The sequence below is a fragment of the Corylus avellana genome, chromosome 2 (assembly GCF_965113065.1).
Source record: "Corylus avellana chromosome 2, dhCorAvel1.hap1.2, whole genome shotgun sequence".
Classification (NCBI taxonomy): domain Eukaryota; kingdom Viridiplantae; phylum Streptophyta; class Magnoliopsida; order Fagales; family Betulaceae; genus Corylus; species Corylus avellana.
The window spans coordinates 5,764,042-5,881,316 of NC_142491.1; the positions used below are offsets into that span (position 1 = coordinate 5,764,042).

Below are 117,275 nucleotides of genomic sequence, written 5' to 3' on the forward strand. Positions count from 1 at the left end.
CAATTAGGCTGTCATATATTTTGCCAGAGATTCCAGAGTTCATTGACTAACTGCATGTGCTAACAACAGGTCCGTCTATTGTTTATTTTCCCCACAATACTTTGCATCTTCCTGCATGTGCCGTTGGATTAGAACGATAGAATTGTCGAGGCTTAATGGGAAGACCAAGTTATTTTACCAGATTTCCTCGTAAAAGGAAATGTAACACGAGACAGCATTGAGATTCGAGGTTATTTTATTGAATGTCTAACTCGGCAGCTTTTTTCTCTCTTAAACTAACCTGCAATTAATAAACTGTAATAAGGATAACAAGAATTTCCAATTTTGTATTGCAAAGAAAATGCAAAAGAATTCAGCTAAAACTTCCATTACAGGGAAAGAAAAAAAAAAAACGCTTAATTATTCCATGCTGGCACCTAGTAGCTCAATAAAACATTTAGCTTCAATCATCTTATTAGTTCAAGTTGGTTCAGATAGGAAGAAGTACAGGGAATCCAGTACATTTTAATAGGACAAAAAGGAACCTTAAAGTCACCTCTTACCTTAATCAGAAGTTAGAGCACTACAAATTCTCCTACTTTCATTTATAATCACACGAACAGATAAATAATCAACAAGAGTTTAATCATGATTAGAATGGTTGATGAGATAGCAACTTTTATCACTTTCAACAGAAAGACGATTCAAAATATCACTCGTAAGGAACAAAACATTCCTCATGGTTAAGAGATGTATGTCTTTAACTTCCCGCTAAAATGAGAATTCAAGACGTCACGAAACAGGGGGGACAAGATGCCATTTGGTCCAAAGAGCATTGGCAACAGCATTGAGATGCATGTTGCTGCATGTGCTAACAACAGATCAATCTATTGTTTAAGGGTTTGTTTATTTTCCCCACATTAATACTTTGCATCTTCCTGCATGTGCCGCTGGATTAGAACGATAGAATTGTCGAGGCTTAATGGGAATACCAATTATTTTACCAGAGATTCCCTTGTAAAAGGAAATGTAGCACGAGACAGCATTGAGATACGAGGTTATTTTATTGAATGCCTGTCTACCTCGGCAGCTGTAATATGTATTGAGGTAATCTTGTGTACTACAATGAGTTGCTTAACAAATGTGCTTTTACGTTTCTTAATTTGCTTATAGAAAATGCAAATTATTTTCTATTTTAAATTGAGGGTGCGTTTGAACTTGCCATTTTGTAAGAATAATTTGCATTTTTAAAATATATCACAAAAAGAAAAAATACTTGTAAAAAGCGCAAAACATAGAAATTGAGAAATATATTATCCCAGCAAGCACGCCACAAACTTCCTCGAAGCATGCAGTTTTGAATTCACTTTTGAGATTCCAATCACTCGTGCATTTGCATCGTTTCCTGATTTATTCATTAATTTCTACCCAGAAAACCATGAAAGCTGAAGAGTTGTTGTTTCTTTTCTTTCTTTTTTTTTTCCAGGTAATGGACTTTATTGGATTGTGGAAACCTTTTTCTTTCCTTTGTTTCTTTGTCTTTCTTCCTTTTTCCTGGTAAAGAGACACAGCTTTGGTTCGTTGGTTACTTGAAAGTGGCCAACAATGGTGGACTCCACTCCGTGATTTACTAAGGAGTCAAAGAAAAAGCAAAAGAGAAAGCTCAATCAACCAAACTCCAACGACTCCAACATATCCAATAGCCTAAAAAATATATATTGATAACAGAGAACACAGTCCTACAAAGTGGAACGGATTGACTTTATTGGATTGTGGAAATCTTTTTCTTTCTTTCTTTTGTCTTTTTAATTTTCTTGGTGTAGAGAGAGCTTCGGATTCCGTTGGTTATGGACCTATGGTGGACTCACTCCACTCCAGGCATGTGATTTGTTGAAGAATTCAAGAAAAAGCAAAATAGATTATTAAAATTTTCTTTGTTTCTTTGTTTTTTCCCAAAAAAGAAACGACGGTGCCATCAATCATTTCATACAATGAAATGGTTAATGGTTTACATATAACAAAATATCAACATTGCCAGATCCTCTAGAGTTAAATTTTTTTGTTCTTGTCTATTAATTTCATACAAAGTAGAAAATGGGAAAATGAAATGGCTTTGAATTTGTTTGATAAGTATAATTAGTTATACTCCTTAATTATATATATATATATATATATATATATATATATATATTATTATATTATATATTTTTTTTTTTTTGACATGTCTGCATAAGAAGGAGAGAGGGGATTTGAATTAATGATTTCCGCTTCACGAAGCGTGGTTCCTACCCGATTGATTTATCCCTTAGGGACCCCTAATTATATAACTAATATTTCCATCGATTCTTTTATCATATGAATTAATTGGATGAATTGGGTAGTAAACGATGAATTAATTAGGTAGCCAAAAAGAAAAGTAGGAAGGCGACAATCCTAGTACCAGAATTGGGAAGGTTTCAACCGCCCCATCCTCAAAGTAGTGCAAAAGTCTAAATATAAAAGCCATATCGGCAGTACCAATAAATGATGTGTAAAAATTATAAAAACTAGTTAGAAATTAAAGATGAGATTGCATTACTTAAAATAAAATAAAATAAAGTATGATCAAGATTTCTTTTAATATATATATTAGATGTCATTTGTTAAGAAAATGCTATGATAATGAAATGGACAATCTATTTTCCCATATTTAGAGGAGTGCAACACTGCTTTGCAGTTTCGGCTGCCTTATGTTTTTTCTTTGCTCCTTTTTAGTTCTTATCAAAGTGAGATTTGATTAAAGATATTATCACGTTTCAAAGTGAGAAGTTGGATCCAAAGAAACGCACTCTCACTGATTTGTTTGATCCATCTCTCACAAATTTCAAGTCTCTGCCAATACTATACTGAATACTTTCTCTATCATATCACAACCTATTTGACAATTACAATTACTAGTCTAAACACCCAATAAAAAAGAAATGACAAAATTTTCCTTCAAATTGGGTTGAAAGAATTTTCTTCAACTTAATCTATAAAAGTGACATGTGTCCCATAAACATGTGAGAACAGTAAAATGCACATGTTTTTTAATAGTAAGGACAAAATTGAAATAAATTTTATTAAAAATTCATGTGTATCTCACATGTTATTAATAAAAGGGACACATGTCACTTTTATAGACTAAATTGAAGAAAATTCCTTCAACTCAATTTGGAGGAAAACTTTGCCCAAAGAGACAAGACCCTCTGGCCATATTAGAGCCGTAGATTGATGGCGTGATTAACTTTGTTTAACCATCTGAATTAAGGACAACATATTTCAAACCAATTAAGGTTTCATAGTTGTCGGTAGATAAAATTGGATGCAACAAGTGTCTGAGATGCATGTAAACATAAAAAAAAAAAAAAAAAACACCCCTTTTGTTTATGTCATATGAAAAAGGAGAGATCCTGGCCTGTTGCTCCTATTTCTTGCTGCTATTCTTGTCGGGTTTGCATAAAAATGAGTTTGTTAAAATGAAGAGGTGACCAATTAACTAGCAGATAGATAGAGATTATTGAGATAGAATTTAATGGGGTTGGCAGTAAACGACAATTGGTCTTAGAGAGGACCATTTGACAGCTTTTCATTTATTTTTTGTAATGAATATTGGTGGTGACTGCTGACCAACTTGATTTGTCCGTGGAGTTGTTTGTCTCTCCTTGCCAGTAAATTAAAGTGACCTGTATTTATTTCTTCACATGGTTTGGATTTATCTCATCATTTAATAAAAGAATTTGAGCTAATATTATATTTCTCTGTCACTTTTATCTTTTCAATTTCTACAAAACATATTGAGATTTGTTATTTGTTGCCAGTAATTTCCTGATTTATCATTAATTTCTACCCAGAAAAACCGTGAAAGCTGCAGAGTTGTTTGTTTGTTTCTTTTTTCCTGCTAATTAATGGTGTTTGGCTACTTTGAATGAGGCCAACAAGGGTGGACTCTTGCTACTCCATGATTTAGTATGAAATGAATCAAAGAAAAAGCAAAATAGAAAGCTTACCTACACTTGCATTATTTGACAAATATGAAGAGACGATTTCTAAACGACTAAAATTAAGTCTTTATATCCTCACCGTTGTACCTCTTCAACTGCTGTATTGTAATCCCTTTACACCAAAAATTACATAATTTGTTTTTTTTTTAAAAAAAAAAAAAATTCAAAGTACTACATTGTAATTTTGAAAGATATTACTTCAATTGAAAGTTTGAAAAACATTACAAATTATTTGGTAATTCCCTAAAATTTTAGTTTTGGTCTGACTACCTATTGTGTTGAACAAAGTACGAAATGGGAAAATGAAAGGGGTTTTTGTTTTGTTTTTTTTCATCCGTTTGCCAAGCATTTAGCAAAGACTTTTGAGTAACTAAAAAGGCTCCATCATCGCCATTCACAGAGTTTTTTTGGTGTAAAAGCAAAAGAAAGCCTGCAGTCTGATCTTTTGCCCACCTGTTTGCAATTACCACCCATCTTCCTTCAATCAATTCTTCTGTTTTTTTTTTTCCAAGCAACGTCCGAAATTACTTGTTTGACTCACTTTTTGTTATGCTGCTTTTTCTTCATTTTCATCTAAACACTTCAAAATATTAAAAATTACAAAAAATGTATATTGTAATTTTAATTTTTATGACACCTAAACCAAATCAAATCCGAAAGGATATACTTTGGGTCAATTAAGCTTTTAATATTGGTTACCTGTAATACTTTTGGGTCAATTTAGTGTTTTTTTTTTTTTTTTTTTTTTTTTTATTAAAAAATACTTTGGCTCTTTTAACCGTAATACTTGTCTCTTTTTTATACCAAAGCCTTCGTACAATTCTTCGAGTTTTCCTTTTTAAATCACATGGTCCCCTGCAGGCTACAGCGCATTCAACAAAGAAAAGCTGACGCTTTGCATTATTTAAAGGGGTTGAATTTTGATACATCGACTCCCAACTAACCTACTATTTGATTTTTTAAACAAAAATTAATCTAAACTAGACACATATTAAAGTAATAATTAAATAACATATGAACTTTTGATACTCCTTCAACCCTTCACTTCACAGAAGATACCACTTACTTGTGCTTCGAGAATTCTGAGTTTCCTCATCGTACCTTTCTAGAAAGAAAACCATGGCAGAGCTTTTCCTTTCTCCGTTAATCCAACTGCTCTTTGACCAATTGGCGTCTGGCGAGTTGCTCAACTTTGCACGCCGACATGTGGGACTCGGAGAAAAGCTGAACAAGTGGAAGCATACGTTGGAAGGAATCCAGGCAGTCCTTGATGATGCGGATGGAAAGCAGCATGATGAGAAGCAATCCAGGGCAGTAAAACTGTGGTTGGATGATCTTAGAGACTTGGCTTACGATGTGGAGGACATACTTGATGAGTTCGCCACGGAAGCTTTGCAACGCAAATTGAAGGGAGGAGATGATGATCAGGCCAGCACAAGTAAGTTACGGAAACTCATCCCTACCTGTTGCACTGGTTTGACTCCAAGTGCTCTTAAGCTCAATGTTAGTCTGGTTTCAAAGATAGAGGAGATCTCTGCTCGATTCGATGAAATTGTCGAACGAAAAGGTCGACTGAAATTGGAAGAAGCTGCTGATCGTGGGAGATCAAACAGAAGAAGAGGGACACTGGAGCCAACCTCTTTAATGACAGATGCTTATGTTTTTGGCAGGGAAAAAGATAAAGAGGCTATCCTTCAAGTGTTGCTGAGTGAAAAACGCAGTGATGCTAGAGATAAAGTTTCTGTGATTCCCATTCTTGGTATGGGGGGCATAGGAAAGACAACTCTTGCCAAACTTTTATTCCATGATGAAAAAGTGCAAAGCTTTTTTGAGTTAAAAGCATGGGCTTGTGTTTCCGAAGATTTCAATGTTGTTAGAGTCACAAAAGCAGTTTTGAAAATGGTCACCACTGAAAGCTGTGACGTCGACGATTTGAATTTGTTGCAAGTCAAACTAGAGAAGAATCTGAAAGGAAAAAAGTTTCTAGTCGTTTTGGATGATCTTTGGAATGAGAACTACGATGACTGGACTATCTTGCGTGCTCCTTTCCTAGCAGGGGCTCCCGGAAGTACAATTGTTATCACAACTCGTAATGAGAGAGTTTCATTAACAACACGTTCCATTCCAGAATACCATTACCGTTTGGAAGTGCTGTCAAAAGATGCATGTTTGTCTGTATTTACCCAACATGCACTGGGGGCAAGCAACTTCAATGCACATCCGGACCTTCAAGAGAGTGGTGAAAAAATCGTTGAAAGATGTAAAGGCTTGCCTTTGGCGGCAAAGACCCTCGGAGGCCTCTTGCGCACTAAAAAGGACCGTAATGAGTGGGAAAATGTACTTAAGAGCAAGATATGGGATATACCAGAGGAGAGAAGTGGAATTGTTCCCGCCCTTATGTTGAGCTACCACCATCTCCCCCCACATTTAAAAAGGTGCTTTATGTATTGTTCAATACTCCCAGAGGACTATGAATTTAAAGAGCAGCAGTTGATTTTGTTGTGGATGGCCGAAGGTCTAATTCAACCACCGAAAGAGGATACGCAAATGGAAGATCTAGGTAGCGAGTATTTTCAAGATTTGTTGTCAAGGTCCTTTTTCCAACCATCAAGCACGAAGAAACTACGATTTGTGATGCATGACCTCATCAAAGATTTGGCTCAAAGGATTGCAGGAGATATATGCTTTAGGATGGAGGATGAAATTCGGGGTGGTAATAGAAGGAGATTTCCTAAAAAGGTTCGACACTCTTCTTACTTGGGTGACGAATATGATATTGCTAAAAGGTTTGAGCATTTTTTTGAACTCAAATGTCTACGTACCTTCCTCCCTCTTCCACCTCCTTATGATTGTTATTTGACTCATAATGTTCCTCATCAATTGTTGCCGAAATTACTATGTTTAAGAGCCCTCTCTTTGAGGGGGTACTGCATAGTTGAGGTACCAGATTCAATTGGCGATTTGAAACATCTACGGTACCTTGACCTTTCTTACACTAATATTAGAGGTTTGCCTGAATCAACAACCACTCTATGCAACTTACAGACAATGATTCTGAAGAAATGTTCTTATCTAAAGAAATTGCCGTCAAATTTGGGCAACCTGATCAACTTGCGCCACCTCAACATTCTCGGTGCAATTAAGCTGGAAGGAATGCCTCCTCAAATAGGTAAATTAACTCATCTCCGAACATTGTCTAATCTAATTGTGGGAAAAGGCAGCTGCTTCACTTTAAGAGAGCTAGGTTCTTTGTTGCATCTTCGCGGAACACTCATCATCTCACAATTGGAGAATGTCACTGAACCCAGGGATGCAAGCGATGCTAAGTTAATTGAAAAGACTGATCTTATTGCGTTGTGCTTGGAATGGAGTAACAGATTGGATGAGTCACTCGACAGAACAAGTGAATTTGAGGTACTTAACATGCTACAACCTCACAAGACTTTGAAAGAGCTCACTATCAAGTGTTATGGTGGTATGAAATTTCCAACTTGGTTAGCAGGTCATTCATTTTCTCATATGGTGGCTTTAACAATTGAAAATTGTAAAATGTGCACGTCATTGCCACCAGTGGGCCAACTACAATCACTCAAACACCTTTTCATTGAAGGCACGGCGAGGGTGAAGAATGTCGGTCATGAGTTTTATGGGGTTAGTTGCTCACAACCTTTTGAATCCTTGGAAACTTTGGATTTCGACAATATGGAAGAATGGGAGAACTGGATCCCTAATCAAGAGTTTAGAAACCTGCGTAGGCTTTCCATTACAAATTGTCCCAAGTTGTTGGGGAAGTTACCTAACCATTTTCCTTTACTAGAAAATGTTTTGGTACGATACTGTCCGAGGTTGGTGGTTTCAATTTCAAGCTTTCCTGAGCTTTGCAGACTACAAATTGAAGGATCCGAAGGAGTGATGCGTGAAAATAAGGTTGTCTTCAACTCACTAAATTCCAAGTCTTTTTCAACAATTTCAAAATTCAAATCTCCAATAGAAGGGTTTATTCTCGAAGGACTAACACATGTAGAAAAACTAAATATTGAAAATTGTGAGGAGTTGACACATTTGTGGTCAAATGATGTGGGATTATTACAATCCCTCCCACGTCTTCGTGACTTGAAGATTGGCAATTATCAGGAACTATTTTCTTGGGTAGATGAAGCAGAAGAGCAAGCAAAACAGGGTATGCCATCCACCCACAATGGCATGGAATTTTTACCCAAGGAAATCATGTACAACAACACGTGTATTGAGCGCATTGAGATTAGTGGATGTGATTCACTGAAGCACTTTGCAATAGGCCAGCTACCTCCAACACTTAAGCGGCTATGCATACAGAATTGCAAGAGTATGATAATTTTACTTGATGAGGATGATGCCAATAGTTGCAGTACTAGCACATCTCTTCTTGAGTTCTTGGAGATTTGGAAGTGTCCATCCCTCAAATTCTTAACATCTAGCGTAGAATTATTGGCAACACTTAAACACCTCGATGTTAAAGATTGTGGAAAGTTGGTGTCAATAGCGAAAAGTGAAGAATTGCCTGCAACACTTCAACACCTTACAATTGGGGGATGTGGACAGCTGGAGTCAATAGCGAAGAGTTTCCATCACAACTCGTCTCTTGAAATGATTAATATTTGGGGTTGTGAAAACCTTAAATCCTTACCCACGGGCATACACACCCTCAGCCATCTAGAGACGATTGATATTTATAAGTGTCCAACTCTTGTTTCCTTCCCAGACGGAGGGTTGCTCCCTAGCAACCTTAGAGAGTTAAGGACTGATATGGCCCTACCTAACTGCATTCACAACATCACCTCACTTCAAATTTTAAGGATTTCGAGGAGTCCAAGTGTGGTATCATCCTTTCCGGAAGAGGGTTTATCCTTTCCGGAAGAGGGTTTTCCCGCCAACCTAACATCACTTGAAATCTGGTATTGCAACTTCACTGAGGCCTTGCTTGAATGGGGGCTGCACAGGCTTACCTCTCTTCAAAGTCTTTCTATTACAGGTGGATGTCCGAATGTGGAGTCCTTTCCAGAGAAGATGCTGCCCGCGTCTCTTACTACCCTCTTCCTCCAAAGCTTCCCCAATCTGAAATACCTGTCTTCCCTTCGAGAGCTCGCCTCTCTTCAAAAACTTACGGTCAGTTGTTGTGAAAATCTCACATCCTTTCCAGAGGATGGCTTTCCTCCCTCACTCCAGGAACTCACCATCAGAAGCTTCCCCAATCTGAAAAATCTGCCTTCCCTTCGAAACCTCACCTCTCTTGAAGAACTGGATATCGATGAGTGTGAAAATCTCACATCCTTTCCAAAGGATGGCTTGCCTCCCTCCCTCCAGAAACTCGAAATTGAAGACTGTCCTCTGTTGAAAGAACGCTGCAAGAAGGATAAAGGACAAGAGTGGCCCACGATAGCCCACATCCCTTGGGTTAAGATTGATAATAGGTTCATCTATGACTCAGAAGAGGAGGAATCAAAGTGAAGGGCCCCCCTACACTCAGTTGCTCTGTTTTATTTAGATGCTAGAGAAGTGCCAAGGAACAAATCCAAGGTCAGTTTATTTTCACATTAGTTCTTTTGCTTCTGGCTTTTCTTCGACTTCCAGCAGGGACGGCTTAGTGCTTCCTCCTCGAAGTAATTAGGGTTTTTGATATTATTTCCCATTTTTCATCTTCTTTGGAAGATTTTTAAATAATTTGCATTTATTCTTATTTCTCTCATTTCTTTTGGGGTTCAACAGAGCCGTGGGCGGGTCCACTATGCAAGTCATCGCCATGAGCCACACATCACGCTGTTCAAGAGGCCTCTAAACTGTTAGTAGCAGGAGGAGAACATGCGTCATCCCCCACAAATATACTTGTAATCTCTCGAACTAGAGTTCATATTTTCCTAAGAAACAATCTGGATGTTTTGGAACTTAGGTTTGTATATTTGTTAATTTTCCTGTTTGTGAATTTTATGCTTGTCATTGGCGTTGTGTTGATATAAAAGGCTCTTTTGTTTTTGTCTGAATGTTTGTGTTAAAGAGATCCTATGTTGCTCCTATTTCTCAATGTTCTTGTTGGGTTCGGATAAATGCAGAACAAGTGTTTGTTGAATTGCCTCAGCGACCAAGCAGAGAGTGAAAGCCTTCGAACATTGAATTTTTTCATTACTATGAGTGCCTTTGTTGGCTTGACAAAAGAGAAGAAACCTGTAAGTTCAACACTCCCAGCCTAAACACCAAACCTAGAGCATTTATTGCATTTTCTCCAATGATTTGGCATCACACCCTTGTAGTTGGAACCCGAAGTATTCAATGAAGATAATGTTGGTCATGAACAGGATATTCATGGTAATGTTTTGCTCCTTTGTTTTTTTATGGTTATTCATTGATTAAAAAAAAAGGGAATTAACTTTATTGCATTGAAGGAACCATGCTGATCTAGTTACATTTCTCTCAGCGTCTTTCAAGCAAAATAGGTATGGAGAAGAGGAGGGATTACCTTTATGCAGTATTCCCAGGAACAAACTGATCCTGATTATGAATATAAAGAGGTATGACTTACTACTCTTGCAATTTTATAATTTGTTGGGATGTTGTGTTTCCAAATAGACAAATTCCTTTTTATAAGTGATCAAACATGCTAACCAACTAATTCAGTTTCAACCAGAAGAAGACTTCCCCAATCACCCTCACTTTCACGGCACTTCTTCTACACTCAGCAGCCCACACAAGGCCAGCCTCTCAACTCTCAATGCAAGCTGATTGCTGCATCCCAATACAAGATGAAGGCCGCCATTTGTCCAGGATTCCTGCATGTCAGATGTCCATTTTTTCTGCTGGCTTTCAAGCCTTTCATCTCAGCTCGGCACACAATTGTCCAGCTTCCATGCTCCTTGTTTTCCTCTTAGTTTGGTGTTATGTAATTTAATATGTTCAATGTTTTCTGTTATGTGTTTCAGTCCTCTCTTCTCTTGTAAAAACACACGAGCCCTTTGGCTATATATATACATGGTACTGCACTGTTATTGGTTATGTAACCAAAACAGTTTTCCTCCAATCATTCAATTATATGTCTATTCTCATATGTTAAAAAAATGCTATGATAATGAAATGGACAATCAATTTTCCAATATTTAGAATTAGAGGTGTGCAACTCTGCATTGCAGTTTCAGTTGCTTTTTGTTTTTTCTTTGCTTCTTTTTGATTCTTTTGAACTTTTAAATTTTTCCTTGCAACGAAAGGATGCACTTATGAATTCAAAAATGCTTTAAATTTTCCTGGTGAATTATTTTTTGTTAGTAGGTTTGCAATGTTTCTCTGCATAAGTATACCATATAGTATATAATCAAATAAACAATGGGCTTACAGGTAGAATTCCCCACTCCAATCAAAATCATAGTTTTGGATAGAAAGTAAGTATTGGGTTCCTAATAAAATGAATGATAAAATGATTGATTCCTTTCATACAACAATATATGAAAAATATGGTACATTTTTCAGAATTACTATTATTTGGACAAAAGCAACATTGGTGTGTATACTCGTATCAAGATTTGAAATATGAATTACCAAAGTGAGATTTGATTAAAGATTTTATCATCTTCCAAAGTGAGAAGCTGGATCCGAAAAAGCACACCCTCACTTATTTGCTTGATCCATCTCTCACAAATTGCAAGTCCCTGCCAATTCTGTGCTGGATGGAGACTTAAATTTACATGAATTCTGAGAGCTTTTTCATACAGGAAGGCAGAAGAAATGTTGCAACCCATGGAAGTACTTTTGCTAGTGTAGGAAATCTTATGGGGTTAGGTAGAAATCCCCATAAAGTGTTGTGTGTATATTAATAGAGTATTTCCGTGGGAGAAATACTTGGCCAGTTGGCTTAGATATAAGTTTTTAAGAAGTTTTAACAAGTAGTTAAGAAAAGGTTAAAAAAATCCATTCTCCTAATTATCTTAAGATCGATAGCATCAAATTTCACAAAAATAGATGTCAGTCTTCCAAAAAAACAAAAGAAGACATTTTCATCCCTTTAGACCAAAATTGTGTGCTGAAAGAAAATAGACTGATTATGCAATGTCGCAATGTGAGAGATTCGTTGAGTTTAGGATTTCTTGGGGAAAACTCTATTTGGTATGCAAGTACTTAGGAAATTTAACTAGTTTTGTTCAAGAAACTAGGACTTCTCTCAGGTTTCTGTACTGTCTAATTCTTGTTAGTATTGCATTACAACAATTAGCTGCTGAATTAAAATCAAGCCCCTTATTTATTCCCAATATTAGATATTACACGGTGATAATTTAGTTTGTCTACCTTCAAAAGACTTGAGACTATTAATGCCAATGAGATCTACCTCAAATGGCATCTATTCCCTCTATAAGAATAGGGTCTAGGATGAGATCATGAGTTTAAGGTGCACTGGATGTGTCATGTGTATGTGACTTGCAGATACAGTTAAGAAATTAAAAAAAAAAGGAAAAAATTCATTTATTACCTCGTAACTTTTGTAATCATATTTTTAAACTTTAAAATTGATCAATTTAGGGTTACTATTTTTCAGAAGGTTGCAAAGTCAACCATTCCGTCCAAATTTAGTGTTAAATCATAACGGAGGAAATGAAATCCCCAAAATACCATAATCCAAATTCAATATATTTTTGTAATTTTATAAACATTTTAAGGATATTTTTGGGGATTTCACTCATTAACCGTTTAATTTGACACTGAATTTTGAAGGGAGGATTGACATTACAAATTTTTGAAAGACGGTAACTTTAAATTGACACTTTTTAAAATTTAAAGGTATGATTGCAAAAATAATGAAAAATCATGGGCGTTCAGCGATAACCGATAAGTGAAGGTTTCCCGAAAAAAAGAAAGGACTTATTATTGATATAATGATTATAATATTGTTATTTTGCAATGATTATATAGTGAAATGATGTGATCGATCATATTGAATGCCTTGCTTTAGATAGAGTGTATTCATCCATTAACATATAAGATTATCAATTTCTTTTTAACATTAACTGGAAAGGATTTTTAGAACATTTTATTTCTAAGGCAGTAAAATTGACGTTCTTTAATTAGCTTCTTGAGAGAAGTTGAAAGATTGATTTCCTGTTGTTTACACATCACAGATAACGTTTAATTAATTTTGGTCTTGAATGCTCAACTCAGAAGGTGCTAATTAAGGATGTTGCTTTATCTGCACTTGCAGGAATGAATGGTAACTATACAGTTACTGCAAATGTAGCCAGCAACTTGAAGAAGTTTTAATCATGTATGTTTCCCTTGTGAATACTGGTCCTTTTGGATGATTCTAAGTAGTTCACAATTTCTTTTTGCTTTTGCATATGGGCAGACTAGCAGTGGTGCGTAAGACATTTACCATAAATTAAGTTGAATGTTATACCATCTTAATTCTTAATTCTTAATTCTTATGATATTGGATTTAGAAACGACTAATTTCGTGTATGTTAAACCTTATCGCTTATATTATTACCAAAAACTTTAGTTGTTTCTTGCTTTTGAATGAAAATATATTCTTGGTATAATTGAAAGTTTTTCAAAATTAAGTTGATTCTATATCTGCTCTGCACGTGTGATTTTTTTCAACCTCACAGCACCCTGAGAGTGAGAGTGCATGAGAGGGATTTTTGTTTTGAGAGTTTCTGCAATTAATGGAGATTTACAATGAAACTGTCATAGACCTTCTGAATCGTGAATCTGGTCCTCTTCGGCTTCTAGATGATCCTGAGGTACTTGAAAGAATATTTTATAATGAAGAGCTTTTAGATGTACTACTCACTATATATGTTTTTGCCGTAACCCTTAGTTTCAAGTTTTTGTTTTCTTAACACATACAACAAAGGAACCTTTTTGAAAAAACTTGTTGAAGAAGCGGTTTAGGATGGTCAACATCGACAGCATTTAATTAGCACTGTGAAGGTAATATTAATGCAATGTCATTCATCCGTTAGAATTTTCATTTAAATCTTAACGGATAAAGCCAAAATACCTTAAATAACCAAGTTTAAAAATAAAAAATAAAATAAAAGATAAATAAATAAAAGAACAGTTTGTAAGGTATGGGTTCTATGTTTTTTCTTAAATAATTTTTAAATACATGGGTGGGTATATGGGACATTTCACCTATAATTTTTCTGATTTAATCCCATTATCAATGTATCATGTGTTTTATTTGAATTAGAATTAGCATTTTCTTACGGTACGAGTCTTCTCTCTTTTTGATCAAGACAAATTAGGTTGTTATGCACTCTTCCTGTCATGTTCTAGGATGATATGTCTTTAACTACCAAGTGTAGATATATCCTTCTCACTTTCTTAGGTTTCAGATATAATCCATCATCTTCTTGTACTTGTTTATAATGATGTATACGCTTCTTGGTTACATATTCATGCATAAGGCTGGAATTTTTACCTTTTGTGGTTTCAGACCATAAAAAGAGTGATGAGGAAATTAAGGTAAGCAAGTGCAAATGCTGAAGCACCACGGTTCAATACATTTGGAACTTCAGGTTCATGAGTTTGTTTTAGCGCTATATTATGACATTCACCAAACAAACTGAACGATTGAGACCTCAATTCTTGTTAACGGTTTTATCAAGTAGCTTGCTTTCAAGTGAAACCTATTAAAATACCAGTACCATAAACCTATAAAAATTTTTTGTAATTGAACCGGATAGTTGAACATATGAGTTTTTGAAAACTGAGTTCCGCTGAAGACTAACTAGAAGAAGTTTCTGATGAATGGATCTCATAGGATTTGAAAAGTTTGGGTTTTTTTTTTTTTAAAAAAATAAAAGTATTGGAACTGAAATGTATCTTGATTTGTGAAAATTCAACTGCAAAGTGATTATTTGTCTCAGCGATTTTTCTGTTTGTAGTGGTGGCAAAAGGAGTAGATCGACATGTACCATACAAGGACTCAAAACTCACACGAATCTTGCAGTCGTCACTAGGGGAAATGCTCGGAGCGCAATTATAATTATGGTCCGAACATTTCCTTTTGCCAATTATAAATATCAAAAAATTATAATTTTGATAATACAAGAAATGAAAATTATCAAAAAATTATAATGTAGTATTTTGTATTTTTTTTTTTTTAAATTATAAAATAGTTTTTGTCATTTTTTGTGGAGAGGGGTTACAATACAATTTATTTCAAACCAACTAAGGTTTCATAGCTGTCGGTAGATAAAATTGGATGCAACAAGTGACTGATGAGATGCATGTAAACATAAAAGCATCCCTTTTGTTTATGTCATATAAAGAAGGAAAGATCCTGTTTCTCCTATTTCTTGCTGCTATTCTTGTTGGGTTTGCATAAAAATGAGTTTGTTAAAATGAAGAGGTGACCAATTAATTAGCAAATAGATAGAGATTATTCAGATAGAATTTAATGGGGTTGGCAGTGAAGGACAATTAGAATTTAATGGGCTTGGCAGTTGGGGGATAAATACCGGAGGAAGATGGATTTTTAAAATTCTTTCGGATTGCGTTAAAAAATGAAAAATAATATTTCTATAGATATTTCTTTCAGGGTAATAGTTACTCTCAAGGGGGGAGAATTTGGTGAAAAAGTTGGATCGGGATTCCTCTAGTAGTTTCTTGCATTTAGAAATTGTTATCTATTAAGAAGGTGGCATATTATCAAGGCAAAAAATAAAAATAAAAATCCTCCTAAAATGTTATCAAGTCTTTAAAGATTAGTTTTGTTAGTTACGTACTTACGTATGTTCCTGTCTATTGTCTTCATACACAGTAGGAAATGGGAAAATGAAAAGGCTTTGAAATTGGAAATGATTAGGAGAATGATCAAGTCCATTGATGATGAGCTTAGAAGCTATATATTGAAATTGCATGAGTTTGGATTTATCTCATCATTTAATCAAAGAATTTGAACTATTATATTTCTCTCTCACTTTTATCTTTTCAATTTCTACAAAACATATTGAGATTTATTATTTGTTGAGCAGTAACTTCCTGATTTATTCATTAATTTCTACCCAGAAAAATCATGAAAGCTGCTGAGTTGGTTGTTTCTTCTTTTTTCCTGGTAATTAATGGTGTTTGGCTACTTTGAATGAGGCCAACAATGGTGGACTCTTGCTACTCCATGATTTAGTATTAAAGGAATCAAAGAAAAAGCAAAATAGAAAGCTCACCTACACTTGCAGTATTTGACAAATAAGGAAAGACAACTTGTAAACGACTAAAACTAAATCTTTGTAACCTCACCGATGTATCTCTCCAACAGCTGTATTGTAACCCCTCTGCACCAAAAATTACATTTTTTTTTAAAAAAAAAAAAAAAAAATACTAGATTGTAATTTTCAGGTACTTTTAAGAGATATTGCTTCAATTGAAAGTTTGAGAAAACATTAAAAATTATTTGGTAATTCCCTAAAATTTTAGTTCTCTTCTGACTACCTATTGTGCTGAACAAAGTACGAAATGGGAAAATGAAAGGGGTTCAAGTTTTTTTTTTTTTTTTGTTCATCCGTTTGCCAAGCATTTAGCAAAGACTTTTGAGTAAAAGGGCTCCATCATCGCCATTCACAGAGTTTTTTTGGTGTAAAAGCAAAAGATCAAAAAATGCTTTAAAAAAAATTACAAAAAATGTATTTTGTAATTTTAATTTTTATGGCACGATATACTTTGGGTCAATTAATTAAGCTTATTTACCTAGCAACGTCACTAAATTTTACTCACCAAAATAACCAAAAATACAGTTTTAATTATTTTAACAACTCACCTTTTTAGAGCACCAACGGCAGCCTCACTACTTTAACAATTCACTTTCACTATTTCATTTAAATATTATTTTTCAAAGATTTGTTTATTCTTTCTCTAACTTTTATATTTTTGAATGTTTGTTAAATATGGTCTATTTTAAGAATATTTGTTTTATTCTAACGGTAATATTTTTAAAAATTTGTAATATTTCCTTCATTTTCTTAGTTTTAATTTCTATTGGAAGAAGATGATGTTTTTTATGATTGATTTTGGATTGTTAGTCACGTCAGCTTAGTTCCACTCCCAAATCAATTCTGCAAAGTTTTTTTTTTTTTTTTTTGTTAAAAAAAAAAACACAGGAATTTTTCGTCTTTACTATCATTCAATAGTAATAATATTTAATTAATAGGTACGTTAATAGTAATTTTTAAATATGGTGAATACTATTCATCTCACTTTTTTTTTTTTTTATTTAAAGTAATGAAACTAAGAAGTGAACATTTAAGTCATTTTAATTAAATTATCTCACTAAAATAACCAAAAAGTGATTTTGACGAGATGCAAGGAGTGCTCCAATATTGGTTACCGGTAATACTTTGGGTCAACTTAGTGATACCAAAGCCTTCGTACAATTCTTCGAGTTTTCCTTTTCAAATCACATGGTCACCCTGCAGGCTGCAGCCCACCGTAATTGACCGCATTCAACCAAAAGAAAGGTTACACTATGCAGTATTTGACGGGATTAGAATTTTGATATATCGACTCTCAACTAATATAACCTACTATTTGATTTTTTTGAACACAAATTAATCCAAACTACACACATATGTCGGTTTTAATTAATATAGTATCCACTGAACTGTCAATACCCATATGTGATATATATGATATGTCACGTAGCAATATGAACTTCCGATACTCCTTCAAGGCTTCAACCCTTCAATTTACAGAACATACCAATTATTACTTGTGCTTCTGAGCTTCCCCATCATACCTTTCTACAAAGAAAACCATGGCAGAGCTTTTCCTTTCTCCGTTAATCCAACTGCTGTTTGACCAAGTGGCGTCTGGCGAGCTGCTGAACTTTGCACGCCGATATGTGGGACTCGAAGAAAAGCTGAACAAGTGGAAGCATACGTTGGAAGGAATCCAGGCAGTCCTTGATGATGCGGATGGAAAGCAGCATGATGAGAAGCAATCCGGGACTGTAAAACTGTGGTTGGATGATCTTAGAGACTTGGCTTACGATGTCGAGGACAACTTGATGAGTTCGCCACGGAAGCTTTGCAACGCAAATTGAAGGAAGGAGATGATGATCAGGCCATACCAAGTAAGGTACGGAAACTCATCCCTACCTGGTTGACTGGTTTGACTCCAAGTGCTACCTCCAACACTTAAGTGACTATGCATATGGAATTCCAAGAATATGATAATTTTACTTGATGAGGATGATACCAACAGTACTTGTAGTAGCAGCTCATCTCTTCTTGAGTACTTGAATATTTCTGATTGTCCATCCCTCGAATTCTTAACATCTAGCGTAGAATTACTAGCAACACTTCAACACCTCAATGTTAATTGTTGTGGAAAGCTGGTGTCAATAGCAAAAAGTGAAGAATTGCCTGCAACACTTCAACACCTTGGTATTTGGGAATGTGGACAGCTGGAGTCAATAGCAAAGAGCTTCCATCACAACTCGTCTCTTGAAAAGATTCAAATTTGGAGGTGTGAAAACTTTAAATCCTTACCCACGGACATACACACCCTCAGCCATCTAGACACGATTGAAATTCGTTGGTGTCCAGCTCTTGTTTCCTTCCCAGACGGAGGGTTGCTCCCTAGCAACCTTAGAGAGTTACCGATTGATGATGATATGGCCCTACCTAACTGCATTCACAACATCACCTCACTTCAAAATTTATACATTTGGAGCAGTAGTGGTCCAAATGTATCATCCTTTCCGGAAGAGGGTTTTCCCGCCAACCTAACATCACTTAAAATCTGGGATTGCAACTTCACTGAGGCCTTGCTTGAATGGGGGCTGTGCAGGCTTACCTCTCTTCAACGTCTTGTTATTTGTGATGGATGTCCGAATGTGGAGTCCTTTCCAGAGAAGAAGCTGCCTGCATCTCTTACTACCCTCACCATCATAAGGTTCCCCAATCTGAAATACCTGTCTTCCTTTCGAGACCTCGCCTCTCTTTAAGTACTGAATGTCAATCAGTGTGAAAATCTCACATCCTTTCCAGAGGATGGCTTGCCTCCCTCACTCCAGAAACTCATTATCACATTGTGTCCTCTGCTGAAAAAACACTGCAAGAAAGATCAAGGACGAGAGTGGTCCAAGATAGCCCACATCCCTTACGTTGAGATTGATAGTAGGTTCGTGTTTGACTCAGAAAAGGAGGAATCCATGCCTGACTCGGAAGAGGAGGATTAAGGAGGTCTATCGTCAATTGACCCGCAGATTTTGCTTATTGTAAGACAACTGTTGAGAAATAAATCCAAAGGTGAGTTTATTTGCACATTACTTCTTCTGCTTCCATTGTGGATTTCTGATTTTCTTTCACATTCTTCATCTTCTTTGGAAGATTTTTAAATAATTTGCATTTGTTCTTGTTTCTCTCATTTCTTTTGGGGTTCAACAGAGCCGTGGGCGGGTCCACTATGCAAGTCATCGCCATGAGCCCCACATCACGCTGTTCAAGAGGCCTCTAAACTGTTAGTAGCAGGAGGAGAACATGCATCATCCCCCATAAATATACTTGTAATCTCTCCAACTAGACTTCATATTTTCCTAAGAAACAATCTGGATGTTTTGGAACTTAGGTTTGTATATTTGTTAATTTTCCTGTTCGGAAATTTTATGCTTGTCATTGGCATTGCGTTGATATAAAAGGCTCTTTGTTTTTGTCTGAATGTTTGCGTTGGAGAGATCTTGTTGCTCCTATTTCTTAATGTTCTTGTTGGGTTCACATAAACGCACAACAGGTGTTTGTTGAATTGCCTCACCAACCAAACAGAGAGTGAAAGCCTCCGAACATTGAATTTTTTCATTACTATGAGTGCCTTTGTGGGCTTGACAAAACAGAAGAAGCCTGTAAGTTCAACACTCCCAGCCTAAACACCAAACCTAGAGCATATATTGCATTTTCTCCAATGATTTGGCATCGGACCCTTGTAGTTGGAACCCGAAGTGTTCAATGAAGAAAATGTTGGTCCTGAACAGGATATTGATGGTAATATGTTGCTCCTTTGTTTTTTATGGTTTATTCATTGATTAAAAAAAACGGAATTAACTTTATTGCATTGAAGGAACCGTGCTGATCTAGTTACATTTCTCTCAGCGTCTTTCAAGCAAAATTGGTATGGAGAAGAGGAGGGATTATCTTTATATAGTATTCCCAGGAACAAACTGATCCAGATTATGAATATAAAGAGGTATATATGTCTTACTGCTCCTGCAATTTTATAATTTATTGGGATGTTGTGTATCCAAATAGACAAATTCCTTTTTGTAAGTGATCGAGAGTATAATCATTATTATTGTTAAAGATAACATTCCAATCAAACATGCTAACCAACTAATTCAGTTTCAACCAGAAGAAGACTTCCCCAATCACCCTCACTTTCACGGCACTTCTTCTACACTCAGCAGCCCACACAAGGCCAGCCTCTCAGCTCTCAATGCAATCTGATTGCTGCTTCCCAATACAAGATGAAGGCCGCCATTTGTCAAGTATTCCTGCATGTCAGATGTCCATGATTTCTGCTGGCTTTCATCTCAGCTCAGCACACAATTGTCCTGCTTCCATGCTTTTTGTTTTCCTCTTGGTTTTCTGTTATGTAATTTAATGTGTTCATTGTTTTCTGTTATGTTTTTCAGTCCTCTCTTCTCTTGTAAAAACACACGAGCCATTTGGCTATATAAATACATGGTACCATATAGTATATAATCAGTTATTAGTAACTTGAATGTTACTAGAAATTGTAACATTCAAGTTATTGAATGTTACTAGAAATCTGTTTCCTACTATACTTAGATCTTTCAGCAAGTATCATTATTGAAATTGCTATTCAGTAAATAATTCAAGGAAATTCTAAGCGCTTATAACATCCATTATAATTAATTTTCAACACAATTTTCTCACCTAATTTTACAACTTCAAAGAAATGTCCATGGGCTTCCCTCCAAAAAAAGCTCCATTCTTTCTCTTCGTTGCCTACTAATGCCAATAGATAGGTTACCCTTGTCTACACGGAAACTGAATTTCAATTGGTTCTCTTCTTTTCCTTTTTTTTTTTTTTTTTTGGCCGTCTAAACCTCATGGGGTTGGACCATGACAACACCGATTGAGGTCCTTTGCAAACCACACTTTATAGTTGTGTTGATCAGAGAGAAAATAAGAGAGAGAGATATAGACTTCAATCGGATACAAGCTGGCAGCTGCAAATATATGTCGTCAACTGCTGCAGAAATATTTCTCTCTTTGGCTGCATTGTATTTGGTTACAAAAATATCTATCTCCAGGCTTTGTGGAAGGAAGTTTTGGACATAAAGTAAGTATTGGATTCAAATAATATGAATGATAAATTGATTGATTCCTTTAATACAATAATATATGAAAAATATGGTACATTTTCAGAATTACTATGCTTTGGACGAAGGCAACATTGGTATACCCGTATCAAGATTTGAAATATAAATTACCAAAGTGAGACTTGATTAAAGATCTTATTATGTTCCGAAGTGAGAAGTTGGATCCAAAGAAACGCTCCCTCACTAATTTGCTTGATCCATCTCTCACAAATTCCAAGTCCTTGGCAATACTGTACTGGATACTTTATTCATCATCAAGCAGAGGTAATGCAACCGAGCCCTGAGTCTCTAGATTTTCGATCCACCCGCGTAATAAATAATTCTCAACCTGTAAGACAAGTACAGTCACTAATCTAAATACCCAATAAAAAAGAAAAGGATATAAAGTTAACCAAAATAAAGACAAATTATGGCATTCACAAGAAATTAAACCCAATTGAAACCTTCTCGATACATGTTGACTGTTAATTTAACCAACCTTTGTCCTATAAGATTCTTCTTTCTATATGAAGTGCAAAATTCGGACTCTTGCTTTTACTCACACTTAGAGACGTCGGTCATGCTGAAAGTATTTTCCTTTTTATGGTAGAAACAGTCAAACAAGTTGAAAATGTCCTATTCCCTTATCAGCTAAAAGGAAAGACACTCCTTAATTAATCAATAACTAGCTACATACCTCAGGAACTTCATCATGAGGGCAGTGACCTGCCAGGCTGATCTCATAATACGGAGCTTCCGGTACCTGGCGTTTCACCTGAACGCCCCAAATGGGTTTCACCCAGGGGTCCTCTTTTCCATACATGAGGCAGATTAGTACATTGTTCATTTGACATCTACAAATAAAAATGAACTGCAAATCCATAATTTGGACCAAAAAAAAAGGAAATAAGGCACAATAAATATTTGTAGCAATTAGGACTTCTGCACTATCCACCTAGATAAAGCGTCCCTAAAAGATAATTGTCTCTAAGGAGCAAATATAATTGGGACAAATGATGAAGCGGTAGCTGGATGCTGTGTTGTCACAAGTATACGAGAAAACACTTTGTCAACATTCAATGAATGATCTGCGTAAACTTGCTTCAATACATATGCAATACTTGTAGGATCACTTATTTTCTGCCAACTGAAATCACATGATAAAATTTGAAGTTACTTTTAGTCAATAGACATTGGATATGTAGAAGAGTATTTGAAGCACTTTTTCTTCTCAGAACTGAAGGTCCTAAACAATGTCTAGAATGTCCTAACAGTTCAATCTCAAAATCATTTCAACATATAAATTCTAAATTTCCAAGTTCCAAGCCTTAAACTTCAACTTTTATGAAGATTGTATATAATAGGATCCATTCACTTGGATGAATGTTTACATGATCTTAGATGTGATGCCATAGTAGTTTACACCCTGACTAGGCTATGGAGAAACATATAAACAAAAATGGACACCAACTGATCTATATGAGCACTTAGACTTACATGAATTCTGTGAGCTTTCTCATACTGGAAGGCAGAGGAAATGTTCCAGCCCATGGAAATACTTTTGCTAGTATAGGAGATCTTATGGGGTTAGGTAGAAATCCCCAAAAAGGGGTTGCATTAAGCAATGTAACACCTTTCACCAAATGAGGGTTGCGTGCTGCAAAATATAGAGCCACGAATCCCCCTAGTGAGTTCCCAACAATATACACTGGTTCGCCAATGACCTGAAACAAAATTGATTGATTTAATCTCTTTGTTTATAAACTAACTTATGCTATCAATAGTTTTTGCAAAGATTTCAGTACACAATGAGGAAGAATGAATAACATTGTTTTAATCCATGCTCTGATTGTGCCCAAGAGGGATATCAATGTGTGAGGTGCATGATTTTGAATGCAATGCAAACTTCATTGATTAAAGTGGAAAAGCTAAATATAGCCAGACCAATGTGCAAAAAAAGGACTTGGCACCTCAGCAACTTGAAGTAAGAAGTTGAGATCCACAAATTTAAAATGCAGACCAAACTAACCACAGCTATAAGATGGATTTACAGCCACTCCCAAGTTTGAAATCACACATTATATACCTGACAATAAACAACGGTATGAACCATGGTGACCTAAACCAACAAAAATTAGTATTATATAAACTCTATCATGAATTGAAGGTGCTATTTAGGCCACATAAATTGGAAACATGCATCAAATTCAAACCAACTTAATTGCATCTCCAAATAAACTTTGTTTAGTGCTTACTGAAGCAGAGTGACAGAGAGCAAACTTCACCATTCAATTCACCAGGCAGTTTAGAAATTACAACCTTAGTTGCTGACACCCCCTTTCTGATCTATCACTTGCATCCCCTTCCCCACCAATCACATAACCATTATAGCCTCCACTCAAGATCTTTGAATCAACATTTTTGAAGCCTTTAAGGATATTTAATGATCTAAACCTGCCCTGGTGGCTGGGTTTCTTTATTATAGACTGATATAGATTGTGAAATCTCAAATACCCATCTCTGGAGTCAATTTTAGTGCACCAAAATATATGTTTTGTAAAGGTGAGCCTTGATTGATGCAAATTAGAGCTTTTCAGAACCAATTCCAATCTTAATTTTACAACATGGGAGCAGGGTGCACAATTGTATGACAGAATTTCCATAGCCAGAAATTTTTTTGATGTAATCCATATTAAATGGTGACTTGAGCCAAATATATGCTATAACCACAAAAATATGTGAAATTATCCTTGTACAGCATAAGACAGTAAATAAAAAAAGTCTGCTCAACAATTTGCTCAATAATTGCTTTTATAAATTTTGATTCAATTAATAAATGAATGGCAGCAAACACAAAATTAAATGCAATTATTAAATGAGTGATTCTTGTATAAATTAGCGGAGACATTGATATTTTTTTAATAGTTTAGAGAGCACATTGATATAATTAATATGTTTTAGGGTTATGGACAATAATATGATAGTTTAAGCGAGTTTACGTACGTATTTTTTCCTAATTTATTGGTACTACATATATTTCTATGCATCTATCAACCTTAATCACATAAAACCAACTAAAACTAAACAACGATTTATAGGTCCTCAAGGTTGTGTTTTCATGAAAGCAAAAACAAAAGCAATATGCTTTATTGGTTGCACTAGACCTTTGTAAATGAGATGAACAGTTCGTGTATGTATGTATGTATGGTAAAAAAGCTATTGATGTTTAGCAGTATTCGATCTGTATATTAGCTAGGACTTGGATTGTATTTCACATTCTTTATCAGAAAACACATGTTCTCAAGATAATCGATCTTAATTCACTTGGATTATTGTGCAATTATTATAATCCATGTAACAGCTGTCCATGGATGGCATGATAAACTTTCTTTTACAGTCTGGATTAATTAAGGACAACATATTCAAACCAATTAGGCTGTCATATTTGCCAGAGATTCCAGAGTTCATTGACTAACTGCATGTGCTAACAACAGATCCATCTATTGTTTATTTTCCCCACAATACTTTGCATCTTCCTGCATGTGCCGTTGGATTAGAACGATAGAATTGTCGAGGCTTAATGGGAATACCAATTTATTTTACCAGATTTCCTCGTAAAAGGAAATGTAACACGAGACAGCATTGAGATACGTGGTTATTTTATTGAATGTCTACCTCGGCAGCTGTAATATGTATTGAGGTAATCTTTTGTACTACAATGAGTAGCTTAACTAATGTGTTTTTACGTTTCTTAATTTGCTTATAGAAAATGCAAATTGTTTTCTATTTTAAATTGAGGGTGCGTTTAAGCCTGCGATTTTGTAAGAATAATTTGTATTTTTAAAAGATATCACAAAACATAAAATACTTGTAAAAAGCACAAAACATGGAAATTGAGAAATATATATCCCAGCAAGAACGCCACAAACTTCCTCGAAGCATGCAGTTTTGAATTCACTTTTGAGATTCCAATCACTTGTGCATTTGCATCGTTTCCTGATTTATTCATTAATTTCTACCTAGAAAAACCATGAAAGCTGCAGAGTTGTTTGTTTCTTCTTTTTTCCTGGTAATTAATGGTGTTTGGCTACTTTGAAGGAGGCCAACAATGGTGGACTCTTGCTACTCCATGATTTAGTATGAAAGGAATCAAAGAAAAAGCAAAATAGAAAGCTCACCTACACTTGCATTATTTGACAAATAAGGAGAGAAGACTTGTAAATGACTAAAACAAAGTATTTATATCCCCCACCAATGTACCTCTCCAACAGCTGTATTGTAAGTTGTAACCCCTCTGCACCAAAAATTACATAAAGAAATGACGGTGCCATCAATCATTTCATACAATGAAATGGTTAATGGTTTACATATAACAAAAATATCAACATTGCCAGGCCCTCTAGAGTTAAATGTTTTTGTTCTGTCAATTAATTTCATACAAAGTAGAAAATGGGAAAATGAAATGGCTTTGAAATTGAAAATTATTGGAAGAACAAGCCAAACAGAGGGTTTAGCCGTTTGAGAATGATAATAAAATCCAATGATTATGAGCTTAATTTGAAGCTAATTAATTGTATCAAATTGCGAAGATTGTTGCAAACACAGTTCATAATAAGGACTATTTCTTAATTAATATTTACTCACCAAATCAATAAAAAATAATATAAATTTTCTCTTCTTCCATATTATTTGCTACACTATTTCTTAATTAATTTGGCTCAAGTCTTGGTAAAAGCCCACATTTGGGTGGGTGGGTTGTTGTGAAATCATAATCTATAACAAATATAATATGATAGTAATAAGTAATAAGCAAGTTGGTCTTAAAACTATTGAATACTAATCAGCAATTTGCTCTTTATTTATTTATTGTATCTGCCGAATAAACAACCCAATTAAAATGGTGGTAGGCACGTCGGCTGTCGGCTGTCGGCCATCGCCCTTAAACTATTGCCCGGAAAAAGTAATAATAATAGTGAATGATAAGAACGATTCATTATTTTAAGATTGTTGAAGAAGAAGCCAAACACATCCTCAAAAACCTGGTTATTTTAAGATTGTGAACCATTCATTATTGGCAAATGGAGACCGAGATTTATTATTTATTATACAAATCACATCCTCCAAAGAACACTAATCCTTAATTTGGGTGAAGTCTTCTTCGCAACGTCGACATTTTGGTTTGGTGAAAGTGGGAGATAATATAATATAATAAAATAAAATATGAAAATTGAGAAGATCCCAAACAGCCCCTACTTCCTCAAAGCAATAACAAGTTTTGAGAGTACTGCCCGAGCTTTCATGCACACAAGATTGATTCCAATCTCTTAATTTGCATCGTTTGCTCTTTCATTGCTTCCTTCCTTCCTAGCAAGAAAACCATGACAGAGTTCTTTCTTTCCAAAGTGGGAGAGTTCGCTCTCACTAAATTATTTGAGTCGCTGTATGATCGATTGGCGGTTCCCAAGTTTTGGGACTTCATAGGCGGAGAGGAAAAGGGAATTCAAGCAAACCTGGACAAGTGGAGACAAAAGCTGCAAGATATTCAGAACATGCTTGATGATGCGGAGGAGAAGCAATATTCTGACAAGGCTGTGAAGCAGTGGCTGGATGATCTCAAACACTTGGTTTACGATGTGGATGACATAGTAGATGAGCTTGCCACTAAAGCATCCACGGCTGCTGAAAATCAGGCTCGCCCAAGTAAGTTACGCAAACTCAACATCGTAGGTGCTTCGTCTAGTACTCATAAGATTGATAGTACGCTGCTGTCAAAGATAACGAAGCTTACGGATCGATTCAATGGAATTGTGACACAGAAAGATAAACTGAATTTGAAGGAAACTGCTGATGGGAGGTCACATGGGAAAACAGAAGTACGGGCAACAACTTCTTTACTGACTGAACCTGAACATCATGTTTATGGCAGGGACAAAGATAAAAAGGCTATACTTGAATTGTTGGTGGGTGAAAAATATTGTAGTGATGCTCAAGTCTCTGTGATTCCTATACTTGGTATGGGGGGTATAGGAAAGACAACTCTTGCCCAGCTGGTGTATAATGATGAAGCAGTACAAAACTCTTTTGATTTGAAAGCATGGGCTTGTGTTTCTCAAGACTTTAATCATGTTAGGGTGACAAAAGCAATTCTAAAGTCCGTCATCTGTGCAGGCCGTGGCGACACTGATCTAAATTTGTTGCAACCACTAAACGGGATGAACGACGACAATGATCTCGGGTTGCTGCAAGAAACACTTCAGAAAAAACTGCAAGGCAAGAAGTTTCTAGTCGTTCTGGATGATCTTTGGAATGATGATGATAATGATTGGAGTACTCTACGTGCTCCTTTTCTAGTTGGGGCTCCGGGAAGTAAGATTGTCATCACAACTCGCATTGAAAGAGTTTCATCAATGGCGACTATCATTCAACCCTACCGTTTGGAAGTGTTGTCAAATGATGATTGTTTCTCTGTGTTTGCTCAAAATGCATTGGGGGCAAGCAACTTCAATGAACATCCCGACCTTCAAGATATTGGCGAAAAAATCGTTGAAAGGTGTAAAGGCTTGCCTTTGGCAGCGAGGACTCTCGGAGGCCTCTTGCGCACTAAAAAGAAGGAACGTAATGAGTGGAAAGCTGTACTTAAGAGCAAGATATGGGATATACCAAAGGCAAGAAGTGGAATTGTTCCAGCTCTTATGTTGAGCTACCACCATCTCCCTTCACATTTGAAAAGGTGTTTTATGTATTGTTCAATACTCCCAGAGGACTATGAATTTGAAGAGCAGCAGTTGGTTCTGTTGTGGATGGCAGAATGTCTAATTCAACAACCAGAAGGGGATAAGCAAATGGAAGATCTAGGTAGCGAGTATTTTAAAGATTTGTTGTCAAGGTCCTTTTTCCAACAATCAAGCACAAATAGATTCCAATATGAGAAACCACGATTTGTGATGCATGACCTCATCAACAATTTGGCCCAAAGGGTTGCAGGAGATATATGCTTCAGGATGGAGGATAAAATTAGGGGTGGTAACCCTGAAAAGGTTCGACACTCTTCTTACTTGATTGGCCATGTCGATATTGCTAAAATGTTTGAGCCTTTTTTTGAATTCAAATTTCTACGTACCTTCCTCCCTCTTTCACATCTTTGGAATGGTGATTGGACTCACAATTTTTTGGCTCGTTATTTGACTCGTAATGTTTCTCATGAATTGCTGGTGAAATTACCATGTTTAAGAGCGCTCTCTTTAAGTGGGTACTGCATAGTTGAGTTACCAGATTCGATTGGCGATTTGAAGTATCTACGGTACCTTGACCTTTCTTACACTAAGATTAGAGGTTTGCCTAAATCAACAACCACTCTAACCAACTTGCAGACAATGATTCTGGAGAAATGTTCTTATCTAAAGAAATTGCCTTTAAATTTGTGCAACCTTGTCAACTTGCGTCACCTCAACATTCTCAAATCAAATAAGCTGGAAGCAATGCCTCCTCAAATAGGTAAATTAACTCATCTCCAAACATTGTCTAATCTAATTGTGGGAAAAGGCAGTTGCTTCTCGTTGAGAGAGCTAGGTTCATTGTTGCATCTTCGAGGGACACTCATCATCTCACAATTGGAGAATGCCATTGAACCCACATATGCAAGGGACGCTAAGTTAATTGAAAAGCCCAATCTTACTGTGTTGTGCTTGGAATGGAGTAACAAATTGGATGAGTCACTCGACAGAACAAGTGAATTTGAGATACTTAACATGCTACAACCTCACAAGGCTTTGAAAGAGCTCACTATCAGGTGTTATGGTGGTGTGGAATTTCCGACTTGGTTAAGAGGTCATTCATTTTCTCATATGGTGCTTTTAAGGATTGAAAATTGTAAAAAGTGCAAGTCATTGCCACCAATGGGCCAACTACCATCACTCAAACAACTTTTCATTGAAGGCATGGGGAGGGTGAAGAATGTTGGTGATGAGTTTTTTGGAAAAGGTTCCTTACAACCTTTTAGATTGTTGGAGACTTTGAGTTTCAAGGATATGGAGGAATGGAAGAACTGGAGTCCTAATGGAGAGTTCCCACACCTGCATGAGCTTTCTATTAGAAACTGCCCCAAGTTGTCAGGGAAGTTACCTAACCACCTTCCTTTACTCAAAAAGCTTTTTGTAGATAAATGTGAGCGATTGGTGGTTTCTATTTCAAACTTTCCTGAGCTTTGCAGACTAGAAATTGGAGGATCCGAAGGGGTGATGCATGAAAATAAGGTTGTCTTCAACTCACTAAATTCCAAGTCTTTTTCAACAATTTCAGAATTCAAATCTCCAATAGAAGGGCTTATTATTGAAGGACTAACACATGTAGAATATCTAAATATTAAAAATTGCGAGAAGCTGACACCTTTTTGGTCAAATCATGCGGGATTATTACAATCCCTCCCATGTCTTCGTGTTCTGAAGATTTGCAATGATTATGGTATGAATATTCAAATCTCCCATGTTTTGTTTTCAATGTACTCCCTAATGTTTCAAAAATTTGTAATTAATAAAGTTCATATTTTCAAAAATTTTCATGTTCTGAAGATTCAAATCTCCCATGTCTTTGGCAGAAGAAGAAATAAAGCAACCAAAACAGGGTATGCCATCCACCCACAATGGCATGGAATCTTTACCCAAAGAAATCATGTACAACAACACGTGTCTTGAGCATATTGAGATTGGTGGATGTGATTCGTTGACGCGCATTGCAAGAGGCCAGCTACCTCCAACACTTAAGCGGCTAGAGATACGTAATTGTGAGAATATGCTAATTTTGCTTGATGAGGATGATACCAACAGTACTTGTAGTAACAGCTCATCTGTTCTTGAGTACTTGGAAATTTTTGAATGTCCATCCCTCGAATTCTTAACATCTAGCGTAGAATTACCGGCAACACTTAAACACCTCTATATTGAAAATTGTGGAAAGCTGGTGTCAATAGTGGAAAGTAAAGAATTGCCTGCAACACTTCAACACCTTAGAATTTGGAATTGTGGGCAGCTGGAGTCAATAGCGAAAAGTGAAAAATTGCCTACAACACTTCAACACCTTTCAATTCAGGGATGTGGACAGCTGGAGTCAATAGCGAAAAGTGAAGAATTGCCTGCAACACTTCAACACCTTGAGGTTAGTGGTTGTTCAAAGCTAGAGTCAATAGCGAAGAGCTTCCATCACAACTCGTCTCTTGAAAAGATTAAAATTTGGAGTTGTAAAAACCTTAAATCCTTACCCACGGGCATACACACCCTCAGCCATCTAGACACGATTGATATTTATAATTGTCCAACTCTTGTTTCCTTCCCAGACGGAGGGTTGCTCCCTAGCAACCTTAGAGAGTTAAGGATTTTTGGTATGGCCCTACCTAAGTGCATTCACAACATCACCTCACTTCAAAATTTATACATTTGGAGGAGTCCAAGTGTGGTATCATCCTTTCCGGATGAGGGTTTTCCCGCCAACCTAACATCACTTACAATCTGGTATTGCAACTTCACTGAGGCCTTGCTTGAATGGGGGCTGCACAGGCTTACCTCTCTTCAACATCTTTCTATTACAGGTGAATGTCCGAATGTGGAGTCCTTTCCAGAGAAGATGCTGCCCGCGTCTCTTACTACCCTCACCATCTCAAGCTTCCCCAATCTGAGATACCTGTCTTCCCTTCGAGACCACGCCTCTCTTCAACAACTGAATATCCAAGAGTGTGAAAATCTCACATCCTTTCCAGAGGATGGCTTGCCTCCCTCACTCCAGAAACTCACCATCGGAAGCTTCCCCAATCTGAAAAATCTGCATTCCCTTCGAAACCTCACCTCTCTTGAAAACCTGGATATCACCAAGTGTAAAAATCTCACATCCTTTCCAGTGGATGGCCTGCCTCCCTCACTCCAGCAACTCAGTATTACACATTGTCCTCTACTGGGAGAACACTGCAAGAAAGATCAAGGACGAGAGTGGTCCAAGATAGCCCACATCCCTTGCGTTCATATTGATTATAGGTTCGTGTTTGACTTGGAAGAGAAGGATTAGGGAGGTCTATCGTCAATTGACCCGCAGATTTTACTTAATGTAAGACAACTATTGAGAAACAAATCCAAAGGTGAGTTTATTTGCACATTACTTTTCTGCTTCCATTGGGGAACGCTCAGTGCTTCCTCCTGCAAGTAATTTTGGTTTCTGATTTTCTTTCACATTCTTCATCTTCTTTGGAAGATTTTTAAATAATTTGCATTTATTCTTATTTCTCTCATTTCTTTTGGGGTTCAACAGAGCCGTGGGCGGGTCCACTATGCAAGTCTTCACCATGAGCCACACATCAGGCTGTTCAAGAGGCCTCTAAACTGTTAGTAGCAGGAGGAGAACATGCATCATCCCCCACAAATATACTTGTAATCTCTCCAACTAGAGTTCATATTTTCCTAAGAAACAATCTGGATGTTTTGGAACTTGGGTTTGTATATTGGTTAATTTTCCTGTTCGGAAATTTTATGCTTGTCATTGGCATTGCGTTGATATAAAAGGCTCTTTTGTTTTTGTCTGAATGTTTGCGTTGGAGAGATCTTGTGGCTCCAATTTCTTAATGTTCTTGTTGGGTTCACATAAACGCACAACAGGTGTTTGTTGAATTGCCTCACCGACCAAGCAGAGAGTGAAAGCCTCCGAACATTGAATTTTTTCATTACTATGAGTGCCTTTGTTGGCTTGACAAAAGGGAAGAAACCTGTAAGTTCAACACTGCCAGCCTAAACACCAATTTCTCCAATGATTTGGCATCACACCCTTGTAGTTGGAACCCAAAGTGTTCAATGAAGAAAATGTTGGTCCTGAAAAGGATATTGATGGTAATATTTTGCTCCTTCGTTTTCTATGGTTTATTCATTGATTTAAAAAAAGGGGGAATTAACTTTATTGCATTGAAGGAACCATGCTGATCTAGTTACATTTCTCTCAGCGTCTTTCAAGCAAAATAGGTATGGAGAAGAGGAGGGATTATCTTTATGCAGTATTCCCAGGAACAAACTGATCCAGATTATGAATATAAAGAGGTATGTCTTACTGCTCCTGCAATTTTATAATTTATTGGGATGTTGTGTATCCAGATAGACAAATTCCTTTTTATAAGTGATCGAAAGTATAATTATTATTATTGTTAAAGATAACATTCCAACCAAACATGCTAACCAACCAATTCAGTTTCAACCAGAAGGAGACTTCCCCAATCACCCTCACTTTCACGGCACTTCTTCTACACTCAGCAGCCCACACAAGGCCAGCCTCTCAACTCTCAATGCAAGCTGATTGCTGGTTCCCAAGACAAGATGAAGGCCGCCATTTGTCAAGGATTCCTGCATGTCAGATGTCCATGTTTTCTGCTGGCTTTCATCTCAGCTCAGCACACAATTGTCCAGCTTCCATGCTCCTTGTTTTCCTCTTAGTTTTCTGTTATGTAATTTAATATGTTCATTGTTTTCTGTTATGTATTTCAGTCTTCTTTTCTCTTGTAAAAACACACGAGCCCTTTGGCTATATATATATACATGGTACTGCACTGTTATTGGTTATGTAACCAAAACAGTTTTCCTCTAATCTTTCAATTATATGTTATATTCTCATTTGACCAGAGAGTAGTTTGAGTATATGTTTATTCTCATATACCATGGTTGTGCCCCTTTGCGCCTTTAATGAGATTGCATATGCTAGATGATCAAGATTTCTTTTAATATATTAGATGTCATTTGTTAAGAAAATGCTATGATAATGAAATGGACAATCTATATTCCAATATTTAGAGGTGTGCAACTCTGCTTTGCAGTTTCGGTTGCTTTTTGTTTTTTCTTTGCTCATTTTTGGTTCTTTTTCTCTTTAAAGTTTTCCTTGCAACCAAAGGAGGCACTTATGAACACAAAAATGCTTTACATTTTCCTGGTGAATTATTTTTTGTTAGTGGGTTTGCAATGTTTTTCTGCATAAGTATAGCATATAATATATAATCAGATAAACAATGGGCTTACAAGTAGAATTCCCCACTCAAATAAGCACCCTGCATGCTGAGTTCATAGAACAGATTAGGATCAACCCTAATTGTATAACTTGAATGTGACTCAATTTACATTGTTGAATCTATTTGCTACTATTCTTAGATCTTCGGCAATTATCCATTACTGAAATTGCCATTCAGTAAGTAATTCAAGAAAATTCTTGGCGCATATAACATTCATTATAATTAATTTTCAACACAATTCTCTCACCAAATGTACAACTTCAAAGAAATGCCCATGGGCTTCCCTCCAAACAAAAAGCTCCCTTCTTTTTCTCTGTTGCCTACTAATGCCAATAGATAGGTTACCCTTGTCTACAAGAAACCTGAATTTCATTTGGTTCTCCTCTTTTCCCCCCTTTTTTTTTTCCGGTGTCTAAACCTCATGGGGTTGGACCATAACAACATGGATTTAGGTCCTTTGCAAACCACACTTTATAGTTGTATTGATCAGAGACAAAATAGGAGAGAGAGATATAGACTTCAATTGGATACAAGCTGGCAGCTGCAGATATGTGTCATCAACTACTGCAGAAATATCTCTTTGGCTGCATTGTATTTGGTTACAAAAATAGCTATCTCCAGACTTTGAGGAAGGAAGTTTTGGACAGAAAGTAAGTATTGGATTCAAATAATATGAATGATAAATTGATTGATTCCTTTAATACAACAATATATGAAAAATATGGTACATTTTTCAGAATTACTATGCTTTGGACAAAGGCAACATTGGTGGACCCATATCAAGATTTGAAATATGAATTACCAAAGTGAGATTTGATTAAAGATCTTATCATGTTCCAAAGTGAGAAGCTGGATCCAAAGAAATGCACCCTCACTGATTTGCTTGATCCATCTCTCACAAATTCCAAGTCCTTGGCAAAATTGTACTTGATACTTTCTTCATCATCAAGTAGAGGTAATGCAACCGAGCCCTGCGTCTCTCGGTTTTTGATCCACCTGCGTAATAAATAATTCACAACCTGCATGACAAGTACAGTTACTAATCAAAACACCCAATAAAAAGGAAAATGATATAAAGTTAAGCAAAATAAAAACAAATTATGGCATTCGCAAGAAATTAAACCCAATTGAAACTTTCTCAATACAAGTTGATTGTTAATTTAATCAACCTTTGTCCTGTAAGATTCTTCTTTCCATATGAAGTGCAAAATTCACTCTTGCTTTTACTCACACATAGAGACACCGGTCATGCTAAAAGTATTTTCCTTTTTATGGCAGAAAAAGTCATGCAAACAAGTTGAAAATGTCCTATTCCCTTATCTATTGGAATGAAAAACACTCCTTAATTAATCAGTAACAAGCTACATACCTCAGGAACTTCATCATGAGGGCAGTGACCTGCCGGGCTGATCTCATAATACGGAGCTTCCGGTACCTGGAGTTTCACCTGAACGCCCCAAACGGGTTTGACCCAGGGGTCTTCTTTTCCATACATGAGGCAGATTGGTACATTGTTCATTTGACATCTACAAATAAAAATGAGCTGCAAATCCATAATTTGGGCCAAAAAAAAGAAGGAAAAAAGGCACAATAAATATTTGTAGCAATTAGGACTTATGCACTATCCACCTAGATAAAGCATCCCTAAAAGATAATTGTCCCTGAGGAGCAAACATAATCGAGGCAAATGATGCAGTGGCAGCTGGATGCCGTGTTGTCTCAAGTATACAAGAAAACACTTTGTCAACATTCGTTGAATGATCTGCGTAAGCTTGCTTCAGTACCTCTGCGATACTTGTAGGATCACTTATTTTCTCCCACTAAAATCACATGATAAAATTTGAAGTTACTTTTAGTCAATAGACATTGGATATGTAGAAGAGTATTTGAAGCACTTTTTTTTCTCAGAACTGAAGGACCTAAACAATGTCTAGAATGTCCTGACAGTTCAATCTCGAAATGATTTAAACATATAAATTCTAAGTTTCCAAGTTCCAAGCCTTAAACTTCAACTTTTATGAAGATTGTCTATAATAGGATCCATTCACTTGGATGAATGTTTACATAATCTTAAAGGTGATGCCATAGTAGTTTACACCCTGACTAGGCAACGGAGAAACATATAAACAAAAATGGACACCAACTGATCTATATGACCACTTAAACTTACATCAATTCTGTGAGCTTTCTCACACTAGAAGGCAGAGGAAATGTTCCAGCCTATGGAAATACTTTTGCTAGTCTAGGAGATCTTATGGGGTTAGGTAGAAATCCCCAGAAAGGGGTTGCATTAAGCAATGTAACACCTTTCACCAAATGAGGGTTGCGTGCTGCAAAATATAGAGCCACGAATCCCCCTATTGAGTTCCCAACAATATACACTGGTTTGCCAATGACCTGAAACAAAAATGATTGATTTAATCTCTTTGTATATAAACTAACTTATGCTATCATTAATCTGAAACTAAACTAACTTATGCTATCAATATTTTTTGCAAAAATATCAGTACACAATGAGGAAGAATGAATAACATTGTTTTAATCCATGCTCTGATTGTGCCCAAGAGGGATATCAATGTGTGAGATGCATGATTTTAAATGCAATGCAAACTTCCTTGATTAAAGTGGAAAAGCTAAATCTAGCTAGACCAATGTCCAAAAAAAGGAATTGGCACCTCAGCAACTTGAAATAAGAAGTTGAGATCCACAAATTTAAAATGCAGACCAAACTAACCACAGCTATAAGATGGATTTACAGCCACTCCCAAGTTTGAAATCACACATTATATACCTGACAATATACAATGGAATGAACCATGATGAACTAAACCAACAAAATTTAGTATTATATAAAGTCTCTCATGAATTGAAGATGTTATTTAGGCCACTTACATTGGAAACATGCATCAAAGTGAAACCAACTTAATTGCATCTCCAAATAAACTTTGTTTAGTGCTTACTGAAGCAAAGTGACAGAAAGGAAACTTGGAGCAAGGAAACACATAAGGAGGAATCCGTTCAAGAGGTCGCATCACATTATACATGCCAACTTAATTGGATAAGCAGTCACAATAGATATAAGTATTTAATTAAAAGGAGTATGTCAAAAATAATTGCTATGCATTACCGCTGCAGAATAGAAATACAGGAATATTGCAGCACTAGTGGGTACCTGCTCTATGAAATATTGAACTTATGTCGCCATAAATCAATAGAGTAAACAAGATCACTTGCCCATGGTTCAGTTTCATCTCCAAAGCCCCAGGCATAATCCTTCCTCACTGATGTATCTCCTTCACTCAAACGGGGAGTAGGATCTTCTAATGGCAATGACATGCCTTGCCCAAGAAAATCAATTGCCCAAACCCTAAAATCACGTCCTAAATCCTTCAGTTGTTTCCAATAATGAAACGAACCAACACCAAATCCAGGAAGAAAGAGCACTGGCGCGGAATTCACATTTTCACACCCTGCTTTCTCATAATGTACATTGAATTTGGGCTTCCATTCCCAAAAACAGCTACTAACTGGGGCACCAACTTCACCATTTGATTCATCTGGCAGTTCAGGAATTACAACCTTAGTTGCTGACTCCCCCCTTTCTGATATATCACTTGCATCCCCTTCCCCACCAATCACATAACCATTCTAGCCTCCACTCAAGATCTTGGAATCAACATTTTTGAAGCCTTTAAGGATATTTAATGATCTTAACCTGCCCTGGTGGCTGGGTTTCTTTATTATAGACTGATCTAAATTGTTTTCATTGTTTTCTTTACCTACCCTGGTGGCTGTTATGTAATTAAATATGCTCATTGTTTTCTGTTATATATTTCAGTCCTCTCTTCTCTTGTAAAAACACACGAGCATACATGTTATTGGTTATGTAACCAAAACAGTTTTCCTCTAATCTTTCCATTATATGTTTATTCTCATTTGTAAAGAAAATGCTATGATATTGAAATGGACAATCTATTTTTCAATATTTAGAGGTGTGCAACTCTGCTTTGCAGTTTCGGTTCCTTTTGTTTTTTCTTTGCTCCTTTATGGTTCTTTTGATCTTTAAATTTTTTCCTTGCAACCAAAGGATGCACTGATGAACACAAAAATGCTTTACAATTTACTGGTGAATTATTTTTTGTTAGTGGGTTTGCAATGTTTCTCTGCATAAGTATACCATGTAGTATATAATCAAATAAACAATGGGCTTACATGTAGAATTCCCCACTCCAATCACCAGAAATTTACCATATAAACTTTATTTTTAAGGCACCCTGCCTGTTGAGTTCATAGAACAGATTAGAATGGACCAATCCTAACTGTCTAACTCGAATGTACATGACTTCACGTTACATGGAAATCCAAACCTCATGGGGTTGGACCATGACAACCCGGATTGAGGTCCTCTACAAACCACACTTTATAGCTGTATTGATCTGATACAAAATAGGAGAGAGATATAGACTTCAACCGGATACAAGCTGACAGCTACAGATATATGTCGTCAACTGCTGCAAGGCTACATTGTATTTAGTTACAAAAATAGCCATCTCCAGACTTTGAGGAAGGAAGTTTTGGATAGAAAGTAAGTATTAGGTTCCTAATAATATGAATGATAAAATGATTGATTCCTTTCATAAAACAATAAATGAAAAATATGGTACATTTTTTCAGAATTACTATGCTTTGGACAAAGGCAGCATTGGTATGTATACTCATATCAAGATTTGAAATATGAATTATCAAAGTTAGATTTGATTAAAGATGTTATCATCTTCCAAAGTGAGAAGATGGATCCGAAAAAGCGCACCCTCATTGATTTGCTAGATCCATCTCTCACAAATTCCAAGTCCCTTCCAATTCTTTGTTGGATGAAGACTTAAAACTTACATGAATTCTGTGAGCTTTCTCATACTGGAAGGCAGAGGAAATGTTGCAGCCCATGGAAATAATTTTGCTAGTGTAGATCTTATGGGGTTAGGTAGAAATCCCCAGAAAGTGTTGTGTGTAGATTAATAGAGTACTTCCATGGAAGAAACACTTGGCCAATTGGCTCTTAGATGTAAGTTTTTAAAAAGTTTTAACAAGTAGCTAAGAAAAGATTAAAAAAAAAATCTGTTCTCCTAAATATTTATGGTATTATATATCAAGATTTCTTTTCTCCTAATTAAGTGGTTTATTTTGTATACTTTCTGTGTATTGAGGTTGGGCCTCGTTGCACTTTTAATGAAATTGCATTTAAGATTTTTTTTAGATTATTTGATGTCATTTGTTAAGAAAACGCTATGCATTCAAGAATTAATTCAAGGAAATTCTTGGTGCTTATAACATTCTTTATAATTAACTTTTGATTTATTCATGGTAAGGAGAAGAAAAAGGACTATCCAGTCCAACCCTAGCATCTGTCAATTATCTCCAATAACAAACTGGCGGTGGAAATTATGAATATAAAGAGGTACGGCTTAGTACTCATGCAATTGATATTTATGAATATAGAGAGGTACGGTTGATAAGTTGTTTACTGTCTTTCCTAAAGTTTCATGGCCATTTTGGCTAGCAAGTAGGAAACATATGCATATATAAAATCATCGAGATTTCTCTTCAAAACAGGAAACATATATATACTTATGCTTATATAATGAAACATTTCATGGACTTAAACATTCAGGTGGGATCTGCCAACGCTTTGTCAACAGTTTTTCTTTTGCAAACCACACTTTATAGCTGTATTGATCTGAGTAGACAGACTCCTGTGCAGAAAATAGGAGAGATAAGATAGACTTCAACGGATACAAGCTGCAGAAAATATTTCTCTTTGGCTGCATTGTATTTTGTTGCACTACTTTTTTCTTTTTTATCCGTGACAAAAATAGTCATCTCCAGGCTTTGAGGAAGTTTTAGACAGAAAGTAAGTATTGGATTCCAAATAATATGAATGATAAATTGATTGATTCCTTTAATAGAACCTCAATAGAAAATTGTAAAAACATTGCAAGATTTAAAATATTTGAGGAAACAATAGACTAATTAGTTCGAGGGAGATAAATTTTTGGATTTGGCTTAGGTTCTAATGACCTAAAGAAAACACTAGCCACATCTGTGTTATTACTCTAAAAAGATTAGTCAATTTAAAACTTCCCTAAAATCACTTATAAAATCCTAGTTTTATTGGACTGTTTGAGATTGCGGTTTTAATAAGTGCGACTTTAATAATTATGTTTTTAAAAATTGGAAAAAAATATAAAATAGTCCCCCAAACTACCGGCCATTTGCAATATAGCCCTCCAATGTTCAAAATGCACTAAAGTAGCCCCAAAACTACCAAATTATATAAAAAAGGGCCACTTATTTGACTTCAGTGACTAAATTTTTTTTTTTTTGGAATATCTCAAGAACTAGGGGTGTAAACGAGCTGAGCTTAAGCGAGCTTCCCTTGTTCAGGCTTGGCTCATTTAAATTTTACTCGAGCTCGAGCTCGAGTTAATAATAAGTTGAGCCGAGCCAGCTCGAGCTGGCTCTTATATTTAATGTTTTTGTTTTAAAATTTTTTTTTAACTTCAAGTACTCTTAAACGGCTTAAGAAATTAGTTTGCATATGAGTATTTACTTAGCCTGGCTAGTCAAGTATGGAACCTGAGTCAATACAGTAAGGCATTTGGTTTCAAAGAGAGAGGATATGCATCATTTTATAGATAAGCAAACTTGGGGATTGATGTTTTCTTAACAATGTGGGACAAGTTAACAGGTTGCATTCAGACTACATTGGGACAACGTCCCCTACAAAAAAATATTTTTTTAACGTCTCTCTCTCAATCCCCCTCACCAGTCACAACAGATCTTTCACCTGAACTCTCATTTCCCACTCACTCACTCTCGCTCACCAGACAGGTAGTAATAGTGTTTGGGTCTGTTTGATTCTTCAATAGTTTATGCCTTTCGCAATCTCCTTCAATAGTTTCTGTTTGATTCTTCTTCCTTTCGTTTGGATCTGCTCTAATTGAATCGAGGTCTTTTTAATGATTGCTCTCTCGCTCTTTGATCACGAAGGGTCTAGAATTTTTCATTCTCTAACGCTTAAATATAAATGTAATTTTAAGGTTTTAATAATTATGAGATTTATAATTAATTATGTATTACTTAGTTTATATATATATATATATATATATATATATATATATATACACGAGCTTATACAAGCTATTCACGAGCTAAGCCACTCAAGCCGAGCTTGCCTCATTTAATATTCGAACCAGGATTTGTGTTCATGAAGCGCTTCATTTAATATTCGAGTCAAGCACAAGCCGAGCTTATGCGAGCCGAGCTCGAGCTTGCTCGCGAGACGCTTCGCTCACTTAACAGCCCTATCAAAAACCATAAATTTGATTTTACTTTAATATGACATGGTTTCACTCTGAACGGGTCTTGCATTTTACTTTAATACGACATGAAGCAATTTGATTAATTAGGCTAACTACAGTGACTAATTATTTATTATTTATTCCAAAAAACTTCTTTTTTTTTTAATTTTATTTTTTATTCACCCATTGGTTTTCTTGTTTTTTTAAAAAAATTGTTTGGTTTTTTTTTTTACAATTATTTTATTATTTTATTTGTTAAAAGAATAGGGGTATTATAGGAATATAAAAAAATTAGAGGCCTTTTTGATATAATTTGGTACAAGAGATAGCTCAATCGGTTGAAAACCATATCTAATAAAACAGAGGTCATTAATTCGAATCTCTCATTTCCCCTCTTTGGTACACAAAACTTGATTAATATATATATATGTCAAGCAGAAATCTAGGGTGCACACAAGTCCATAAAATTATTCAGGTTGCACATACTAGTTTAAAGTTAATGTGAGGTATACATCACAGATAACCATTAAACATTGTGTTGTTTCTGCATACAAAAGTTCATTTTTCTTTCATTCTCTCATTATTGAGTATAAAGGAGTTGGTACATTTCAATGGTCATGGCCATTTCTCTGTTTTGATACCAATGACATCAAATAAATATACAACAATTTTGGGCTACTGACTGTCAATCATATGTCCAAGTATGACCGTTCCAATGTATACAACATATTTGTTTTGCTCAATTTATCCAAATTACAAGTTATTAAGAATGGCATTTACTAATCAGTAAGGGTTCAATGGCCAATCAATTTCTAGGTGGCAGCAATCAAATAAACCATTAACTCTCTTTAGAGCTGCTTGCCTATGTTGCAATAACAGATGTGAGGTCTCATCTAAATGCTTTGGCACGTCTTCATTTTCCTTTTTTCGGGGCAATTTTCTTGAAAAACTTTTCCATTTTGATTCAAACTTACAAGCTACACATACAATAAAAAAATAAAATTAAAATTAAAAAAAAAAAAAAAAAAAAATCAATCTCAACAACCTCCAACCAAGATGTATTGTCGATCAAACATTTAGCAAAATCTCAAGTAGAAACATGATAAGATAGCAAAAATACAAAAGTTTATTCGCAAGATCTTATATACAAATATGATACTTATGTTTACATACAATAGTGACACAGAGTATCTCATCATCTCCAATTGATGTACAAGTGAGACGATCCAAGTTTGGCCTCCAACTTAATTGTTCTAAATAAAGCCGATTGTAAAATTGGACAATATGCTCCCTTATTTTTCTAGACTTTAAGGACAACAATCCATTAACTAAAGAATCCACCGTATTGTTTCTTCTATTGGAATTTGCCACCATATGGAAAATTTTATTGTTCTTATCTCCCTCTCTCAACCATAGAGCCCTTAAATCCCTAGAAATTTTTTTCTCCACCTTTTAGCATCAAATAAGGGTCTTCCCTCCGCAATAATATTAAGGTCACAGATTCCAAACAAAAGATCCTTTTTCTGCTTTCCAACATTACCAAAAACCTCTTCGTTCCATTTTTTCAGATCCATTTTCAAGGCTCTCAACTTGAGAGCCAGAATAAAACTAGGGGAACCCTGAAAACTATATAAACATTCACCACTTTTTCACATGTTCCACAAATCTCTCTGACTTCAACCAAATGTTCTCAAACTTAAAATATCATCTGCTCCTAACTGCAACGCCACAATCAAGCACCACAAGGAAGTGGTCCAAAAAGATTCTAGGAATCTCCTTAGAGAAACATTAGGAGACTGAGCTTCCCAATTAGGCAATAGGAGAAACCTATCAATTATGGTCTTATGGTCTAAGATGGCAAATCTCGATTATTGAACCATGTGAAATTCCCACCAACAACAGGGATATCTGTTACACCATGATAAAAAAGGAATTCAAAAAAATCCAGCATAGATGGGGACTATCAGTTGTCGCCTGATCTCTCAAACATTAAAATCACCACCAATACACCATGGCATCTCCCACCAACTAATTAGTTCAACTAATTCATCCCATAGCCATTTCCTATCATTATTGTCATTTTGACCATAAACACCTACAAAAGCCCACTTAAAATTATCACTGACACTTTTATAAAAACTTGCAACTGTATTAGTCCCCACAAACTCCTCAATCCTTTCCACAAGCCGCCTATCCTACATTAAGAAAATCCCTTTGAAAGCCCCTATCAATCCCAAATAACACCAATCCACATGATGATATCCTCATAAACTAGCACCACAGCCCTAGAAATAATCGTTATTTTAGTTTCTTGTAAACAAACCATGTCCACCTTCCAATCCCTAAAGAGACCTTTAATCCTCAACCTTTTATCCCTATCCCTATCATCTTTTTCACAATACAGGAAAGAATCTTAGGCTTCATAAATAACAAATATGGGAAACCAGTAAATTCTTCAAAGACCATAATTCAAATATTTCACTTGAATCAACCGAAGAGATATTCAAGTTGTCATCTCCTTCTTGATTACCGGGATTTCCGTGTAATTAATGTTGCTCCTTCCTTCCATATCCGTCCTCCTTCAATGTTTGCTCCTCCATTTTACCCATTCTACCCCTACATGAATACTCAAATTTCTAAAGCTGCCCCTTTTCTACCAAAGATTCAACATACAACCTTCTTCCATGTTCCACCAAGAGGTCCTTATTCGCTGGCAGCGACATCGTACCATTCAACTCATTCGACTTTGGACCATCATACACCTTTGGGGAAACCATACCCCTACTCCCACAAAAATGGCTACCACCTTTCTTAACTCAGCAACAAAATTGCTCCACCCTCTACCTTCTCACCCCTCAAGAACAACAATGAAGCCTCACCGCCCTCCTACTCCATATTCCACCAGCACCATGTATCGCCCATGACTATTTGTGCACCTCTGCGCAATATATTCCCTGCTATCAACCCTTAAAGTCCTATAAAACACCCAAATTATCCCCCTTTAACACCACCTCCACCATAGCCAGCAACCACGCCACACTCGACTTGCTCAAAACCACCGCTTGTGAAACCCCTCTGCCCCTCTCAATAATACGTAAACCCAAATACCCTACTTCTATCTATAGCTCAAAAGTGTTTGTTTCAGCAAAGAAATAACTCACATCACCCATTGCACTCGAACAAAACTAAAACTGAGAAAATGTAGATAACAGTCCTCTACATAGATGCTGGGACGCTCCTCCACACACCGACGTGAGAACAGGCGAGAGAGAGAACTAACATATCGTCCCCCAAAAACATTGAATGCTTTACAACATTCTTGTCAAATTCTATAAATATGAGACAGCATACATAAGCTCACAGGATGTTAGCTACTTGGTGTCTGCAAAGTAAGAAAAGAAAAGTATATAGTCTTTAAACCCAACAGATTAGAAAAATACCTTCACTTTGGTCCTTAAAACCTCGGATAATACATGCACATACCCACGGCCTTCCTGCATGAGAGGCTTTTGCACCACCTTTAAGTTCACCATTATGTTGTCTCAGACTACACAAAAAGTTCCACTTTGTTAAAGTGAATATTAATGGGACTTGTCCAATTATGAAGAATACCAGTTCTTTCTACTCTGGGAACGAAAAGCTGAGTCCAACAGGGAAAAAGTAGTAAATTTAACAAGGAAGAATAAAAACAGTAAGATAAGCCTTAGATACTTAATACTTTTAGGGTAGAAATACTCAAACAATATTAACACTTTCAAAGAAGAAATAAGAAATAAAAGAAAAAAATATATATATATATAGACAAAATTCCAGCTTAGGAGCCAGCATTTTTTTTTAATCCAAACTCAGATTTGACTATTTCTTAGGCCTAATCAACATGCCAACACAAAATATAAATTACCTCAGGTTTTTGAACTATTGAGGATCAATTACAGATAGCATTAATTAGATGGATGAGATTACAATGGAATAACACAAGGAGACATTTCAAGAATCCTTCTTTAATTCAATTTAACACATAGAAACAAGCCCTCATCAGTGAAGTAAATATTAGCTTAGACATAGGATCTTAATCAAATTACAAAACTTGAAAAAAAAAAAAAAAAAAAAAAAAAAAAAAAAAAAAAAAATTCATACAAGGAAACGTTTTGAAATAAACTCTTGGAATAATGAAACCGCCTAAACCTAAACGGTAAACTATTAAACCATATTAAAATATAGGAGAAACACTAAACGGTTAATAGAGAGTCAAGAAGACACTTAAAAATTTTTTAAAAAAAATTAAAACCGGTTATGCTTTTAAAAAGTATGAGTTCAGAACACGTGTCGTAATTCTAGGCTCTCTCTAAGCCAAAACATTAACGGTAAAGCGGATAATCTATAAAGAAAAACAGGAGACAAAATTGAATGCAAGAGAGACACAGAGAGAGATTTACAAGTAACAGCCAAAACATTAATCATACCATTTCCTTAGTTCCCCAGGAAAATGTAGTGCTTTTTTTTCTTTTTTTCTTTTTTTTTTCTTGGTGAGGGGTGGGGGTGGAGAGCACATTTCAATTGGCCCTTTGTCATTAGAAGTTGATCTCACAACGTCTCTTAGTGACAATGTTAAGTCATGCTTGCAGCTTAAACCCTGCGTTTAATGTTTGACTAAAGTGAAACAAATAAGATACAGTCAGTATAACATAGCCATTAAAACATGTCATGCCAAGAGATAGCTCAATCGGTTGAGAACCATATCTAATAAAGCAGAGGTCATTAATTCGAATCTCTTATTTCCCCTCTTTGGGACACAACTTGATTAATATATATATGTCAAGCAGAAATCTGGGGTGCACAGAAGTCCATAAAATTATTCAGGTTGCACATACTAGCTTAAAGTTAATGTGAGGTATACATCACAGATAACCATTAAACATTGTGTTGTTTCTGCATACAAAAGTTCATTTTTCTTTCATTCTCTCATTATTGAGTATAAAGGAGTTGGTACATTTCAATGGTCATGGCCATTTCTCTGTTTTGATACCAATGACATCAAATAAATATACAACAATTTTGGCCTACTGACTGTCAATCATATGTCCAAGTATGACCTTTCCAATGTATACAACATATTTGATTTGCTCAATTTATCCAAATTACAAGTTATTAAGAATGTCATTTACTAATCAGTAAGGGTTCAACGGCCAATCAATTTCTAGGTGGCAGCAATCAAATAAACCATTAACTCTCTTTAGAGCTGCTTGCCTATGTTGCAATAACAGATGTGAGGTCTCATCTAAATGCTTTGGCACGTCTTCATTTTCCTTTTTTTGGGGCAATTTTCTTGAAAAACTTTTCCATTTTGATTCAAACTTACAAGCTACAAATACAATAAAAATAAAAAATAAAAAAGAAAAGAAAATCAATCTCAACAACCTCCAACCAAGATGTATTGTCGATCAAACATTTAGCAAAATCTCAAGTAGAAACATGATAAGATAGCAAAAATACAAAAGTTTATTCGCAAGATCTTATATACAAATATGATACTTATGTTTACATACAATAGTGACACAGAGTATCTCATCATCTCCAATTGATGTACAAGTGAGACGATCCAAGTTTGGCCTCCAACTTAATTGTTCTAAATAAAGCCGATTGTAAAATTGGACAATATGCTCCCTTATTTTTATAGACTTTAAGGACAACGATCCATTAACTAAAGAATCCACCATATTGTTTCTTCTATTGGAATTTGCCACCATATGGAAAATTTTATTGTTCTTATCTCCCTCTCTCAACCATAGAGCCCTTAACTTATGCCACCAGCACATTTCTTTGGGCAGAATAAACCTCTAAATCCCTATAAATTTTTTTCTCCACCTTTTAGCATCAAATAAGGGTCTTCCCTCAGCAATAATATTAAGGTCACAGATTCCAAACAAAAGATCCTTTTTCTGCTTTCCAACATTACCAAAAACCTCTTCATTCCATCTTTTCAGATCCATTTTCAAGGCTCTCAACTTGAGAGCCAGAATAAAACTAGAGCAACCCTGAAAACTATATAAACATTCACCACTTTTTCACATGTTCCACAAATCTCTCTGGCTTCAACCAAATGTTACTTAAAATATCAACTGCTCCTAACTGCAACGCCACAATCAAGCACCACTAGGAAGTGGTCCAAAAAGATTCTAGGAATCTTCTCAGAGAAACATTAGGAGACTGAGCTTCCCAATTAGCCAATAAACCTATCAATTATGGTCTAAGATGGAAAATCTCGATTATTGGACCATGTGAAATTCCCACCAACAACAGGGATATCTGTTACACCATGATAAAAAAGGAATTCAAAAAAATCCAGCATAGATAGGGACTATCAGTTGTCGCCTGATCTCTCAAACATTAAAATCACCACCAATACACCATGGCATCTCCCACCAACTAATTAGTTCAACTAATTCATCCCATAGCCATTTCCTATCATTATTGTCATTTGGACCATAAACACCTACAAAAGCCCACTTAAAATTATCACTGACACTTTTATAAAAACTTGCAACTGTATTAGTCCCCACAAACTCCTCAATCCTTTCCACCACCCGCCTATCCTATATTAAGAAAATCCCTTTGAAAGCCCCTATCGATCCCAAATAACACCAATCCACATGATGATATCCTCATAAACTAGCACCACAGCCCTAGAAATAATCGTTATTTTAGTTTCTTGTAAACAAACCATGTCCACCTTCCAATCCCTAAAGAGACCTTTAATCCTCGACCTTTCATCCCTATCCCTATCATCGTTTTCACAATACAGGAAAGAATCTTAGGCGTCATAAATAACAAATATGGGAAACCAGTAAATTCTTCAAAGACCATAATTCAAATATTTCACTTGAATCAACCAAAGAGATATTCCAATTGTCATCTCCTTCTTGATTACCAGGATTTTCCGTGTAATGCATGTTGCTCCTTCCTTCCATATCCGTCCTCCTTCAATGTTTGCTCCTCCATATTACCCACTCTACCCCTACATGAATACTCAAATTCCTAAAGCTGCCCCTTTTCTACCAAAGATTCAACATACAACCTTCTTCCATGTTCCACCAAGAGGTCCTTATTCGCTGGCAGCGACATCGTACCATTCAACTCATTCGACTTTGGACCATCATACACCTTTGGGGAAACCATACCCCTACTCCCACAAAAATGGCTACCACCTTTCTTAACTCGGCAACAAAATTGCTCCACCCTCTACCTTCTCACCCCTCAAGAACAACAATGAAGCCTCACCGCCCTCCTACTCCATATTCCGCCAGCAACATGTATCGCCCATGACTATTTGTGCACCTCTGCGCAATATATTCCCTGCTATCAACCCTTAAAGTCCTATAAAACTCCCAAATTATCCCTCTTTAACACCACCTCCACCGTAGCCAACAACCACGCCACACTCGACTTGCCCAGAACCACCTCTTGTGAAAACCCCTCTGCCCCTCTTAATAATACGTAAACCCAAATACCCTGCTTCTATCTATAGCTCAAAAGTGTTTGTTTCAGCAAAGAAATAACTCACATAACCCATTGCACTCGAACAAAACTAAAACTGAGAAAATGTAGATAACAGTCCTCTACATAGATGCTGGGACACTCCTCCACACACCGACGTGAGAACAGGCGAGAGAGAGAACTAACATATCGTCCCCCAAAAACATTGAATGTTTTACAAGATTCTTGTCAAATTCTATAAATATGAGACAGCATACATAAGTTCACAGGATGTTAGCTACTTGGTGTCTGCAAAGTAAGAAAAGAAAAGTATATAGTCTTTAAACCCAACAGATTAGAAAAATACCTTCACTTTGGTCCTTAAAACCTCGGATAATACATGCACATACCCATGGCCTTCCTGCATGAGAGGCTTTTGCACCACCTTTAAGTTCACCATTATGTTGTCTCAGACTACACAAAAAGTTCCACTTTGTTAAAGTGAATATTAGTGGGACTTGTCCAATTATGAAGAATACCAGTTCTTTGTACTCCGGGAACGAAAAGCAGAGTCCAACAGGGAAAATAGTAAATTTAACAAGGAAGAATAAAAACAGTAAGATAAGCCTTAGATACTTAAATCTTTTTGGGTAGAACATCTCAAACAATATTAACACTTTCATAGAAGAAATAAGAAATAAAAGAAAAATATATATATAGACAAAATTCCAGCTTAGGAACCAGCATTTTTTTTTAATCCAAACTCAGATTTGACTATTTCTTAGGCCTAATCAACATGCCAATACAAAATATAAATTACCTCAGGTTTTTGAACTATTGAGGATCAATTACAGATAGCATTAATTAGATGGATGAGATTACAATCGAAGAACACAAGGAGACATTTAAAGAATCCTTCTTTAATTCAATTTAACGCATACAAACAAGCCCTCATCAGTGAAGTAAATATTAGCTTAGACATAGGATCTTAATCAAATTACAAAACTTGAAGAAAAAAAAAAAATGCAAACTCTTCGTACCAATCATAATGTGATATCACATAAAAAAAAATGATATAAAAAAAATATCAACCTATTTGTGCAATAAACTAAACCAAATTAAGATACCCAGATGACAATTTTCAACAAATTAATCAAACCATCCCTTGACAAAGAACAAATCGTGCCAAAAACATATAAAACGTACCGACGAGGGAAATCGGTGGTGACCCCAACGTAGGTTTTGATGGGGACATTGGTAGAGAGAATGAGGTAGACGCACCATGATCTGGAGCTCAATTTAGGTAGTGAAATTCTTGGTTTTGAGTCTTTTGACGGTGATGATGATGATGGCTTTAATGGGTTAAGGTTAGAGTTTGGACTCTTAAGAGATCGGAATGTCCTGGACAGCAGCCTCACCATCATCGGTACTCTGTTTTATTTTTGTAAAGTTCGTAGATTATAATCTTACCTTTATTATTTATTTTATTTTTATTTTATCTTATGAAACCAAAGAGAAGGAGAGGGAAGAAGGGCATTCCCAAATCCCACCATTAGTTTGAGTTAGGATTTTATTTTTCAATTTCAAGTTATTCTAATTTCTAGTAGACTATAAAAAACTTTTGTAGATTAAAATGGTTGGATCTATGCTACACGTTTCACTTTTTTACGCTAATTTCTACACATTTTTAAGTGGCTTTAAAAATCATTATTAAATTAAAATTCTAACAATGATTCGTTCCAAATCTAAAGAAGGTTTTGACCCATTGTCTTGGTCTATTGTCAGCTCATTTTTCAGCCAATTTTTTTATTAAATTATTACTTATTTTAAAAGCTTAAATTATGAGAGCCAATACTTGACGAGAGAGAATGTTTTTGATATTATGTTAAATTACTACTTATTCTAAAAGTTTAAACCGATAAAAATATATGAAATTAATCATTTAATTTATATTTTAATATGTTGGGCCTGTCTTCAATAGGTAGTTCAATCAACTAGGATCACGTCTAATAAAGCAAAGATCACTAGTTCGAATATCTCTCTTCCTTCTTGTGCCAACATGTTTAACATGTTGGGCCTTTGTCTCTGGCTGTGTCGTCTCCTGTTGGCTTCACCATATCTAGTTCACAGTTCACACCCACCTTTAGATGTGCATTGCACATGATTAGTGTCGTTGTCGAGCCCACATTCATTCTTTTGCTGGTTAAGCACATGGTTATAATGTCCTTCATCAATGAATCAACATTTCATCGATGGATTTGAAAGCCAAATTCACGTTTAGAATTTGGTAATTATGGCACCATATCCATTTCAGCAAAAACAACAACAACAAAAAGAAGTCTTCTTTTTTTTTTTCTTTTTTTTTTTTTCCCAACTTCAAGCTTTCACCTTGACAATTCACTTCTTGGGGTCGCCGGCATCATAGTTGTTTGTCAAAATGCCCAAGTGGCCAAGCAGGCCTCCACCCAATAAGTTTTTCATTAATAAATTGGGATGTTGTTGATCATTATGGATTTGGTGAATCATTGGGATTTGGGGTCTCCACAAAAAAAAAAGTAAATTTGGATTCTTGGTGATGTTGGCATCAATAATGTCACCATAGCGATGCTATGGACGATTATAATGGTCTATAAAGTGTAGATAAAATTGGATGCAAGAATCGTTTGAGATTGAAACATTAAACCATCCCTATGTTGATATCAAATAAAGTGAGAAATTGGAAAATCAAAGGGCCTGGAAGTTAGAATATTAGTGCAGTGTTTGATAAACGGTAAGATCAATTCATTTTTTTTTTTTTTGACATGTTCACACAAGAGGAGAAAGGGGGATTCAAATTAGTGACCTTCACTTAATTTAAGCGTAATCACAACCGATTAAGCTACCTCTTGAGGACGGTAAGATCAATTCATTATTAGAATTATTGAAGAGCAAGCCAGGCAACATCAATTGGCTTAATAAGTGTCCACAAATAAATTCCAAGGTCTGTTTAATGAGTTTGCTATTCTTGTTGGGTTTGCATAAGATCAACTCATAAGGGACTGAGCATAATGACACTCTTGAGAATAATACTAATTGGTGTATTGTATAATAAACTCTCTTGGGATTAGGCTTTCCCTAATAATTAAAACGGCCAACCTTTGATATGACCTTAAGCTATGCCCGTTGGCAAGGATGCCTACAAGTCGGCTGGATGTCACCTATGTTAGGTCGGTTTAGCTTGAACTAATCTAGGCCGGCCAAACTTAAATCGATTTGGTTGGTCAGACCAAATTTATCATGGGTGAGTAGGTGTAGGGGAGCATAAAGAGAACCTATACCATAGTAGTTTTTTTTTTTTTTCTTCAGGAAACATATTAGTCTCATTTATTGATAATCAAGAGCAAAAACTCTTACAATACAGGGCAATCTCTAAAGTATCCGTAGCATAAGCTACAAAGATATAAGCGTCAAAGCTGACGTATTACATTTCAGACTCTCAACAAGATTCGCTACTATTCTTTCAGACCGACAACATATTCTTGCTATTTACTCTAGCATAATGTTGAAATAAAAAATTATTTCTCACTATTCTTCTCTCCTTCGAATGAAAATGTGAGAAATAAAATATAATTAAAATAATATTTAAAAACAAATAAAAACTAAAATAGATAGTGTGATAAAAAAATAAAATAAAAAAACAGTAAATAAAAAAATCAGAGTTGCAAAAAATATTGTATTTAACCATACGAAAAACTCATTGCTCTTTGGATAATGCTAGATATTTCAAGAAATTCTTCTCAAAATGCTTCTTAAATGATGTGGCAAGTATTTTTTTCTTAAAATTTTTTTATTTTTTCTCTTTTGTCTCCCACTTCCAAATAAAATAGCGTTTACTACATCATTTGAAAAGAATTCTTGGAACACCTAACAGCCCTCTTGCTCTTTTTCTTATGCATATCCAGTGGCCTTCAAAAGTAGTGGAGAGGCATTGATGAGAATGACATGAGACAGAAAACAGCCCTGCAAAGTGATTGTGGAAATATTATCTTTCCTTTGTTTCTTTGTCTTCTTATTAATTTTTTCCTGGCAAAGAGACATTGGATTCCGTTGGTTACTTGAATGTGGCCAAGTATGGTGGACTCCACTCAGTGATTTATTATGAAAGGAATCAAAGATAAACGCAAAAGAGAAAAGCTCACACTTTATTCGATTGTCGACGACTCCTCCACTCAATCTCAATGATTTAGTAAGAAATGAATCAAGAAAAAAGCAAAAAAGAAAGCTCACCAGTACGTACTTTGCATTATTTGACAAGGAGAGACGACTTGTAAACAAATCTTTGTACTACCGCCAAGCAAAATAGAAAGCTCAATTTAGGTAGTGAAATTCTGGATTTTGACGGTGATGATGATGACTTTAATGGGTTAGGGTTAGGGTTATGGTTTGGGCTTTTAAGAGATTGAAATGTCCAGGACAGCAGCCTCACCATCTTCTCGCTAAATCACTATTTAATTTAAAAGCTTAAGTTTTGAGACCCAACATGTAAAATATGTAGTTGAAATTAAGTTGAATTGACAGAACAATGTTTAAATTAATACAAATATATGAACTTAATAATTTAATTTATATTTTAACAAATCCGGCCACCATCTCCGACTGCTATTATGCATCCGTCACCCTTCGGCACCATCATAGACAACAATCCGTCACCGTGTACAAAGACGACCGTTGTCTCCTGTTGTCTTCACCATATTGAGTTGACACCCACCTTTAGATGTGCAAGACCCGTTCAAGATTAAGGGGGTGTTTGGCAAATGGGATGGCCTAAACACTGTAGTTGATGTAGATTGATGTGAAAAAAAGTAAGAATGTTTGGTATAAAAAAAATGAAAAAGTGGTATGGAAAAGTGAAAAAAATTTTGTTTTGTAGTGATTTTTTTATTTGAATAATAATAAAAAGTGAATAATTTGATATTAAAAGTAAAAAAATTAGAATGTTTTGATGTTGATTTTTTTGGGAAATGTTGATGAACAGTGTTTAGCCCATCCCCATCCCCATTACCAAACAAACCCTAAAACATAAAAACATTTCCTACGTTGATATCAAATAAAGTGAGAAATTGGAAAATTAAAGGGCCCGGAATTTAGGAAATATTTGTGGAGTGTTTGATAAACGGCAAGATCAATTCAATATTACAGCGCCGTAATATTTTTTGTTGTTGGAGACCGTAAAACTGTACCCTTTTTTTTTTTTTTTGTTTTTCATACTCTATGAAGAAAGATCATCTTCATCGCAAAAGAAATGAGTTTCAAATGGAGAGTAAGGGAGGAATTGACAATTTTACCCTTGTACCGGCTCTTTTCCTTTCCGTTTCATTTCCTATTCCATACTAAATAGTCAATAGCCTTGAAAAGTAGTGGAGAGAGGTATTGATTAGACAGAGAAAGTGGTGGTGAATGGTGATAGACTTTATTGGATTGTGGAAATCTTCCTCTTTGTTTCTTTGTAAAGAGACAGAGAGCTTTGGATTCCGTTGGCTTACTTTGAATGAGGTCAACAATGGTGGACTCTAGCTATTGTGTTAGTTTTATTCTGACTACCTATTGTATTGAACAGAGTACGAAATGGGAAAATGAAAGGGGTTTAAATTTTTGGTGTAAAAGCAAAAGAAAGCCTGCAGTCTGATGTTTTGTCCACCTGTTTGCAATTACCATCCATCTTCCTTCAATCAATTCTTCTCTGTTTTTTCCCAACCAACGTCCGAAATTACTTGTTTGACCGACTTTTTGTTTAAATATTTCAAATCAAGGGAGCAAATCGATATACAAAGTATGACCTACAACGACAACTGGTGCTGATGATCAACTTTATTGGATTGTAGAAATCTTTTTCTCTGTCTTTCTTCTTTTTTTCCTGGTAAAGATAGAGAGTTTTGGATTCTGTTGGTTACTTGAATGTGGCCAATTATGCAGAGTCTCCGTAAATCACATGGCCATGGAGCCCATTCAAGGAAAAGATTTTCACAATTCATATCAAGTCTTTTCACAAGTCCATAACAACCGGGGTGGTAATATGCGTTTGCATGTCGGGTTTTGATAGTATCAAAATATATCTATAAAATTATATAGGTTTTATTGAAAAACAAGTGGAGTAAGATCAATTAGCTTAATAAGTGTCAACAAATAAATTCAAAGGTCAGTATAATGAGTGAGTTTCCTATTGTTGTTGGGTTTGCATATAAGCATAAAAATGCGTTTGTTAAAATGAAGAGGTGACCAAACAGACCATTACAAATTGAAGTAGCATCATTGCGACCTGATCCTCCACAAAAAAAGTTAGGTAATTGGGATTGGTGAATTGCTCTTTGTGAGCTTGTGATGTTTCTTTGCATAACTTATTGTTTTTTTTTTTAACATATTCGCACAAGAGAAGATGATAGATTTAAACTAGTAAATTTTGTTTCATAAAGCATGATCCTCAGCCGATTAAACTATTTATGAAAGACGCATAAATTATTGCATTATTAGGTAAAATGGACAGGACAGGATAAGACTTGTCCCTTTGTTAAACTTTTTTTTTTTTTTAAGAGTTGTGATTATTACGTGTATTTTTTTAATTTCACATGAATTTTAATAAAATATTTGATTATCTCACACACACACACACACATATATATATATATATATATATATATATATATATATATATATATATATACTAGTTTGTTCAACCTTAGAGTGGCATGTTTAAATATGTTAAGTTACACGTACACATAGCATTCCCAACATATTAGGTAAAATATTAGTTAAAATTTTTGATGTGTAGCACTAGCATTTCTCTTTTTCATTTTTTTATTTGAAATTATTTGAATATCGTGCTTATTTACTTCTAACCAATCTAATGGAAGTAAAAAAAGGAGCAATTTTAACAACTTCTTAGGATGATTAGCATTTCTCTATGAAAAACAAAAACTACAGTAAATAACAATTCCTTCCTATTTATTGTAGCACAATGTCCAAATAAAAAATTGTTCCCACCATTCGTCTCTCATTCAAATGAAAATATGAAAAATAGAATATAATTAAAAAGAATGAAGATTAATATTTAAAAGCAAGTAGCTAGAGAATATATTAAAGGGCATATAAAAAAATATATATAAGAAAACTTCACAAAAGACTCTTGAACAATTATGCGTTTTGAAAAGAACCCCTCAAATTTAAAAACTCTTAATTTCACCCCTCCAACTTTCAAGTTGATGCAATTTATTCCCCTTCGTCAATTTTTGTCATTAAACCCTAACGAAAACCATAAAAAGATAAAATTACCCTTCAATTTTTTTTTTTTTTTTTTGTTTAAAATGAAAAAATGAAGAAAAAAAAAATGGTCACAAGGTGACCCACGGTTGGGTCACCTTGTGATTAATTTTTTTATAATAACTTTATTATTATTTTTAAATTTTTAATTTCAAATTCATACGGTTATCTTATCACTTTTAACGTGTAAAAACTGATGTGATATATTGCATTAAATTGAAAATTTAGGAGTATTATAATAGTCATTTTAGTACTTTTAACGTTTAAATACTAATAGAGGGGTACATTGCATTAAATTAAAAGTTCACAAGGTATCTCAAAGTTCAATCGGCTGGGACCACGCCTAATGAAGCAGAAGTCACTAGTTCGAATCTCTCTCCTCCTTCTTGTGCGGACATGTCAAAAAAAAAAGTTCACAAAGTGAAATTGAGAATTTTTAAAATTTGGAAAAGTTTTCTCAAAACGCATAGTAGTTCAGAAGTCTAAAGTGAAGTTTCAAAAAATAACTAAAATAAAGAATTGCACTTTTTTCCCGCAATATTTTAGCTATTGCATGTTGTTGGAGAAGTGTAAAACTCTTTTTTTTTTTTTTGGTGCATACTCAACGAAGAATGATCATCTCCATCTCAAAAGAAATAGAATTGTCCTCAAGAGGTAGCTCAATCGGTTGGAACCACGCCTTATGAAGTGGTAGTCACTAGTTCAAATTTTCTTCTCCTTTCTTACGTGGACATGTAAAAAAAAAAAAAAAAAAAAAATTAAAATTGAGAGGGACGATTAGTTATTTTAAGAAGGGAAGAATTGACAATTTTACCCTTTTACCGGCTCGTCTCCTTTCCATTTCATTTCCTATTCCATACTGAATTGTCAATAGCCTTAAAAAGTAGTGGAGAGAGGTATTGATGAGACAGAGAAAGTGGTGGTGACAGACTTTTATTGGATTGTGGAAATCTTTTTCTTAATTTCCTTTGTTTCTTTGTCTTTCTTCTGTTTTTTTTCCTGGTAAAGAGACACAGAGAGAGCATTGGATTCCGTTGGCTTACTTGAATGAGGCCAACAATGGTGGACTCTAGCTACTCCATGATTTAGTACGAAAGGAATCAAAGAAAAAGCAAACTAGAAAGTTCACCTTCACTTGCATTATTGGACAAAGAGAGAGACTTCTAAACGACTAAAACTAAGTCTTTGTATTATTATCGATGTACCTCTCCGATAGTTGTATTATATTGTAATCTCTCTGCACCAAAAATTACATAATTTTTTTTTTAATAAAAAAAATACAAAATACTACATTATAATTTTGAACGATATTGCTTCAATTGAATGTTTGAAAAACATTACAAATAATTTGGTAATTCCCTAAAATTTTAGTTTTGGTCTGACTACCTATTGTGTTGAACAAAGTACGAAATGGGAAAATGAAAGGGGCTTTTGGTTTTTTTTTGGTGTAAAAGCAAAAGACCTGCAGTCTGATCTTTTGTTCACCTGTTTGCAAATTTAATTGGGTATGGTGTATTTGGAAATTGTTGCGAGAATTAATAAAGAGCGAATGAATGATTTTGTCTTAAATGAGTTAAATTTGATTGATGCAATTTAATTAAGAGCTTTATTTAAAAATAGAATTTCAAAATTTACACGTAGAGATCGACTTTAATAACCATGGGCGGCTATAATTTGTTTGAACTAGGGTTTTTATTAAAAGAAAATATCATCCTAATTTGGAAAATAGGTAATATTTGTGCAAAATAAAATTTTTCTTTAACGGGGGAGATTCAATCTTATGCCCTATTAATATTTGATTTGCTAATTAACCATTAAAATTTGGGTAGCTAGCTAGTTTTATACTTGGCAAATAATTAGTTATACTCCTTATTATATAACTTTTTTTTTTTTTTTTTTTCGACATGTCCGCACAAGAAGAGGAGAGAAAATTTGAACTAGTGACTTCCGCTTCATGAGGTGTGGTCCCTACCCGATTGAACTATCCCTTGGAAATCCCTAATTATATAACTAATATTTTCATCGATTCTTTTATCATATGAATTAAATGGATGAATTAGGTTTTCTTCTTGGTAAACGATGAATTAATTAGGTAGCCAAAAAGAAAGAAGGAAGGCGACAATCCTAGTACCAGAATTGGAAAGGTTTCAACCGCCCCATCCTCAAAGTAGTGCAAAAGTCTAAATATAAAAGCCATATCGGCAGTACCAATAAATGATGTGTAAAAATTATAAAAACTAGTTAGAAATTAAAGATGAGATTGCATTACTTAAAATAAAATAAAATAAAGTATGATCAAGATTTCTTTTAATATATATATATTAGATGTCATTTGTTAAGAAAATGCTATGATAATGAAATGGACAATCTATTTTCCCATATTTAGAGGAGTGCAACACTGCTTTGCAGTTTCGGCTGCCTTTTGTTTTTTCTTTGCTCATTTTTAGTTTTTATCAAAGTGAGATTTGATTAAAGATATTATCACGTTTCAAAGTGAGAAGTTGGATCCAAAGAAACGCACTCTCACTTATTTGTTTGATCCATCTCTCACAAATTTCAAGTCTCTGCCAATACTATACTGAATACTTTCTCTATCATATCACAACCTATTTGACAATTACAATTACTAGTCTAAACACCCAATAAAAAAGAAATGACAAAGTTTTTCTTCAAACTGGGTTAAAAGAATTTTCTTCAACTTAATTTATAAAAGTGACATGTGTCCCATAAATATGTGAGAACAGTGAAATGCACATATTTTTTTTAATAGTAGGGGCAAAGTTGAAATAAATTTTATTAAAAATTCATGTGCATCTCACATGTTATTAATAAAAATGACACATGTCACTTTTATAGAATAGATTGAATGAAATTCTTTCAACCCAATTTGGAGGAAAACTTTGCCCAAAAAGAAAAGAGTATAAAGTTAACCAACAAAAAAAAAAAGAAAAAAGAAGCAAATTAAACTCAATTGAAACCCTCTCAAGACAAGTTGATTGTTAATTTAATTCTCAATCTCAAAATAATTTAAACAATAAATTCTAAATGTCCACATTCCATTACTAGCAGCAATATATATATATTCCACTTAGTTTGAGGTAGTTGAAATTTTGTGAATTCCCTCGAACTAAACAAGGATTCATAGATAGATCTTGAAGCTTATTGATGAGAGCCAAAACACCCTCCATGTTAGAGCCGTAGATTGATGGCGTGATTAACTTTGTTTAACCATCTGAATTAAGGACAACATATATATTTCAAACCAATTAAGGTTTCATAGTTGTCGGTAGATAAAATTGGATGCAACAAGTGACTGAGATGCATGTAAACATAAAAGCATCCCTTTTGTTTATGTCATATAAAGAAAGAGAGATCCTGTTTCTCCTATTAATTCTTGCTGCTATTCTTGTTGGGTTTGCATAAAAATGAGTTTGTTAAAATGAAGAGGTGACCAATTAATTAGCAGATAGGTAGAGATTATTCAGATAGAATTTAATGGGGTTGGCAGTGAAGGACCCCCAATTGCTATTAGAGAGGACCATTTGACAGCTTTTCATTTATTTTTTGTAATGAATATTGGTGGTGACTGCTGACCAACTTACTTTGTCGGAGGAGTTGGTTGTCTCTCGCTCCTTGCCAGTAAATTAAAGTCATGACCTGTATTTATTTCTTCACATGGTTTGGGTGGCAGTTGGGGAATAAATACCGAAGGAAGATGGATTTTTAGACTTTTATAATATTTCTAGGGAGAGGCTTACATACGGTCTAAAGTGAAATTTCTTTTCTTTCTAAAAAAAACTATTTCTAACTTAAAAAACTATATTTTCTAACATAATCACCTCTTAGCTGTAGCATCAGGGAAATAGTTACTCTCAAGGAGGAGAATTTGGTGAAAAAGTTGGATCGGGATTCCTCTAGTAGTTTCTTGCATTTAGAAAATGTTATCTATTAATTAAGGTGGTGGCATATTATCAAGGCAAAAAAAAAAATCCTCCTAAAATGTTATCAAGTCTTTAAAGATTAGTTTTGTTAGTTCCGTACGTACGTACCTGTCTATTGTCTTCATACAAAGTAGGAAATAGGAAAATGAGAAGGCTTTGAAATTGGAAATTATTAGGAGAATGATCAAGTCCATTGATGATGAGCTTAGAAGCTATATATTAAAATTGCATGAGTTTGGATTTATCTCATCATTTAATCAAAGAATTTGAGCTAATATTATATTTCTCTTTCACTTTTATCTTTTCAATTTCTACAAAACATATTGAGATTTATTATTTGTTGAGCAGTAACTTCCTGATTTATTCATTAATTTCTACCCAGAAAAACCATGAAAGCTGCAGAGTTGGTTGTTTCTTCTTTTTTTCCTGGTAATTAATGGTGTTTGGCTACTTTGAATTGAGGCCAACAATGGTGGACTCTAGCTACTCCATGATTTAGTATGAAAGGAATCAAAGAAATTAAAAAGGCAAAATAGAAAGCTCACCTCCACTTGCATTATTTGACAAATAAGGAGAGACGACTTGTAAACGACTAAAACTAAGTCTTTGTATCTCCACTGATGTACCTCTCCAATAGCTGTATTATAGGACAAATAAGGAGAGAAGACTTATAAACGACTAAAACCAAGTTTTTGTATCCCCACCAATGTACCTTTCCAACAGCTATATTGTAACCCCTCTAAACCAAAAATTACATAATTTTTTTTTAAAAAAAAAAAATACAAAATACTACAAGTCGTCTATTTTGTATTTTTAGAAAATACAAAATACTACAAGACTTCAAAATTTTCTGGTAATTTTGAGTGATGTTGCTTCAATTGAAAGTTTGAGAAAACATTACAAATTATTTGGTAATTCCCTAAAATTTTAGTTCTCTTCTGACTACCTATTGCGTTGAACAAAGTAGAAATGGGAAAATAATTTGTGTTTTTTTTTTTATTTTATCTTCTCAAAACAAAACACTAACAAACATTCTTGAAAACAAAAAAAATCATTTTCACTTTCATATTTCATCAAAACACTCTTTCAAACCAAATTTAAAAACACACACACACACAAAAAAAGGACGTACGTAAGACAACAGCAAAATAGAGGGAACGGGAGAGAAGTAGAGCAAATAATTTTGGGTCTTCATATATTTTTGGGTGTTCTAATTAAGTTGGCGTGTCATTGTTTTATTAAAGAGCACCAACAACTTAATTTGTGTCAAATTCCTATAGAAATTATTCTATATATACATTAAAACACTCTCTCAAGTCTCAAACCAATTGTTGTTTTTTTTTTTTATTTCCTCAAAATATATTAACAACGTACCAGAACCTTTATTAACTTTTTTACGTGTTTGATCTACAATTTATTTTTCTAGCTAGAAAGAAAATAGGATTTAGTTATGGTGATCGATCTTTCTAATTTTTTCACTACTTTCTTCCCTTTGACTAGCAAGGTCTATATATGTATGTTGGCGACACCAAAGACTTCGATCAGCAAAAGGCTCCTTTCAAGTTTTGAGTGTTTTGGTTTTTTTTTTCTAAGTCAAGTTTTGAGTGTTAGATGGGAAATGATACACATATTCTTATTTTCTATTTTACCCTCATATATTTCATATATTTTTTTGATGTGATAGTAAAAATTATTATTAAATTTTAGATAAATTAGTACTTTTAAATTTTGAATATAATACTAATTTTTACTGCAACATTAAAAAAATGTTCATGTAAAAATATGAAAGTAAGAATATATGTACCATTTCTAGAGTGAAATAATGCAAGTGCCAGCTTCCTTTTTTCTTTGTTTCTCACCTCTGTGGAGTCCAACCATAATTGGCCGCCACATTCAATCAACCAACATGTCTCTTTTGAGCTGATTAAGAAAAACACTTTATATATATATATATATATATATATATATATATATATATGTTAGGTGCTCTTTTGATGTTCTTTTACTGTGATATTCTAGACCTAGGTACATATTATTTTCTAAAAAGAAACTTCCCTTATTTCTCTCACTTAATTGATTTTCAGAAAATAATGTCCATCTAGGATGAGAAGAACAATAATTGCTCTTATGGTGTTCTCTTAGTGTTTTCATGGTCTTAGGTAGATATTATTTTATAAAAATCAAATGAAAGAAATAAATGAAGTTTTTTTTTTTTTTAAAAAAAATAATATCCACTCAGGAATAGAAGAAGACAATAGAGCATGTAACATTTCTCCAAAATAGTTTGTATTTGAAGAATGTAAAGCATTTGTTTTTTTAGACATTTTTAGGATAAAAACAGTTTCATTCTTTGGTAATGTGTTTTGGAGTATGTTGATATAAATGCGAAAATAATTTTAAATATTTGTGATTAATTTATATTTTATACAAAAATTTATTACAAATTAGTTTCTAAAAGCGACATATGTTCTTAGCATATAAGAAATACATTATTTGTGAGTAGAGTCAATACGCATTTATATGCAAATTGTACGAGATATACTTGCTTACCATTTGCATGCCATTACAAATTTGACGAAATTAGGATTGGTGAATGAGAATGCTACAAGTATGATTTTTGTTCTCCTTTTATTTCAAAATACCGTTAAAATATTTCAAATAAATGGAGCAAATTGATATACAATAATACAAAGTATGGGTTAAAAGTCATTTGTAAAACTTCAACCTTTTTTATTTATTTATTCTCAAAACAAAAATACTAACAACCAATCTAAAACACAAAACACTTAAAAAAAATTATTTTCACTTTTATATTACATTAGAATACCTTTTCAAACTAAAAAAAGAAGGAATAATTCAATATACTATATTTGTACTATTTCTAATAAAGTATGTGATTATCTTATGCATTAATGTAACATTAACTAGATTATTTTGGAGTGATAGCGAAGATGTGGTTATCATTGTTTTCCTGAGTCATTACAAATGATATTGGAGTCTCTTAATAGTAAGCCGTGTGGTACAGTTAGTAGAGCATTTTGATTAATGAGTATTTAATTTGTGATTAATTACCCTTAATTCAAGGAATTTGTTTTGTATTTGAAATTAGCTTAAAGCTCTATAAATAGAGTCATCTACTTAAATCACATATCAAGGAAAATGTAACAAATTAAGAAAATGAAAATTACCAAAAAATTAGAATGTAGTATTTTGTATTTTTTTTTTTAAAAAAAAATTATGAAATAGTTTTTGTCATTTTTTTGTGGAGAGGGGTTACAATACAATTTTGATGATAATTTGGGATAAAAATAAATAAATAAAAAAAATAAAAAAATAAAAAATTATCGTAGTCAATCACAATTGTTGGAGAGGTACTTCGGTGGGGATGCAAAGACTTTATTTTAGGTGTTTACAAGTCTTCTCTTCTTATTTGTTAAATAATGCAAGTGTAGATGAGCTTTCTATTTTGCTTTTTCTTTGATTCCTTTCATACTAAATCACAAACTTGGAGTTTTGGAGTGGAGTCCACCATAATTGGCAACATTCAATCAACCAACTCATCTCATTAATTGGGCTCTCTTTTTTTTCTTTTTTTTTTTGTTTAAAAAAAAAAGACACTTCTATACTTTTATATATATATATATATATATATATATATATATATATATATATATATATATATATATATCCTTCAAAATAGCATGTATTTAAAGAATATCAAAATGATATTTCTTGGCATTATGTTTTATTTTTATTTTTTTATGGATAAAAACAGCTGCTTTCTATGGTAATGTGCTTTGGAGCATGTTTTCTTGTTTTTGTTTTAACGAAAATTCTAATGTGATATAAATATGAAAATAATTTTAACATTTGTGATTATTTTTATATTTTATATAAAAATTTCTTAAGCAAAAGAAAACAAAACATAGAAATTGAGAAATATATATATCTGAGCAAGCACGCTACAAACTTCCTCGAAGCATGCAGTTTTGAATTCACTTTTGAGATCCCAATTACTTATGCATTTGCATCTTAATTTGCATCGTTTCCTGATTTATTCATTAATTTCTTCCCAAAAAAAACCATGAAAGCTGCAGAGTTGTTTGTTTCTTTTTTTTTCCTGGTAATGGACTTTCCTTTGTTTGGATTGTGGAAATCTTTTTCTTTCCTTTGTTTCTTTGTCTTTCTTCCTTTTTCCTGGTAAATTGGCTTACTTGAATGAGGCCAACAATGGTGGACTCTACTCCATGATTTAGTATGAAAGGAATCAAAGAAAAAGCAAAATAGAAAGCTCACCTACACTTGCATTATTTGACAAATAAGGAGAGAAGACTTGTAAACGACTAAAACAAAGTCTTTGTTTGGTAATTGGACCTTGTAATTTTCTGATAATTTTGAGAGATATTGCTTCAATTAAAAATTTGAAAAAACATTACAAATTATTTGGAAATTCCCTAATTTATTTATTTATTTATTTTCGTCCGTTTGCTTAGCATTTAGCAAATACTTTTGAGTAAAAAGGCTCCATCATCGCCATTCACAGAGTTTTTGAGCAAAAGAAAGCCTGCAGTTTGATCTTTTGTACGTCCACCTGTTTGCAATTTCTATCCATCTTCCTTCAATCAATTCTTCTGTGTGTTTTTTTTCCAAGCAACGTCCGAAATTACTTGTTTGACTCACTTTTATGTTATGTGGCTTTTTCTTCATTTTCATCTTAAACACTTCAAAATATTAAAGAAATGCTTTAAAAAAAAAAAATTACAAAAAAATGTATATTGCGGCACCTAAACCAAATCAAGTCCGAAAGGATATATACTTTGGGTCAATTAAGCTTTTAATATTGGTTACCTGTAATACTTTGGGTCAATTTAGTGTTATTTTCTTCTTCTTTTTTTAATTAAAAGTAGTTTGGCTCTTTTTACCTGTAATACTTTGGATCTTTTTTTATTTTTATTACATAATTTTTTTTTTTCCTCTGCACTAAAAATTACATAATTTTTTTTTTTTTTTTTAAAAAAAATACAAAATACTACATTTCACCCCTCAAACTTTCAAGTTGATGCAATTTACGCCCCTTCATCAATTTTTGTTGTTAAACCCTAACGAAAATCGAAGAAAGACAAAATTACCCTTCAATTTTTAATTTTTTAAAATGAAAAAATGAAGAAAAAAAATGGTCACAAGGTGACCCAACCGTGGGTCACCTTGTGACCATTTTTTTATAATAACTTTAATTTTTAATTTCAAATTAAGAGTAAATTTAGAATTTGATAATAAAGTCAGGGGTATATGGTTTTTTTTTTGACATGAGGGGTATATGGTTATTTTATCACTTTTAACGTCTAAAAACTGATGAAATGATATATTGCATTAAATTGAAAGTTTAGGAGTACTATAATGGTCATTTTATCACTTTTAACATTTAAATACTAATGGAGGGGAACATTGCATTAAATTAAAAGTTCATAAGGTGAAATTGAGAGTTTTTAAAATTTGGAGAAGTCTTCTCAAAACGCATAGTAGTTTGCGAGTTCAAAGTGAAGTTCCAAAAAAAAAAAACTAAAATAAAGAATTGCACTTTTTTCCTCATTATTTTCCTCGTTTGGTAAAAAAATTAAAAACGCTTTTAAGGGTCTAAAAAGTGTGAAAATGGCCAAAACGCACTTTTGGCAAAAACTTAAAAATGAAGCTTTTACCCAAAAGCTCTTTTTGACTTAAAAGCTTTATTTCTCAAACTCAATCCCAAACATACTCTAAGTCTTTGTATCATCACTGATGTACCTCTCCAACAATTGTATTATATTATAACCCCTCTGCACCAAAAATTACATAATTTGTTTTTTTTTTTTCTTTTTCTTAAAAATACAAAATACTAGATTGTAATTTTGAAAGATATTGCTTCAATTGAAAATTTGAAAAACATTACAAATTATTTGATAATTCCCTAAAATTTTAGTTTTGGTCTGACTACCTATTGTGTTGAACAAAGTACGAAATGGGAAAATGAAAGGGGTTTTTGTTTTTATCATCCGTTTGCCAAGCATTTAGCAAAGACTTTTGAGTAAAAAGGCTCCATCATCGCCATTCACAGAGTTTTTTTTGGTGTAAAAGCAAAAGCCCTGCAGTCTGATCTTTTGTTCACCTGTTTGCAAATTTAATTGGGTATGGTGTATTTGGAAAATGTTGCGAGAATTAATAAAGAGCGAATGAATGATTTTGTCTTAAATGAGTTAAATTTGATTGATGCAATTTAATTAAGAGCTTTATTTAAAAATAGAATTTCAAAATTTACACGTAGAGATCGACTTTAATAACCATGGGCGGCTATAATTTGTTTGAACTAGGGTTTTTATTAAAAGAAAATATCATCCTAATTAGGAAAATAGGTAATATTTGTGCAAAATAAAATTTTACTTTAATGGGGGAGATTCAATCTTATGCCCTATTAATATTTGATTTGCTAACTAACCATTAAAATTTGGGTAGCTAGCTAGTTTTATACTTGGCAAATAATTAGTTATACTCCTTAATTATATAACTTTTTTTTTTTTTTTTTTTTTTTTTTCGATATGTCCGCACAAGAGGAGGAGAGAAAATTTGAACTAGTGACTTCCGCTTCACGAGGCGTGACCCTTACCTGATTGAGCTATCCCTTGGAAACCCCTAATTATATAACTAATATTTTCATCGATTCTTTTATCATATGAATTAAATGGATGAATTAGGTTTTCTTCTTAGTAAACGATGAATTAATTAGGTAGCCAAAAAGAAAGTAGGAAGGCGACAATCCTAGTACCAGAATTGGAAAGGTTTCAACCGCCCCATCCTCAAAGTAGTGCAAAAGTCTAAATATAAAAGCCATATCGGCAGTACCAATAAATGATGTGTAAAAATTATAAAAAACTAGTTAGAAATTAAAGATGAGATTGCATTACTTAAAATAAAATAAAATAAAGTATGATCAAGATTTCTTTTAATATATATATTAGATGTCATTTGTTAAGAAAATGCTATGATAATGAAATGGACAATCTATTTTCCCATATTTAGAGGAGTGCAACACTGCTTTGCAGTTTCGGCTGCCTTTTGTTTTTTCTTTGCTCCTTTTTAGTTTTTATCAAAGTGAGATTTGATTAAAGATATTATCACGTTTCAAAGTGAGAAGTTGGATCCAAAGAAACGCACTCTCACTTATTTGTTTGATCCATCTCTCACAAATTTCAAGTCTCTGCCAATACTATACTGAATACTTTCTCTATCATATCACAACCTATTTGACAATTACAATTACTAGTCTAAACACCCAATAAAAAAGAAATGACAAAGCATTCCTTCAAACTGGATTGGAAGAATTTTCTTTAACTTACTCTATAAAAGTGACATGTGTCCCATAAACATGTGAGAACAGTGAAATGCACATATTTTTTTAATAGTAAGGACAAAGTTGAAATAAATTTTATTAAAAACTCATGTGCATCTCACATGTTATTAATAAAACGGACACATGTCACTTTTATAGAATAGATTGAATGAAATTCTTTCAACTCAATTTGGAGGACAACTTTGCCCAAAAAGAAAAGAGTATAAAGTTAACCAAAAAAGAAAAAAGAAAAAAGAAGCAAATTAAACTCAATTGAAACCCTCTCAAGACAAGTTGATTGTTAATTTAATTCTCAATCTCAAAATAATTTAAACAATAAATTCTAAATTTCCACATTCCATTACTAGCAGCAATATATATATATATTCCACTTAGTTTGAGGTAGTTAAATTTTGTGAATTCCCTCGAACTAAACAAGGATTCATAGATAGATCTTGAAGCTTATTGATGAGAGCCAAAACACCCTCTGGCCATGTTAGAGCCGTAGATTGATGGCGTGATTAACTTTGTTATAATGTCCTTCATCAATGAATCAACATTTCATCGATGGATTTGAAAGCCAAATTCACGTTTAGAATTTGGTAATTATGGCACCATATCCATTTCAGCAAAAACAACAACAACAAACAAAAGTCTTTTTTTTTTTTTTTTTTTTTTTTTTTTTCCAACTTCAAAGATTTCACCTTGACAATTCACTTCTTGGGGTCGCCGGCATCATAGTTGTTTGTCAAAATGCCCAAGTGGCCAAGCAGAGAGAAGGCCTCCACCCAATAAGTTTTTCATTAATAAATTGGGATGTTGTTGATCATTATAGATTTGGTGAATCATTGGGATTTGGGGTCTCCACAAGAAAAAAAAAGTAAATTTGGATTCTTGGTGATGTTGGCATCCATAATGTTACCATAGCCATGCTATGGACGATTATAATGGTCTAGGAATTGTGGACAAAATTGGATGCAAGAATCGTTTAAGATTGAAACATAAAAACATCCCTATGTTGATATCAAATAAATTGAGAAATTGGAAAATCAAAGGGCCTGGAAGTTAGAATATTAGTGGAGTGTCTGATAAACGGAAAGATCAATTCATTATTAGGATTATTGAAGAACAAGCCAGGCAACATCAATTGGCTTAATAAGTGTCAACAAATAAATTCCAAGGTCTGTTTAATGAGTTTGCTATTCTTGTTGGGTTTGCATAAGATCAACTCATAAGGGACTGAGCATAATGACACTCTTGAGAATAATACTAATTGGTGTACTGTATAATAAACTCTCTTGGGATTAGGCTTTCCCTAATAATTAAAACGGCCAACCTTTGATATGACCTTAAGCTATGCCCGTTGGCAAGGATGCCTACAAGTCGGCTGGATGTCACCTATGTTAGGTCGGTTTAACTTGAACTAATCTAGGCCGGCCAAACTTAAATCGATTTGGTTGGTCAGACCAAATTTATCATGGGTGAATAGGTGTAGGGGAGCATAAAGAGAACCTACACCATAGTAGGTTTTTTTTTTTTTTTTAGGAAACATAGTAGTCTCATTTATTGATAATAAAGAGCAAAAACTCTTACAAGGGCAAGCTCTAAAGTATCCGTAGCATAAGCTACATAGATACAAGCGTTAAAGTTGACATATTACATTTCAGACTCTCAACAAGATCCGCTACTATTCTTTCAAACCGACAACATATTATTGCTATTTACTCTAGCATAATGTTGAAATAAAAAATTATTTCTCACCATTCTTCTCTCTTTCGGATGAAAATATGAGAAATAAAATATAATTAAAACAAATAAAAAATAAAATAGATAGTGTGATAAAAAATAAATAAATAAATAAAATCAAAGTTGCAAAAAATATTGTATTTAACCATACGAAAAACTCATTGCTCTTTGAATAAGGCTAGATATTTCAATGGATCCTTCTCAAAATGCTTCCCAAATGATGTGGCAAGTATTTTTTTCCTTAAAAAATTTTCATTCTCTCTTTTGTCTCACTCCCACACAAAATAATACTTGCTATATCATTTGAAAAGATTTTGGAAAGAATTGTTGGGATACGTAGCAGCTCTCTTGCTCTTTTTCTTATGCATATCCAATAGCCTTCAAAAGTAGTGGAGAGGCATTGATGAGAATGACATGAGCCAGAAAACAGCCCTGGAAAGTGATTGTGGAAATCTTATCTTTCCTTTGTTTCTTTGTCTTCTTATTAATTTTTTCCTGGTAAAGAGACAGAGAGCTTTGGATTCCGTTGGTTACTTGAATGTGGCCAAGTATGGTGGACTCCACTCAGTGATTTATTATGAAAGGAATCAAAGATAAAAGCAAAAGAGAAAAGCTCACACTTTATTCGATTGTCGACGACTCCTCCACTCAATCTCAATGATTTAGTAAGAAATGAATCAAGAAAAAAGCAAAAAAGAAAGCTCACAGTACTTTGCATTATTTGACAAGAAGAGACGACTTGTAAACAAGTCTTTGTATCACCACCAAGCAAAATAGAAAGCTCAATTTAGGTAGTGAAATTCTGGATTTTGACGGTGATGATGAAGACTTTAATGGGTTAGGCCCGTTAGGGTTAGGGTTAGGATTTGGACTTTTAAGAGATCGAAATGTCCTGGACAGCATCCTCGCCATCTTCCTTCAATCAATCCTTCTCTGTTTTTTCCCAGGCAACGTCCGAAATTACTTGTTTGACCGACTTTTTGTTTAAATATTTCAAATAAATGGAGCAAATCGATATACAAAGTATGGCCTACAACGACAACTGGTGCTGATGATCAACTTTATTGGATTGTAGAAATCTTTTTCTGTCTTTCTTCTTTTTTTCCTGGTAAAGATAGAGAGTTTTGGACTCTGTTGGTTACTTGAATGTGGCCAATTATGCAGTCTCCGTAAATCACATGGCCATGGAGCCCATTCAAGGAAAAGATTTTCACAATTCAAATTAAGTCTTTTCACAAGTCCATAACAACCGGGGTGGTAAAATGCGTTTGCATGTCGGGTTTCGATAGTATCAAAATATATCTATAAAATTATATAGGTTTTATTGAAAAAACAAGTGGAGTAAGATCAATTAGCTTAATAAGTGTCAACAAATAAATTCAAAGGTCAGTATAATGAGTGAGTTTCCTATTGTTGTTGGGTTTGCATTTAAAAGCATAAAAATGCATTATTAGGTAAAAGGGACAGGACAGGACAAGATATGCTCCCTTTGTTAAAACATATATATATTTTAAGAGTTGTTATTGTTACATGTATTTTTTTTTTTTTAATTTCACATGAATTTTTAATAAAATATGTGATTATCACACACACACACATATATATATATATATATATATATATATACTAGTTTGTTCAACTTTAGAGTGGCATGTTTAAATGTGTTTAAGTTACACATACACATAGCATTTCCAACATATTAGGTAAAATATCAATATTAGTTAAAATTTGGGATGTGTAATACTAGCATTTCTCTTTTTCATATTTTTATTTGAAAGAGAGAGGAATAGTGAGAAACAATTTTTTATTTGAACATCGTGCTATAGTAAATAACGAGAGTTGTTATTTACTTATAGCCAATCTAGCTACTGGAAGTAAAAAAAGGAGCAATTTTAACAACTTCTTCAGATGTTTAGCATTTTTCTATGAAAAATATAAACTACAGTAAATAACAATTTCTTGCTATTTATTATAGCACAATGTCCAAATAAAAAATTGTTTCCCACCATTCGTCTCTCATTCAAATGAAAATATGAAAAATAGAATATAATTAAAAAGAATGAAGATTAATATTTAAAAGCAAGTAGCTAGAGAATATATTAGAGTGCATATATATATATATATATATATATATATATATATAAAAAGAAAAAAAAAAAGAAAAAAAGAAAACTTCACAAAGAACCCTTGAACTATGATGTGTTTTGAGAAGACCTCCTTAAATTTTAAAAACTTTCAATTTCACCCCTTGAACTTTTAAGTCGATGCAATTTACGCCACTTCGTCAATTTTTGCCGTTAAACCCTAATGAAAACCATAAAAAGACAAAATTACCCTTCAATTTTCGTTTTTTTTTTTAAATGAAAAAATGAAGAAAAAAAATGGTCAGTGGGTCACCTTGTGATTATTATTATTATTATTTTTTTTATAATAAATTTATTTTTTAATTTCAAATTAAGAGTAAATTTAGAATTTGATAATAACGTCAGGGGTATATGGTTATTTTATCACTTTTAACGTTTAAAAATTGATGAAATGATACATTGCATTAAATTGAAAGTGTAAGAGTACTATAATAGTCATTTTATCACTTTTAACGTTTAAAAATTGATGAAATGATACATTGCATTAAATTGAAAGTGTACGAGTACTATAATGGTCATTTTATCACTTTTAACGTTTAAATACTAATAGAGGGATACATTGCATTAAATTAAAAGTTCAGAATGTGAAATTGAAAGTTTTTGAAATTTGGAGTAGTTTTCTCAAAACGCATAGTAGTTCGGGAGTCCAAAATAAAGTTTTTTTTAAAAAAAAACTAAAATAAAGAATTGCACTTTTTTCCCTCAATATTTTAGCTATTCTTGCTGGAGAAGCATAAAACTCTTTTTTTTTTTTTTTTGGTGCATGCTCAACAAAGAATGATCATCTCCATCTCAAAAGAAATAGAATTGTCCTTAAGAGTTAATTTAATCAGCTGGGATCACGCCTTATGAAGCAGTGATCACTAATTTGAAACCCCCTCCCCTTTTCATGTAAACATGTAAAAAAAAAAATTAAAATTGAGAGGAATGATTAGTTATTTTAAGAAGGGAGAAATTGACAATTTTACCCTTCTACCGGCTCGTCTCCTTTCCATTTCATTTCCTCCATACTGAACAGTCAATAGCCTTAAAAAGTAGTGGAGAGAGGCATTGATTAGACAGAGAAAGTGGTGGTGATCGACTTTATTCAGTTATTGGATTGTGGAAATCTTTTTCTTTCCTTTGTTTCTTTGTCTTTCTTCTGTTTTTTTCCTGGTAAAGAGTCAGAGAGAGCATTGGATTCCGCTGGCTTACTTGAATGAGGCCATCAAGGGTGGACTCTAGCTACTCCATGATTTAGTACGGAAGGAATCAAAGAAAAAACAAAATAGAAAGTTCACATTATCAGACAAATAAGGAGAGAGACTTTTAAACAACTAAAACAAGTCTTTGTATCTCCACCAATGTACCTCTCCAACAGCTATATTGAAAGTTGTAATTCCTCTACACCAAAAATTACATAAAGAAACGACGGTGCCATCAATCATTTCATACAATGAAATGGTTAATGGTTTACATATAACAAAAATATCAACATTGCCAGGCCCTCTAGAGTTAAATTTTTTTGTTCTTGTCTATTAATTTCATACAAAGTAGAAAATGGGAAAATGAAATCGCTTTGAAATTGAAAATTATTGGAACAACAAACAAAACAGAGGGTTTAGCCGTTGGAGAATGATAATAAAATCCAATAATTATGAGCTTAATTAGAAGCTAATTAATTGTATCAAATTGCGGGGATTGTTGCAAACACAGTTCATAATAAGGTTAAATATTAAATCACATTAAATACCGTATAAAAGGGGTCTATATATACAAGCCAATAATACAGACATATAATCCATGTGTAACAAATACCGCATATAATCTAACAAATACAAAATAAGAGCATTTTTTGCAGTCTCATCAAAGAATTTGGAACTTTATATTATTTATCATTCCAATTTCTACAAAACATACTGAAATTTATTATTGGTAAGAAGTAATTGTACAAATTACATCCTCCAAAGAACACTAATACTTATTTGGGTGAAGTCTTCTTCGTCAACGTCGACATTTTGGTTTGGTGAAAGTTGGTGATAATAAAATAAAATATTAAAATTGAGAAAGATCCCAAACAACCCCTACTTCCTCAAAGCAATAACAAGTTTTGAGAGTACTGCCGAAGCTTTCATGCACACAAGATTCCAATCTCTTAATTTGCATCGTTTCCTCTTTCATTGCTTCCTTCCTTCCTAGCAAGAAAACCATGACAGAGTTCTTTCTTTCCAAAGTGGGAGAGTTCGCTCTCTCTAAATTATTTGAGTCGCTGTATGATCGATTGGCGGTTCCCAAGTTTTGGGACTTCATAGGCGGAGAGGGAAAGGGAATTCAAGCAAACCTGGACAAGTGGAGACAAAAGCTGCAAGATATTCAGAACATGCTTGATGATGCGGAGGAGAAGCAATATTCTGACACGGCTGTGAAGCAGTGGCTGGATGATCTCAAACACTTGGTTTACGATGTGGATGACATAGTAGATGAGCTTGCCACTAAAGCATCCTCGGTTGCTGAAAATCAGGCTCGCCCAAGTAAGTTACGCAAACTCAACATCGTAGGTGCTTCGTCTAGTACTCATAAGATTGATAGTACGCTGCTGTCAAAGATAACGGAGCTTACGGATCGATTCAATGGAATTGTGACTCAGAAAGATAAACTGAATTTGAAGGAAACTACTGATGGGAGTTCACATGGGAAAACAGAAGTACGGGCAACAACTTCTTTACTGACTGAACCTGAACATCATGTTTATGGCAGGGACAAAGATAAAAAGGCTATACTTGAATTGCTGGTGGGTGAAAAATATTGTAGTGATGCTCAAGTCTCTGTGATTCCTATACTTGGTATGGGGGGTATAGGAAAGACAACTCTTGCCCAGCTGGTGTACAATGATGAAGCAGTACAAAACTCTTTTGATTTGAAAGCATGGGCTTGTGTTTCTCAAGACTTTAATCATGTCAAGGTGACAAAAGCAATTCTAAAGTCCGTCATCTTTGCAGGCCGTGGCGACACTGATCTGAATTTATTGCAACCACTAAATGGGATAAACGACGACAATGATCTCGGGTTGCTACAAGAAAAACTTCAGAAAGAACTAAAAGGCAAGAAGTTTCTAGTCGTTCTGGATGATCTTTGGAATGATGATGATAATGATTGGAGAACCCTACGTGCTCCTTTTCTAGCTGGGGCTCCAGGAAGTAAGATTGTCGTCACAACTCGCATTGAGAGAGTTTCATCAACGGCGAGTATCATTCAACCCTACCGTTTGGAAGTGTTGTCAAATGATGATTGTTTCTCTGTGTTTACTCAAAATGCATTGGGGGCAAGCAACTTCAGTGAACATCCAGACCTTCAAGATATTGGCGAAAAATTCGTTGAAAGGTGTAAAGGCTTGCCTTTGGCAGCAAGGACTCTCGGGAGCCTCTTGCGCACTAAAAAGGAGGAACGTGATGAGTGGGAAAAAGTACTTAAGAGCAAGATATGGGATATACCAGACCTGGAGAGAAGTGGAATTGTTCCAGCTCTTATGTTGAGCTACCACCATCTCCCTTCACATTTAAAAAGGTGCTTTATGTATTGTTCAATACTCCCAGAGGACTATAAATTTGAAGAGCAGGAGTTGGTTTTGTTGTGGATGGCAGAATGTCTAATTCAACAACCGGAAGGGGATAAGCAAATGGAAGATCTAGGTAGCGAGTATTTTAAAGATTTGTTGTCAAGGTCCTTTTTCCAACAATCAAGCACGGATAAACTACGATTTGTGATGCATGACCTCATCAACGATTTGGCTCGAAGGGTTGCAGGAGATATATGCTTCAGGATGGAGGATGAAATTTGGGGTGGTAACATAATGAGATTTCCTAAAAAGGTTCGACACTTTTCTTACTTGGGTGGCATATGTTATAGTGCTAAAAAGTTTGAGCCTTTTTTAGAACTCAAATGTATACGTACCTTCCTCCGTCTTCCATGTCGTAGGTGTTGTTATTTGACTCATAATGTTCCTCATCAATTGTTGCCGAAATTACTATGTTTAAGAGCGCTCTCTTTGAGTTGGTACAACATATTTGAAGTACCAGATTCAATTGGCGATTTGAAGCATCTACGGTACCTTGACCTTTCTCGCACTAAGATTAGAGGTTTGCCTGAATCAACAACCACTCTATGCAACTTACAGACAATGATTTTGAAGAAATGTTTTTATCTAAAGAAATTGCCGTCAAATTTGGGCAACCTGATCAACTTGCGCCACCTCATTCTCGATCCAACTAAGCTGGAAGGAATGCCTCCTCAAATAGGTAAATTAACTCATCTCCGAACATTGTCTAATCTAATTGTGGGAAAAGGCAGCTGCTTCACTTTAAGAGAGCTAGGTTCTTTGTTGCATCTTCGTGGAACACTCATCATCTCACAATTGGAGAATGTCATTGAACCCAGGGATGCAAGCGATGCTAAGTTAATTGAAAAGACTGATCTTACTGTGTTGTGCTTGGAATGGAGTAACATATTGGATGAGTCACTCGACAGAACAGGTGAATTTGAGGTACTTAACATGCTACAGCCTCACAAGGCTTTGAAAGAGCTCACTATCAGGTGTTATCGTGGTATGAAATTTCCGACTTGGTTAAGAGGTCATTCATTTTCTCATATGGTGCTTTTAAGGATTGAAAATTGTAAAAGGTGCACGTCATTGCCACCAGTGGGCCAACTACCATCACTCAAACATCTTTTCATTAAAGGCACGGCGAGGGTGAAGAATGTCGGTCATGAGTTTTATGGGGTTAGTTGCTCACAACCTTTTGAATCCTTGGAAACTTTGAATTTCGACAATATGGAAGAATGGGAGAACTGGATCCCTCAAGAGTTTAGAAACCTGCGTAAGCTTTCCATTACAGATTGTCCCAAGTTGTTGGGGAAGTTACCTAACCATTTTCCTTTACTAGAAAATGTTTTGGTACGAGACTGTCCGAGGTTGGTTGTTTCAATTTCAAGCCTTCCTGAGCTTTGCAGACTACAAATTGAAGGAATCGAAGGGGTGATGCGTGAAAATAAGGTTGTCTTCAACTCACTAAATTCCGAGTCTTTTTCAACAATTTCAAACTTCAAATCTCCAATAGAAGGGCTTGTTCTCGAAGGACTAACACATGTAGAAAAACTAAATATTGAAAATTGTGAGGAGTTGACACATTTGTGGTCAAATGATGTGGGATTATTACAATCCCTCCCACGTCTTCGTTACTTGAAGATTGGCAATTATCAGAAGATTGGTCAAAGGTCCAGTACACAATTTTTTTTGTCTAGAGAAGAAAAAGAGCAACCAAAACAGGGTATGCCATCCACCCACAATGGCATGGAATTTTTACCCATGGAAATCATGTACAACAACACGTGTATTGAGCGCATTGAGATTAGTGGATGTGATTCACTGAAGCACTTTGCAATAGGCCAGCTACCTCCAACACTTAAGTGGCTACGCATACAGAATTGCAAGAGTATGATAATTTTACTTGATGAGGATGATGCCAATAGTTGCAGTACTAGCACATCTCTTCTTGAGTTCTTGGAGATTCGGAAGTGTCCATCCCTCAAATTCTTAACATCTAGCGTAGAATTACCGGCAACACTTAAACACCTCGATATTCAATATTGTGGAAAGCTGGTGTCAATAGCGAAAAGTGAAGAATTACCTGCAACAGTTCAACACCTTACAATTTGGAATTGTGGACAGCTGGAGTCAATAGCGAAAAGTGAAGAATTGCCTGCAACACTTCAACACCTCAATATTAGCTTTTGTTCAAAGTTGGAGTCAATAGCGAAAAGTGAAGAATTGCCTGCAACACTTCAACACCTTACAATTTGGGATTGTTCAAAGCTAGAGTCAATAGCGAAGAGCTTCCATCACAACTCGTCTCTTGAAAAGATTACAATTTGGAATTGTAAGAACCTTAAATCCTTACCCACGGGCATACACACCCTCAGCCATCTAGACACGATTCATATTGAGTCTTGTCCAACTCTTGTTTCCTTCCCAGACGGAGGGTTGCTCCCTAGCAACCTTAGAGAGTTAAAGATTTCTGGTGATATGCCCCTGCTACCTAACTGCATTCACAACATCACCTCACTTCAAAGATTGACGATTTGGTCGGCATCATCCTTTCCGGAAGAGGGTTTTCCCGCCAACCTAACATCACTTGAAATCTGGTATTGCAACTTCACTGAGGCCTTGCCTGAATGGGGGCTGCACAGGCTTACCTCTCTTAAACATCTTCTTATTTTTGGTGGATGTCGGAATGTGGAGTCCTTTCCAGCTGAGAAGATGCTGCCTGCGTCTCTTACTTACCTCGCCATCGGAAGCTTCCCCAATCTGAAATACCTGTCTTCCCTTCGAGACCTCGCCTCTCTTCAACAACTGAAGATCGTTAATTGTGAAAATCTCACATCCTTTCAAGAGGATGGCTTGCCTCCCTCACTCCAGAAACTCACCATCGGAGCATTACCCAATCTGAAATACCTGTCTTCCCTTCGAGACCTCGCCTCTCTTCAACAACTGGAGATCTTTTTGTGTAAAAATCTCACATCCTTTCAAGAGGATGGCTTGCCTCCCTCACTCCAGGAACTCAGCATCGAAAGCTCCCCCAATCTGAAAAATCTGTCTTCCCTTCGAAACCTCACCTCTCTTGAAATACTGTATATCAAAGGGTGTGAAAATCTCACATCCTTTCCAAAGGATGGCTTGCCTCCCTCCCTCCAGATACTCAAAATTCAAGACTGTCCTCTGTTGAAAGAACGCTGCAAGAAGGATAAAGGACAAGAGTGGCCCACGATAGCCCACATCCCTTTCGTTGAGATTGATAATAGGTTCATCTATGACTCATAAGAGGAGGAATCAAAGTGAAGGGCCCCCCTACACTCAGTTGCTCTGTTTTATTTAGATGCTCAGAAGTGCCAAGGAACAAATCCAAGGTCAGTTTATTTTCACATTAGTTCTTTTGCTTCTGGCTTTTCTTCGACTTCCAGCAGGGACGGCTTAGTGCTTCCTCCTCGAAGTAATTAGGGTTTTTGATATTATTTCCCATTTTTCATCTTCTTTGGAAGATTTTTAAATAATTTGCATTTATTCTTGTTTCTCTCATTTCTTTTGGGGTTCAACAGAGCCGTGGGCGGGTCCACTATGCAAGTCATCGCCATGAGCCACACATCACGCTGTTCAAGAGGCCTCTAAACTGTTAGTAGCAGGAGGAGAACATGCGTCATCCCCCACAAATATACTTGTAATCTCTCGAACTAGAGTTCATATTTTCCTAAGAAACAATCTGGATGTTTTGGAACTTAGGTTTGTATATTTGTTAATTTTCCTGTTTGTGAATTTTATGCTTGTCATTGGCGTTGTGTTGATATAAAAGGCTCTTTTGTTTTTGTCTGAATGTTTGTGTTAAAGAGATCCTATGTTGCTCCTATTTCTCAATGTTCTTGTTGGGTTCGGATAAATGCAGAACAGGTGTTTGTTGAATTGCCTCAGCGACCAAGCAGAGAGTGAAAGCCTTCGAACATTGAATTTTTTCATTACTATGAGTGCCTTTGTTGGCTTGACAAAAGAGAAGAAACCTGTAAGTTCAACACTCCCAGCCTAAACACCAAACCTAGAGCATTTATTGCATTTTCTCCAATGATTTGGCATCACACCCTTGTAGTTGGAACCCGAAGTATTCAATGAAGATAATGTTGGTCATGAACAGGATATTGATGGTAATGTTTTGCTCCTTTGTTTTTTATGGTTATTCATTGATTAAAAAAAAAAGGGAATTAACTTTATTGCATTGAAGGAACCATGCTGATCTAGTTACATTTCTCTCAGCGTCTTTCAAGCAAAATAGGTATGGAGAAGAGGAGGGATTACCTTTATGCAGTATTCCCAGGAACAAACTGATCCTGATTATGAATATAAAGAGGTATGACTTACTACTCTTGCAATTTTATAATTTGTTGGGATGTTGTGTTTCCAAATAGACAAATTCCTTTTTATAAGTGATCAAACATGCTAACCAACTAATTCAGTTTCAACCAGAAGAAGACTTCCCCAATCACCCTCACTTTCACGGCACTTCTTCTACACTCAGCAGCCCACACAAGGCCAGCCTCTCAACTCTCAATGCAAGCTGATTGCTGCATCCCAATACAAGATGAAGGCCGCCATTTGTCCAGGATTCCTACATGTCAGATGTCCATTTTTTCTGCTGGCTTTCAAGCCTTTCATCTCAGCTCGGCACACAATTGTCCAGCTTCCATGCTCCTTGTTTTCCTCTTAGTTTGCTGTTATGTAATTTAATATGTTCAATGTTTTCTGTTATGTGTTTCAGTCCTCTCTTCTCTTGTAAAAACACACGAGCCCTTTGGCTATATATATACATGGTACTGCACTGTTATTGGTTATGTAACCAAAACAGTTTTCCTCCAATCATTCAATTATATGTCTATTCTCATATGTTAAAAAAATGCTATGATAATGAAATGGACAATCTATTTTCCAATATTTAGAATTAGAGGTGTGCAACTCTGCTTTGCAGTTTCAGTTGCTTTTTGTTTTTTCTTTGCTTCTTTTTGATTCTTTTGAACTTTTAAATTTTTCCTTGCAACCAAAGGATGCACTTATGAATTCAAAAATGCTTTAAATTTTCCTGGTGAATTATTTTTTGTTAGTAGGTTTGCAATGTTTCTCTGCATAAGTATACCATATAGTATATAATCAAATAAACAATGGGCTTACAGGTAGAATTCCCCACTCCAATCAAAATCATAGTTTTGGATAGAAAGTAGGTATTGGGTTCCTAATAATATGAATGATAAAATGATTGATTCCTTTCATACAACAATATATGAAAAATATGGTACATTTTTCAGAATTACTATTATTTGGACAAAGGCAACATTGGTGTGTATACTCGTATCAAGATTGAAATATGAATTACCAAAGTGAGATTTGATTAAAGATGTTATCATCGTCCAAAGTGAGAAGCTGGATCTGAAAAAGCGCACCCTCACTGATTTGCTTGATCCATCTCTCACAAATTTCAAGTCCCTGCCAATTCTGTGCTGGATGAAGACTTAAACTTATATGAATTCTGAGAGCTTTCTCATACAGGAAGGCAGAAGAAATGTTGCAGCCCATGGAAGTACTTTTGCTAGTGTAGGAAATCTTATGGGGTTAGGTAGAAATCCCCATAGAGTGTTGTGTGTATATTAATAGAGTATTTCCGTGGGAGAAATACTTGGCCAGTTGGCTTAGATATAAGTTTTTAAGAAGTTTTAACAAGTAGTTAAGAAAAGGTTAAAAAAATCCATTCTCCTATTTATCTTAAGATCGATAGCATCAAATTTCACAAAAATGAATGTCAGTCTTCAAAAAAAAAAATGACATTTTCATCCCTTTAGACCAAAATTGTGTGCTGAAAGAAAATAGACTGATTATGCAATGTCGCAATGTCAGAGATTCACTGAGTTTAGGATTTCTTGGGGAAAACTCTATTTGGTATGCAAGTACTTAGGAAATTTAACTAGTTTTGTTCAAGAAACTAGGACTTCTCTCAGGTTTCTGTACTGTCTAATTCTTGTTAGTATTGCATTACAACAATTAGCTGCTGAATTAAAATCAAGCCCCTTATTTATTCCCAATATTTTGATATTACACGGTGATAATTTAGTTTGTCTACCTTCAAAAGACTTGAGACTATTAATGCCAATGATATCTACCTCAAATGGCATCTATTCCCTCTATAAGAATAGGGTCTAGGATGAGATCATGAGTTTAAGGTGCACTGGATGTGTCATGTGTATGTGACTTGCAGATACAGTAAAAAAAAAAAAAGAAAAAAGAAAAAAAAGGGAAAAATTCATTTATTACCTCGTAACTTTTGTAATCATACTTTTAAACTTTAAAATTGATCAATTTAGGGTTACTATTTTTCAAAAGGTTGCAAAGTCAACCATTTCGTCCAAATTTAGTGTTAAATCATAACGGAGAAAATGAAATCCCCAAAATACCATAGTCCAAATTCAATATATTTTTGTAATTTTATAAACATTTTAAGGATATTTTTGGGGATTTCACTCATTAACCGTTTAATTTAACACTGAATTTTGACGGGAGGATTGGCATTACAAACTTTTGAAAGACGGTAACTCTAAATTGACACTTTTTAAAAAATTTAAGGGTATGATTGCAAAAGTAATGAAAGAGTGTCCGGCGATAACCGATGAGTGAAGTTTTTCCAAAAAAACAGAAAGGACTTATTATTGATATAATGATTATAATATTGTTATTTTGCAATGATTATATAGTGAAATGGTGTGATCATATTGAATGCCTTGCTTTAGGTAGAGTGCTTGTATTCATCCATTAACATATAAGATTATCAATTTTGCAGAGTGGAGACAGGTAAAGCAGAAGATGGTTGGGACTCCAGCGACTCCATTGTCAAAGGTACAATACAAAGGACCCTTTCATTCACCCCAGGTGGTCCAAAAATTCATGAGGAGAAAATATTAGTCACTGTTTGGATGAGGCCTCTCAGCCGGAAGGAACAAGCAATGTATGATCTTATTGCTTGGGATTGTATAGATGAGCATACCATTGTTTTTTTTTTTTTTTTCGATAAATAAGAGATTTCATTAAGAACAAAGCTCAAAAACAGAGCAACTCCTCAAACACAATTACAAGCCCTTAAAAAGGCCGAGAAAACCAACCAAAACAGGGAAAACAAAACCTACAAGCCAACATGACAAAAGAATATCAGAATTGTATTCAAGAAACCAAATCATGAGCGCATGCACTGCAACCACCTATGCCTTCGGTATATGTTATATGGAAACTGTTCTATACTCATTGTGTTTTAGAACATTTTATTTTTAAGGAAGTAAAATTGACGTCCTTTAGCTTCTTGAGAGAAATTGAAAGCTTGATTTCCTGTTGTTTACACATCACAGGTAACGTTTAATTAATTTTGGTCTTGAATGCTCAACTCAGAAGGTGCTAATTAAGGATGTTGCTTTATCTGCACTTACAGGAATGAATGGTAACTACAGTTACTGCAAATGTAGCCAGCAACTTGAAGACGTTTTAATCATGTATGTTTCCCTTGTGAATACTGGTCCTTTTGGGTGATTCTAAGTAGTTCACAATTTCTTTTTGCTTTTGCATATGGGCAGACTAGCAGTGGTACGTAAGACATTTACCATAAATTAAGTTGAATGTTATACCATCTTAATTCTTATGATATTGGATTTAGAAACGACTAATTTCGTGCATGTTAATCCTTATCGCTTATATTATTACCAAAAACTTTAGTTGTTTCTTGCTTTTGAATGAAAATATATTCTTGGTATAATTGAAAGTTTTTCAAAAGTTGATTCTATATCTGCTCTGCACGTGATTTTTTTCAATCTCACAGCACCCTGAGAGTGAGAGTGAGAGGGATTTTTGTTTTGAGAGTTTCTGCAATTAATGGAGATTTACAATGAAACTGTCATAGACCTTCTGAATCGTGAATCTGGTCCTCTTCGGCTTCAAAATGATCCTGAGGTACTTGAAAGAATATTTTATAATGAAGAGCATTTAGATGTACTACTCACTATATATGTTTTTGCCGTAACCCTTAGTTTCTTGTTTTTGTTTTCTTAACACATACAACAAAGGAGCCTTTGTGGAAAAACTTGTTGAAGAAGCTGTTTAGGATGGCCAACATCTACGGCATTTAATTAGCACTGTGAAGGTAATATTACTGCATTGTCATTCGGGCAGAGCTCCTAGCGAAATTTCAGAGGAAGTTAGGTTCTTGCGATTTCTTCTGCGCCTGGTCTATTACGCGCCTCCTTGTTCCAGCGCATGTGGGCGCGTCACTTCGCCGACGACTCCGATTCCAATGCCGGTGCTCCAGCGTTCCTTGCTCGTTGAAGTCTGTGTTTGTGATTTATGGCTAAACGTGCAAATAGGGGTCATGGGGGGAAGAAGGTGTCAAAATTGTCGTTGAAGGATGCTTCGGCTAATTTGGAGGTTGCTTCGCGATCTCTGGAATGTGAGGTGGATCTGAGTGATGAGGAAGAAAATTGTGATAATTTGACAGAGTTTTGTGAGGATGTGGAGGCTTCGAAGCTTGATGCCCAGAATTTGCTTGTTGAAAATACCTCTGTTTTGCAAGAGAAGGCTGTGGCGTTTCCTTCTGGGTTACCTGAAGTTAAATCAGTGAGTGATGTTGGTGTTGAGTCTTCTGTTATGGTTGCTCAGAAAAGTGCAGTTCAAGATTGGAGGCAGTTGTTTCGTAAGGAGAAATCTATAGGTACATTGCAATATTTTGCTCCTTCTCTTGAAGATGGTAGAGTTGTAGTAAAGCCACCTAAGGAAGCTATTGAGGAAGGTATTTCAAAATGGTTTTCTTCTCTGGTTGGCCAGTTAAGCTCCTCCCTTATTATATTGTTAAACGTACTGTTGTAAGTATTTGGGCTCAATATGGGAAGGTTGAAGTATATTTGTTGGAAAATGGCTTATATTTGTTTAAATTTGCTGATGAGAAGACACGAGATGAGGTGATGGAGGCAAAAGTTTGGCATATGGCTAATAAACCTTTGATCTTGCGTAAATGGATTCCTGGTATGCAACTTCTTAAGATTTCTTTATCTTCTGTTCCTGTTTGGATTAAATTACATAATTTGCCTATTGAGTTTTGGAATACTACATGTTTGAGTTATGTGGCTAGTGGTGTTGGTAAACCTATTTGTGTTGATTCTGTACTGAGGAGCAGTTGAGGCTTGGTTTTGCTAGGGTTTTGGATGGCCAACATCTACGGCGCATTTAGTTAGCACTGTGGAGGTAATATTAATGCAATGTCATTCATCCGTTAGAATTTTCGTTTAAATCCTAATGGATAAAGCCAAAATACCTTAAATAATGGTGTTTAAAAATTAAAAATAAAATAAATAATAAATAAATAAAAGAACAATTTGTAAGCTATGGGTTCTATGTTTTTTCTTAAATAATTTTTAAATACATGGGTATATGGGACATTTCACCTATAATTTTTCTGATTAATCCCAAACTCTAACTGTAGAAGTGACATTGCGAACTTTTCAAAAGTTTGTTACACTTAATTTACAGTTTTTAAAGCTTAGAGGGATGATTGGAAAAGCGCTAAAAGTTCCGGTGGGAGGTGCTAACTTTGTCTATTTTTTTTTTAGCCTTAATTTCACAAATTCACATCCGCTTATCAATGTATCATGTGCTTTATTTGAATTAGAATTAGCCTTTTCTTACAGTACGAGTCTTCTCTCTTTTTGATCAAGACAGACTAGGTTGTTATGCACTCTTCCATCATGTTCTAGGATGATATGTCTTTAACTACCAAGTGTAGATATATCCTTCTCACTTTCTTAGGTTTCAGATATAATTAATCCATCATCTTCTTGTACTTGTTTATAATGATGTATACGCTTCTTGGTTACATATTCATGCATACGGCTGGAAGTTTACCTTTTTGGTTTCAGACCATAAAGGGCGATCAGGAAATTAAGGTAAGCAAGTGCAAATGCTGAAGCACCACGGTTCAATACATTTGGAATGAGTTTGTTTTAGCGCTATATTATGACATTCACCAAACAAACTGAACGATTGAGACCTCAATTCTTGTTAACGGTTTTATCAAGTAGCTTGCTTTCAAGTGAAACGTATTAAAATACCAGTACCATAAACCTATAAAAAAAAATTTGTAATTGAACCAGATAGTTATATGAGTTTTTGAAAACTGAGTTCAGCTGAAGACTAACTAGAAGAAGTTACTGATGAATGGATCTCATAGGATTTGAAAAGTTTGGGTTTTTTTTTTTTTTTTCTTTTTTTTTTTTTTTAAAAAATAAATAAAAAATAAAAAATAAAAGTACTGGAACTAAAATGTATCTTGATTTGTGAAAATTCAACTGCAAAGTGATTATTTGTCTCTGCGATTTTTCTGTTTGTAGTGATGGCAAAAGGAGTACTGGACATGTACCATACCTGAACTCAAAACTCACACGAATCTTGTAGTCGTCACTAGGGGAAATGCTTGGAGCGCAATTATAATTACGGTCCGAACATTTCCTTTTGCCAATTATAAATATCAAAAAAAAATTAACTAAAAATTATAATTTTGATAATACAAGAAAGGAAAATTATCAAAAAATTACAACATAGTATTTTGTATTTTTTTTTTTAAAAAAAATATAAAATAGTTTTTGTCATATTTTGTGGAGAGGGGTTACAATACAATTTATTTCAAACCAATTAAGGTTTCATAGCTGTCGGTAGATAAAATTGGATGCAACAAGTGACTGAGATGCATGTTGACATAAAAGCATTCCTTTTGTTTATGTCATATAAAGAAGGAAAGATCCTGTTTCTCCTATTTCTTGCAGCTATTCTTGTTGGGTTTGCATAAAAATGAGTTTGTTAAAATGAAGAGGTGATCAATTAATTAGCAGATAGATAGAGATTATTCAGATGGAATTTAATGGGGTTGGCAATTGGGGGATCAATACCGAACGAAGATGGATTTTTAAAATTCTTTCGGTTTGTGTTAAAAAATGAAAAATAATAGGAAAAATTTCACTAAGCCTCCCTGACAGAGGGGTCCAAAGTGAGAGCAAATGGAAGTTCAGAAGTTCAAAATGAGAGATTTGAAAGTTCAGGGGGAAGAATTTGGTGAAAAAATTGGATCGGGATTCCTCTAGTAGTTTCTTGCATTTAGAAAATGTTATCTATTAAGAAGGTGGCATATTATCAAGGCCAAAAAATAAAAATGCTCATAAAATGTTATCAAGTCTTTAAAGATAAGTTTTGTTAGTTCCGCACGTACGTACCTGTCTATTGTCTTCATACAAAGTAGGAAATGGAAAAATGAAAAAGGCTTTGAAATTGGAAATGATTAGGAGAATGATCAAGTCCATTGACGATGAGCTTAGAAGCTATATATTGAAATTGCATGAGTTTGGATTTATCTCATCATTTAATCAAAGAATTTGAACTATTATATTTCTCTTTCACTTTTATCTTTTCAATTTCTACAAAACATATTGAGATTTATTATTTGTTGAGCAGTAACTTCCTGATTTATTCATTAATTTCTACCCAGAAAAATCATGAAAGCTGCAGAGTTGGTTGTTTCTTCTTTTTTCCTGGTAATTAATGGTGTTTGGCTACTTTGAATGAGGCCAACAATGGTGGACTCTTAGTACTCCATGATTTAGTATGAAAGGAATCAAAGAAAAAGCAAAATAGAAAGCTCACCTACACTTGCATTATTTGACAAATAAGGAAAGACAACTTGTAAACGACTAAAACTAAGTCTTTGTAACCTCACCGATGTATCTCTCCAACAGCTGTATTGTAACCCCTCTGCACCAAAAATTACATATATTTTTTTTTAAAAAAAAAAATACTAGATTGTAATTTTCAGGTACTTTTAAGAGATATTGCATCAATTGAAAGTTTGAGAAAACATTAAAAATTATTTGGTAATTCCCTAAAATTTTAGTTCTCTTCTGACTACCTATTGTGCTGAACAAAGTACGAAATGGGAAAATGAAAGGGGTTCAAAGTTTTTTTTTTTTTTTTTTTTCATCCGTTTGCCAAGCATTTAGCAAAGACTTTTGAGTAAAAGGGCTCCATCATCGCCATTCACAGAGTTTTTTTGGTGTAAAAGCAAAAGATCAAAAAATGCTTTAAAAAAAAATTACAAAAAATGTATTTTGTAATTTTAATTTTTATGGCACGATATACTTTGGGTCAATTAATTAAGCTTATTTACCTAGCAACCTCACTAAATTTTACTCACCAAAATAACCAAAAATACAATTTTAATTATTTTAACAACTCACCTTTTTAGAGCACCAACGGCAGCCTCACTACTTTAACAATTTACTTTCACTATTTCATTTAAATATTATTTTTCAAAGATTTGTTTATTCTTTCTCTAACTTTTATATTTTTGAATGTTTGTTAAATATGGTCTATTTTAAGAATATTTGTCTTATTCTAATGGTAATATTTTTAAAAATTTGTAATATTTCCTTCATTTTCTTAGTTTTAATTTCTATTGGAAGAAGATGATGTTTTTTATGATTGATTTTGGATTGTTAGTCACGTCAGCTTAGTTCCACTCCCAAATCAATTTTGCAAAGTTTTTTTTTTTTTTTTTGTTAAAAAAAAAACACAGGAATTTTTCGTCTTTACTATCATTCAATAGTAATAATATTTAATCAATAGGTAAGTTAATAGTAATTTTTAAATATGATGAATACTATTCATCTCACTTTTTTTTTTTTTTTTTTTTTTTTTAAAAAAAAAGTAATGAAACTAAGAAGTGAACATTTAAGTTATTTTAATTAAATTATCTCACTAAAATAACCAAAAAGTGATTTTGACGAGATGCAAGGAGTGCTCCAATATTGGTTACCGGTAATACTTTGGGTCAATTTAGTGATACCAAAGCCTTCGTACAATTCTTCGAGTTTTTCTTTTCAAATCACATGGTCACCCTGCAGGCTGCAGCCCACCGTAATTGATCGCATTCAACCAAAAGAAAGGTTACACTATGCAGTATTTGACGGGATTAGAATTTTGATATATCGACTCTCAACTAATATAACCTACTATTTGATTTTTTGATCGCATTCAACCAAAAGAAAGGTTACACTATGCAAGTCGAACTCAAGGAACAACTAAAAGGGAAGAAATTTCTAGTCGTTCTGGATGATCTATGGAATGAGAACTACGTTGATTGGACTATCCTACGCGCTCCTTTCCTAGTAGGGGCTCCGGGAAGTGCAATTGTCATCACAACTCGCAATGAGAGAGTTTCATCGATAACACGTTCCCTTCCAGAGTACCGTTTGGAAGTGTTGTCGAAAGATGCATGTTTGTCTGTATTTACCCAACATGCACTGGGGGCAAGCAACTTCAGTGCACATCCGAACCTTCAAGAGATTGGTGAAAAAATCGTTGAAAGATGTAAAGGCTTGCCTTTGGCAGCAAAGACCCTCGGAGGCCTCTTGCGCACTAAAAAGGACCGTAATGAGTGGGTAAATGTGCTTAAGAGCAAGATATGGGATATACCAGAGGAGAGAAGTGGAATTGTTCCCACCCTTATGTTGAGCTACCACCATCTCCCTTCACATTTAAAAAGGTGCTTTATGTATTGTTCAATACTCCCAGAGGACTATGAATTTGAAGAGCATCAGTTGGTTCTGTTGTGGATGGCAGAAGGTCTAATTCAACCACCGGAAGGGGATAAGCAAATGAAAGATCTGGGTAGCGAGTACTTTCATGATTTGTTGTCAAGGTCCTTTTTCCAACAATCAAGCACGGAGAAATTCCGATATGGGAAACCACAATTTGTGATGCATGATCTCATCAACGATTTGGCCCAAAGGGTTGCAGGAGATATATGCTTCAAGATGGAGGATGAAATTTGGGGTGATAACAAAAGAAGACTTCCTAAAAAGGTTCGACACTCATCTTACTTGCGTGGACAATTCGATTTTGCTAAAAAGTTTGAGCCTTTTTTTGAACTCAAATGTCTACGTACCTTCCTCCCTCTTCCATGTCCTAGTTATTGTTATTTGACTCAAAATGTTCATATTCAATTGTTGCCAGAATTAAAATGTTTAAGAGCACTCTCTTTGAGTGGGTACTGCATAGTTGAGGTACCAAATTCGATTGGTGATTTAAAGCATTTACGGTACCTTGACCTTTCTTACACTGAAATTAGAGGTTTGCTTGAATCAACAACTACTCTATACAACTTACAGACAATGATTCTGGAGGGATGTTCTTATCTAGAGCAATTGCCTTCAAATTTGGGCAACTTGGTCAACTTGCGCCACCTTAACATTCTCAATGCAACTAAGCTGGAAGGAATGCCTCCTCAAATAGGTAAATTAACTCATCTCCAAACATTGTCTAATCTAATTGTGGGAAAAGGCAGTTGCTTCTTGTTAAGAGAGCTAGGTTCTTTGTCGCATCTTCGAGGGACACTCATCTCACAATTGGAGAATGTCACTAAACCTAGGGATGCAAGCGATGCTAAGTTAATTAAAAAGACTGATCTTACTACGTTGTGCTTGGAATGGAGTGTCAACATAGATGATTCACAAGATAGAAGAAGTGAGTTTGACGTACTTTGCATGTTACAACCTCACAATGCTTTGTACGAGCTGACTATCAAATGCTATGGTGGTACAAAATTTCCAACATGGTTTGGTCATTCATTTCTTCGTATGGTGCTGCTAAGGATTGAAAACTGTAAAAAGTGCACTTCATTGCCACCAGTCGGCCAACTACCATCACTCAAACAACTTTTCATTAGAGGCATGGCAATTGTGGAGAATATTGGTGTTGAGTTTTATGGGAATGGTTCCTCACAACCTTTTAGATCCTTGGAGGCTTTATATTTCGAGGATATGGAAAAATGGGAGAAATGGAGCCCTAATGGAGAGTTCCCACACTTGCGTAAGCTTTCAATTGCAAATTGTCCTAAGCTATTGGGGAAGTTACCAAACCATTTTCCTTCATTAGGAAAAGTTGTTATACAAGGATGTCAGCAGTTGGTTGTTTCTATTTCAAACTTTCCTGAGCGTTGCAGACTACAAATTGGAGGATCCGAAGGGGTGATGCGTGACAATAAGGTTGTCTTCAACTCACTAAATTCCAAGTCTTTTTCAACAATTTCAGAATTCAAATCTCCAATAGAAGGGCTTATTCTCGAAGGACTAGCACATGTAGAATATCTAAATATTGAAAATTGTGAGGAGTTGACACCTTTGTGGTCAAATGATGTGGGATTATTACAATCCCTCCCACGTCTTCGTGACTTGAAGATTAGCAATTATCAGAATGGCATGGAATCTTTGCCCAAGGAAATCATGTACAACAACACGTGTCTTGAGGATATTGAGATTAATGGATGTGATTCGCTAACGCACATTGCAAGAGGCCTGCTACCTCCAACACTTAAGCGGCTAGAGGTATCTAATTGCAAGAATATGCTAATTTTACTTGATGAGGATGACGCCAACAATACTTGTAGTAGCAGCTCATCTCTTCTTGAGTCCTTGGATATTGGTTGGTGTCCATCCCTCAAATTCTTAACATCTAGCGTAGAATTACTGGCAACACTTAAACACCTCAATGTTAAAGATTGTGGAAAGCTGGTGTCAATAGCGAAAAGTGAAGAATTGCCTGCAACACTACAACACCTTGAGATTCGAGAATGTGGACAGCTGGAGTCAATAGCGAAGAGCTTCCATCACAACTCGTCTCTTGAAAAGATTGAAATATATGGGTGTAGAAACCTTAAATCCTTACGCACGGGCATACACACCCTCAGCCATCTAGACACGATTGAAATTGGTTTTTGTCCAACTCTTGTTTCCTTCCCAGACGGAGGGTTGCTCCCTAGCAACCTTAGAGAGTTAACGATTCATGATGATATGGCCCTACCTAACTGCATTCACAACATCACCTCACTTCAACATTTGATGATTGCGAGGAGGAGTCCAAGCGAGGAAGTAGTATCATCCTTTACAGAAGAGGGTTTTCCCGCCAACCTAGCATCACTTTCAATCTCGAATGGCAACATCACTGAGGCCTTGCTTGAATGGGGGCCGCACAAGCTTACCTCTCTTCAACGTCTTGTTATTAGTGGTGGATGTCCGAATATAGAGTCCTTTCCAGGGAAGATGCTGCCTGCGTCTCTTACTACCCTCACCATCCAACGCTTCCACAATCTGAAATACATGTCTTCCCTTCAAAACCTCTCCTCTCTTGAACAACTGTATATCGCAGAGTGTGAAAATCTCACATCCTTTCCAGAGGATGGCTTGCCTCCCTCACTCCAGCAACTCATTATCAAAGAGTGTCCTCTGCTGAAAGAACACTGCAAGAAAGATCAAGGACGAGAGTGGTCCAAGATAGCCCACATCCCTTGCCTTGAGATTGATAAAATGTTCATGTTTGATTCATAAGAGGAGGAATCCATGCCTGACTTGGAAGAGGAGGATTAAGGAGGTCTGTCGTCAATTGACCCGCAGATTTTGCTTAATGTAAGACAACTGTTGATAAACAAATCCAAAGGTGAGTTTATTTGCACATTACTTCTTCTGCTTCCATTGTGGATTTCTGATTTTCTTTCACATTCTTCATCTTCTTTGGAAGATTTTTAAATAATTTGCATTTATTCTTTTTTCTCTCATTTCTTTTGGGGTTCAACAGAGCCGTGGGCGGGTCCACTATGCAAGTCATCCCCATGAGCCACACATCACGCTGTTCAAGAGGCCTCTAAACTGTTAGTAGCAGGAGGAGAACATGCATCATCCCCCGCAAATATACTTGTAATCTCTCCAACTAGACTTCATATTTTCCTAAGAAACAATCTGGATGTTTTGGAACTTAGGTTTGTATATTTGTTAATTTTCCTGTATGGAAATTTTATGCTTGTCATTGGCATTGTGTTGATATAAAAGGCTCTTTTGTTTTTGTCTGAATGTTTGCGTTGGAAAGATCTTGTCGCTCCTATTTCTTAATATTCTTGTTGGGTTCACATAAACGCACAACATGCGTTTGTTGAATTGCCTCACCGACCAAGCAGAGAGTGAAAGCCTCCGAACATTGAATTTTTTCATTACTATGAGTGCCTCTGTTGGCTTGACAAAAGAGAAGAAACCTGTAAGTTCAACACTCCCAGCCTAAACACCAAACCTAGAGCATATATTGCATTTTCTCCAATGATTTGGCATCACACCCTTGTAGTTGGAACCCGAAGTGTTCAATGAAGAAAATGTTGGTCCTGAACAGGATAATGATGGAAATATTTTGCTCCTTTGTTTTTTTATGGTTTATTCATTGATTAAAAAAAAGGGAATTAACTTTATTGCATTGAAGGAACCGTGCTGATCTAGTTACATTTCTCTCGGCGTCTTTCAAGCAAAATTGGTATGGAGAAGAGGAGGGATTATCTTTATGTAGTATTCCCAGGAACAAACTGATCCAGATTATGAATATAAAGAGGTATATATGTCTTACTACTCCTGCAATTTTATAATTTATTGGGATGTTGTGTATCCAAATAGACAAATTCCTTTTTGTAAGTGATCGAGAGTATAATTATTATTATTGTTAAAGATAACATTCCAATCAAACATGCTAACCAACTAATTCAGTTTCAACCAGAAGAAGACTTCCCCAATCACCCTCACTTTCACGGCACTTCTTCTACACTCAGCAGCCCACACAAGGCCAGCCTCTCAACTCTCAATGCAAGCTGATTGCTGCTTCCCAATACAAGATGAAGGCCGCCATTTGTCAAGTATTCCTGCATGTCAGATGTCCATGATTTCTGCTGGCTTTCATCTCAGCTCAGCACACAATTGTCCTGCTTCCATGCTTTTTGTTTTCCTCTTGGTTTTCTGTTATGTAATTTAATGTGTTCATTGTTTTCTGTTATGTATTTCAGTCCTCTCTTCTCTTGTAAAAACACACGAGCCATTTGGCTATATAAATACATGGTACTGCTCTGTTATTGGTTATGTAACCAAAACAGTTTTCCTCTAATCTTTCAATTATATGTTTATTCTCATATAACCAGAGTAGTTCGAGTATATGTATACTCTCATATACCATCGTTGTGCCCTTTTGCGCTTTTAATGAGATTGCATATATTAGATGATCAAGATTTCTTTTAATAAATTAGATGTCATTTGTTAAGAAAAATGCTATGATAATAAAATGGACAATCTATTTTCCAATATTTAGAGGTGTGCAACTCTGCTTTGCAGTTTCGGTTGCTTTTTGTTTTTTCTTTGCTCCTTTTTGGTTCTTTTGATCTTTAAAATTTTTCCTTGCAACCAAATGATGCACTTATGAACACAAAAATGCTTTACATTTTCCTGGTCAATTATTTTTTGTTAGTGGGTTTGCGATGTTTCTCTGCTCAAGTATACCATATAGTATATAATGAGTTATTAGTAACTTGAATGTTACTAGAAATTGTAACATTCAATAACTTGAATGTTACTAGAAATTTGTTTCCTACTATACTTAGATCTTCAATAAGTATCCATTAATGAAATTGCTATTCAGTAAATAATTCAAGGAAATTCTTAGCGCTTATAACATCCATTATAATTAATTTTCAACACAATTTTCTCACCAAATTTACAACTTCAAAGAAATGTCCATGGGCTTCCCTCCAAAAAAAGCTCTATTCTTTTTCTTCATTGCCTACTAATGCCAATGGTTACCCTTGTCTACAAGGAAACTTAATTTCAATTGGTTCGCTTCTTTTCCTTTTTTACTTTTTTTTTCGCCGTCTAAACCTCATGGGGTTGGACCATGACAACACTGATTGATTCCTTTAATACAACAATATATGAAAAATATGGTACATTTTTCAAAATTACTATGCTTTGGACAAAGGCAACATTGGTATACCCGTATCAAGATTTGAAAAATAAATTACCAAAGTGAGACTTGATTAAAGATCTTCATGTTTCAAAGTGAGAAGCTGGATCCAAAGAAACGCACCCTCACTGATTTGCTTGATCCATCTCTCACAAATTCCAAGTCCTTGGCAATACTGTACTGGATACTTTCTTCATCATCAAGCAGAGGTAATGCAACCAAGCCCTGAGTCTCTAGGTTTTCGATCCACCCGCGTAATAAATAATTCACAACCTGTATGACAAGTACAGTTACTAATCTAAATACCCAATAAAAAAGAAAAGGATATAAAGTTAACCAAAATAAAAACAAATTATGGCATTCGCAAGAAATTAACCCAATTGAAACCTTCTTAATACAAGTTGATTGTTAATTTAATCAACCTTTGTCCTGTAAGATTCTTCTTTCTATATGAAGTGCAAAATTCAGACTTTTGCTTTTACTCACTCATTGAGATGTCGGTTATGCTGAAAGTATTTTCCTTTTTATGGCAGAAAAAGTCATGCAAACAAGTTGAAAATGTCCTATTTCCTTATCTACTGAAAGGAAAGACACACCTTAATTAATCAGTAACAAGCTACATAGCCCAAGAACTTCATCATGAGGGCAGTGGCCTGCCGGGCTGATCTCATAATATGGAGCTTCCGGTACCTTGCGTTTCACTTGAACGCCCCAAACGGGTTTCACCCAGGGGTCTTCTTTTCTATACATGAGGCAGATTGATACATTGTTCATTTGACATCTACAAAAAAAAATGAGCTACAAATCCATAATTTGGACCCAAAAAAAAAGGAAATAAGACACAATAAATATTTGTAGTAGTTAGGACTACTGCACTATCCACCTAGATAAAGCGTCCCTAAAAGATAATTGTCCCTGAGGAGCAAACATAATCAAGGCAAATGATGCAGCGGCAGCTGGATGCTGTGTTGTCTCAAGTATACGAGAAAATACTTTGTCAACATTTGTTGAATGATCTGCGTAAACTTGCTTCAGTACCTCTGCGATACTTGTAGGATCACTTATTTTCCGCCAACTGAAATCACATGATAAAATTTGAAGTTACTTTTAGTCAATAGGCATTGGATATGTACAAGAGTATTTGAAGCACTTTTTCTTCTCAGATTTGAAGGACCTAATACAATTTCTAGAATGTCCTGACAGTTCAATCTTTAAACATATAAATTCTAAATTTCCAAGTTCTAAGCCTTAAACTTCAACTTTTATGAAGATTGTATATAATAGGATCCATTCACTTGGATGAATGTTTACATGATCTTAAATGTGATGCCATAGTAGTTTACTCCCTGACTCAACGGAGAAACATATAAACTAAAATGGACACCTACTGATCTATATGACCACTAAAACTTACATGAATTCTGTGAGCTTTCTCACACTGGAAGGCAAAGGAAATGTTCCAGCCCTTGGAAATACTTTTGGTAGTCTAGGAGATCTTATGGTGTTAGGTATAAATCCCCAGAAAGAGGTTGCATTAAGCAATGTAACACCTTTCACCAAATGAGGGTTGCGTGCTGCAAAATATAGAGCCACAAATCCCCCTAGTGAGTTCCCAACAATATACACTGGTTCGCCAGTGACCTGAAACAAAAATGATTGATTTAATCTCTTTGTTTATAAACTAAGTTATGCTATCATTAATCTGAAATTAAACTTACATCGACAAAAAATCATATTTTGCGACTGACTTCCCATTTACCAACATGTAATTCTCATGCTACCTAACACTGGAACTGGATAAAAAAAAGGGAGAACTCGAAGATTCTAGTTTGCTACATGAATGGGCACCACAAGTATAATCTGTCGTTTCCAGAAAATTCTATTAACCATGAAAATGAATCATGCCAATTCCCTACATTATGTGAAAATGAATTGTCTTTACTATTTCAGGGCCAAACATCATCTTCAGAAAATGTCAATTCAAGTTTTCTGGCAAAGTAATGAATCCTTTCTCAGAATTTACAAAAATGACAGTAACATTGGTGCCCAATGAAGTGAAGGAAGTAGAACAGTGGCATTTATGACTAACACACAGACAATGGTGGTAGTGGTGGAGACATTGGAGGGATTTCAGTGCCAATGAGTGCAAAGGCAATGGTGGCCACAGTTACTGTAGTTGATTGCAGTAGATGCAGTAGATCAATAGTACAACATATGCGGTGATAGTGCAATGAAAGCGGTACAGAAGGATATAGCACTACTGATGGCGGCAGATGCAATGATGGTGTTAGTTGTAGAACCACCAGCTGTGGGGTTCGAGTGGTATTAGTGATAAGTGGTGTGCTAGAAATATCAGTACACAATGAGGAAGAATGAATAACATTGTTTTAATCCATGCACTGATTGTGCCCAAGAGGGATATCTATGTGTGAGATGCATGATTTTAAATGCAATGCAAACTTCCTTGATTAATGTGGAAAAGCTAAATATAGCTAGACCAACGTGCAAAAAAAGGAATTGGCATCTCAGTAACTTGAAATAAGAAGTTGAGATCCACAAATTTAAATTGCAGACCAAACTAACCACAGATATAAGATGGATTTACAGCCACTCCCAAGTTTGAAATCACACAATATATACCTGACAATAAACAACGGTATGAACCATGATGAACTAAACCAACAAAATTTAGTATTATATAAAGTCAAGGTGTTATTTAGGCCACATACATTGGAAACATGCATCAAAGTCAAACCAACTTAATTGCATCTCCAAATAAACTTTGTTTAGTGCTTATTGAAGCAAAGTGACAGAAGGGAAACTTGGAGCAAGGAAACACATAAGGAGGAATCCGTTCAAGAGGTCACACCACATAATACATGCCAACTTAATTGGATAAGCAGTCACAATAGATATAAGTATTTAATTAAAAGGAGTATGTTAAAAATAATTGCTATGCATTACCGCTGCAGAATAGAAATACAGAAATATTGCAGCACTAGTGGGTACTTGCTCTATGAAATATTGAACTTGATCTCGCCATAAATCAATAGAGTAAACAAGATCACTTGCCCATGGTTTCAGTTTCATCTCCAAAGCCCCAGGCATAATCTTCTCCTTCACTCGAACGGGGAGTATCTTCTAATGGCAATGACATGCCTTGCCCAAGAAAATCAATTGCCCAAACTCTAAAATCACGTCCTAAATCCTTCAGTTGTTTCTCATAATGAAAAGAACCAACACCAAATCCAGGAAGAAAGAGCACCAGCGCGGAATTCACATTTTCACACCCTGCTTTCTCATAATGTACATTGAATTTGGGCTTCCATTCCCAAAAACAGCTACTAACTGGGGCACCAACTTCACCATTTGATTCATCTGGCAGTTCAGGAATTACAACCTTAGTTGCTGACTCCCCCCTTTCTGATATATCACTTGCATCCCCTTCCCCACCAATCACATAACCATTATAGCCTCCACTCAAGACCTTTGAATCAACATTTTTGAAGCCTTTAGGGATATTTAATGATCTAAACCTGCCCCGGTGGCTGGGTTTCTTTATTATAGACTGATCTTAATTGTGAAATCTCAAAGATCCATCTCTGGAGTCATTTTATTGCACCAAAATTTATGTTTTGTGAAGGTGAGCCTTGATTGATGCAAATTAGAGCTTTTCAGAACCAATTCCAATCTCAATTTTACAACATGAGAGAAGGGTGCACAATTGTACGACAGAAATTGCATAGCCAGCCAAAGCAAATGATTTAGCAACAATCTAACTTTGCCTTATGTTTGGCTGCAGAAAAAAGAATGAAGAAATCAAATGTGTAATTTGGAATTCATAAGTAGCCACACATCACGCTGGTCAAGAAGCATCAGGAGAACATGCATCATCCAGGACAAATATACTTGTAATCTCTCCAAGTGAAACTGATGATTAAGTAGAGTTTAGATTTGCCTAATAAACACTGGATGTTTTGGAACTTGAGTTTGTATATCTGTTAATTTTTCCAGGCTGTACTTGTCATTGGTGTGCATAGATTCAATGTTGGCGTTGGAGAGATCTTGTTGCTCCTATTTCTTAATGTTCTTGTTGGGTTTGCCTATATGCATAACAGGTGTTTGTTGGATTGCCTCAGCGACCAAGCGGGGGGAGTGAAAGCCTCACGGAGTCACGAAGCATACTACAGGTGTTGATGTACACGTGTTTTGAGCATATTCATATTTTTGAATGTCGTTCACGCACATTGCAATAGGCCAACTACCTCCAACTCTGAAGCGTCTACAGATCATACATAATTGCAAGAATATGTTGATATTTATGGAAGAGGATGATACCAACAGTACTTGCTTGAGACCGGTTCATTTATTTACCCTCCAAAATGAGCCGAGTCAGGATTGCCAAAACGAGGCTCGTTTACATCCCTAAATTATATATATATATATATATATACCATGAAATACCATGGTTTTGACAGTTTAGATGAAATACCATGACCTAAACTGTCAAAAGATAAAGCAGTCAAGTAGTGCTGCATACAAGGTATAGAAAATACTAGAAAGTAGCCAACATATTTCCAGTTCCATAGGATGAACATCACACAATTTTAACAAGAAAAAGTGTGTTGTTCATTGCAAGCAGATAAAGTGTAACTATTAAAATGTCCATCAAAGCTGCTGCTTTAAACACTCCATATGCTTGTCCTGAAACATCTTCCCATCAACACAGTCTGCCTGCATAAAAATAGCATCCACCAATAGGTCGTCAAGATTGTTGAAAAGCCAAAAAGAAATCGTGAAGGAGATATATATATATGCTTGACAAGGACTCTTTTTTTGTTATTATTATTTATTTATTGATACTCTTCAAAAGCATAGTCTATACATAGAATAAATTTCACTCATAAAAAAAGGAAAAAAAAAAAAAAAAAGATTGTTTCCAAATTAAAGGACTCTTTGCCTAATCCCTACCCATGTTTTCCATCATCATTCCCCCAACTCCAATCTCAACAAATTAAAGATGTATTCAACAAACACCTTATCCATGCAGAAAAAGAAGAGATTAGTCCACCATAGAAATCCAGTATTATCCTTAAAAAGGTATTTAAGAAATTAATATAGAATGATAGGTATGAGATTAGTCCACCATAGAAATCCAGCACGGAAAAGGAGCGTATCCCTAGACGCACCACAGCTTGATAGGTATGAGTGAGGCCTCCATCCTCCCTCGCCTCAAAGGTTATATAGTACCTCATTATATTTGGATTGTAATCCTGACGCATTAATTTTAAAACCCTCACAAACTCCAGTCGTGGAGCTCCAACCTACACACAAAAAGTCATCATGAATAAATAATAATAATAATAATAATAATTATTATTATTGTCATGGAAAAATTCAGAATTCATCTACATCTGAATCCGATACCTCATTCTTCTTAGGAAAAATTCACTTTACCTACCTGAAATTTCAGGAGTTTTTCAATTCAAACTCTAATATTTAAAAATTAACAATGTACCCCCTAATTAATGTTTCAAACATTTTCAATTCAGACTCTCCGTTACTAATTTCAGTCTAATTAGACGGAATTCATCCCACGTGTGTCTCACGTGAGATTAAAACCTATAAAATTACGTAATTACCCTCATTTCTAATGAGGGTAATTACGTAATTTTATTGATTTTAATGAGGACAAAATTGGAATAGAAAGTATCAAAATCCCATGTGAGACGTACGTGGGATGAATTCCGTCCAATTAGACGGAAATTAGTAAGGGACGGTTTGAATTGAAAATTTTTTGAAACATTAGGGGGTACATTGCCAATTTTTAAACATTGGGGTTCGAATTGAAAAACTCCTGAAACTTCACAAAGGTAAAGTGAATTTAACCCTTCTTCTTATGAAGGTGATTGTGGTATGCATCGAATGCAAGCTGTGAATATTCTTCGAAGCGGCTTGGAAGATGGCCCGGCCAAGATATAGTGGCCTAATTATACAACAAAGCTTGTCGAATGGATTCAACATCAAAGCCCTAAAACAATGAACCAAAAAGTACTGTTAAAAAAAGCAAGCGGTAGAGGCATATATATATATATATATATATATATATATATATATATATATAGGCATAGAAGACGAAGGGAATTAGTTTTACATAGGGGAAAATGCATTTTACTCCTTGAAGTTTCAGGAGCTTTTCAATTTGAACCCCAAAGTTTAAAAATTGACAATGTACCCCCTAAAGTTTCAATTTAAACCCTCCGTTAATATTTTCCGTCTAAGTGGATGAAACTTGTAAAATTATCGTATCTATCATTTCTCTGTTACCAATTTTTCATCCGGGGATTATGGGCTTGAAAATTTTGATCAAACAGTGACAAAAGTGTACCCCAACAATCAAACGCACATTGCAGAGAACGAAGTTGATCAATCTGTTAATGGGATTTCTAGTTTAAAGAATGCAGAAGAACCAGATTAACAGAGGTTTAAACCTGATGAGAAAAGAAATGAGAAAATCTCCAAAGATTCCTGTTCGGGTAGATACATTTATGTTCATCATCTTCTTCGCAGGTTCAACGAAGACATGCTCAGGCATCGCCGATCACTTAGTAATTGGACTAATATGTGTCTTTTTATGGCAAACATGGGTCTTGGTCACTCTCTTGCAGATTCTGAGAGGGTATTCGCAAAGACTAGTTGGTTTGCGACAAACCAATTCGTCAAGAAGGATTGAATTGAATGCTCGGTTTTGGAGGAGAGGGAGGTAGGAGTTGAGGTACCCAGAAATGAGCAAAACCGGTCGTTTAGCAGTGAGGGCAAAATTGGAAAAAAATAGCTTAATATGTCACGTGAGGCGCACGTGGGACAAGTTCTATCCATTTAGACGGAAAATATTAACAACGGAGGGTTTAAATTGAAACTTTTTGAAACTTCAGCGAGGTACATCACCAATTTTTAAATTTTGAGGTTCAAATTGAAAAACTCCTGAAACTTCAGGAGGTAAAATGCATTTTCCTCTTTTTCTTACATCACTCTCCAAAACTTGTTTACGGTATTTGGCTAATGCCTTCTGAAAATCTGGATCCAATTCATATTTCCCATGCATTACTTTCTTCTCCACGGAACTTCCAGCAACCTCCTCCATGGATCTTCCAGCTGCAACAGACAACAATGGCAGAAAATACAATCCCAAAAACCCTACCTACCGCACTCGCCAAACGATTAATTTATTTCCACGTGAAAGGAATAGTTATTTCTCTCCGTTTTTTAGAAAAATACCTATTTCTCTTCGTAAGAGAATAATTATACCCCAAGAATAATGTGTAACCTAATAAAACAAGAGTTATTCGAAAAAAATTCTTTTCATCTTCTGAGCATTTAGAGTTCGTTTGGGATTGCGGTTTCAATAAGTGTGATTTTCAAAATAGCGCTTTTAAAATCGTTACTTTTTAAAATCGTAAAGGAGTTTGGTAAAACATGTTAAAAAATGTTTTTTTACTAAATATTTGTTATGCGAGTTCATGATTTTGATTTAAATTCGCACTTTTTTCAAATAAGCATCCCTTAGCCTGCTTATTGAAATCGCATATTTTTTTCATATTTTAAATTTAAAGCTTTTTAAATCGCAATGCCAAACGCCTTACATTTTGTAATATCTTTTAAAAATGCAGATTATTCTTGCAAAATCGTAATCCCAAACGCACCCTTAATTATTTTTCAAGAATCGAGTGTTTGGAGAAAATATGGAGATAATGATATTTAAAATCCATTTATAAATATGGATATTAATACTATCGATCTTTCTAAGATATCAGGCAAACATTGAGTTTTTGGGAAATTAAACAAGCATAAATCATGAATACTATATATCTAACAATTGTAACTTAAAAAATTAAAAATTAAACCGATAAAATTAATCTTTATTTTACTACGACGATTCACGATAGATATAATCATCCTGGATGAAGGTCCTTTTCTTTCATGGCATTGATAGAGCCTATTAATTAGGAGACATTGAATTACGTTGCCCAAAAAAAGAAGAAGATGTATGCTACAGTACAATATAATGCCCACATTTGGCCCATATTTAGTAACTTGTCTAATGGGGAGAGATGATTGAAATTCAAATTTCAAATTTCAAATTTCAATCCTCCATTTCATGTGATTGTCCATCTGACACGTCACTAAAAAGGGGCCGAATGTGGGCATTATATCACTGAAGCATTTCTCTTTTTCAAAATATATATATATATATATATATATATATATATATATATATATATATATATATATATATTTTGGGTCCTTCAAGTTAAAATAGGAAAGTTGGTATTTGAGTTTTGAAAGACATACGACCATCTTACACAAATCACTCGATGCATTTTGCGGTCCTTATAATAAATAATTAATACAAAATTGGGTGAACTTTGAATGTCGAAATTCTAGGTGCATGGCCGGGTGTTTCTAATGAAATAAATTGTTACCTTGAATTTAGGCATGTGTTGGGATTACTTGGGAAAAAGCATGAAAATGAAAAGGTCGTAAACTTTCTATGCAAGCATTGACTAATCCTAAAATTTAATTGGGTATGGTGTATTTGGAAAATGTTGCGAGAATTAATAAAGAGTGAATGAATGATTTTGTCTCAAATGAGTTAAATTTGATTGATGCAATTTAATTAAGAGCTTTCCTCATACATTCAGCAAGAGGAATTATCAAGAAGGGAGCAATCTGGAGGGTTGGGAATGGGCACAATATTAGGGTGTGGGGCGACTGTTGGCTTCCAAACCCAAGGACCTATGCGGTTCAATCACCTCGGACTAATCTTGCAGCGGACACTTTGGTGTATGATCTCATTGAAGGGGATACGGGAAGATGGAATCACTCATTAATTTCAGAAAATTTTTCTGAGGAGGAGGCAACAGTGATAACCGATCCCTTTAAGCCCCTTATTACCTAAAGACAAACTTATATGGAGATGCACAGCAAACGGGCAGTTCTCTGTCCGTAGTGCCTATCACTTAGCAGTGGAATGGCAGGAAGAGGAAAGTGGTGGACCATCAAATCCGGGAGAAGGATGTGATATGTGGAAGGTTTGCTGGCAATTAAATGTTCCTAATGCTGTCAAGGTGTTTGTATGGAGGGCTTGTCATAACATTTTACCAACAAGAGCCAATTTGTTCAAGCGTAAGGTGATTACTTCATCTTTGTGCTCCATCTGTAATTTGGCGGAAGAAAGTGTGGAGCATATTGTCTGGTCATGTCCCTCTGCAGCTGATGTATGGAGCTGTGGTCCCATTAAACTCCAGAAGAGTATAAGCGAACATCAGGATTTTGCCCAGTCGTTTGAAGCGATGATCGGGCGATATGACAAGCACGAATTGGAGCTCTTTACGGTGGTAGCTAGAAAAGTTTGGATGAGACGTAATACAGTAGTGCATGGGGGGGATTTCATCCCTCCAAATCAAGTGTTTCTGATGGCAGAGGCTGGTTTGGAGGATTTTCAGAGGGTCAATACTCAGGTTTCGGGGTCAACCAGTGAAACTCCACCCGCTCAAACGACAATTTGGCAGCCACCGCCGGCGAATATGGTGAAGGTGAACTGGGATGCTGCCATAGATAAAAAAAAATTCCTGTGTCGGGATTGGAAAAGTAGCAAGGAATGCAAATGGGCAATTTATGGCGGCTTGTGGACTCAAGAAGAAGATTTTAATGGATCCTACTGTGGCTGAAGCATTTGCTGCCCTCCACGCTGTGCTATTTGTGAGGGAGCTGGGCTTTGATCATGTAGTCTTTGAGAGAGATGCACTAACGGTGGTGAAGGCTATTAATTCTCCTGACACGTGTGAGAGTAGCTATGGACATATCGTGGAGAAGATGTGAAGCATTCTCGGAGCGAAATAGCAATATCCAGTTTTGTTCATGTGCTAAGGGGAGCAAATTCAGCTGCCCATAATTTAGAAAAGGAGGCTTGTACCCATGTCACTGATTTTTGTCGGTGGCATTGTATTCCACCATGTATTGGTGATATTATTAGGAAGGAGGGGACTCTTCTCTCTTCCTGATTTGCTCTTTTTGAGTTTTAATAAGATTGAAATTTTCTTCAAAAAAAAAGAGCTTTCCTTAAAAAATAGAATTTCAAAATTTACACGTAGAGATCGAATTTAATAACCGTGGGCGGCTATAATTTGTTTGAACTAAGGTTTTTATTAAAAGAAAATATTATCCTAATTAGGAAAATATGTAATATTTGTGCAAAATCAAATTTTACTTTAATGGGGGAGATTCGATCTTATGCCCTATTAATACTTGATTTGCTAATTAACTATTAAAATTTGGGTAGCTAGCTACTTTTATACTTGGCAAAGAATTAGTTATACTCCTTAATTATATAAATTTTTTATTTTTTATTTTTTATACATATCCGCATAAGAGGGGGAGGGAGGATTCGAACTAGAGACCTCTGCTTCTCTAGACGTACGTGGTCTCTAACCGATTGAACTATCCCTTAAGGACCCTTAATTATATAACTAATATAAGAAGTCAGATTTAATTGTATCACTGCCCTTAATATATTTCATCGATTCTTTTAGCATATGAATTAAATGGATGAATTAGGTTTTATTCTTGGTAAACGATGAATTAATTAGGTTGCCAAAAAGAAAGAAGGAAGCCGACAATCCTAGTACCAGAATTGGAAAGGTTTCGACCACCCCATCCTCAAAGTAGTGCAAAAGTCTATAAAAGCCATATCGGCAGTACCAATAAATATTGATGTGTAAAAATTATAAAAACTAGTTAGGAATTATATATGTTTTTAGGAACTTTATTCTAATATCACCTTAGACTATTAGTCTACAAGGTGATAGAGAAACATATATTTAATTATTTAATTAGAACATGAACATGATTAGAGTGAAAAACCTTTTCCATAATCCGTCCAAACCCGACTCCTAATTCGAAATACTTATAGCCAATCAGTGTAAAATGTTTCATGTAGAACATATGTTTAAAACTATTTTATCTATAATAAAGCATGTTAAAACGGTTCAAAATCCTTTACAATTAGAGATTCCTAAAAACTCTATCCGCCCTATGTACTTGGACAAGGAATGTAAGGGGAACATGTGAAACGACTTCCCTCAGTTCAAGCAAGAGCCCAACCATCCAAGCAAACCACCTTTCTTTACTGAAAAAAGTTGTGATAGAAGGATGTCATCAATTGGTGGTTTCAATTTCAAGCTTTCCAAATGACTGAACTACAAATTGAGGGATCTACAGGGATTGTGCACAAATGTAAGATTGACTTCAGCTCACTAAACATGAGTTCTCTTTCAACAATTTCATAATTCACTTCTCCAATAGAAGGGCTTCTTCTTGAAGGACTAACTCACATAAATGATCTAGCTATTGAAAATTGTGAGGAGTCGATGACTTTGTGGTCAAATGATGTGGGATTACTACAACACCTCCCCTATCTTCGTGTTCTAAGGTTTGTGAACTGTCTGAATCTAGTTTCTTTTGGCAGCATAAGAAGCAAACCAGTAGCAACACTCGGATTTGCCTTCCACACTTATAGAAATTTGTATCTCTCGTTGCAATGCCTTCGAATCTTTATCCAAGACACTGATGTACATGTGTCTTGAGCATATTCATATTTTTTAATGTAATTCGCTGACGCACATTGCAATAGGCCAGCTACCTCCAACTCTGAAGTGGCTAGAGATACATAATTGCAGGAATATGTTGATATTTCTAGGGGAGCATGATACCAATAGTACTTGCAATAACAGCTCATCTCTTCTTGGGTACTTGAAAATTTCTCAATGTCCATCCCTCAAATCCTTAATTCCAAAGGGAGAATTGCCTGCAACTGTTAAACCCCTCGAGATTAACTTTTGTTCAAAGCTGGAGTCAATAGCGATGAGATTCCCTCAACTCATCTCTTGAAAAAGTTGTTATTGAGCATTGTGAAAACCTTAAATCCTTACCCATGAGCATACACACCCTCAACCATCTAGACACGATTGAAATTCGTTGGTGTCCAGCTCTTGTTTCCTTCCCAGACGGAGGATTGCTCCCTCGCAACCTCAAAGAGTTAAGAATTAATGATATGGCCGTACCCAACTGACTCAGAAAAAGGAGGAATCCATCTATGACTCAGAAGAGGAAGAATCAGAGTGAAGGGATCCCCCTACACTCATTTGCTCTGTTTTATTTAGATGCTAGAGAAGTGCCAAGGAATAAATCCAAGGTCAGTTTATTTGCACATTAGTTCTTTTGCTTCTGGCTTTTCTTCGACTTCCATCAGGGAAGGCTCACTGCTTCCTCCTCGAAGTAATTAGGGTTTTTATATTCTTTCCCATTTTTCATCTTCTTTGGAAGATTTTTAAATAATTTGCATTTATTCTTATTTCTCTCATTTCTTTTGTACAGAATGAACGACCTATGATCTATGATTGGGGTTCAAAAGATGCGTGGGCGAGTCCACTATGCAAGTCATCCCTACAAGCTAAGCCACACATGACGTTGTTCAAGAGGCCTCTAAACTGTAAGAAAACTAAGGAAATAGCTATTTGGCGGAATGCATTCTAATGCTTTCTCATTGAAAATATATAGGTGAAAATATACAAGTATAATCAAACATCAAGACTGAAAGGATAGTCTTGATGTGATGATTATCTAAGAAAGTAATTACAATTAGGAGTCCTAATATAGAAGAGAGAAGGAGTCCTAATACAGAAGAGAATTAAACTAGGATAATCACAAGTAGGAGTCCTAATATAGAAGAGAGAAGGAGTCCTAATACAGAAGATAATTAAACTAGGATAATCACAAGTGTTGTCATTGAATGAGTTTAATGACAACATTACAAATATGAGTTTTTGTATCAGTAGAAGACTCATAGCCGTTGGTGACTACTTGTCTCTGTTGACTCTGCTGATCTACGTGTGTTCTTGTTGTATTGTACCTAATTAATAGCCCCCCTCAAGCTGATGGGAGGAGAGGTGACCATTAGTTTGTCTCTAAGTAACAAGGACCATGAGGATGTAAGTCCTTTTGTAAAAATGTCTGCACATTGATCAGCTATAGAAACATAGGAAGCTACCAGGTCTGTGTGAAGAATCTTCTCCCTGATGAAATGGTAATCAACTTCTATGTGAGTGGATCACCTGCCCAATCAAAGTCACAATAGGCATGAATTTGAAGTGGTCCAGGAGTGAATTGCAGACCATGGTCTGGAGTCCCCTTGAGGTATCTTAGTACTCGTTTGGCAGCTTGAAGATGAGCAGTTGTAGGGCAATGCAGGAAGTGTGCAAAACTGCAAAGCTCCAACAATATGTCTGTAGGCAGTAGGATCTGGAAGAGCATCACCATCCATCTTTGTTAACTTCTGCCCCGATGTGCATGGGGCTGCATAAGGCTTAGCTCTAATCATGTTGACCCGTGTAAGGAGATCAACTATGTACTTGCTTTGGTTGAGATGTAATCCAGACTTGTCTTTTAGAACATTAATAACAAGAAAGTAGGATAAGCAGCCTAGATCTTTGAGTTTGAATTCCTGCCGTAAATGAGAAACAACTGATGCAATGACAGTAGGGTCAGTACCAGTAATTATAATATCATCAACATATATGAGGATAAATATATGTATTGAATCCTAATGGAGTATAAAAAGAGATGTGTCAACTAAAGAGCCAATGAATCCCAGGTGAAGAAGAGCCTATGAGAGTCTCTGAAACAAAGCTCTTGGTGCTTGTTTTAAGCCATAGAGAGCCTTTTTGAGCTAGCAAACATGACCAGGGAGCATACTATCCACAAAACCAATAGGTTATTCCATGAATACTTCTTCAGATAAGTGACCATGTAGAAATGCATTGGATACATCCAATTGTTTGAGTGGCCAATTGTAATGAACTGCTAGAGAAAAAAGTATGTGTATGGTAGCTGGCTTGATGACTGGACTGAAAGTATCGTTGTAGTTTATTCCACCTCTCCATTGAAAACCTTTAGCCATAAGTCTAGCTTTGTATCCCTCTATTGATCCATCTGAGTGCTGCTTCACCTTGTACACCCATTTGTTCTTGATAATGCTGTGGTTTGATGGTCTAGGACCGAGTGACCAAGTGTCATTATCAAGGAAAGCTTGGATTTCACTTTCCATAGCAGCAAACCAATGGGCAATGATAGCAGCCTTAGCAAAAGTAGTTGGGATTGGTGGGAAAGTAAAGCTGGTCATGGCCTTGAGAGGATGTTTGGTGGATTTAAGAGATTGGTATAGTTTGCTGGAAAGGTTTTAGACTTAGAGAGTCCTGCCATTGATCTGGTAACCATATGTGGAGATGGAAGTTCAGGTGAAGGGGATATGGCTTGAAGCAAGGAAGCATCAGTAAAGAGAACAGTAAGGTTAGATTGAGGTGCTGAGGCTAAAGGGAGTTCATTATGAAGGAACATGGATATAGAGGATTGGCTAGGTGACTGAATATTGAGAGATGCATCATGAGATAAGCTGCTGTCATTGAGAGGTGATGATGATGTAGATGGTGTATTGTTTGGTAAGGGTGTGGATGGTATGATGGCAGTATGATCAATGACAGATAACGGAGGTTGAATATCATCAATATTTCATAGCCTTTGTGATGAATCATGAATAGAAATAAAGTGAGAGGGATCAAGGACAATACCTGATTTGAGGGAATCAACCTTTGCAGGAGTAGTAGGGGCTGCTCTACCCTGAGCAGGAAACAACACTTCATCAAAAACCACATGCCTGGAAACATAAATTCAGTTGGAAGTGGGATCAAGGCATTTATACCCTTTTTGGTTTGAGCTGTAACCTAAAATGACACATTGCTTGCTTCTAAACTCTAATTTGTGTTTGTTGTAAGGCTTTAAGAGAGGATAGCAAGCACAACCAAAGGTTTTCAAAAGAGTATAGTCAGGAGCTTTTTGGAACAATTTGAGAAATGGACTGAAGTTTTTGAGAGTAGGTGTAGGTAATCTGTTTATAAGGTAAACAGAGGTACTAACAACTTTTACCCAATACTTTGAAGGAAGGTGTGATTGAGCTAAAAGGCTGAGGCCAGTTTCTATGACATGTCTATGCTTTCTTTCTACAATTCCATTCTATTGGGAAGTGTGTGGACAGGTTAATCTGTGAAGAATTCCATTGGTGGAGAGAAAGTTAAGAAATTTGTTTGAGGTATATTCTCCACCACCATCAGTTTGGAGTTGTTTGATTTTGAGATTGAAATAATTTTCAACAAGGCATTTGAATTTGACAAATGTTTCAAACACATCAGATTTGGGTTTAAGGGTGAACAACCAAGTATATCTTGAAAAATCATCTATGGAAAGAACATAACAAGTACTTCCATTTATTGATTGAATTGGGGAGATCCATACATCACTATGAATAAGCTCTAAAGGAGCATGAGAAATTCTAATAGACTCGGAAAAAGCTAATTGTTTGCTCTTACCTACCTGACAAGGAACACAAAGGGACTGACTCGACTAAATTGAAGACACTAGAAGGTGATGCTTGCTGAGGATATGCTGCAGAACAGATTCACTGGGGTGACCTAATCAATTGTGCCATATTGAGGAAGGCACTTTGACTCCAATATGGCAAGTGAGGGCTCTTACTTTGTCTCTAGTGAAGTGCTGCAGCTGGATAGGGTAGAAGCCATCCTTACTGGCCACTTGTAGAAGGATCCTTCTCGTGGGGTTGTTCTTAATCAAAAAATAGGTTGCTGTTAGTTCAAACATACAATTGTTATCACAACAGAATTTGTTTACTGAGAGAAGGTTTGCAGAAGCATCAGGACAATGTAAAATGTCCTTAAGGTAAAGTAAGGAATTTGAGGTGGGAAAGGAGGAGGAACCAGTGTGGGAAATACCAAGCCCAATACCATTACCTATTACCACTGTCTCATTTCCTTTGTATGGTTCTTGTATGGTCAGCTTGTCCAAATCAGGTGTGATATGGATGTTAGCCCCACTGTCTGCAAGCCACTGATCCTCATCTTCTAGGGCATTGGATAGAGATGCTATTGCAGCAAGGTCTGACGGTGCATAGCTCCCTTGGAATGCAAAATCCATTATGTGAAAACAGTCTAGGGCTTGATGACTATCCCTGTCACATATTTGGCATGAAACCTTGTTTGCTAACAGATTTCTGGAGGTGGCTGCTCTGTTTGGATTGAAGTTGTTGGGTGATCTAGAGAAAGATCTGCCTTGAGGTTGTCCAGAAAAGAACCTGCTGGGTGAGCCTTAAGGAGAGGCAGGTGAAAAGGGCCTTTTTTGGTCAAAATTCTTTGAGGATGGAAAGTTCCCCTTGAAGCTGTTGAATCTCTGCTTAGGTCGAGTCCTTTGAGAGAACATAGCTAAAGATGAGTGCTCTACAGTGGCTGCTTGATGTTCAAGCAGTTGCTCATGTCCAAGGAGCTGAGATTGGAAATATTAAAGTGCCATTGATGGGAAAATTACAGTTTACCCCCCAAAGTTGACAACGTTTTTCAATTCGAATACCAAAGTTTCAATTTTTGCAATCCACCCCCCCCCCCAAAGTTTCAAATTTTTGCAATTTGGCCAATTGTATCCAAAACTTTACATATTGCCCATAATTTTTATTTTTTTATTTTTTATAAAAAATTAAAAAAAAAAAATTCGGGGTGGCTACGGCCATCTGGCCATTTTTGCGCCCCAAAATTTGTGTTTTTTTTTTTTTTTTTTTTTCATAAAAAAAAAAAAAAAAAAAAATTAGGGGCAATATGAGAATTTTGGGATAATATTGGTCGAATTGAAAAAAAATTGAAACTTTGTGGGGGTGGATTGCAAAAATTGAAACTTTGGTATTCGAATTGAAAAACGCTGTCAACTTTAAAGGGTAAACTGTAATTTTCCCGCCACTGATTTATGCTTTGTGAGCATAGAGAAGGTCATGATAAATGGATTGTAGATTGGACTGAGACCCCCTATGATATAGGAGATCAGATTATCATAATAGGATTGTCAGCAATTGCTAGCTGGTCTGATAGGGATTTGGCCATGCGAGTGAATTCAGTACAGGTCTTGGAACCTTGCCTCAAGGTCTGTAGCTGACGCCTTAATTGAGTGACATGGGGACGTGATGGGGAAGCGTAACAAGTGGCCAATGTTGACCATACTTGTGCTGATGTTTTGCAGCCAAAAACAGTAGGTATAATTGGAGCATTCAATGTTGCAATGAACCAGCTAAGAATGCCTAGTACTTCTTTTCCCAGAGAATATGTTCTAGATTCAAGACTTCAGGTAATGTCTTGTCAGAGGGTGCAGGGATGAACTTTGGTGGGCATGGCTCGGAGCCATCAACAATACCCATCAAGCCATTGGATTTTAGGATAGGTTTGAATTAAAATATCCATTCTAGGTAGTTGCTATCATCCAATTTGGATTGACAGAGATGCGCAATGTTGAGCATCATGGAGGAAGAGAAAGCTACAGAATTTTCTTGAGCCATGAGAAGAAAAGAAATTTGGTGTGTTTTTGGTGTTAATCGAGAGGCTATAATACCATGTAAGAAATCTAAGGAAACAGCTATTTGGCGGAATGCATTCTACTCCTTTCTCATTGAAAATATATAGCTGAAGATATACAAGTATAATCAAACATCAAGAGTGAAAGGATAATCTTGATGTGATGATTATCTAAGAAAGTAATTACAATTAAGAGTCCTAATATAGAAGAGAGAAGGAGTCTTAATATAGAAGAGAATTAAACTAGGATAATCACAAGTAGGACTACTCCTAATATAGAAGAGAGAAGGAGTCCTAATACAGAAGATAATTAAACTAGGATAATCACAAGTGTTGTCATTGAACGCAATCAGTCTTGTTTAGAGAGAATTGATTGAGTTTAATGACAACATTACAAATAGGAGTTTTTGTATCAATAGAAGACTCATAGCCGTTGGTGACTACTCGTCTCTGCTGACTCTGCTGATCTACTTGTGTTCTTGTTGTATTGTACTTCCTTAGTATAAACTAGCAGCAGGAGGATCACATGCATCATCCCGCAGAAATATACTTGTAATCTCTCCAAGTGCAACCGATGATCAAGTAGAATTTATATTTGCCTAAGATACAATCTGGATGGTTTGTATGTTATGAATATAGAGAGGTATACTTTACTGCACATGCAATTTTATAATTTGTAGGGATGTTCTGTATCCAAAAAGACAGATTTCTTTTAATAAGTGATCGAGAGTATAATTATTATTATATATTTGTTCTCATATTACAACAGAACAGTTCAAGTAGGAAGTCTTGGCCTACTAGGTATATACATATCTGATGAATCTTTCTCACATCTTCCTTGCTTGCAGATATATTATTCAAAAGGCTGATACAAGTTGGTCCAACATTCTAATTGCTATCTGAAAAATTCGTGTGGAAGACTTGACTGTTTTCTTTGTGTTGATATGTTGTTTACTATCTTTCCTAAAGTGGTCATCACGTTTTCTTAACTTTGCTGGTTGTTGTTATGATTGCTAGCATTAAGGAAATAAATACTTATGCATGTATAAATTAAGGATTATCAATATTTCTTTTCTCCTTATTTGAGGGTTCTTTTGTATATTTTCCGTGTACCATGTTTGTGCCCCTTACGCTTTTAATGAGATTGCATTATTTTGAATTTTTCCTTGCAACCAAAGGATGCACTCATGAATACAGGAATGCTTTACATTTTGCTGGTGAATTATTTTTTTTAGTGGGTTTGCAATGTTTCTCGATCAGCATAAGTATAGCATATAGTATATATATATATATATATATATATATATATATATATAATCAGATAAACAATGGGCTTACGGGTAGAATTTCCCACTCCAATCACCAGAAATCTAACATATAAACTTTATTTTTAAGGCACCCTGCCTATTGAGTTCATAGAACAGATTAGAATGGACCAATCCTAATTGTCTAACTTGAATGTACATGAATTAATTCACGTTACATGGAAATCCAAACCTCATAGGGTTGGGCCATGACAAACCCGGATTGAGGTCCTTTGCAAACCTCACTTTATTGCTGTACTGATCTGAGACAAAATAGGAGAGAGATATAGACTTCAACCGGATACAAACTGGCAGCTACACACACACACAAATATATATATATATATATATATATATATATATATATATATATGTCGTCAACTACTGCTGTAGTGGCTACATTGTATTTAGTTACAAAAATAGTCATCTCCAAACTTTGAGGAAGGAAGTTTTGGACAGAAGTTAAGTATTTGGTTCCTAATAATATGAATGATAAATTGATTGATTCCTTTAATACAACAATATACGAAAAATATGGTACATTTTTCAGAATTACTATGCTTTGGACAAAGACAACATTGGTGTACCCGTATCAATATTTGAAATATGCATTATAAGGTAAAAAGCTGAATTCAAAGAAATGCACCCTCACTAATTTGTTTGATTCATCTCTCACAAATTTCAAGTCCTTGGCAATATTGTATTGAATACTTTCTCCATCATCAAGCGGAGGTAATGCAATCGAGCCCTACATCTCAAGGTTTTTGATCCACCAGTGTAATAAATAATTTTAACCAAAATAAAAACAAATTAAACCCAATTAAAACCTTCTCAATACAAGTTGATTGTTAATTTAATTCTCAATCTCAAAATAATTTAAACAATAAATTCTAAATTTCCACGTTCCATTGCTAGCAGCAATATATTTAACTTATAAGTTTGAGGCAATTGAATTTTGTGAATTCCCTCAAACTAGATAAGGATTCATAGATCCTGAAACTTGTTGATGAGAGCAAAAACACCCTCCATGTTAGAGATGTAGATTGATAATCACAGATAGAGATTATTGAGATAGAATTTAATGGGGTTGGCAGTGAAGGACAATTGGTATTAGGGAGGACCATTTGACAGCTTTTCATTTATTTTTGTAATGAATATTGGTGGTGACTGCTGACCAAAGTTGGATGAGAGACATATGGTATTAGGGAGGACCATTTGACAGCTTTTCATTTATTTTTGCAATGAATATTGGTGGTGACTGCTAACCAAAGTTGGATGAGAGACATAAATGAATTCATGGCGTTGGTTGAGAGACATAAATGATTGATGGCGTGATTGACTTTGTTTAACCATCTGAATTAAGGACAACATATTTCAAACCAATTAAGGTTTCATAGCTGTCAATCGGTAGATAAAATTGGATGCAACAAGTGTCCGAGATGCATGTAAACAAAAGAACACAATCACCTCTTAGAATCAGGGAAATAGTTACTCTCAAGGAGGAGAATTTGGTGAAAAAGTTGGATCGAGATTCCTCTTGTAGTTTCTTGCATTTAGAAAATGTTATATATTAAGAAGGTGGCATATTATCAAGGCAAAAAAAAAAAAAAAATCCTCCTAAAATGTTATCAAGTCTTTAAAGATTAGTTTTGTTAGTTCCGTACGTACCTACCTTTCTATTGTCTTCATACAAAGTAGGAAATGGAAAAATGAAAAGGCTTTGAAATTGGAAATGATTAGGAGAATGATCAAGTCCATTGATGATGAGCTTAGAAGCTATATATTGAAATTGCATGAGTTTGGATTTATCTCATCATTTAATCAAAGAAATTGAACTATTATATTTCTCTTTCACTTTTATCTTTTCAATTTCTACAAAACATATTGAGATTTATTATTTGTTGACCAGTAACTTCCTGATTTATTCATTAATTTCTACCCAAAAAAACCATGAAAGCTGCAGAGTTGGTTGTTTCTTCTTTTTTTCCTGGTAATTAATGGTGTTTGGCTACTTTGAATTGAGGCCAACAATGGTGGACTCTAGCTACTCCATGATTTAGTATGAAAGGAATCAAAGAAATTAAAAAGGCAAAATAGAAAGCTCACCTCTACTTGCATTATTTGACAAATAAGGAGAGACGACTTGTAAACGACTAAAACTAAGTCTTTGTATCTCCACTGATGTACCTCTCCAACAGCTGTATTATAGGACAAATAAGGAGAGAAGACTTGTAAACGACTAAAACTAAGTCTTTGTATCCCCACCGATGTACCTTTCCAACAGCTATATTGCAACCCCTCTAAACCAAAAATTACATAATTTTTTTTTTAAAAAAAAAAATACAAAATACTACAAGTCGTCTATTTTGTATTTTTGTATTTTTAGAAAATACAAAATACTACAAGACTTCAAAATTTTCTGGTAATTTTGAGTGATGTTGCTTCAATTGAAAGTTTGAGAAAACATTACAAATTATTTGGTAATTCCCTAAAATTTTCGTTCTCTTCTGACTACCTATTGCGTTGAACAAAGTAGAAATGGGAAAATAAGTTGTGTTTTTTTTTTATTTTATCTTCTCAAAACAAAACACTAACAAACATTCTTGAAAACAAAAAAAATCATTTTCACTTTCATATTTCATCAAAACACTCTTTCAAACCAAATTTAAAAACACACACCCACACAAAAAAAGGACGTACGTAAGACAACAGCAAAATAGAGGGAACGGGAGAGAAGTAGAGCAAATAATTTTGGGTCTTCATATTTTTTTGGGTATTCTAATTAAGTTGGCGTGTCATTGTTTTATTAAAGAGCACAAACAACTTAATTTGTGTCAAATTCCTATAGAAATTATTCTATATATACATTAAAACACTCTCTCAAGTCTCAAACCAATTGTTGTTTTTTTTTTTCCTCAAAATCTATTAACAACCAGAACCTTTATTCCCTTTTTTACGTGTTTGATCTACAATTAATTTTTCTAGAAAGAAAATAGGATTTAGTTATGGTGATCTTTCTAAATTTTTCACTACTTTCTTCCCTTTGACTAGCAAGGTCTATGTTGGCGACATGCACCACAGACTTAGACCAGCAAAAGGCTCCTTTCAAGTTTTGAGTGTTACAAATACTCTTTTTTCTTTTTTTCTTTTTTCATATATATATATATATATATATATATATATATATATATATATATATATATATTTGATGTGACAGTAAACATTATTATTAAATTTTAGATAAATTAGTACTATTAAATTTTGAATATAATATTAATTTTTACTGCAACATTAAAAAATATTCATGTAAAAATATGAAAGTAAGAATATATGTACCATTTCTAGAGTGAAATAATGCAAGTGTCAAAAAAATCAGCTACATTTTTTCTTTCTTTCTCACCTCTGTGGAGTCCACCATAATTGGCCATATATATATATATATATATATATATTGACATGCCCACACAGGGAAAGAGAGAAGAGGGATTCGAACTAGTAATCATCGTTTCATGAGACGTGGTTCACAAATATATATAAATGTTAGTGCTCTCTTGGTATTCTCCTAGTGTGATATTATAGACCTAGGTGGATATTATTTTCTTAAAAAAAAAAAACTTCCTTTATTTCTTTCACTTAATTAATTTTCAGAAAATAATATCCACCTAGGACGAGAAGAACAATAGGTGCTTTTATGGTCTTCTATTAGTGTTCTCCTAGTCTTAGCCTCTTAGATAGATATTATTTTATTATAAAAACCAAGTGAGAAAAATAAATGAAGTTTTTTGTTTTGTCGCTTTTCTAGAAAATAATATCCACCTAGGAGAAGAACACCAATATAGCACCTAACATTTCTCCTTCAAAATAGTTTGTATTTGAAGAATGTCAAGCATTTTTTTTTTTGTTGAAATTTGTAGGATAAAAACAGCTTCTTTCTTTGGTAATGTGTTTTGGAGTTTGGTGACATAAATGCGGAAATAATTTTAAATATTTGTGATTAATTTATATTTTATACAAAAAATTTATTTGTGCGTAGAGTCAATACTCATTTATATGCAAAATCTACGAGATATACTTACTTATCATTTGTGCCTCTAATTGTCTTGATGATCATTACAAATTTGACAAAATTAGGATTCGTGAATGAGTAATGCTACAAGTATGATTTAATTATGAGTAACTAATACTTTAGTAGAGCTAGATTGAAACCCTGATTATGTTTCTTTAATATTTCAATATTAACGCCTTTATAATAATCATATTGTGATGCTTAACTTACATACAGAAAATTGATATACAATGTATTCCCACTCCAAGAAATGTGATTTAGCACAGTACTTTGCATTATTTGACTAGGAGAGACGTCTTAATTTGTATCACCCATCAATGGACCTCTCCCACTATCAAGAAATGTGTTTTCTATATATATATATATATATAAAGTAATTTTTTAAAAAATAGAAGGATAGGAGGATGGACAAAAAAAAATCTTTATCCTGTAAAATTATCATTATTGTTCAGAGGGCAACAACAACTATTAATTAAATAATACACTTTTATGCATCCAATGAGGATTAATCTCGTAAACACGACCAACTCAAACATTTTTATTTTTTATTTTTTATCAAAATTAATTATAGCCATTGATTGAGCGTATTAATTAGGAGACATTGAATTAGGTTGCCCAAAAAAAAGAAGATGTATGATACCGTGCAATATAATGCCCACATTTGGCCCATATTTAGTAACTTGTTTGATGGGAAAAGATGATAGAAATTCAAACTTCAAATTTCAATCCTCCACATGTGATTGTCTATCTGACACTGTCACTAAAAAGGGGTCGAATGTGAGCATTATATTGCATTGAAACATTTCTCTTTTTCAAAATACTTTTCTTTTTCTTTTTTCTTTTTTGGGTCCTTCAAGTTAAAATAGGAAAGTTGGTATTTGAATTTTGAAAGACATACGATCTTACACAAATCACTCCATGCATTTTGCGGTCCTTATAATAAATAATTAATACAAAATTGGTTGAACTTTGTATGTCGAAATTCTAGGTGGGTGTTTCTAATGAAATAAATTGTTTATATTCTTCAATTGTAAGTAATAATATTATACTGTGACTATTATTCTTTGAACTCCATGATATGCTCTAACAGAATTTAGGCATATGTTGGGAAAAAACATGAAAATGGAAAGGTCGTAAACTTTCTATGCAAGCATTGATTAATCCTAAACTTAAAAAACTATATTTTCTAACATAATCACCTCTTAGCTGTAGAATCAGGGAAATAGTTACTCTCAAGGAGGAGAATTTGGTGAAAAAGTTGGATCGGGA

At 34.9% G+C, this 117,275-nt stretch overlaps 6 protein-coding genes and 4 pseudogenes across 15 annotated transcripts; 5 read left to right on the top strand and 5 right to left on the bottom strand.

Moving 5' to 3' along the window:
* Positions 1-4,943: 4,943 nt before the first annotated feature.
* Positions 4,944-20,681, top strand: LOC132175073 (putative disease resistance RPP13-like protein 1). Of its 8 annotated transcripts, none has more exons than XM_088512891.1 (6): positions 4,944-9,557; positions 9,747-9,927; positions 10,088-10,201; positions 19,939-19,993; positions 20,102-20,195; positions 20,348-20,681. In XM_088512891.1, the coding sequence occupies exon 1, from the start codon at positions 5,121-5,123 to the stop codon at positions 9,486-9,488; it is 4,368 nt and encodes a 1,455-aa protein (XP_088369017.1). In that variant the 5' UTR covers positions 4,944-5,120; the 3' UTR covers positions 9,489-9,557; positions 9,747-9,927; positions 10,088-10,201; positions 19,939-19,993; positions 20,102-20,195; positions 20,348-20,681. The 8 variants fall into 8 exon arrangements, with proteins under 8 accessions (XP_088369017.1, XP_088369018.1, XP_088369016.1 ...); XM_088512892.1 differs by having other exon boundaries at positions 9,747-9,865; XM_088512890.1 differs by lacking the exon at positions 10,088-10,201 and having other exon boundaries at positions 9,747-9,865; positions 19,746-19,993.
* Positions 20,682-21,442: 761 nt separating this feature from the next.
* Positions 21,443-23,446, bottom strand: LOC148587248 (pheophytinase, chloroplastic-like; annotated as a pseudogene).
* Positions 23,447-26,711: 3,265 nt separating this feature from the next.
* LOC132174980 (putative disease resistance RPP13-like protein 1) lies at positions 26,712-79,101 on the top strand (annotated as a pseudogene). Its single transcript, XR_015911359.1, has 9 exons — positions 26,712-29,768; positions 29,869-30,288; positions 30,502-30,592; positions 30,662-31,453; positions 77,799-77,979; positions 78,140-78,253; positions 78,338-78,392; positions 78,502-78,595; positions 78,702-79,101. The product of XR_015911359.1 is annotated as a putative disease resistance RPP13-like protein 1 (transcript).
* On the bottom strand, positions 34,013-44,260 carry LOC148587249 (pheophytinase, chloroplastic-like). The gene is made up of 4 exons (XM_088512898.1): positions 44,154-44,260; positions 34,985-35,175; positions 34,725-34,881; positions 34,013-34,374 (listed from the first exon to the last, which is right to left on the bottom strand). The coding sequence occupies exons 1-4, from the start codon at positions 44,244-44,246 to the stop codon at positions 34,135-34,137; spliced, it is 681 nt and encodes a 226-aa protein (XP_088369024.1). The 5' UTR covers positions 44,247-44,260; the 3' UTR covers positions 34,013-34,134.
* On the bottom strand, positions 35,087-39,803 carry LOC148587250 (pheophytinase, chloroplastic-like; annotated as a pseudogene). Its single transcript, XR_015911360.1, has 2 exons — positions 36,528-39,803; positions 35,087-35,752 (listed from the first exon to the last, which is right to left on the bottom strand). The product of XR_015911360.1 is annotated as a pheophytinase, chloroplastic-like (transcript).
* On the bottom strand, positions 45,382-49,771 carry LOC148587251 (structure-specific endonuclease subunit slx1-like). Its single transcript, XM_088512899.1, has 3 exons — positions 49,393-49,771; positions 48,554-48,660; positions 45,382-46,075 (listed from the first exon to the last, which is right to left on the bottom strand). Exons 1-3 carry the CDS (start codon positions 49,608-49,610, stop codon positions 45,882-45,884), a joined length of 519 nt encoding a protein of 172 aa, XP_088369025.1. The 5' UTR covers positions 49,611-49,771; the 3' UTR covers positions 45,382-45,881.
* On the top strand, positions 72,700-77,523 carry LOC148587252 (putative disease resistance RPP13-like protein 1). The gene is made up of 5 exons (XM_088512513.1): positions 72,700-75,973; positions 76,091-76,305; positions 76,519-76,609; positions 76,679-77,275; positions 77,345-77,523. The coding sequence occupies exons 1-5, from the start codon at positions 72,859-72,861 to the stop codon at positions 77,521-77,523; spliced, it is 4,197 nt and encodes a 1,398-aa protein (XP_088368639.1). The 5' UTR covers positions 72,700-72,858.
* An 8,258-nt stretch (positions 79,102-87,359) lies between the features above and the next one.
* Positions 87,360-92,271, top strand: LOC148587253 (putative disease resistance RPP13-like protein 1). The gene is made up of 4 exons (XM_088512514.1): positions 87,360-90,795; positions 90,934-91,052; positions 91,603-91,728; positions 91,881-92,271. Exon 1 carries the CDS (start codon positions 87,360-87,362, stop codon positions 90,684-90,686), a length of 3,327 nt encoding a protein of 1,108 aa, XP_088368640.1. The 3' UTR covers positions 90,687-90,795; positions 90,934-91,052; positions 91,603-91,728; positions 91,881-92,271.
* An 884-nt stretch (positions 92,272-93,155) lies between these two features.
* LOC132173406 (pheophytinase, chloroplastic-like) lies at positions 93,156-96,864 on the bottom strand (annotated as a pseudogene).
* Positions 96,865-102,203: 5,339 nt separating this feature from the next.
* On the top strand, positions 102,204-103,002 carry LOC148587254 (uncharacterized). Its single transcript, XM_088512515.1, has 2 exons — positions 102,204-102,716; positions 102,820-103,002. The coding sequence occupies exons 1-2, from the start codon at positions 102,204-102,206 to the stop codon at positions 103,000-103,002; spliced, it is 696 nt and encodes a 231-aa protein (XP_088368641.1).
* The last annotated feature ends 14,273 nt before the right edge of the window (positions 103,003-117,275 follow it).

Coding starts and splice junctions, on each gene's coding strand:
- LOC148587249 (XM_088512898.1), bottom strand. CDS start 44,246: ATGGTGAACTTAAAGGTGGTGCAAAAGCCTCTCATGCAGGAAGGCCGT. Junction 35,176..44,153: donor TTTTAAGGACCAAAGTGAAG/GTATTTTTCTAA, acceptor ATGTGATTTTAG/TGGGAGAAAATAAGTGATCC. Junction 34,375..34,724: donor CTCATGATGAAGTTCCTGAG/GTATGTAGCTTG, acceptor CTTGTCATGCAG/GTTGTGAATTATTTATTACG.
- LOC148587251 (XM_088512899.1), bottom strand. CDS start 49,610: ATGATGGTGAGGCTGCTGTCCAGGACATTCCGATCTCTTAAGAGTCCA. Junction 48,661..49,392: donor ACCACCGATTTCCCTCGTCG/GTACGTTTTATA, acceptor CTTTTTGTGTAG/TCTGAGACAACATAATGGTG. Junction 46,076..48,553: donor TTTTAAGGACCAAAGTGAAG/GTATTTTTCTAA, acceptor TTGTATTTGTAG/CTTGTAAGTTTGAATCAAAA.
- LOC132175073 (XM_088512891.1), top strand. CDS start 5,121: ATGGCAGAGCTTTTCCTTTCTCCGTTAATCCAACTGCTCTTTGACCAA.
- LOC148587254 (XM_088512515.1), top strand. CDS start 102,204: ATGTGGAAGGTTTGCTGGCAATTAAATGTTCCTAATGCTGTCAAGGTG. Junction 102,717..102,819: donor CGCCGGCGAATATGGTGAAG/GTGAACTGGGAT, acceptor TGTGGACTCAAG/AAGAAGATTTTAATGGATCC.
- LOC148587253 (XM_088512514.1), top strand. CDS start 87,360: ATGCAAGTCGAACTCAAGGAACAACTAAAAGGGAAGAAATTTCTAGTC.
- LOC148587252 (XM_088512513.1), top strand. CDS start 72,859: ATGACAGAGTTCTTTCTTTCCAAAGTGGGAGAGTTCGCTCTCTCTAAA. Junction 76,610..76,678: donor CCTTAAATCCTTACCCACGG/GCATACACACCC, acceptor TTTCCTTCCCAG/ACGGAGGGTTGCTCCCTAGC. Junction 77,276..77,344: donor CCAGGAACTCAGCATCGAAA/GCTCCCCCAATC, acceptor TGTATATCAAAG/GGTGTGAAAATCTCACATCC.